The 144,179-nt window shown below is 35.2% G+C and overlaps 15 protein-coding genes, 2 long non-coding RNA genes, 1 other non-coding gene and 1 pseudogene across 20 annotated transcripts; 14 read left to right on the top strand and 5 right to left on the bottom strand.

Moving 5' to 3' along the window:
• Positions 1-19,051: 19,051 nt before the first annotated feature.
• Positions 19,052-19,780, bottom strand: LOC106350030 (annotated as a pseudogene).
• A 10,782-nt stretch (positions 19,781-30,562) lies between these two features.
• Positions 30,563-32,710, top strand: LOC106351568 (probable LRR receptor-like serine/threonine-protein kinase At1g69990). The gene has a single exon (XM_013791354.3). It carries the CDS (start codon positions 30,684-30,686, stop codon positions 32,469-32,471), a length of 1,788 nt encoding a protein of 595 aa, XP_013646808.2. The 5' UTR covers positions 30,563-30,683; the 3' UTR covers positions 32,472-32,710.
• A 202-nt stretch (positions 32,711-32,912) lies between these two features.
• LOC106351567 lies at positions 32,913-34,243 on the top strand. The gene is made up of 4 exons (XM_013791353.3): positions 32,913-33,077; positions 33,163-33,289; positions 33,482-33,778; positions 33,870-34,243. Exons 1-4 carry the CDS (start codon positions 32,986-32,988, stop codon positions 33,984-33,986), a joined length of 633 nt encoding a protein of 210 aa, XP_013646807.2. The 5' UTR covers positions 32,913-32,985; the 3' UTR covers positions 33,987-34,243.
• A 2,946-nt stretch (positions 34,244-37,189) lies between these two features.
• Positions 37,190-38,785, top strand: LOC106374363 (CLAVATA3/ESR (CLE)-related protein 26-like). The gene is made up of 2 exons (XM_013814410.3): positions 37,190-37,699; positions 38,503-38,785. Exons 1-2 carry the CDS (start codon positions 37,437-37,439, stop codon positions 38,540-38,542), a joined length of 303 nt encoding a protein of 100 aa, XP_013669864.1. The 5' UTR covers positions 37,190-37,436; the 3' UTR covers positions 38,543-38,785.
• A 6,453-nt stretch (positions 38,786-45,238) lies between these two features.
• On the top strand, positions 45,239-45,345 carry LOC125589313. The gene has a single exon (XR_007325501.1). It is a non-coding gene; the product is annotated as a small nucleolar RNA R71 (small nucleolar RNA).
• Positions 45,346-58,085: 12,740 nt separating this feature from the next.
• LOC106375710 (serine/threonine-protein phosphatase PP2A-5 catalytic subunit-like) lies at positions 58,086-60,053 on the top strand. Its single transcript, XM_013815693.3, has 5 exons — positions 58,086-58,509; positions 58,927-59,041; positions 59,128-59,236; positions 59,335-59,412; positions 59,515-60,053. The coding sequence occupies exons 1-5, from the start codon at positions 58,257-58,259 to the stop codon at positions 59,878-59,880; spliced, it is 921 nt and encodes a 306-aa protein (XP_013671147.2). The 5' UTR covers positions 58,086-58,256; the 3' UTR covers positions 59,881-60,053.
• LOC106347222 (zinc finger BED domain-containing protein RICESLEEPER 1-like) lies at positions 60,004-62,325 on the bottom strand. Its single transcript, XM_013786732.3, has 2 exons — positions 62,177-62,325; positions 60,004-62,067 (listed from the first exon to the last, which is right to left on the bottom strand). Exon 2 carries the CDS (start codon positions 62,054-62,056, stop codon positions 60,122-60,124), a length of 1,935 nt encoding a protein of 644 aa, XP_013642186.2. The 5' UTR covers positions 62,057-62,067; positions 62,177-62,325; the 3' UTR covers positions 60,004-60,121.
• On the top strand, positions 62,326-63,911 carry LOC106375713 (protein SHORT HYPOCOTYL IN WHITE LIGHT 1-like). Its single transcript, XM_013815694.3, has 4 exons — positions 62,326-62,636; positions 62,710-62,925; positions 63,017-63,082; positions 63,631-63,911. Exons 1-4 carry the CDS (start codon positions 62,472-62,474, stop codon positions 63,745-63,747), a joined length of 564 nt encoding a protein of 187 aa, XP_013671148.2. The 5' UTR covers positions 62,326-62,471; the 3' UTR covers positions 63,748-63,911.
• Positions 63,912-67,813: 3,902 nt separating this feature from the next.
• LOC106347221 (glutathione S-transferase U11-like) lies at positions 67,814-69,038 on the top strand. Its single transcript, XM_013786731.3, has 2 exons — positions 67,814-68,259; positions 68,393-69,038. The coding sequence occupies exons 1-2, from the start codon at positions 67,921-67,923 to the stop codon at positions 68,756-68,758; spliced, it is 705 nt and encodes a 234-aa protein (XP_013642185.2). The 5' UTR covers positions 67,814-67,920; the 3' UTR covers positions 68,759-69,038.
• A 4,435-nt stretch (positions 69,039-73,473) lies between these two features.
• On the top strand, positions 73,474-74,682 carry LOC106375715 (glutathione S-transferase U12-like). The gene is made up of 2 exons (XM_013815696.3): positions 73,474-73,953; positions 74,186-74,682. The coding sequence occupies exons 1-2, from the start codon at positions 73,543-73,545 to the stop codon at positions 74,540-74,542; spliced, it is 768 nt and encodes a 255-aa protein (XP_013671150.2). The 5' UTR covers positions 73,474-73,542; the 3' UTR covers positions 74,543-74,682.
• Positions 74,683-76,194: 1,512 nt separating this feature from the next.
• LOC106347219 (glutathione S-transferase U12-like) lies at positions 76,195-77,461 on the top strand. The gene is made up of 2 exons (XM_013786730.3): positions 76,195-76,650; positions 76,889-77,461. The coding sequence occupies exons 1-2, from the start codon at positions 76,321-76,323 to the stop codon at positions 77,243-77,245; spliced, it is 687 nt and encodes a 228-aa protein (XP_013642184.2). The 5' UTR covers positions 76,195-76,320; the 3' UTR covers positions 77,246-77,461.
• Positions 77,462-89,086: 11,625 nt separating this feature from the next.
• Positions 89,087-90,057, bottom strand: LOC125589074. The gene is made up of 2 exons (XR_007325276.1): positions 89,398-90,057; positions 89,087-89,272 (listed from the first exon to the last, which is right to left on the bottom strand). It is a non-coding gene; the product is annotated as an uncharacterized LOC125589074 (long non-coding RNA).
• Positions 90,058-91,090: 1,033 nt separating this feature from the next.
• On the top strand, positions 91,091-92,553 carry LOC106403390. Its single transcript, XM_022712861.2, has 2 exons — positions 91,091-91,812; positions 91,926-92,553. The coding sequence occupies exons 1-2, from the start codon at positions 91,153-91,155 to the stop codon at positions 92,436-92,438; spliced, it is 1,173 nt and encodes a 390-aa protein (XP_022568582.1). The 5' UTR covers positions 91,091-91,152; the 3' UTR covers positions 92,439-92,553.
• A 3,592-nt stretch (positions 92,554-96,145) lies between these two features.
• Positions 96,146-98,369, bottom strand: LOC111211631. Of its 2 annotated transcripts, XR_007325275.1 has the most exons (7): positions 98,003-98,085; positions 97,878-97,932; positions 97,440-97,703; positions 97,229-97,357; positions 96,839-96,908; positions 96,449-96,564; positions 96,146-96,352 (listed from the first exon to the last, which is right to left on the bottom strand). It is a non-coding gene; the product is annotated as an uncharacterized LOC111211631 (long non-coding RNA). The 2 variants fall into 2 exon arrangements; XR_002662564.2 differs by having other exon boundaries at positions 97,878-98,369.
• Positions 98,370-99,631: 1,262 nt separating this feature from the next.
• On the top strand, positions 99,632-100,930 carry LOC125589073. The gene is made up of 2 exons (XM_048761290.1): positions 99,632-100,284; positions 100,602-100,930. The coding sequence occupies exons 1-2, from the start codon at positions 99,736-99,738 to the stop codon at positions 100,641-100,643; spliced, it is 591 nt and encodes a 196-aa protein (XP_048617247.1). The 5' UTR covers positions 99,632-99,735; the 3' UTR covers positions 100,644-100,930.
• A 1,638-nt stretch (positions 100,931-102,568) lies between these two features.
• On the top strand, positions 102,569-103,848 carry LOC125588540 (neuromodulin-like). Its single transcript, XM_048759936.1, has 2 exons — positions 102,569-103,084; positions 103,822-103,848. Exons 1-2 carry the CDS (start codon positions 102,569-102,571, stop codon positions 103,846-103,848), a joined length of 543 nt encoding a protein of 180 aa, XP_048615893.1.
• Positions 103,849-105,251: 1,403 nt separating this feature from the next.
• On the top strand, positions 105,252-106,169 carry LOC125588539 (high mobility group nucleosome-binding domain-containing protein 5-like). Its single transcript, XM_048759935.1, has 2 exons — positions 105,252-105,783; positions 105,865-106,169. The coding sequence occupies exons 1-2, from the start codon at positions 105,252-105,254 to the stop codon at positions 106,167-106,169; spliced, it is 837 nt and encodes a 278-aa protein (XP_048615892.1).
• A 13,645-nt stretch (positions 106,170-119,814) lies between these two features.
• Positions 119,815-121,428, top strand: LOC106406349. 2 transcript variants are annotated; one of them, XM_013846986.3, is made up of 2 exons: positions 119,815-120,513; positions 121,050-121,428. In XM_013846986.3, the coding sequence occupies exons 1-2, from the start codon at positions 119,977-119,979 to the stop codon at positions 121,083-121,085; spliced, it is 573 nt and encodes a 190-aa protein (XP_013702440.1). In that variant the 5' UTR covers positions 119,815-119,976; the 3' UTR covers positions 121,086-121,428. The 2 variants fall into 2 exon arrangements, with proteins under 2 accessions (XP_013702440.1, XP_013702439.1); XM_013846985.3 differs by having other exon boundaries at positions 119,816-120,513; positions 121,031-121,428.
• A 9,458-nt stretch (positions 121,429-130,886) lies between these two features.
• LOC106405204 (thioredoxin H8) lies at positions 130,887-132,030 on the bottom strand. The gene is made up of 3 exons (XM_013845787.3): positions 131,760-132,030; positions 131,415-131,537; positions 130,887-131,287 (listed from the first exon to the last, which is right to left on the bottom strand). Exons 1-3 carry the CDS (start codon positions 131,949-131,951, stop codon positions 131,147-131,149), a joined length of 456 nt encoding a protein of 151 aa, XP_013701241.1. The 5' UTR covers positions 131,952-132,030; the 3' UTR covers positions 130,887-131,146.
• Positions 132,031-144,179: the final 12,149 nt, after the last annotated feature.

The following is a 144,179-nucleotide window of genomic DNA, read 5'->3' as shown; positions in this document are numbered from 1 at the left end:
AGCTTCAATTTTCCTCGGGGAATCAACAGACACTACCAATGCATCAGCGATTTCACGTGTCACTGCATTGGCTCCGCCTCTAGTGTTGTCTTCCTTCTTCGGTGGTGCTCGGCAATTCTTCTTAATGTGACCTGTCTTACCACAATTCCAGCACTCTGCAGGTTGTCTGAATTTGGACTGACCCCGTCCATTCCTTGACTTCGATCTACCATTACTCTGGTTATTTCTATATGGGTTTCTCCCTCTGTTTTCCACGTTGAAATCATAGCTCGTTGATACCTCCCCAGAGTCTATCCTTCGAACTTCCTTAGCAAGGATACGATCTCTAACATCATTGAATTTGAGCTTTTGAGTACCCACATAATTACTAACCGTTGCCCTCATCGGCTCCCAACTATTTGGCAGAGATGCCAACATAATCAGTGCTCACACTTTATCGTCAAACTCGATTTCAACTTATGACAGTTGGTTGACAATCGTGTTGAACTCGTTCACATGTGCGGCAACCAGGCCACCTTCTTCCATCTTCAAGTGGAAGAGTTTCTTCATGAGAAACACCTTATTGTTTGCCGAAGGTTTCTCATATATATCCGAGAGAACTTTCATGAGTCCTTCTGTGGTCTTCTCCTTAGCAACGTTGTGAGCAACGTTTTTCGACAGTGTTAACCTTATAACACCCATAACTTGTCTGTCAAGGAGCTCCCTCTCATCCTGATCCATCTTCTCAGGCTTCTTGCTCAGCGGTTGATGAAGCTTCTTTCCGCACAGATAATCTTCAGTTTGCATTCTCCAAAATGCATAATCTGTACCGTCAAATTTTTCGATACTGTGCGCCGAACCGTCTTCGCCTCCCATCGTTTCTGGAACCACCGTGTATTAGGACACCTTTGTCGACAAACCAATGTTACCGACAAAATTCACTATTCATGAAATACTGTTCATGTGAATAGTAACTCCACAAAAAATTTGACCAATCACCGTAACTCAAGCTGTGATACCAGTTGTTAGGAAATATGCAGTCAAATTTTGCGGAAAACCGAATTTATGGGAGCGGAAAAAAACACACAAAATTGTTAACGGAGTTCGGCCAATGTTGCCTACGTCTTCGGACCTGTTACAGATCTTTTATTATCAACCCGAAAATTTTTTACAAGCTCTCAACTCACACCCGACCCCAAACATACTCAAGAAATTACACTTAATTTCTTATAGAGAAAGATTTTCTCACAAGAAAGATATTTTTTTTTCTCTCTTGCACTCTCTTCTTCTCTTTTCTTGTTCTCTCTCACTTTGTTTTGGGATGAAGAGCAACAACAAGATACATCATGTATTTATAGGAATGTCTTGAGAGGTTGGTGAGAAGTAGTTGTTGACAAAATTACCAAGCCATTCTTTTTGACTTTGTTTCCACCATGTCTACATTTCACGACCATCATTTTTTGACATGTTCTTTGACTAACAACAAGAACACCCTCTCTTTAGCTCTCTCGTTACTTTCTACTCGGATGATTTGAATCTTTAGCTATATATGGCCTCCTTTTATACTAGATCACAGATTGCTGGTCCACATATATTTTCCTTTTCCTTTTCCAAATTTGAAAACATATTGACCGACCTTTTAATGAAAAAAGGAAACTAAAATTGAGTCCCAATTACTACGCGTCTCCGCGCTTACAGTACATCTCCGTATCCAAGTCGGTAAAACATATTTGAGACATTTTTTTGGAACATATATTATTCACACTATTATTTGTGATTTATTTATTTATTTAAGCTTTCACTTTTAGGAGTTAAAATGACTATTTATTGTTATTGTTAATAAATATTTAATATTTTGAAGATTAATAAGTCAAATACGGTAAAGATTTGATTATTAAAGGGGTGTATGGAAATTTTCATGCAAGAGAGGGAAATCTTAATTTTTTTCAAGAAATGGCTATATCTGTGAAGCTTGGGCCTCACCAGAAGTAAAATGGGCCAGCGACAACACCATATCCTCCATGGGCTGAGTTCACAGCAGGCCCACTCCAGCTCAGAACACCTGATCACATACGAAGCATATATAATAGAGGTGAGTATGATGATTAGGGTAAAAGAAGCAATTATAAGGAAACATCTGATTAAGGCAACAGAGATCAAGCAACGAGGTACACAGCAAGAGAGAAGAGATATCAACAAGGATAAATAGCTTAGATTTAAGTCTATTTAATCTAAGGAGGTTGATTGTGTTCTCTAGCTAAGTTGAGGTTGATCCTATTGTAATCAAACTATCTAGTACACTGATTTGGTGTGACTAGTGTCTCTTTGATCTAGTGGATTTTGGGAGAGGAAGTTCTCCCACGAGACGTACCGCGCCGAGGGCCGGGAACTCATTAAATCGTTTGTGTCTTTACTCTCAGTACTAGACCTAGGTCAAGATAACTTCTAACCTAAGTAACCTAAGATAAACATTCTACAAGTGGTATCAGAGCTTCCGGTTTACATCAAGGTTGCTTAGGATAGAGAGAGACAGAGGAGGTGTATAGTCAGTACCTGCTTGATGGTGAACACAAAGGAACGCATCGAGATCGACCGGTTCGAGGGTGATGGTGATTTCGCCCTATGGAAGGTGAGGATGCTTGCTCATTTTGGAGTACTTGGACTTAAAGCTATTCTCACCGATGATAAGCTTTTGAAAGATGACGTGGATCCAAAGGATGAACCTGAGTCTGCCATGAAGGACACGGGGAAGGGGCTAGCTGGGCTTGTTGCGCCCACACCTGCAATTGATCCTGCAAAATTCGAAAAATCAGAGAAAGCAAAGGACCTAATTGTGCTGAATGTTGGGAACAAAGTCTTAAGGAAAATCCAACATTGTGAGACTGCTGCTGCAATGTGGAGTACACTGAACAAGTTGTACACAGAGACATCTTTACCCAACAGGATTTATCTACAGCTTAGGTTCTACACTTTCAAGATGGCCGACTCAAAATCCATTGATGAGAATGTGGATGAATTCTTGAAGCTAGTTGCAGAGTTAAACAATTTGCAAGTTGAAGTATCCGAGGAAGTTCAAGCTATCCTACTGCTAAGTTCTCTACCTAACAAGTATGATCAACTCAAAGAGACTCTCAAGTATGGGAGAGACACCCTAAGCCTAGCTGAGGTTACAGGGGCTGCAAGGTCAAAAGAAAGAGAATTGATCGAGAGTGGTAAATTTACCAGGTCAGGTGGAGAAGGTCTGATGGTGACAGACAGGGGAAGATCAGACCAACGCTCTGGCAAAGGCAATGGAAAATCCTATAGGGGAAGATCCAAGAGCAGACAGGGGCGTTCCAAATCGCGTCCCAGAAACAACAAAAACACCAAGGGATGTTTTGTATGCGGCAAGGAGGGCCACTGGAAGCGTGATTGCCCTGATAAAAAGCCTTACAAAACACCAGACTCAGCCAATGTTGTGACAGAGTCCAAGGAACCTTTAATTCTCACCGCAAGCACCCAATACTCTAAGGACGAATGGGTGATGGACTCTGGCTGCTCGTTCCACATCACACCAGACAAGAGTTTCCTGTTCGATCTGGAAGAATTCAAAGGTGGAAAAGTGTTAATGGCAAATAACACACATAGCAACATTCAAGGAATTGGAAAGATTAAAATTCTAAATCCAAATGGATCGACTGTGGTTCTAACAGGCGTCAGATATATGCCTGGTATGAGTAGAAATTTAATCTCTTATGGAATGTTGGAAACATCAGGATGCAGATATGAAGGCAAGGATCTCATGGTTAATTTCTATAAGGATGATCAACCGGTTATCTCAGGGAAATATCATCAGGGACTCTATTATCTACAGGGGACAGTCTCTCGAGGAGAGGCTAATCTATCTAAAGTTGAGAGGAATATGACTAATGTTTGGCATTCACGCCTCGGTCATATGAATCTTAATAACATGTCTGAACTTGTCAAACGGGGATTTATCATTGACAAGGAAGTTAAAACATTGGATTTCTGTGAACACTGCATAATTGGAAAATCTCACAAGCAAAGTTTTCCTAAGGCTAAACATGTGACTAAAGGGATTCTAGAGTACATTCACTCTGACCTTTGGGGTTCTCCATCTACACCAGATAGCCTTGCCGGAAACAAATATTTCGTGACATTTATTGATGATTTCTCTAAGAAGGTTTGGATTTATTTTCTTAAGACTAAGGATGAGGTATTCTCTAAGTTCAGAGAATGGAAAGCTGAGGTGGAGACAAAGACAGAGAAGAAAATCAAATGCCTAAGGACAGATAATGGGTTGGAGTTCTGTAATAAGCAGTTTGATAATTACTGCAAACAGGTGGGAATTAAACGCCACAGAACCTGCAGCTATACCCCGCAGCAGAATGGGGTCTCAGAAAGGATGAACAGAACCATCATGGATAAAGTGAGATGCATGTTAGCCGAATCTGGCCTAGACCAAAGCTTCTGGGCAGAAGCTGCATCTACTGCTATCCATCTGATTAACAGGTCACCTAACTCTACACTAGAATTCAAAATGCCCGAAGAAGTTTGGACAGGTGCTAAGCCCGATCTGGGACATCTCAGAACATTCGGATGCACTGCTTATGTGCATATAACAGAGGAGAAAACGGGACCAAGAGCCATAAAGGGAGTCTTCGTGGGATATCCTATGGGCACTAAAGGCTACAGGGTCTGGATAGAGGAGGAAGGCAGATGCAGAACAAGCAGAAATGTTGTCTTCAACGAGGATGAGCTGTACAAACACACTGTTGCTAAAGGAAAAGAAAGCACAGAAGTAACTAAGAAAGGAAAACGAGCTAAGAAGAAGGTTTCATTCAGTGATGATTTGATCAGAGGACCTTCTCCTTCTGTCGAATCCAAAGACACATCTGATCAAGGTGGAGAAGAATCATCATCATCTAGCTCTAACAGCTCAGGTAACCAAGGACAAGATCACAAAGCTGATAGTGAAAGTGATCACGAAGTTGAGAGTGAGAGTGGTGCCATTGAATCTCTAGACACCTATGTTCTGGCACGAGATAGGGAAAGGAGACAGAACGTGAGACCACCATCCCGATATGAAGATGGGAATTTTGTAGCTTACGCTCTCAATGTGATTGAGGACTTGGAAGTTCAGGAGCCAAAAAGCTACGCAGAAGCTATGAGAAGCCGAGAAAAGAAACTATGGAAGCAGGCAGCAGAAGAAGAAATGGAATCTCATAAAAAGAACAGAACCTGGGATCTCATTGACAGGCCTACAAAGGCAAAGCTTGTTGGATGCAGATGGCTATTCAAGCTAAAGCCAGGAATCCCAGGTGTTGAGGATGAACGATACAAAGGCAAACTAGTTGCTAAAGGATATTCTCAGACAGAAGGGATTGACTACAATGAAATATTTTCACCTGTTGTGAAACATGTCTCTATCAGACTTATGCTCAGCATTGTGGTGAATTTGAATCTGGAACTAGAACAGATGGATGTTAAAACTGCTTTCTTACATGGAAGCCTAGAGGAAAGAATCCTTATGGAACAGCCAGAGGGGTTCATAAAGCCAGGGACAGAGAACAAAGTATGCCTGTTAAGGAAGTCTCTGTATGGCTTGAAGCAATCCCCAAGAAGATGGAACCATCGGTTCAACAACTTCATGAGGGATCAGCTATTTGAACGGTGCAGTAAGGACCTATGTGTCTACATGAGGGATGTTAAAACTAATAAGGCGATCTATCTACTCCTATATGTTGACGACATGTTGATTGCCTCAGGAAATAAAAAGGTGATCAAAGAGCTGAAGGAAAAGCTGAGTGGAGAATTTGAGATGAAGGACATGGGAAAGGCCTCAAGAATCTTGGGCATGGATATCACCAGAGATCGAGAGAAGGGAACCCTGATCCTATCTCAGAGCAAATACATTGAGAAAGTCCTAAGGACGTTTGAAATGCAAGACGTTAAGGCTGTGATTACTCCTACTGCATCACACTTCAAACTAAGAAGTCTCACAGATGACGAGTTGAAAGTGGAGGCTTCTCAGATGGAAAGAGTTCCCTATGCCAGCGCCGTGGGGAGCCTAATGTACGCCATGGTAGGCTCCAGACCTGACTTAGGTTTTGCAGTAGGCTACGTCTGCAGATTCATGAGTAAACCAGGAAGGGAACACTGGAAAGCAGTTCAGTGGGTCCTAAGGTACTTAAAGGGGGCAGTGAATTCGAATTTAACATTCAGAAAGAACTCTACACTCCTAGTGGAAGGATACTCAGACTCAGATTATGCAACAGACATGGATAGAAGGCGTTCAGTAACTGGATATGCATTCAAATTTGGAGGTAATACTATCTCATGGAAGTCATGTCTACAATCAGTGGTTGCCTTATCTACTACAGAAGCAGAGTACATGGCTATGAATGAAGCAGCAAAAGAAGCAATGTGGCTAAAAGAAATATGCAATGAACTAGGTTTCAAGCAACAGGGGATCAAACTCTACTGCGACTCTCAAAGTGCCCTAGCTCTAGCAAGAAATCCAGTCAATCACGAAAAGACAAAGCATATAGCTACCAAGTTCAACTTCATTCGAGATCTAGTGGAATCAGGGGATATTGTCCTACACAAGATTCATACTAATGTCAATCCTGCAGACTTCCTAACAAAGACGGTACCTGGTCAGAAGTTCCAGCTTTGCTGTGAGCTTTTGAATGTGAACTGAGAAGACTGGAGACGCTCCAGGTGATTAAAGTTGTATGATCCCATCCTCACATAACACAAAAAAAAAAAAAAAAAAAAAAAAGGTCAGTGTGTGCGTAAATAGGGAATCAAAGGCAACTGGGAGTGTCACTAAAGAAGAAGGAATCACCTGGAGGATGATTAGAACCGGGTAAGAAGACCTGGTTTAGGTGGAGTAACTTGGGCCACCAGACATTCCCACATAAGAGGACACAGACAATGCTTCATGAGTTGTCAGAAGCAAGCATCGGGGTCCGGAAAGGTTTCAACAACCAATCACCAACACGTACGAGACAGTGAACCTACGTCAAGCCACAAAATACAGTTGTGAGTAACAAACCCGAGAACGTTACCTGAGCACAAGAGTATTTGTTGAAAGGCTTACCAGCAGAACATGATAATATAATAACAGTTCAGAGAGCTGAATCACATGTCCGATCAAGGAAGGGTTTCAAGACTGAAACTAGGTGAGCTCGTCATCGAGCTAAAACCGGCTCCTGAAACAGAACAGAAGAGTCAGATTGACAAGTGAAGAACATATTAGAGAAGGGTCGCTGAGAAAGGAGGTTACTTTATCTACAAAAGGGGTGGAGTGTGATGATAGAGCTCAGGTAAGAGCTCACCGACATGTCAGGGTCTCAATCGCGTCTAGAGACAGAGCCGCGAGCCATCTGAGACGACATGCAAAGGAAAAGAATCCACGGGTTAGCTCAAGACCTACAAGACTCGTTTAGTATCCCTAACAGATGATACTAATCGCTCATGAAAAGGAGAGATGAGAAGTACCTGGGGATATTAGGGAGGAAAGATGATGGAGTCACGATCAGGTGAGCCATCATCAGAGAAGTAAGTCGCCACTCGGCGAAGAGACTTCGAGGGAAGAATGGAGAGGAGAAGATGCGACGCTATCGAGGTGGAGGTGGCGAGATCTTCTTCAATCGGAGCGACGTTTGCGAGGTGGAGCAAACGGAGATCTCTCTCAAGATAAGACCGAGTCCATTTCAGTGGAGAAGGTTCGCGAGAGAGAGGAAAGAGAGGAGAGAGAGTCATACTGACTCGTCTTCCTTCGATCAAGACAAAGAGACAAGGAGAGCTGGGCTGTCGGCAACCAGGATTGCACGATGGGCTATTATTGGGCTCGACTCAAGCTGGTGGAGATTTGTGAAGCTTGGGCCTCACCAGAAGTAAAATGGGCCAGCGACAACACCATATCCTCCATGGGCTGAGTTCACAGCAGGCCCACTCCAGCTCAGAACACCTGATCACATACGAAGCATATATAATAGAGGTGAGTATGATGATTAGGGTAACGGAAGCAATTATAAGGAAACATCTGATTAAGGCAACAGAGATCAAGCAACGAGGTACACAGCAAGAGAGAAGAGATATCAACAAGGATAAATAGCTTAGATTTAAGTCTATTTAATCTAAGGAGGTTGATTGTGTTCTCTAGCTAAGTTGAGGTTGATCCTATTGTAATCAAACTATCTAGTACACTGATTTGGTGTGACTAGTGTCTCTTTGATCTAGTGGATTTTGGGAGAGGAAGTTCTCCCACGAGACGTACCGCGCCGAGGGCCGGGAACTCGTTAAATCGTTTGTGTCTTTACTCTCAGTACTAGACCTAGGTCAAGATAACTTCTAACCTAAGTAACCTAAGATAAACATTCTACAATATCAAATCCGTGGAATCAAGATATCGATCTGATAAATGAACATATGTTAATCCAAATAACAGGTCATTATTTAGTATGATGTTCATTTCGCTTTAATTTTTAATTGGTCAGATCTCAATTCATCATTCATGTTAACTGTTACTGATACAAACAAAATAGATGATATGGTGTATCCTCAAAAATATCTAAACAACAATAAGGTCTCATGATTGCGAAACCATGATCCGATCTACTTGACTACTCCTCTCGTTTTCACCTGTTATACCTGATTTAAATATAAAGTCAGTTTTGTTTAGCGTGGCTAATTATCCCGAGTCTCTTCAATGACTCAAGCAACTCTGTAACCTGGTAACTCAAGCATTCCTTATTAGGAAATAAAAAAAATATCCGCTTCACATGAGTAATTATCTTCACCCTGCATCGAATGGTTTTTTTTGTTGGCCTTTAATTTTTTTTTTTAGCTTAATAGCTGATTTGAGATTCCAGCCGTAAACTGGACGAGCCCATGTTCATTAGCCCATATCCATTTGTTCATTTATTGTTTGCAGACAGAGAGTGATCATGTCCATTACGAACCATGTTCATTAAGTACCATACCCACTAACACCCATATTTTCATGGACTACCATGAGATCCATAATGACCATATAAAAAATTTTAAATTTTAATTTATAAGCCTATAATTATATATACAAGTTCATAAAATTAAAATTCATCCATAAATTCAAAAGTACAACAATACATAAGTTCATAAGTACAACAATTCCGGTCTTGGCGGGAAAAATCGATTTTGCGATTTTGGCGGAAAAACTTAATTTTGCAGTTTTGACGGGAAAACTCGATTTTGCAGTTTTGGCGGAAAAACTCATTTTTTCGGTTTTGGCGGAAAACTAGATTTTCTGATTTTTTCAAAGAAACTCGATTTTTCGGTTTTGCCATGGGGTCCATAATGATCATATAAGAAAATTTTAATTTATAAGCCTACAATTACATATACAAGTTCATAAAATTAAAATTCATCCATAAATTCATAAGTACAATAATACATAAGTTCATAAGTACAACAATTTCGGTTTTTGCGAGAAAAATTAATTTTGCGATTTTGGCAGGAAAACTCGATTTTCCGGTTTTGGCGGGAAAATTCGATTTTGCGTTTTGAAGAAAAACTCAATTTTGCGGTTCTGACGGAAAAACTCGATTTTCTGGTTTTGGCGGAAAAATTTGATATCAAAATTTAAGTGAAAAATCGATTTTACGATTTTAGCGGAAAAACTTAAATTTTAGGATCCCTAGGTTTTTAGGTTTTGTGACCATTGAACATTCCACGTCCATAAAGCCCAAAACCAACCACATTTTATCCAATAAAAACCAATGGGAAAAATGGATTTGTCCATATTAAGCTCGTTTGTATATGGACATGGACAACCATTGGACGGTCCGTCCATTTGACACCTCTATTTGACATACTAGTTTTTCTTTAAACGATGTAACAAACTGAAATGAGTTGCCCGTTTGTCAACCCAACGACAAACTAGTGATTACAACATAGCTTTATTGCATATATATAACTTATTATCGCAACCTATTATTTCAACTGCTTTCTCACCCTTCTCTTTATTAACTTGGGAGGAAAAAAGCAAATTCCTCACGCAAGTCGGGGTGGTCTCGTAGAAGGATCTCAGACACCTGCAAAAGAGGAAATCATTCTTTAACATAACAAAAAGATTTAATCATCAAACACAATACGAACACAGAAGAAAATAGTTATAATCATACACAAAAATAATTAGACACACATATATATACCTCATGGTAAACATCAGTAACACACTTCTTTCCTTCTATATGCATTTTCAATATTGTTATGAAAGACATGTATGCACGATCATCTTGTAACCTTGCCTACAAAGTGGTAAAAACAGAAAAGAGCAATATAATTTTATAGTATTGGCTAGTCTACAAAATGATGTTATTTGTTTTTAAAAATTAAATACTTGATAGAAAAAAATAAAATAAAACAGACATCGTTTATCGAATTGTCCATCCATTTTTCTACACTATGGGTGAATGTAGTTACCTTAACCTTGCGGACAAAATCAAGAGCTTGGTGAAACTCAGGCTTTTTTGGTAGAGTTTGATCGCTCTCGAGTGTTATCTTAGAACCCTCTGGTAAGAATTTATTGAAACCCAAAAGCAGGTGTTGGTCTCCCTTAAAGAGTTCGATCATCTTTGATCTGACATCACTAGGACCAATTCTGCAATGTAACACCATTTGGTTATTCAGTTGCCCGTAAGTCATAAGAGTAATTAATTATTAAGTGGCCAGTAATTGAACGAACTTTAGAGGAAAATCAATCGTTTACACATCAAATATACCTGTCAGAATGGAAGTCCTTCAAGACCTTAAGGAATGTATTATATATTTCACGATTATCTTGAAAATGATCCCTCACAGTATATACATATTCGTAAGCATCCTTTCTAGATGGCTTTTGTGTGACCATGATTCAAGTTGCCTGGAATTTAATTAATTATTTAGAGAAAGAGAAAGTATAATCAGGAACCCCAATAATAATTATTAAAAAAAATCTAAATCCTATATTTTTAAATAACTAAATTCCAAATCATCCCAAAATACGAAGAAAAACAATCAACCAGGAGAACAATCATAGAAAACAGTGCAATTAATTTCAAGGCTACCAACCAGAAAACTTGAACATATCTTAATCCACATGTTATTTTACAATATAATATAAAAGCGTTTGAAATGAAATTTAAAAGAAGAAATATAACATAAAATTAGTGAGCCTCATCGTACAATTATCTATTCTTGTAAAAATCTAAGTCATCTAGAGGCAAAAGTTTTTCCTCATCTTACCACGAAGATATAACTTGAACAATTTCCGCAACAAGATATGGGCGAGAGAAACTGTGGTCTTACATTATTTATTATACCGAGATGTATAATGCATAAAAGGAAAATATTTATTTTTAAGGTAAGATTTTAAAGAATTTCTTCTACTTTGACCTTTCTTTTTTTTTCTTGTTTGACTAAAGCATAACCTCTATATAGAAGACATGACTTCTAGTGAACTTGTGCATTTCTAGTCTTTTATAGTATTAACTAATAAAATTAAAATAAAAAACTGAATTCATATACAATGAAGTTAGGTACGGGATGGTGCGAAACTCAAAATTTCTTTTGCAAGAAAGGAGTTAAGTCTTGGAACTGAGTATCACTGAGAAACTAAAACCCTTCATCTGGCAAGCGATCTCAGATGTGGGGCGCCTTGCCAACGCCTTGCGTACCAACTTTAGGCACAGAATAAGAGTTGTTCAAGATATGATGCACTGAAGGAACCGAGAGCATGATTAATGGGGAGTTTTATGATGAGGTTCTTAGCAGAATATAAGAACCCGTCTTTTAACTTTTAACTTTTAACTTTAAGAACTGGTTCTTAGCTTTTTTAGTTAAAAGTTAACAGACGGTTCTTATATTCCGTCAAGAACCCCACCCTAAGAACCTCCCATTAATCATGCTCTTAAGTATCTTCTCTTTGAATTTCTTCTAATCCTTGAATTATGAGTACTTTCAGCTATTCAATTCTTCTAGGTTGCTTTTCTAGTATATATCTTTATATCAGAATGGATTTTCTATTTCGGGAACAAAAGTGGGTCTTCTAGAACTACATTACAACAACTGTCCTTGGATCGCATACGGTACATATAGAACAAAAAGAAGGATAAAAAGAAAGAAAAAATTGGTAAAAATGTTAAGTTTATTACCATTTTCTGAGTTTGAGACAGAAGTACAGAGACATACAAAAAACAGATTTGCAATAAGAAACAAAGAAACAAAAGACAGAGTGAAAAAACGCCAATCAGACCACCATCTCTTCGACCAATTACGGAAGCGCCCAAACTGAAGGGAGAGGAAGCAAGAGACATCTTGCAGCCGTTGAGGGGATAAAGACTGCAGTTAAAGCCGGAGTACGAGCGTGGTAGATTGCGGGATTCCCAATGAACGCCTCACAAAAGATAGTCGAAGCCCACACAAACCTCACAACCGGGAAGGCATCATCCGTATCGGTACATAAGCCGAGTCCGATCGAAGGAGAACATACCTACCTCATACACCAAAAAACACGCTGCCACTGTTCTAAAGCTGCCCTAGAAAGACAGAACCACTGATGAGACATCTCAGATGCAATGCAATCTCGAGGTCCACCACGTGCTGCCACAGAAGACTCCAAGCTCAGTCGACTACTCCGAGAAAGAAGCTCCTCACACGCGCCTGCTACTGAGAACCAGTAGCTGAATCCTAAGAGAACAACAACAACTTGGCAACCTAACCACCACACCTCCACGATAGCCAAGAACCGAGATACTAATCCTGTGCAGAGAGCACAGACCGCCCCAGAGCCACCCACAAGTGACGGAACAGCAACAGATCGAAGGAGAACATACCTCATAGAACACCACGCGCGGTCACGCTCAGCTGAAACCCTAGATCCGTCCAAAATCTTAGACCCACTCTGGTGGTAAGGAAGACGCAGACCCTCACGCCTCTCTCACCTCCGCAAGTTGGAGTAGTATATCGCAAACCAAAATAGGAGGAGGAAAACACTGATGTTGCCCATACATGAAGAAAACACAAGACCTCTCCCGGCTACCTACCCAGTCCCGACTGATGTCCCTTGAATTTACTGTGGGATATGACTTGTTTAAGTGAAAAGACATTCATTCGGTTAGCTTTGAAATGAATTGTGTGGATTTTTTACTTAAACAAGATGGAGTGGCAGACCTCAAAACACTCAACAAATACCATACATTCTTAAGAAAAAGTGTTGTTAAAAGGTTAGAAACCTCTTCAACAGAGAACAGTAATGACTGTCCTACACTGATGCGAACCAAATGGTTGGTTCAATCAAGATAACCAAATCAAACCAGACTTGGTTAAGAAGATAGAAGGCCTTCTTAATTTCCTAATTGTGTTGTTTCACGTTTCCCTAAGTGTAGGAGCTTGATCTCCATATCTTTATTTATTTAGTTATGCAATTATGTTTCTAGTTTATAGGATTGTGGATCTATCCACTATTACTTTTAGTTTGTATTTAAGAGGCTCCTTGTGAAGAGAATGGATATGAAGAGAAAATTGACCTAACTTGTTTCTTTGGGTTCCATCATACACCAACAACTTCAAACACGTTTTATATATCTGATCAAAGAGAAGTACGTAAATGTTGTACCAACATTCTAAATGATGACATTGGTAGGTAATAATTACTTTACCATTCAACCGTTTCTATAATAATTTAGAAATTCACAAAATAAGAAATGAAACAAATGTTTCTTGCGCAGAAAGTGCTGTGGCACACCCACCTACAAATAGTTCGGAGAAGGTATGAGTACGGCGGATCCGCCGGTATTGCTTTCATCTCCGATAAGTGAGGGTAATTCTAAGGGGGAATCGCAGGGATCGGAGCAAGAAGAACACGAATTGGAGATTTTGACGAAGGGTTTGGAGGAAAAGAGTATCACGAAGGATGGATCGAGAGATATATCACCTAGGAGTCAGGATCTGGATAGTACGAAAGGGGGATTGAATCAGGAAGTGAAGTTGGGTAGATTAAAGGGTTCGTGGATTGGGGCAGTTCAAGGACAGAAGGTATTGAAGAAGTATGATGTGGAGATAACAATGAAAGATGGGGTGGGATCGGTTATGGTTCCTGAAGAGATATCAAAGGTAGCTCCACTTTGGGATGATTTTCTTATTGGAAAGTTCTTGGATACAGCTACCCATATTGCCAAAGTTCACGCGATCGTAAACAAGATATGGACACTGAATGATAAAGCCCAGAGGATAGAGGTATTTGAAGTCAACGACACTATGATGAAGTTTAGGATCTTTAATCAAGCGGATAAAAACAGAGTTCTAAGAAGAGTAATGTGGAATCTTGCTGGAGTTCCCGTGGTTATGACTAAATGGTCGCTGGTGACAGAGAAGGAAAGGCCACCAGCGCAATCTATTCCAATGTGGGTTCACATAAAGAATGTTCCGTTGAAGATGTTCTCGTGGCAGGGGCTCAGTTTTGTAACAAGTCCATTGGGGAGTCCAGTGAGATTACATCCGGAGACAGCTCAATGTCTTAAAATAGATGTGGCAAAGATATTTGTAAGGGTGGATCTCACGAAAGACTTGCCAGCAAAGATGAATTTTAATATTCAAGGAGAGGATGTTTTGGTGGAATACAGTTACCCGTGGCTGCCAACTAAATGTCTGAAATGTGACAAGTGGGGACACTCAGTAAAAGCGTGCCCTATAGAGAAGGATAAGCTGAAGGAAAAACAAGAAGTTCTGGAGGAAGGTGAAGTAGTAATAGAGAGAGATGAAGATTTACATGAAAAAGGAAAGGAGGAAAATAAGAAGCTACAAGAAACAAAGGAAATGAATACTGAAGTTGTTTCAGGAGAGAAACAAATGGAGGAAGAAGTGATTAAAGATGGAAGTATAATAAATATTGATGAGAAGGGGTGTCATTCTGAGGAAAAGGAGGTTCGAGAGAAAGGATGGTTATCAGTTTCACCAGGGAAGGCTAGTAGATCCTCTACTGATCAGAGGGAATTAAAGTTTGGGAATGTTTCTATTCTTACGAAATCAAGATTTTCGGTTCTGACTCCAGTGGAGAATCATGAAGAGGAGGATTTTGAAGAACAGGAAAGGGAAGAGCAGTTAGAAGAAGAAACTCATGAGACTATTAAGGAGGCTGAGGAAGCAGTACTAAGGAGAATATTACCTAGAGAGTCGAAGGAGAATCATCGGTACTTTAAGGATAAAGCAGGGCAGAAAACTCAGGATGTAAATCCTAGTTCTCTGAACAAAAAGAAATACCGACGTCAATAATATGTCTGGATTTTTTCTGGAATATTAGAGGCTTCAACAAATTTTCAAAGCAAATTGTGGTAAAGGAGTGGGTGAAGAAAAGTGGATTTCAGTTTGGATGTATTATTGAAACAAGGGTCAAGGAGAATAAAGCGAAGAGGTTTTTGGAGACAGTATTTCCTGGATGGTCTTACATCACAAATTATGAGCACAACCGTCTAGGAAGATTATGGGTTACATGGGGTCCAGGAGTGAGAGTTACGCCTTGTTTCCAGAGTGCACAGTTAGTTACATGTTCTGTGCTGTTGGAGGGTATGGTAGAGGAGATATTTTGTTCATTTGTGTATGGGTTTAACTTGATGGAAGAAAGAAGGGTGCTTTGGACGGATCTTAAAGCACATCAAGACTCTCCTATAATAAGGAAGTCACCGTGGATTGTAGTTGGGGATTTCAACGAGATTTTAAATGGAGTGGAGCATTCTAGATTGAATTTTCCTCAGGATTCGTTGGGTATGAGGGAATTTCAAGACACGGCTAAATACTGCTCGTTGTTGGATATGTCTTATCAAGGTCCAAGATTTACTTGGTGTAATAAGAGAGATAATGGAGTAATATGTAAGAAGTTGGATCGCACTCTAATGAATGAGGTATGGTTGAGAAGTTTTCCCCAATCATATAGTGTCTTTGAGGCTGGGGGATGTTCGGATCATCAGAGATGTAGGATTGTTATTAAAAAATAAGTTATGAAACCAAGGAAGCCTTTCAAGTTTGTTAATGCTCTAGTGGATTTGTCGGGTTTTCTCTCAATGGTGAAAGAGTTCTGGTCAGAAACAGAGCCCCTATTTAATTCGACATCTGCTCTATTCAGATTGTCTAAGAAACTTAAAGCTCTGAAGCTGAAGCTGAAGCAGTTAAGTAGAGATCAGGTGGGACATATTGTAAAAAAGACAAGGGAGGCGTATAAGACACTGTGTGGGGATCAAATGAAGACTCTTGAAGATCCCACTCAGATAAATATTGAAGCTGATTCTGTCTCATATAGAAGATGGATTTTCCTTTCAAACCTGGAGGAAAGAGTAATGAGTCAAATGGCAAAAATTCATTGGTTGGATGTAGGAGATGGGAATAACAAGAGCTATCATAGAGCTGCTAAAGTGAGGGAGATTCGGAATTCTATTAGAGAGATCAAGAGAGTGGATGGAACAGTTGCAGATAACCAAGAAGAGATAAAAAAAGAAGCAGTAGAGCATTTTTTCAACTTCCTAACTCACGTCCCTGATGAGTATGGTGGAGCTAGAAAAGAGGAGCTTAAAACACTTCTCAACTATGAATGTTCGGAAGAGGATAGAAGCAATTTAATGAGAGTAGTCACAGCAGAGGAAGTGAGGAAGGTGGTTTTCTCAATGGCTTCTGACAAATCTCCAGGGCCAGATGGGTACACAAGTGAATTTTTTAAAGCATCTTGGACAGTCATAGGGAGGGATTTTGTCACTGCAATACAATCTTTTTTTGATAAGGGTTTTCTGCCAAAGGGAATCAACTCAACAATTTTGGCGCTGATACCTAAGAAGAATGATGCTATCTTTATGAAGGATTACCGACCAATCTCGTGCTGCAACGTAATATACAAGGTAATATCAAAGCTGTTAGCTAATCGCATGAAAGGGTTGCTTCCTCTGTTTATCTCTTTAAACCAATCGGCTTTTGTGAAAGATAGATTACTTATGGAGAACGTGCTGCTTGCATCTGAACTAGTGAAGAGTTATCACAAGGAATAAGTGTCAGCGAGATGTGCAGTAAAGATAGATGTTTCAAAAGCCTTTGATTCGGTCCAATGGTCTTTCTTGTTGACAGTGCTTGAAGCTCTTAATTTCCCTGAGAAGTTTATTATATGGATAAAGAAGTGTATAGAGTTAGTTTCATTCTCTATACAGGTGAATGGAGAATTAGCAGGCTATTTTAATAGCAAGAGAGGTTTGCGCCAAGGATGTTCTCTGTCTCCTTATTTGTTTGTGATATGTATGCAAGTACTATCAAAATTATTGGATAAAGCAGCCACTGAGAGGAGAATTGGATATCACCCTTATTGCAAGGAGCTGAGTTTAACTCATATATGTTTTGCTGATGATGTGTTGGTCTTCTCAGATTGAAAGAAAGGATCTATAGAAGGGATTCTTGCAGTTTTTAAGGAGTTCGCAAAGCTCCCGGGTCTCAACATAAGCCTTGAGAAATCAACGCTTTATCTGGCTGGGGTTAATACTGAAGAGAGTGAAGAAATATTGGAGCAGTTCCCTTTTTGAATCTGGTGCATTACCGGTCAGGTATCTAGGTCTTCCTCTGCTTACAAAAAAGATGAATGCGCAAGATTATAGCCCTCTCATTGCAAGAATAAGAAGTCGGATCACTTCTTGGACTGCGAGACACTTAACTTTTGCGGGGAGGCTTCAGCTTATAGGGTCTGTGTTATAGTATAACAAACTTTTGGATGTCGGCTTACAGATTGCCAAACAAGTGTATTGAAGAAATAAACAGTATCTGTGCAGCTTTCCTTTGGTCAGGACCGATCCTTTTCACACAGAAAGCAAAGGTAGCGTGGGTAGATGTTTGCAAACCGAAGGATGAAGGTGGTCTAGGTCTAAAAAACCTAAGTGTTGCAAACAGAGTAGCTTGCTTTAAACTGATTTGGAGGATTCTATCAGCGCGATCTTCTTTGTGGGTTAAATGGATTTGGAAGTATCTTATTCGAAAAGGGTCATTCTGGAGTGTGAAGGTGAAGAGCAGTCTAGGGTCTTGGATGTGGAAAAAACTATTACATCTTAGGCCTTTGGCAATGCAGTTAACGAAAATGGAGGTAAATAGCGGATCTAGTACTTCATTCTGGTATGATAACTGGTCGCCCTTGGGAAATCTAATAGAGTTAACAGGGGAAAGAGGTAGTATGGATCTGGGTATTCCTCTTAATACTACAGTAGAAGGAGCTATTCAGATGTATAGAGCTAGAAGACATAGAGTAAATATTCTGAGGTTGATAGAGCAGGAAGTTCTGGCTCTAAAAAATAGAGGTCTTAATAGCAATGATGATATTTGTCTTTGGAAGAGGGAGAATGGAGAGTTTAGAGAAGGTTTCCTCACTTTGCAAACATGGAATCTTGTTCGGGTACAGTCTCCTAAAGTTTCATGGTCCAAGGGAGTTTGGTTTTCGGAAGCTACTCCAAAGTTCTCTTTTATTATTTGGTTGGCCACTCTTAACAGATTGGCGACAGGAGACAGGATTCAAAGATGGAATCCACAGGCAGACTCTACTTGTTTGCTGTGTAAAACGATGGAGGAGAGCAGAGATCATTTATTCTTTGAATGCTCATATTCAAAAGAAGTATGGCAGGGGACGATTAAAGAAATGATGGGAAGAAGGAGATGTTATAAATGGTTGGATGTATTTCAAGTGGTAGCAAATAGTATACAGGGGAGGATAATGACTATGCTACTGAGATATTGCTTTCAAGCTGTGGCCTATGCAATTTGGCATGAGAGAAATGTTAGAAGAGCAGGGGAACCTTCACTGCCTGCGTCCTGTCTGATAGCTAGGATTGATAAGCTAATCAGAAACAAAATCTCATCAATTAGAAGAAGAGATGGAGGAAAACATGAGAAGACTATGGAGGCTTGGTTTGGAAGAGGATAAAGTATAGTAGTATGTTCTTAGGAATTTTCTACTTGTAAAAATGAGGCAATAAAAACACTCTGTACAAAGGTTTTTTTTATTTGAATAAATTTAAAATTCTTTCAAAAAAAAAAAAAAAAAAAAAAAACTACTTAAGGAAAATAGTGACAGTTAGGTTGGTTTCCAAACAAAGTTGCACTCCTCTGAGAGCCAGGCTCGAACCGTAACGTGGCTTCATCACATGCATAGTTCATCTTACCACTCGTCTCAGATCTGCATTCCGGTAGAAGCAGCCGCGATCCAAACCGCATTTCACCTTTTTCCTTAATATCATCCAGAATATTTTCCACAATCGCACCGTCCATATCTCCCAAGGAAGCAGTCAACGAAGCTGTAAGCAGCTTAGGCCGCGACGGTGTAATGCGAGTGTAACTGATCACTCACAAAAGAGTTTAACTCAATTAGTTTTCCGAGACATAAAACACAATAAAAATAGACTGTAGTATTCAGAGTTGTAACCTGATCTCTATCGATGAAGTAGCAATGGTTACACCTTCGTACACTATGAAAACCTTAAAATCACCTTCGAGACACTCATAAGTTACCAGGAAGTTTTGGATAGATCCTGATCAATAAATCCCATTTTACACTAGGAGGCTCGGTCATATTGAGCACCGTGAAATCCATAGAAGGTATTATAATATCCGGGGCATGAAGTTTGTCGTGTTTATAGTGTGCTAACATGATAATACCAAAGAAGAAAACGATGGAGCCCAAGGCTACAAATAAGACACGCTGCACATCCTCGCTTGGTTTGAGCTTACCCCATGGAAAGGTGGGTTTGGGAATTAACGCTTCCATGTTGTAAACGCAGGGAGAGAGAGATAGAGATAGAGAGAGAAATGCCTGTATATTATTAGTTATATATGTGTAGATAACTTCTTTGATAAGGTCAATATATATACAATTGTAGATAACTTCTTATCTAAAAAATCATTATGACACTGATAAGTGCATATCGTTCTTATGATATATTTTCATTCTCTTTTATAAAGATTTGATTCAAAATCCAAACAAATTATGCAAGTATAGAATATCTTAGTACCTTCTAGAGACTAGATATGCAACATGCTATTCAGTAAAAATTATACACGTAATATCTAATTATATCATAATCCGCGTAACTACACGGATGTTATTTTCAATTTTATATACATATATATTTATTAGATCATTAGTGGCACATTTTTAATTTTAATCATATATTTAAATGTTTGTATAACTATTTCAAATACAATAATTTATAGTTTATATGTTGTAAATAATCAATTATTTAAAACCATCACATGTATTTTTCGCTTATTATTATATATTTATCTTATTGTATTTGCATTTAGTTATTAAACAAATTAATATGTGCATGAAAAAAACATATTTGAAAATTATTTAGTATTTAATTTATGTTAAAATTTTACCCGCTCTTCAAAACTAGATTTTTTTAACAATATTTGTGTACGTTTATTCATTTTACATTATACATTATTGTATATACAAAAATCTAAGATATTTTAAATTTTATATGTGTATTATATAGTCTGCTAATGTTAAGCCGTTCTGTCATCATATTATATTTTTTAACATAAATATTTTATATTTATGAAAATAAAATTTATCAATTTAATATAATTTTATCATATTTAGTTCAAATATAATAATATTATTTTAACATGATTGATTATGATTTTAAAATAGCTAAAAGTAGGATATAATTTTTATTTTTAATTGTATAAATAATAACTGAATATATACTAATGCATAATAATAGTTCATTGCTAATTACGAAATTAGTGAAAATATATACATAAACTTTTTGAAACTTAACTTAAGATATTTTTAAAAGATCTAGATCAACGTAATAATTTTTGTTTAATATGATTGATTGTAATTATATAATATATAAAATATGACATAATATTTATTTTTCATTTTATAAATGATAATTGAATATTAAAGTATAATAATATTTCAAAACTAATTAAAAAATTAGTGAAAATATTTACTTATAATTTTTGAAAATTAAGATCTTATTAAAATCTTTTTAAACAGATATTTTCGAAATTTTAATATATATATATATATATATTTATTTATATTTTAAATGAAAAAATATCAAAAGATATTATAATTAAAGTAGTTGAAAGATTATATATATTATTAGTCTTATTAAAATACTTTTAATCAAATTTCTTAAAAATGGTCCACTACAAGAAAACATAATCTTAACGAGGGCGGTTTTCCTCGCTAATTCGTCGTAAAAGAGGCTTTACGTCGAATTAGCGAGGAAACGCGTTTGCTCGTTACACGTCTGTCGTAACACATATTTCCTCGCTAATTCGTCGTAACTTAGCGAGGAATATATTTCGTCGTAAAGACGAAGTAGGACGATTCGTCGTAAAGACCACGTCAATATTCCACGTAAGGACGTCGCTATAATACCTCGTAAATACCTCGAAAATAGTTCCTCGTAACCTACACGTAAATACCTTGAAAGAGTTTCCTCGCAAAATACACGTAACAACCACAAAATGATTTCCTCGTAAAATGGTCGTAAACTTTTCCTCGTTATTTCCTCGTAAATGATTCCTCGTAAAATACTCGTTAAATGTTTCTCGTCATTTCCTCGTAAGGTTTCCACGTAAAGAGGTCGTACATTGGCTACGAATTTACTTCGTTTTTATTATTTTACAGAATTTAAAAATATAATTAAAAAATAATTAAAATTATTTAATTTAATAATAAATTAAAATTCAAAATAAAAATAAATCAATATGAAAATATTTTATATATAAATAAGTTTTGAATTTATATAATACAACAACCAAAAAAAAAACTAAGGGTCGTTCATCGCCCGGTAGAATTCATCACTCCTCCTCGTAACATCCGCCTCGTTATGTACGTCGGATGACTCGCCTTGAATGGGATGTTGTTGTCGCATGTTCCTCAACATGGACTCCCATTCCGGATTTGTGGCCGCAATAACGTCCAAGAAGCCCTCGACTCCACCCATACGAGATTTTGTCGCGGTCAACTCGTTACGCAGCTGAGCGGACTCTCTACGCAGCTCCGTGACTTCATCATCCCGTCGCTGACCATAAGACGATGTCGCTCTCGGAACATCGTTGACGGAACCAATACCCAACGTCCGTCCCTTTTTTTTAGGGACAACCTTAAAAACAAAAAATAAATATTGTAAGTAAAAATTTAAAGTTAAATTAAATGAATAATTAAAAATTAATTTTTTTGAAAATTTACCTCCTCGTAAATCTTATCCACTTCAAGTGTGGATAAGGTGACGGGTAATCCGTCGGTAGACTGCTGGGTCAGCTGAGTCTGGCGGTCTTCAACCCGAGCAACTACGTCGTTGTAGATTTGCTCGGACTTGCCATCTACAAATACGCCCGCCTTGTTCTTGTGGGTCCTCTCGTAAAGTTCCATAAGAGACGGGAGATGTCCCGTCTCTTTGGCCTAAAAAACAGTTAAGAAAGTTAGAATAAATTAATATATGTATTAAAAAAATTATTTAATAAAATATTTAATTACCATTTCCAAACGGACACCGGCGTGGGGTTTTTGGCCCGTAGTGTGAAGCATCGGCCCGTTCCCGTGCTCATCGACCGTGTTACGGGAGTTAGAGCAAGCCTGGGCGATTCTAATGGAATCAGGAAGGCGCCAATAACGGATGAGGCCATCCCACACATCCGTGGTGAGCTCAGCGGGTTTGCCACGCTCATACCCCTTCACGATCCAGTCACCCTTCCAGTTGGAGACCGTGTCCAACAAGCGAACTTTCGCTTTCGCGTTAAACTTCTTCCTCACCCTCTCAGTGATCCCCAAGGCCCAATTATATTTTTGCTGTTGGAAAAATAAATTAACAATTAGTTTTTTAGAAAGTATATATATAAATCATGAAAAAATAAAATATATATAATTAATTAATAGAAACTTACAGCGTAAATTTTGAACCACGTCTTTCTGACGTAGTGAGGCGTCTTACTCCAGTTTGGATGTGCCATGGAGAAGTAACCCTTGATCGTGTCGGTTACGTCCGATGCAAGACATCCGTCAACCCCCCACCTGGAAAATACAAATTTAAAATATAAATTATTTTTAATGTTATAAAAGAAATTTAAACGAATTAAAAAAAATTAATGCAACATACCACAACGTTCCGTCCGGTCGGTCTGGGTCGATGACTGGTAAACCTTCTCTGCCTGGCAGACTGAGAATGTCCTCTACAGTGTACTGCGAGTAAGGAGCACTCGGAGGCACCATCAGATCAGGATGAATATCGGCGACCATCGGAGGTGCCATCGGAGGAGGCACAGGAGGAGGCATCGGAGGAGGCACATGAGGAGCCGATGGTGCACTAGAAGAAGTAGACCCAGAGACTCTCTGAGTGTACTGAGTCTCGGGGACAGTCTCCTGGCCCGAAGAACTGGGAGCGGAAGAAGAGGCCGTGTCTAAACGACTACCCGGCTCACCGAAGATCTCTCTGTAATGGGCAGTAAGTCTTCCTTTTCGAACCTGGGAAAAAATGAAATTTTTAAAATTAACATCAACAATATATTTCCCAACATTATCCATCTAATCAACACTAAATAACATAAAATCCGCAAACCTATCTAAATTCCCTATACTAACCACCTAATCTATCCTAAACTAACCAAATTAGAGAGGAATCAGAGAGGCTTACCATTGCTACGAAATGGAGAGGAAGTAGAGAGGAAAGAAAGAGTGAGCGCTCGGGTGTATATATAAGATTACATATCGCCGCAAATTCCTCGTAAGTTTACGACGAAATAGCGAGCAGTTACAAAGGCCCGTCTTTTTTTTTACGAGGAAATTGCGAGGAATCACAAAGGCCCGTGTTTTTTTATACGAGGTATTAACGACGATTTACCTTACGAGGAATTAACGAGGCTTGCTTTCCTATAAATATACCCACAACTCTCACTCTCAAACCACACACAAACTCCCAAATCACACCTTATCTCAAATCACAATCCTCAAAAAAATCCTATTCAAATTATAAATATTTGAAAAAAATAGGAAAAGGAGAAGATATTAGAATTCATGTGGGCGAGACTTACGTATTATAATTGCTGGAAGTCTTGCCACATGTTAATCTGGTATTTCTCTCCTTTTCCTTTTTTTTTCAAGTTTGTACACTACGAGATATTTACGACGATTTGTACTTACGTGGAATTAACGGGTTTATGTATAAATCCGTTTACGTGGTCTTTACGATGATTTGTGCTTACGTGGAATTAACGAGTGTTTTGTTTAAATCATTTTACGTGGTAGTTACGACGATTTCATCCTACGAGGACTTTACGACGATTTGTGCTTACGTGGAATTAACGAGTGTTATGTTTAAATCCCTAGAATCCGAAACCCGAAACCCGAAACCCGAAACCCAAACCCGAAACCCGAAACCCCATACCCGAAACCCCAAACCCCAACCCCCAAACCCGAAACCCAAAACCCAAACCCCCATCTTTAATTTTCTACTTCATATATTCCAAACCCCATATTTAATTTTAAGTTTCGTCGTTATTTTTAACGAGTGTTATGGTTAAATCCCTAGAACCCCAAACCCAAAACCCGAAACCCGAAACCCGAAACCCGAAACTCGAAATCCAAAACCCGAAACCCCAAACCCTGAACCCCTAAACCCGAAACCCCAAACCAGAAACCAAAAACCCGAAACCCGAAACCCGAAATCCAAAACCCGAAACCCCAAAACCCAAAACCCCAAACCCCAAACCCGAAACCCGAAACCTGAAACCCCAAACCCCAAATCCCATATTCCTTATTTTCTACTTCATATATTCCAAACCCCATATTTATTTTTAGGTTTCGTCGTTATTTCCTCGTTTTGTTACGTTATATTTACGACGATTTCATCCTACGTGGTTTTTACGACGAATTCATCCTACGTGGTATTTACGACGATTTAGTCCTACGTGGAATTAACGAGTCCTTCGTCGTTATTTACTCGTTGGAATACGAGGACTTTACGACGATTTAAGCTTACGTGGAATTAACGACTGTTATGTTTAAATCCCTAGAATCCAAAACCCGAAACCCGAAACCCCAAACCCCATATTCCTTATTTTCTACTTCATATATTCCAAACCCCATCTTTATTTCCATTCCAAACCACAATTCCCACATTTGCTTATTCATAAAACAAACTCCCACATTACCTTATTCATAAAACAAACCCCACATTATCTTATTCATAAAACAAACTCCCTCATCTTATTCATAAAACAAATACATCAATCGGATACATCGACATTCTCGTCATCACTAGAAACATCATCATTTTCATTAAACTCGTCTTCAACAGCTTCGTCTGTGGCATCATCGGTAAGATCTTCGTACTCGTGATTATGCGGATCAATGAGAAGGATGTCATCAATTTCTTGTTCAGGTTCCTCAACTTCATTTATCTGTTCTTCTTGCAATGGTGGTTCTTCTCCACTGATGATTCGTCCTCGAGGTGTAACTTTGATTACTGCTAACCAATTTATACCTGAATCTCTCATCCGAGGGTATGGAAGGAAGCTAACTTGGTCTGCTTGTGAAGCTAAGATGAAAGGCTCGAATTTGTTGTACCTTCGTCCACCGTTGACATCAACTACACCGAATTTGTTAGACCGAACACCTCTGTTGACGACGGGGTCGAACCATTCACATTTGAAGAGGACGCATTTCAGCTTCAGTATCCCTGGAAATTCGACTTCAATAATCTCCGTCAAGATCCCGTAGAAATCTGTTTCCCCTTTCACACATATTCCATAGTTACTGGTCGCCCGCTGTCTACCATAGTCATATGTATGAAAAGTATAGCCTCGTGTGAAATACATCTGTGATGTGGTGACCTTTACAAGTGGAGATTGAATTACTTCGTGTAACCACTTAGGATAATCTGCATCGTCGTCGTCATAATCAACCTGCAAAAATAAAGAGAATGTTAATGAAATACAGATAATGTATGAAAAAAAAGTTTTAGTTAATACCTGATTCCGCAACCACTTAATGAAGTGTTGATCTTTCCTTTTGTCTACGTCACTTGTGGATATACCAGGAAATGTTTCTTCGACTTGAGAAACAAATAGGCTGTAAAATCACATTTTATAGGAATGAATCTCTCGCAATTATACAATTAATTATACTTATATGTGTTTCGAAGTGTCAATATATGTTACCTTTCAAAATAACGCATCAATGGATCTTCGCAATTGAGTAGAATATAGGTGTGTGCACTATGAGCGTCTTGTTCACTCGACCACCAAACCTCTTTAGACTTCCCACCGAGTCGCCCAATCTGGCTAAAGATGTCTGGAACACCAGCAACTGCATATGTTGGCGCAACACCACCATCATCATATCTTCTTGGAGCTCTTCTCCGTGTACGTACTTTTGACGCAAAGTAGTACGATGTGAAGTGAGAAACTTCTTCCGTCAAACTTCCAGCAATTATAGAACCTTCAACTTTGGCGAGGTTCTTTGCTTTTCCCTTCAAATATTTCATGGCTCGCTCATACTGATACATCCATCCGTAATGTACAGGTCCACGAAGCAATGCCTCATATGGGAGGTGGACAGCTAGATGCTCCATGACGTCAAAAAATCCGGGAGGAAATATCTTCTCCAAGTTGCACAATAAGATGGGAATGTTCTCCTGAAGCTGTTCCACAACTTCTTCTTTAAGAGTGCGTGTGCTCAGATCCCTGAAAAATGCTCCAATGCCTTTTATATTCAAAAAAAATTAAACACATTGTTAGTCATATATTATTTTGTAAATTATTGTGATATAATACACTACGTACCTGCAAGTGCTTCATGTACGTTTGTTGGAAGTAGCTCCGCAAATGCAAAGGGCAGTAGTCGTTGCATAAATACATGACAATCATGACTCTTCATCCCGGAGAACTTTTGACCCTTTTCAACACATCTAGAGAGATTCGAAACATACCCATCGGGGAACTTCACTTCTGATGCCACCCAGTTGAACAACACCGACTTTTTTTCTGAAGATAATCTGAATATCGGAACGGGAACTTGTCCATTGCTTTTAATATGTAACTCGCTTCTTGAGCAAATATCCGGCAAGTCCAACCTCGATTTTATGTTGTCTTTTGTCTTCCCTGGGACATTCAATATTGTATTCATGATGTTCTCAAAGAAATTCTTCTCTATATGCATCACATCGAGGTTGTGGCGCAGAAGAAGATCCTTCCAATATGGCAACTCCCAAAATATACTCTTCTTGTGCCAGTTGTGATGAACACCGTAAGAATCTGGCATATTACGAGGGACATGCCAATTACCACCCCAACGAACTGTTTCGTTAGCTCCGTAGTAGTCGATTTGCGCTTCAATTTGTTCTCCAGTTAGATATGGAGGAGGAGTGTCTCTCACAACCCTTTTGTGCCTAAACAAATTCTTGTTTCTTCGGTAAGGATGGCCAATGGGAAGAAATCGACGGTGACAATCAAACCAACTTGTCTTCCTACCATTCTTCAGTTGAAACGCATCTGTCGTTCCATTACAATATGGACAAGCTAATCTCCCATGTGTAGTCCATCCAGACAACATCCCATAGGCAGGGAAATCACTTATGGTCCACAAAAGCATCGCTCGCATCGTAAAATTCGTCTTCGTTGAACAGTCATACGTCCTCACCCCTGTTGACCACAAATCCTTCAACTCTTTTATCAGTGGTTGTAGGAAAACATCCAGGGACCTTTTTGGATGGTTCGGACCAGGTATTAATATGGTCAAGAATAGTAACTCCCGTTGCATGCACATCTCCGGTGGCAGGTTGTATGGAGTAAGAAAGACTGGCCACAATGAATATTGTCTCCCTGACATTCCGAACGGACTAAATCCATCTGTGCATAATCCGAGATACACATTCCGGATATTGCTAGCGAAATCTGGATGTACTTTGTTGAAATGTTTCCAGGCTCTTGCATCTGATGGATGAGTCATCTCACCATCCGTCTGAGTATGCTCGGCATGCCATCTCATCTTTCCAGCAGTCTGCTCTGATTGATACAATCTTTTCAATCTGTCTGTAATTGGTAGGTACCACATCCTTTGGTACGGTACCCTATTACGTCCCCGTCCTTGCGGCTTGAATCGTGGCTTCTTGCAGAATCGACATTCTTCTAGCTTCTCATCATCTCCCCAATAGATCATGCAGTTGTCGATGCAAACATCTATCATCTCCGAAGGCAACCCAAGACTATAAACCAGTTTCTGAATCTCATAATAAGAATCAGCAGACACATTGTCTTCCGGCAAATACTCTTTAAACAAGTCCGCCCATTCGTTCATGCAACTTTCAGGTAGATTGTGATCAGTTTTAATATTCATCATTCTAGCAGCTAACGACAATTTAGAGAGACCTTCTCTACAACCACTGTAAAGTGGTTGATTCGCCGCGTTTAACATTTCGTAAAACTTTTTTGCATCTATATTAGGTTCTTCATCTTCATCATGAGCTACGAATGCATCAGCTACCATATCATGAACCCTATCATAATCTACCATCTCCTCCTGATGGTAACTATGTTCATTATGCAAATGATGATCAACCGGTTCTTTTTCCTGAAAATTGCTATTACTACTACTAGCTTCATTCTGATCATAATTAAAACCTTCTCCATGTTGAAACCAGATATAGTAATTTGCCGTGAAACCTCTATTTATTAAATGCTTCCAAACATTTTCACGGTTTGCCAGTTTCGAATTGTTGCATTTCCGACAAGGACAGAACATCTTACCACTTTCTTGGGCGAGCGGTGTTGAATCTGCTTGATGCATAAATGTCTCCAGACCCGCAAGGTATTCTTTCGTCACTCTCCCGTTAGCATCTCTATGCATATACATCCACTTCCGCAACTCGTAAATAATCCCGGAGCCAGCCATTTTTTTTCTTTCACGTTTTTTGTTGTTGGTGTGTTTAAAATGATGTTCAAACATCCATATTTATAGGAAAATTTGAATCTGGTAGTTGTAATTTTGCTATGAATTTACGACGAAAATTAATTAGGTGGGCAAAAAAAACGTGTAACACCTATGAAGTTGGTGGATTCAAAAATTTCCTCGCTAAATACACGTAAACTATTCTCTCGTAAATACCACGCAAAATTTACGTCGTATTTACGAGGAAATAGTTTTTCCTCGTAAAATACTCGTAAAATTACATCCACTTTACGACGAAACAGTTTTGTCGTTACGTTACGAGGAAATAACGATGACTTTAGTTTTTCACGTAAATTCGTCGTAAACCCGACGCAAATTTACGAGGATTGTTTTTCCTCGTTAATTTTCGTCGTTAAGCATGTGTTTTCTTCTAGTGGTCCAATGAAGTTGTGACTTCTATTTTAATTGAATAGATTCAGTAGAATTTGATTAACATTATTTGGTCAAAGTTAAATTTAATAATTCATATGGTATTTGAATTTTTTTAGTTTAAACTGAAATTAACACCATTAGTTGAGTTATAGTAAAGCATGACAAAAAAAATGTTGAGATTTGAATTAGACTACCAACCAACAGAACAAATTTGGTGGAATACCACGACGCTCATTTTCATTCTTTACTGATCACTATTGATGGAATCACATTAGCACCACTCTGCACATATATGAATTTATACCATTCCAGAAACATTTTTAAGAGAAGAAAGATTTTCGTATATCTGAGGTGTAATCAGTATATTCTCTTTGAAGTCGTTTTATTTAATTGAATTTTTATTAGATGGCCTATGTAAAAGAAAGAACTTAAAATAATAATTGATGTGCTCATCTAAAACTAGATCATGATATGCGTATATCTGATCAGTTCAGACTCCAAGGTTCGAATTCTCGTGACTCTTCTCTTCAAAGGATTGTCCACGACTTAGGCATGTTGAGCAATTCTCTTAACTCTATCTCCTTTAAATTTGTTCCTCGCCAATGTAATGTAGTTGCGGATAGATTGGCAAAGGATGCTTTGTTTCAGATTGGCAATGTAAACTCTAGTTCTCTTCAATGGAAAGTAAGATTTGACCAAACAAAAATATGGAAGATACAAATAATTCATATCCTATATGAAATATACCTTACCAACGATAATTAAATATTACAATACTAAAAAGCAAACAAGTTTTCTCAACTTCCCAAGTTACATAATTTATTTTTGAACTATTACGGAGCCACCATAACATCGTCCTAAAGCGACAAAGAGTTCTGTCGATAACAAGTATAAGAATACGCAACATCTTCATAAGAGTTCTATCCTGAATTCCTGATAAAATTTTAAATAATAATGATATTTGAGGTAGTAACTACTTTACCATACAAATTATTATAGAACTGAAACAAATGATTCTTGCGCAGAAAGTGCTTTGGCACACCCACACCTACTTTTGTTATCTTTCCTTTTCGATCAAGACACGAACACCAAAACTGAAATATGATATTCTTACCTCACAAGCTCCTATTAACGACGTCGTTTAGGTAATTGACTTAACGTATATATAAAAAAGGCAGTCTTTATATTTTTTTAAAAAAGTTTGAATTTTTATTAGTTTCTTTTCCACTTTCAATGGTTGCCTTCCACAACGCTAAAACAGAGTCAATGGCCGTCTTTTCGCCACAGAAGAAGAAGAAAATCACTTCTCTTGCTTACGAAACCCATCATGAAGATAATGATGATCTCAACCACCTTCTTCATAATAATCCTTATCTCATCATCTTCCTCTTACGCAGAAGACGACGTGCTCTGTCTCAAAGGCCTCAAAAACTCACTCACCGATCCTTCAGGCCGACTCAGCAACTGGTCTTTCCCCAACTCTTCGTCTTCCTCAATCTGCAAACTCACCGGAGTCTCTTGCTGGAACGCCAAGGAGAATCGCATTCTCTCCCTCCATCTCCCCTCGATGCAACTCGCCGGCAAGATTCCAGAATCTCTCAAGCTTTGCCGCAGCTTACAATCCTTAGACCTCTCCGGCAACGACATCTCCGGCGAGATTCCTCCCGAGATCTGCTCGTGGCTTCCTTACCTCGTCACGTTAGACCTCTCCGGTAACAAACTCTCCGGAGAAATACCGTCCGAGATCGTTAACTGCAAATTCTTGAACGGTTTGGCTCTTAACGAGAATAAGCTAACCGGTCCGGTTCCTTTTCAGTTAACCCGGTTAGACCGGCTCCAGCGTCTTTCTCTCTCCGACAACGATCTCTCCGGTTCGATACCCGCCGATCTCTCCCGTTTTGGAGAAAACGGGTTTACCGGAAATAACGGACTCTGCGGGAAGCCGTTATCTACTTGCGGAACGTTGAACGGTGAAAACGTAACGGTCATTGTCATCGCGGGCGTAACGGGAGCTGTCGGGTCGTTGTGCGTCGGGTTCGCCGTGTTCTGGTGGTTTTTTATCAGAGACGCGAGGAGGAAGAACGGTTACGGCGCCGGAGAGTCTAAAGACGATGGTGATTGGATCGGTGTGTTGAAGTCGCATAAGCTCGTTCAGGTGGCTCTGTTTCAGAAACCTATCGTGAAGATCAGATTGGTTGATTTGATTGTTGCTACGGATAGTTTCGGTTCCGACAATGTCCTTGTCTCGTCGAGAACTGGTGTTTCTTACAAAGCTGATTTGCCTGATGGGTCTGCACTTGAGGTCAAGAGGCTTAGCTGTGGGTATGAGGTTGGTGAGAAGCTGTTTAAGTCGGAGGTGAACAGGTTGGGTCAGATCAGGCATCCGAATCTGGTTCCGCTTCTCGGGTTCTGCGTTGTGGAGGACGAGAGGTTGTTGGTGTATAAGCACATGGCTAACGGGACGTTGAACTCTCGGTTGCAAGGTTTGGATTGGCCGGGTCGGGTTAGGATCAGTGTTGGAGCGGCTAGAGGGCTAGCGTGGCTGCACCATGGGTGTGAACATGCGTATTTGCATCAGTACATTAGCTCGAATGTGATTCTTCTAGATGAAGACTATGATGCTCGTGTTATAGACTATGGTTTGGGGAAGCTAGTGAGTTCTACTCGGGACTCTAACGATAGCTCGTTTAGTAATGGAGATTTTGGGGAGGTGGGTTACGTTGCGCCTGAGTATGCGAGCACTATGGTTGCGTCATTGAGTGGGGATGTGTACGCGTTTGGGGTTGTGCTTCTAGAGATTGTTACGGGACAGAAGCCGCTTTCGATTAACAATGGTGAAGATGGGTTTAATGGGAGTTTAGTGGATTGGGTGAATAGGCATTTGAGTGACGGTAGAGGCAAAGATGTGGTTGATAGATGTGTGATTGGTAAAGGATATGATGATGAGATGATGCAGTTTTTGAGAATCGCGTGTAGCTGTGTTGTCATGAGGCCTAAAGAAAGACCATTGATGGTACAAGTTTATGAGTCTTTAAAGAAGTTGGGAGATCAGTATGGTTTCTTCTCAGAGCATAGTGATGAGTTTCCACTAATCTTTAACAAACAAGAACACTAAGTTAAAACTTTACCTGTGCTGTGAGTATGATGACTATGCTGCTGCTTTGTAAAGTACAAGGATCATGCACTCTTTACTCAATTCTTTACCACATACTTACCCTAAAGTTTTTCACTTTCATCTGTGTTTTTTTTGGTTGTGTTGTATATTTTCTCTTCTCTACATCCTGTGATGCATGAATGTACACTATGGGATGGTTGTAAGTTGTAACTTGTAATAAAATGGATTTTGTGTCTTAATTGAATCAATGTTTAAAGTCTTTAATCAAACCTTGTCGAGGACAACATACAGTATGAAAGAATATTCCTATCAGTCGGTCTATCACATTACCCACACTTAATATTGTGGATCTAGATATTATAATTAAAACAATCGGGTTTGAAATGTAATAATCGATAAGTTGTAAGTTGAATTTATAAAAGTAGAGTAATACCGGACCATTTCTGTCAATATTCGTATTCTTTTTTTTCTTCTTTTCTTTTCAGCGAGATTTTTTCCTTGAACGACGAAGAAGATGGCTTCTCTGAGATCTCCACTGTATCTGATCATCGTCTTCGTCTACGCAGTTGCAGTCTCATCATCGTCTCTCGCCAGATCACAAGAACAGTTTCGTACTTCAATTTCCTTCTTAGATCTCGGTTATCGATCTCTCGATCTAGAAAATGTTAATTATCACTGTTTGATTCCACAGAGACGACGAGTGTATAAGCGGTGGGCGTAGGGTCCTTCTAGGTTTCAAAGAAACTCCGAAAGGAAGCAACGTCACCTTCGAATGCTCTCCTTCAGGTCCTTGCGTCTCCTGCAATTCCTCCGAAAAGGTTCTCTTCTCTCTAAAATTCAATCGAGAATCTGCTTCACTGTTCTCTGTTGGAATCGAATCTGTATGGTTTGCTTGATGCTTTGGATGGTCAATTACTCAATTCAGAATCTAGGGTTTGATTTACAAGTTAAGCTCAATACGTTGATCTTGATTCTTGATTTTGAATGGATCTTGATTTTTGTCTATGTAGAGAAAAGAGAAGTATCGTTGCAGTGAAACGGGTTATCGAATTCCTTTTAAATGTAGAGAGGTGAGAGGAGGAGAAGCTTCTTCACACAAGAAAGATGCGGATGAGACTCAACAAAATGATCAGCCTAATGTCAGTAATGATGACGAAGAAGTTGTTGATGCATCGGTGAAACAGAGGAACCTGCGTGATGACTCTTCTTCACCAGCCTCAAAAGTTAAGAAGTCTCAGTCTTACAAAACTTATAGAAGCTGTGTTCCTTCTGCGGATGAAGAGAGAGTTTCAGTTCTTGGTTTTGAGGTAACATAAAGATCAAAAAAAACACTTCATTACTTTAGTGATTTTGGCTCTTAGTACCTGACATAAGATCATTTGAAAAATAAATGGGCAGGCGGTTATGCTAGGACTGTTACTCGTAAGTGGATCATTTGTATACTACCGAAAGAAACAGACAGTACCGATGGCCGGAGTATCCAGTGGAAGATCACAAAGCAATTCGCGGTTTTAAGAGCACCACCTTTTTCTATATATGTAGAAGCTTTCAACGTTTTTCATTGTTGCGAGAAACAGAGAGATTGATCTGAGTGTATAGTTGTGAAGAATTTAGGGGCTTTGATATAACTGGATACTACTTGTTTCTTTAAATGACTAATTGTTTATGACCCCGTTGCTGAGATCAATTCCCATTTGAAAAAGATGTTATCATTAAGAACGATTACTTGGTGTTGAACCTTGGTTTCATATATTACGAAATTGTTTATTACCCTTTTACTCTTTTATCTTATGAAGAACGTTCACTCCATTGAAATGATGTCATCACTTATATAATCTTTATTGAGCATACTTGCTTGATCTTGAACCTCTGTGAAGAGCTTACTTTGTTGCTCGGAAGGGGTTAACGCAAGAGATCAGTTGAAGCAAGTGGAGTCTGCCTCTGGTGCAATTCTAGAAAATGAAGCTTCTCCTTCCCTCTATTGTTTTACTCTACCAAATATACTTTTACCACTCTCTAGATTTCTAATCTTGATATGTTCTTTGTAAAAATATTGAAAATTTTGATTGAGATGTCTGCCTCCTCTTCCTCACCAGGTCTATTTTTGGCCTCGTAAACTTGGAATATGTTGCACTCTTGGAATAAATCTGTTTGGTTTTATCAACATAATACAAAAAACATGCATTATTATTCTTGACCAACCGGCAAAATCACATCCACTCGATCGTTCTTCTCGACTTAATCGTCTCAGCTACATGTTCAACTTTCTCACTCTCTGCCTACACATTGATATTCTGATGCTTTTCTCCTCCAACCCGTTTCTACTTGATTCACCTTGCATCACCTGCATGCTGGCCCTAAAATTTAAAACACTTGAAACAATCAATTACGTATTAGAGATAGATGATCAATGCATATATTGTTTTAATTAATTCGGGGATTAAAAGATCTATCATATAATTATTTAAAATTTAGAGACAAAAAAAGATATTTTGTCTCGCTATAATAAATTAAAGATTGGTTTTTGAGTGATTGGTTGAGATGTAACAAATGCTTTTACCTTTAGTTTTCACTTCAACCATAAAAGTTATCAATCATATTTTATTTAAAATTATAATCCAAAATAAAGAAATAATGAAGAACTCTATTTTCTAAACATTATTACTAAACTGTAGAAAAATATATTGTTATATGAGTTTTTTTTTTTATCTTTTCTTATTTAGTTTTTAAACTTATATCAAATACAGCTACACTAAAATATGCTATGGACTAAATTTTAAATCATTTTTTTCTACAATTATATTTCAATCAATCATCCACATTTCTGCGTATGTTTTTTTAACTATATACCGTGTATCTCTCGTTTATTTGTAAGTTTATAATGTTATCCAGTATATAATATAGTGAAAATATGGTTCACATTTTACATTAGAAATTATATACATATTTAGTTAGCTTAGTTTTATGACGACTACATTGACTGGATTTTTTTCCTGAAAGAATGTTAAATTTATTCATAAAAAAAACCTTTTTTACATACAAAATGTGACTTTTTCCTATGACATTAGTCATAATAGCTTTGAGCTGAAATGTTTATAAAACACAGAAAAAAATTAGTGGTATGCAGTATGTAAATGTTGAATGGGCATAGACAAATATATAGGAATCCTATAGACGGGAACGGCCATAGTGGAGCTTGTGTACATGATAATATATTATATTTAAAATGAATATGTAAATGCCATTTTTTGTTACTTCAGCTTGAAGCTATTGAGCAACACAAAGGCATAAGATTCTCTGGGCAATTATACGGTTACTCTTTTAGGAAAGGTAAACAAATTTTGAAGTGGGATTCATGTACAATATGGTTATATTTTGAAGTGGGATTCATGTACAATATGGTTATATTTTGATTGGTGAGATCAAGAATATGTATCATATGCTCTACAAAATAAATATATATACTATGGGATAAATTACGGCTGCTACATGACACTCATGACAGTAAGCTCTCATCTGTTGGAATTTTTCTTCTCTTTATCTACTCATGAACATTAGCTCCTCTTCTTCCTTTTGTAATAAGTGGCTTACCACAATATGTATTTCAAAAATTGGTATGAATCTTAATATGTAGACAAAAATATATAAATTACGGCTGCTATGTGACAGTGATATAAATATATTCCCAAGGAACAATTTTTAATCATGGGTCTAGTCAATGTTGTCATTCTCATCTTTATTTCAGCAAACTTTAATATATGCATATAATCTTAATTAAGATACATAAAGAAGGATTAAGGTGGTTAACGCATATATGTTTGGCTAACGTATAATATTGCTAACCTTTTTAGATTATTCGAAGTTTGCGGTATGTGAGCCCTTGTATTGAAGTTTATGTTGGTGTCTTCAAGTTCGGAGATAAGCAACAAATATAACATATCAAGTTTTTTTTTGGGTAAAATGAGTGATATATCGGGTTATATATACCAAATTATGTTTTGCTCAAAAAAAATAATATATATATACCAAATTATGCTGTAACTAAAAAAAAATTATGCTGTAACTAAATACTAGATACATATATATAAGAGATGGCGGTTAAACGGAACTAGGTAGATACTATATATAATACATTAATTATACCTATGTGCAAAATATCATGCACACACACGTATCCAATCCGTAAAATTAGATTTGTGAAATTAATGGAATATACATACACATAATGAGAGTAATTCTTAGATTTTTATAAAATATGGCTATAAATTCGCGTATGCATTGCATTGTCATGTGCTTAGCTTTACCTTTTGGATACGAAAGGGATGAAATGTACGTGAGAAAAGTACAATGAGTAATCTGAGTATATTACATAAAACAGCATGAAAATACGCGACACGAAAAAAAAACTCAAATACTTAAACTCGTATCGGAACCTTCTCATGCACATAAAGCAAAGGCTACTAAATATATTCCCTCCATGTCACGTTTCAGAACAGCTGTTCTAGATATCATTCTCTCTCTTTTCTCCAATTTTTTAAAAAATTTAATTCTATGATAAGTATTGTGTTTCATTCTGGTATATTTAGATTTTTGGGACAAAAAGAGACGACATAAAAATACGGATTCATGCTTAAAGATAATATGAAAAATATATCTCACGGAAAAATATAAAGATTCATAGCCTAGATTATCTTTCTCTCTATCCTAATGTTTCGAGTAAAGTTAACCCATATTAAAGAGAATAAAAACCATCGAACATATAAAGAACACCAACCATCCTAACTCATCAAAGTGATAAGACTCTATCTCTCTCATGCTTTTGTTCTCACTCTTCTTTGTTCTCTATTATAGTTTCAAATAGAAAAATCGAATAAAACCTACTAATTCGATCGATGTTAGTTTCTGTCCTTATTTCCACCAACCAACGAAGATAGGACCCAAACAAAACCCACAAGGCTAGAAACCATGCGAAATCTCCAATCCCTTCGTCTCCAGTTGTTTTCTCGTACACTATTTACGGTCGGTTTAGTCACTCTTCTAATGATCGATGCGTTTGCATTACAAAACAACAACGAAGCCGACACAACAAAAGAGACTACTACCATTATGTCGATGAAAAACTCCATTACACACGGTAAGGAGCATGAAGATGGAACAAGACATGGTGATCTTAGCTACGCTGGCAGCAAAAGAAAAGTGCCTCGTGGATCCGATCCTATACATAACAGGTTCTTTACCGATTTCTTATTTCATCTATCACTTGCAATCAACATATCTTGCATGTCTATATGTGTTGTTCTTTTCAGCAATATATGGCATAGCAGTGATAACTTCATGCTAATAACAACGAGGAAACATCCCCGTCTGTTAATAGAGTTCCATTGATATCAATCCAAAAACAACGTATAAGTTTATCGAAGAAGATCACTCTCGTTGCCATTCTTGTTTCGTTTAATAAATCAAAAGAAATCAAGCAAGCTAATTTATTCGTGGATGTATATATGCGCATTATATTATTATGTATAAGCACTTCTTTTTGGCCACCATATACATATACTTTTACCAAAAAATTACTTAAAAAAATAAACTCTTTGTTTCTTTTAGCTAACTCAGATTCGGCGAGACATATAACAGAGGCTCTCAAAAGGCTGTCTGCTAGCTTTATTCAGTCTATACGTTAACAATCTTGTTTTTAATTACTCATCATAAGATGTCTTCTTTTAAAAACTTTCTTTTTCCCTTTATGGAAGCTTTAGCCCTTTAAATAGTCTCCTTTTTCTTTCACCTCATATATTCGTTTTATAGAAAAAACCACTTAAGATCTCAAATAATATTTTTGGAAAACAATATATATAGTTATAGTACTTCCATGTTAATTGTATTAGCGAGTCAGTTGACGTATGTATCAATCGATCAAGGTTATATATTTGGTATCGGTTATATTAAAGTACAGAGAATAAGTAAAAGATTTAGATTAAGTAACTAAGTTATATAGTGATTTTTAAATCTTAAATCTGTATTATGTATACAGGAGAGCAGGAAAATCAAGACGGCCACCGGGAAGAGCATAAGTACAGTGAAAGCTTGGGGAAGAGAGAGAAGTATTTGTTGGCATATAGGTCTTGTAAAATGTTGCTAGATTCTCTTTTCCTGTTCATTTGGGATCGAATCTTTTAAATATGCTCAAAATATTTGTGACCCTACACTTCTGTTTCTTTGAATGTTTTCTTTTTGTACCTAGCGAAGAAATATTATTGAGTTAGCAAGAGGAAGCCCTATATAAGTATAAACATTTTATACAATTGCACTTCTTATATTGGTTTCTTTCTATTTTCCATCTTTAAATTACATTTATGATCTTCCTTTTCTCATATTGTATGTGGGTAATTGCACTAAATGATGATGAACATTTACTAAAATAGGTTAAAGATTTATTTGAAAACATATAAAATGAGTGCTTTTTGTTTCTGCAACTGCAAGTAACATGCATGTTTATTAGAAAAAAAAGAGATAATGATACAATATTTTGTTCTAGATAACATGCTATTTTAGAGTTGATAAAACAAAATAATATGCAGCTTTTTAATTATAATCACACTTTTTAACCAAAAAATTAATAAGATGGAATTGTATGTGCAACGAAAAATATTGTACTTTTTTTTTTTTTGTAAACGAAAAATATTGTACTTCAGAAGAGGTTATCCAACCATTACAAAAAAATACAAGTCCGTTATTATTGATGTATTCTGAAAGCATATATTCTTGCAAAGAGAAAATAAAAGAGATGTCTTCAAAGATCTGATATATCAGTCTTTTATTATTCATGAATGGAATGGCGTATACGTTTTTTATATAAAAAAGATGAGCTTTAAAAGGAGAATGTGTGTAATGGTTCTTCTAAATAAAGGAGACCACAACACATTGCTTCTTTGTATTATGCTTTTTCCCATCTTTTATTCTTTTGTTCGTTTGTGGGGTTAACTCCACCACTACTCTCTGTTTCATATCTCTTCCACCCATTTCAAAATTAATTTCACTAATCTTAACATATAAAATAACTAGTAACTTGATTTATTAATTTGTTACATAACCGATCTACACAACATAAAACCAAAAACATTTTAGCATTTAATCTGTATATACCCCAATCTATCTTACGATATGACTAGTTATGAGATGTGTGCTTAATGAAATAAAACTATTGGCAAACTATCACTAATTAAGATTATTAGATAACAACTAGAAACTGAATGTCAACAAATTAAATTGGAGGTTTCAAAAGGGGGTTTTACTATTTACATTGAGGTGCAAACCTCTTATATATATACAAGAAAATTGAGAAGTAATCTAAGTACAAAATTGCAGAGTTTGAATGTCTTTAGTTTGAATTATCAAACCCATGAATGAAACATACTTAATAGACATAATAATTAATCAACTTTTTTTGGTCTGTTATTTTTTCCCTTCTAGTCGTCGAGAATCAAAAGCGACGGAAGACTAGTCTAAAGCTGGAGCATTCAAACTATATATGACGATTGACGGCTCCTCTCGCTCTAGATAATTTAGTTAAACTCTGATAATTACCAATTAGTTTTTGGGCTTTTTGCAAAATTGACCTAAAACTCAAAGCCAAGCACAAAACTAACATCTTTGGTTTTTAGAAATTAGTTTTGTCATATTCACCTCACAAGTTGATATAATTCACGAAAATGCCTTCAATTTTTTTTTTCGAAAATGACATTTTTACTCTCTCACCTTCATCATCTTCAAGTAATTACAAGATTGTCAATGTCATCAATATCCGAACCACCATGAACAACCAATTTAAAGCTCTTAATGATCCCAAAATCGATTTACCCTTCTTCTTTCTTCATTCTTATGAACTAAACACAACATTGATGTTAGGAGTTTTCAAGGCTCCTAAGACAAATGATGTAGTATAAAAGATTGTCGAACCAGTTCTGAGGGATATCAAAGCACCGAGAATGCAAGTACTCACTTAATCTAAGTGCAACCAATGATTTAGATGAGTTTTAAACTACTACTAATACTAGAAAGCAATTACAGAATGATACTTTCTGACTAAGGGAAAAGAGAACTCATGGGCATAGGGATTAGACCTTGGGTGATCAAGTATCGAACTAAGGATGGCAAATGATCAATCAAACTATCGACCTTAAGCCTAGACACAATTCTAAGCAAGCTCTATGTCTAGATGAATGCTCATTTGCTAACATATCTCAAACATCAAATGTCTTTGGTTGAATAATGTGAAAGCAATCATTACTAACAAGTCTATTAGCTATCTTAGCACCTTTAACAACAAATGTCTTTGGCAAAATATACTAAAAGCCTAGGAGAGTTGTCTCAGGCATTTCATCAAACACCTTTTGGGTGAAAAATGCCTATTGATTAACTTTTGAGTGGCCAACTCAGAAGATGCATTATGAATACTCTACTAGCAAGGAACAAGAATGATCTACACTAAAACATCCTAGAACTAACCTAATCACTCTTGATCTTCCTAACCCATAAATTCAAAAGGTGATTACTCACTAATCTCTATAATTCCTCTTAAACCCATATTGGATTTCAGATTAATCATGTAGAAGAATAGATAAGAAATCAACAAGAACACAAGATGAAAGCAATCTGAATCTCCAGAAGTTTTACTAGTTGTTCTTCACCCAAGAGATCCCCTGCCTCCAATGGCTTACAAAAGTACTTAACTTAGGTTTAGGCAATGTAAAACAATAAAAAAAATGACCAAAAGGCCCCTGAAATCACATAAAATCGTCCAAGCAAAACACGCGGAGCGACCTAGCATAGCCGCTTCAGGAGGTCGCTCCCGACGCGTTTCTTCGTGTCTCGCCCCGTCAAAACGCGAGCGACTTGACCTGTTCGCTCTGGCTGGAGCGACTTGTGATAGTCGCTCTGGGTTGGTCGCTCTGGCTGGGAGCGACCTTGGTAGGTCGCTCCAGGATGCTCGATTTTGGTGTCTCCGGACGAGAGGACGCGAGCGACCTTGGTGTGTCGCTCCAACAGGTCGCTCTAAACATCGGGAGCAACTTCGGCACGTCGCTCTGGGAGGTCGCTCCAGGGTCAAATCTGTGTGTCTCCGGACGTGAAAACGCGAGCGACTTTGTGCGGTCGCTCTGGAAAAGTCGCTCCGGGATGTGGTGCACAACAACTTCATGTAGTCGCTCCGGGAAGTCGCTCCAGGCAGTGCTCGTCCAAAGATCACTCTTATCACCTCCTTTGAGCTCCAAATGCACCCAAATATCTCCAGGAACTCCATGTGGTACTCCAATACCTAATAGAGACATATGTATGCAAAATGCAACCTATACATGGCTAAATTCTAATCTATATGATGAAAATGCACATGAATAAATGGATAAAACAATGTAAATATGCAAGATATCAACTCCCCCAAACTTATTCTTTTACTTGTCCTCAAGTGAACTTTCTAGAACTCATAGGGAGAGAGATTTGAAGGTGGGAGCTCATAGCCAAAAGAAACACACAAAGCACTCAAATCAACATCTAAATTCAGCATTAGTACACCCTCTCTTATTATACTCTAATTTCTCTAGGCCTATCTCAACTCTTTTCATCTCTACACTCACCATCATGCATTCACACATGCAAATCAACCAACTCTCACATTCATTAAGCATAAAACATTAAGTGAATTCTTGCAAATGGTCAATTGGTCCAAATCATTTGGTTGAGTAAGGGAAGGTTTTTATTCAAGTGGGTCAAGAGGTTCAAAATCCATGGTCTTTTAAAGTGGTTTACTCTCAAAACAAGTAGCCTTGACATTGCACATAATATATCTAAGAAAGAGACAAACTCATGCATACAATGCTCAATCTTCATTGTTCTACCCTTTTCCCAAACATTCAAGTTATACAATCACTTCCCAATGTCAAACCCAACTCTCATCTCTCACCAAAAGATCCCAAGAATACTTTGCACATAAAACTCTTTTTCTTTGAAATCTATAAAGAATTTTCTCAACTTCTAAACAAATCTTAGCTCTAAACAACTTTGCTAGCCCCCTTTTCTTTCTTTTTCTCTTTTTTTTTTATATATATTTTTTTTCGGGGGCCAAGACTTTTCATAAACTCGAGCTAGACGTTTATCTATTAATTCCAATAAGATTATCCATTTAAACACAAAGAGTCTATTCTTTTCCTTCGAACTTTTCATGCTTCCAAACCATAGTCACCACACTCACCCCCACCTATAGCTAGACATTAGAGTGCCTAATCTAGCAAGAATGAAGACCAAGCATTGTCGTTCCTGATACTCTCAACATTATGCACATGTAAGGCTTTTCGAAAAAGGCCTCACTCATCAATTAATGAAAGCTCAAAAGGAGGGAAGGGTTTTGAGAATGGTGCACCACTCGAGTTTGTCAAAAAGATTGGCATAAAGGATGTGACAACTCAAGTGTGTATATCCATGACTCAGTACACAAGGGACAATAAGCAAGAAGCATTAAGTTCGTTCAGTTCAAACAAGGTTGTAGTTGGCTTCAAAGGTTGAGTTTCAGTAATCAACAAGTTTCAGGAAGAGTTTTCAAGGCTCGGAGCATACAAGTCTTTTTGAGAGGTGCATAAGCTACTCAGGTGCAAAGTAATGTTCTTTACAAGACATTTCAAATCATTGCTCCCAATGCAAGTAAATGCAACCTATATGCTCTAGACTCTCCTAGAAATGTGAATGATGCAAACTAAATAATTTTTTTTTTGTGTTTTTCAAATTTTTTTATGCAAATAGGTATGCAATGCATAACTCAATGAAACAACATCAAAGCAAACATGATCAAATACTTGGTACCTCCCCCAAACTTAAATGACACAGTCTTTGTGTTGTCAAAGAGAGAGAGATACCCAAAAACAGAAAACTAATATGCAAAAACGAAATGGTATATACAAGGGAAAGTAGTGGGTTACCTTCTATGGGGAATGAGTAGAGGGAGATGCTCCCTCCTCGTCGTCCTCAGGTGATAACTCTTCAAGGTGCTCATCAGCAGGAGTGCTCATCTCTTCAATGTAGAAGGCTTGCCCGAACACAGTTGGTTTCTTCATTTTCCCCTTGATGTCAAAGTGGAGGATGTTCTCTTTACCCAACTGGAGATCAATCGTGCCTTCCTTCACATTAACAATAGCTCCTGCTGTAGCTAAGAATGACCTTCCTAGAATCAATGGGTCTTGAGGTTCCTCACCCATCTCAAGCACCACAAAATCTGTAGGTATCTCATACCTTCCAATCTTCACAGGGAGGTCCTCTAAGATGCCCACAAAGTACTTCACCGAACGATCAGCTAACACCAGAGAGAGTCTACACTTCTTGTACTGAGTGAATCCAAGCTTCTTTGCAACAGAAAAAGGCATCAAGCTGACACTAGCTCCCAAATCGCAGAGACATTTCTCAAATACCATAGGTCCAAGAGCACAAGGTAGTGTGAAGCATCCTGGATCCTCTAACTTCTCCGAAACATCAAGTCTCTGAATGATGGCACTGCACTCATGGGTAAGAATCATCATGCCTTTCATCTCCTTCTTCTTTGCAGCTACAACATCTTTAACCTGTTGTATTGAAGAATCAACATGAAAGCATCGATGATGGGCATTGCAACCTGAGCTTCACTCATTTGCTTCTCAAACAGAGCTTTGTACTTCTCTAGCAACTGCCTCTTGAATCTACCAGGGAATAGAAGTTTGGGTTCATAGGGAGGAGGAAGAAAAGAATTCTCACTTGCTGGAGCAACAACTTCACCATCTTTCACTGTTTTCTTCTCTTCCCCATCATTTCCTTTACCTTTGGCTTCCACAATCTTCTCCAAGATTTCATCATTGATTTTCTCATCAACAATCACCACTTCATCATCTAAGTTGATGGCCACCTCCTCACCTAGTTTCTCAGCATCCCTGGTGAGGGTTGTAGGAGGTAACTGCTTACCACTCCTAAGGGTGATAGCTTTGGCCTCCTTGGAGTTTTGGTCAGATTTTCCAGGTAGAGATCCTTGCTGGCGATTCTGGTGAGTGTTCATGGAAGCAAACTGATTCTCTAAATTCTTGACTGTAGAAGCAAGATATGAGAATTTGTTGTTGAGCTCATTGTAGCTCCCATCAATCTTGGAATGAAGGTTCTTCAACTCATAACCAACATGCTTCTCACTTCTAGTCTGAGACTCCAAAATTTTTTTCAGCAAGGTATCAGTGCTGCTCTCTTGAGGAGCAGAGGAACCAGACGAGGGGTTTTGCTGAGGCTGATAGCTGCCTTGCTGGTTGTTTCGAGGCAGATAACCACTCTGTTGGTTGTTGGGATAGGATTTCTGTTGGTAGTTGTTGTACTGTAAGTTGGGCTCTTTTTTGTACCAGCTACCATTGTTGTTGATGAAACACAGCTCTTACTGACCTTCCAAACCCTCAACCTCATGGACAACAGCTGGTGTCTCTTGGCTTGGGTTACCAACAAAGTGCAGCTGCTCTTGGGTGGCTTTATCAGCAATGAGGATGTCAATCTTATCCTGTAGAGCTTTCAACTCCTTCCTCGTCTGCTTATCATCTGTTCGACTGCCTCTGTCGTGGTCTCCACTGTAGACTGCATCACTCTTTACCATGTTGTCAACCAGCTCCTCTGCATCTTCCTCAGTTCTCCCCAAGAAGAACCCATTGCTAGCTGTATCCAGTCTGGCCCTGTACTTAGGAAGAGCACCATGGTAGAATGTGCTCAGCAAGCTCTCCTTAGAGAAATCATGGTGTGGGCATTGAGCTTGGTAGCCCTTGAATCTCTCCCAGGCTTCACTGAAGCCTTCCAAGTTCTTCTGTTGAAAGCTGGAAATCTCATTTCTCAGCTTAGCAGTTCTGGAAGTAGAGAAGAACTTCTCCAAGAATGCTTTCTTGCAGTCATCCCAAGTGGTGATAGAGTCGCTGGGTAGAGACTTCTCCCACTAACGTGCCTTATCCCCCAAAGAGAAAGGGAATAGCTTGAGCTTTAAGGCAACTTCAGACACACCATTGGTTTTTGACAACCCACAGTAGCTCTTGTTCAAGTGATCAAATGGGTCCTCTAGAGCCAAGCCATGATACTTGTTGTTCTCGATCACGTTGAGGAGTCCCGATTTGATCTCAAAGTTGTTGGCTGCCACGACGGGTGCTCGGATTCCCAATCTATGACCATGAATGTTGGGGCGGTCATAAGTGCCAATGGGTTGAGCTGCTCGCTGTGGTGGAACGTTGTTAGCTCCATTGGCGTTCGCATCATTTTGAGGTATGTCTCCCATATCAGTATCTAATTTCTGCAAGTGAGCATGTTGCTCTTCTTCTCTTCTCTTTCTAGCACACTCTCTCTCTAAAGCTCTGATGTCTGCTGCTCTTGGAACTAGGTTTGATGGACCCCTGCTCCGCAAGTTCATACACATGTAGATGAAAGGGAGATAAAGAAGGAGAATCAGTAACAAAAGAAAATAAAAATGACTTAGTCTCAAGTAAGTGACTAAATCTCAATGTTCAAATCTACTTAGAATTTGGCAACGGCGCCAATTTGATGTTAGGAGTTTTCAAGGCTCCTAAGACAAATGATGTAGTATAAAAGATTGTCGAACCAGTTCTGAGGGATATCAAAGCACCGAGAATGCAAGTACTCACTTAATCTAAGTGCAACCAATGATTTAGATGAGTTTTAAACTACTACTAATACTAGAAAGCAATTACAGAATAATACTTTCTGACTAAGGGAAAAGAGAACTCATGGGCATAGGGATTAGACCTTGGGTGATCAAGTATCGAACTAAGGATGGCAAATGATCAATCAAACTATCGACCTTAAGCCTAGACACAATTCTAAGCAAGCTCTATGTCTAGATGAATGCTCATTTGCTAACATATCTCAAACATCAAATGTCTTTTGTTGAATAATGTGAAAGCAATCATTACTAACAAGTCTATTAGCTATCTTAGCACCTTTAACAACAAATGTCTTTGGCAAAGTATACTAAAAGCCTAGGAGAGTTGTCTCAGGCATTTCATCAAACACCTTTTGTGTGGGAAATGCCTATTGATCAACTTTTGAGTGGCCAACTCAGAAGATGCATTATGAATACTCTATTAGCAAGGAACAAGAATGATCTACACTAAAACATCCTAGAACTAACCTAATCACCATTGATCTCCCTAACCCATGAATTCAAAAAGTGATTACTCACTAATCTCCATGATTCCTCTTAAACCCATATTGGATTTCAGATTAATCATGTAGAGGAATAGATAAGAAATCAACAAGAACACAAGATGAAAGCAATCTGAATCTCCAGAAGTTTTACTAGTTGTTCTCCACCCAAGAGATCCCCTGCCTCCAATGGCTTACAAAAGTACTTAACTTAGGTTTAGGCAATGTAAAACAACAAAACAAATAACCAAAAGGCCCCTGAAATAACATAAAAATCGTCCAAGCAAAACACGCGGAGCGACCTAGCATAGCCGCTCCAGGAGGTCACTCCCGACGCGTTTCTTCGTGTCTCGCCCCATCAAAACGCGAGCGACTTGAGCTGGTCGCTCTGGCTGGAGCGACTTGAGATAGTCGCTCTGGGCTGGTCGCTCTGGCTGGGAGCGACCTTGGTAGGTCGCTCTGAGGGGTCGCTCCAGGATGCTCGATTTTGGTGTCTCCGGACGAGAGGACGCAAGCGACCTTGGTGTGTTGCTCCAACAGGTCGCTCTGAACATCGGGAGCGACTTCGGCATGTCGCTCCAGGAGGTCGCTTCAGGGTCAAATTTGTGTGTCTCCGGACGTGAAAACTTGAGCGACTTCGTGCGGTCGCTCTGGGAAAGTCGCTCCGGGATGTGGTGCACAGCGACGTCATGTAGTCGCTCCGGGAAGTCGTTCCAGGCAGTGCTCGTCCAAAGATCACTCTTATCACCTCATTTGAGCTCCAAATGCACCCAAATGTCTTCAGGAACTCCATGTGGTACTCCAATACCCAATAGAGACATATGTATGCAAAATGCAACCTAGACATGGCTAAATCCTAATCTATATGATGAAAATGCACATGAATAAATGGATAATACAATGTAAATATGCAAGATATCAAACATCTCTCTCACTTTCTCTCCACATTCAGATAAAAAAATCCAAGATTTTGATTCTACATTTTTTATGGTTCATAGAGTCATAGAAGCTAACGATTCTGGGTGAGTCACTTTCGTTTGAGATTATGTGTGCTTGGAGAAGCCTTATGTGTGCTAAGGAAGTTATTTCACCAATTTAAGGTATGAAATCGAGTTTTTTTCTAGATCTGTTTGTCCAGACGACTTCCCAGGTAAGTCGTCTGGTTGTAGACGACTTTGTAGACGATTTACCCGGAAGTCGTTTTGTCAATGTAGAGGTTATTTTTGCAATTGACTTTGAAATCTGTTTTCTGAGATGACTGAAATATAAGTCGTCTGCTTTTGTTTGGTTACAAAAAAATCTCCAAAGAACCTAGACGACTTACATGTAAGTCGTCATAGGTTAGTTTTGCATTTGACTGGATTTTGTCGGGATTTTGACATTCCTGACGACTTATTTTTCAGTCGTCTGGTGGAAAATTGAAATATCAATATTTTATTAAAACCCAACGATTTACATGTAAGTCGTCGTAGGTTAGTTTTGCCATTGAAAAAAAAGCTTAAATATTTAATTATACCCAGACAACTTACAATTCAGTCGTCCGACCGACGACTTACATGTAAGTTGATGTAGCGGAAGCTTCTAGGTTTTGTGAATACTCTTCACAGTGCTTAATCAAAAGCTCTTTAGGGTTTGTGAATACTCTTCACAGTGGTTATAAAAACCTCTTAGATTGGAAATACTCTTTCCCGTGCTATAAAGCTCGTATAAAATCTATCTCTTATTAAATCATTATCAAAACTACCGAATACAACTATAAGCCTAGAAGGCTATTTATATGAAAACACAAAAGCCATAAAATCCTAATCCTAATTAAAATAGGAAAACTATTAAAACAATAAAAGTAATTATCCTATTAATAAATAATAATGATATTTGGAATATATCCAAATATTCTCTCCATCATTCTCTTCAGGTTGGAGAAGATTCGTCCTCGAATCTTGATCATGGTCTTTGATTCTAAAACATTTTCCAAGAAAAAGTCTTCCACGAATCTTCAACAACATGTGTTTGCATGATTTTTGCACGGATCTGTTTGTAACTTGAATCTTCACAAATCTGTTTTTGCACAAAGATTGCACGGAGCAGGTTACTAAGATTCTGCACAAAATCTTCATCAACACGATTACTCCCTATTTTTGCACGAATCCGATTTTCAAAGGATTCATCTTTAAAGACAAAGTCGACAACACAGACATCATCTTCGATAAAACTCTCGTCATCTTCATCATCATCCAATTGCATATCTTGAGCTCGTGCTTCTTCGATCTTCTTTAACGCTTGTTCAAACTTATTAAATCCCTTGCAGATATTTTGTTCCAACTTCTTCAAAGCCTTGTTGATATCTTGTTTAAACTTGCTGATTTCTTGTTTAAACTCCTCCACGATCTCAGCTAGTTGTTGTTGTTTTAGATGCATCTGCGATCAAGATAATAGAACCGTTTGGCTCGGATACCAATTGATGTAGCGAAAGCTTCTGGGTTTTGTGAATACTCTTCACAGTGCTTAATCAAAAGCTCTTTAGGGTTTGTGAATACTCTTCACAGTGGTTATAAAAACCTCTTAGATTGGAAATACTCTTTCCCGTGCTATAAAACTCGTAAAAAATCTATCTCTTATTAAATCATTATCAAAACTACCGAATACAACTATAAGCCTAGAAGGCTATTTATATGAAAACACAAAAGCCATAAAACCCTAATCCTAATTAAAATAGGAAAACTATTAAAACAATAAAAGTAATTATCCTATTAATAAATAATAATGATATTTGGAATATATCCAAATATTCTCTCCATCATAAGTCGTCCAGGAGATTCTGGTCAAACCTCGTAAATCCAGGACGTCGGACGGACGACTGAATTGTAAGACGTATATATATAATTAAATATTAAAGTTTTATTTTTCAATTGCAAAACTAACCTATGACGACTTAATTGTAAGTCGTCGAGTTTAAATAAAATATTGATATTTCAATTATTCACCAGATGACTGAAATGTAAGTCATCCAGGAAAGTCAAACTTCTGAAATAATCCAGTCAAATGCAAAACTAACCTATGACGACTGAAACGTAAGTCGTCTAGCTTTTTTTGAGTTTTTTTTTAACCAAACAAAAGTACACGACTTATTTTTCAGTTGTCTCAGATAACAGATTTCAAAGTCAATTGCAAAAATAACCTCTGCGTTGACCAGACGACTTACATTCGGAGAAGATATTGTCGGAGAAGATATGGTAGGAGAAGATGTGGTCCCAAGCGGTTACAGATCTGCAAATCGAAGGGAAAATAAGAATCAACACTACAATTTTTAGGGTTTTCCGGCGGCTAAACGCCTTAAGACATGAGAAATAACATACCGGCGGCGGAGTTTGGCAAACAAGATTTCAGATCTGAAAAAAAGGAAGCGTATGGTCAGTTTAAACTACGAAAATACTCTACGGCATGAAGGAGAAACGAGATTCGTCGTAATCGGAGAGATTACCGGCGAAGAGAACGGCAGAACATGATCACGGTAGGGTTTTCGTCTTATCGCCTTCGAAATCGCCCTTGGAGAGAAACGGCGCTAGGGTTTCGTAAAGTTGTGAAAAAGTGAAAAAATAGTTTTTATATGTCCAGTAAATGATCCGGTTAGGTTAAAACGTACATTGGTAAAATTAAAGGTTCGGTACGATGTGGACGACTGAAATATAAGTCGTCTAGGTAAAATTATTCACCAGACGACTGAAATATAAGTCGTTCACACCCTAAACATAACCCCTAAAATTAATTATCTAATTAAACACTTCATAAAATCAAATCAAACTTGAAAAGTGTTTACTATACACAGAAATAAACACATATAAGTGAAAATTAATTTTTGAAAAAAATATTTCAGCTTTCCAAAATCTAACCTTAAGAATACATACAATACTACAACATATGTTTGCCAAACCCCTAAATCAAAGAATATCATGATTCACTACTTCCACTCATCTATCTTGAAAACAAATCAATTTTATCATATTTTAATTTATATCACTTAAAACTGTTTATAATTACATGATTTTTATTTTTCACTCATCAAAATATTTTTTTACAAAATTTATAAACTATTTTTAAGATAAACTCGTACCTGACGACTTACAAAAAAGTCGTCCAGACGACTTCCAACATCTCAGACGACTCAGACGACTTACTGGGGTTATATTCGTAAAAATGGTTTCTGTTTTTTTTTTTGGTCACAAGGGCTCGGCTGTAATTTCACAAGACTTTTAGGTTAGTTTTGCATTTGATTCAAGTTTGAGTATAGATTTGGGGTTAAAATCAAGTTGTGGATTAGTTTTGGCAAATTACCATTAATTCATTGTAAAGACAATAAATAAAGTGAAATAATAATTGACCCACTACAGTGTTTGGTAGGACTGGGCAAAAAATCCAAACCCGGAAAAGATCCAAAAAGTAGTATCATCAAATTTGAACTAAAATTGGTTAAATATTCGAATGATTTCAAAATTTTGATATCTAGAGAATTAAAATCGAACATGATCCGAACCAAAATATTTCGAGTACCGAATATATCCAAATTAGATTTTTATAGTTAAATATATTAATTATTTTCAGATTTAATATCCAAAATATCCAAAAATAGAAAATATTTTGAAAATTTGTAAATACTTGAAAATTTATATAAATAGTCAAAATTAAATATCTAAAACAGCGAAAAAATCAAAACACCAAAACTACTTGAAATATTTATTGATTCTCCATCGAAGTATTCAAGATAAACTAGTTTTATGTTAAGTTTAGGTATTTTGGCATCCATTAAAATTTATAGTTATATATTATTTTGGTTTTATATTTTGAAATTTTTTAAAGTATATATAAATTTTAATTAAAAATAACAATAATTTAAACCGGCTATCTGGACCCGCAAAAATCCAAACCGCACCCGAAGCAAAATTTATAAATATCTGAATAGGGTCGAAATTTTTAACCCTGAAAATTTAAAATTCGAATAGACTCGAATCAAAACCCGAAAGGGTTTCCAAACGCCTACCTCTAGTGGCTGCTAGTTTAGTTTGTAAGACAAAATAATATTCCAGTGAGAAGTAGTAAAACAATACCGAAAAAAAAAGAACAAAGTGTTATGAGCCGCATATGTTGAAAATTATAAAGGATGTGGGGCCCGTTGCACTATTTGCACAGTTAATTTCTCTTCTATATAAACGATCGTTTCGATCGTTTATAAACACACCATTCCTTCTCCTTCTAATAACACATCCTCTCTTATTATCAGTGTTATCTTCTCATACGGGTATAAAATTTTGCCCTTATTTAAATTTCCTCGATACAATAAAATTCTAGTTTTTTTATAACACGTTATCAGCACGATCACTCTGCGATTCGGTAAAATTTATTTGTATCATTTATACCCTGTTATAATGGTCGGTATACCGCCTCTACTATTATTTATATTATGTTATAATGGCCGGAATACCGCCTATATTATTTACTAATAATTTAATTTATTAATGGTCGGCCGAGCCGCCTTATATCATGTTTATTATTTATTGGTCGGCCGAGCCGCCTCATATTCTGTTTATTATTTATTGGTCGGCTGAGCCGCCTTATACTCTGTTTATTATTAATTGGTCGGCCGAGCCGCCGTATAATTTATTTATTACTCTGCATTGATCGGCTGAGCCGTCGCATGATTTGTTGTCATAACATAAATATTTTATTGTCATAATTTTTTACTTTTATGAAATTTTATAGATTTGATTGACCGTTTAATACGATATTTTCAGACTGATTTTTAGTGCACTCGATTTAACCCCAACGGTCACAAAGAATTTTTTTCAAAAATTTCCCCTTTCTCCAACGGTCATGAACAGTAATTTTCATCTATAAATACAACTCATTTTCACTCCATTTCATCATCCAAAACATTTCATCTTCTCTCAAAAATTTCAAATCGCTCTCCTCCGATTTTTTTATTTCAAGAAAGATGATTCGCGCACTTTTGTTTTTATGTGCCATTTTTATTTGTGTTTCTATTTATGGTTTATCCGTTGGAGAATTTACTCCAAAGAATTTAGGATGAATATCGGTTTACTTTTCTTTACATCGCTTCTTTTTGTAATTGCTTGTATGATTAATGTAAACGGTTTTTAAATTATGAAGTTCTAATAAAATTATTATTTTGTGTTTTAGAAATACAAATGGCAAACATCGAGAAACTCCAGTTCCCGGCTCTGAAAGTAACCGGCGAAAACTATGTCAGATGGGTCACAAATGTGAAACCCTATCTTGTAATAAAAAAGATAACCGAAGCGATAAAAGTCGGTAACAAATCGCCACCCGAGCATATAGCCGAAGCGATAATCTTCCTGAAGAAGCACTTAGATGAGAATCTAACTCACGACTATGGAGACGTTGAGGACCCAGCCGTACTATGGCAAGCCTTGAAAGACAGATTCGATAATCAAAAGGAAATCAATCTCCCTCACGCTCTTGAAGAGTGGAAAACCCTCAGGTTTCAGGATTTCCAAAGGGTTAGAGATTACAATTCCACTATCTTAAGGATAGTTGCACAATTAAAATATTGTGGTAACCCTGTCACCGAAGCAGAAATGCTTGACAAGACATACAATACTTTCCACAAAGAACACAACGTCTTATCCCGAATTTACAGAAAATGTGGGTACACCAAATTTTCTGAATTGATGGTAACACTCATGTTGGCTGAAAAGAACGATGAGTTACTAATCAAAAACCATAATTCCCGACCTACGGGAGCCAAGGCATTTCCCGAAGTGAATGCTACGGCGGTAGAATATTCGGGAAGGAGAAACCAGACCAACCGAGGTCGTGGTCGGCGTTTCAACAACAAACGTGGAAAGCCTTACTATCCTAAAAGTATTAGATCTAACAAATGGGTTAGATCTGAACAACCTCCTAAAGGAAAAGAAACCGAAGAGGATACCACAAAGAAAAGTGAGACTGTATGTTACAGATGTGGATGTAAAGGACATTGGTCCCGTACCTGTCGTACTCCCCCACATTTGTGCAAGTTATATCAAGAGTCCATAAAAGGAAAGGCTAAAGAGGTGAACCTCACGGAAAATGTTGAAGGGACCTCATACCTTGAATCCTCCGACTTCGCTAATGAGCTGGACTAGATTACTCCTGAAGAGAATCGAAATGCCTATGATAAGAGTATTGAATAGTTTTCAGTATTACCATGTATAATTATTATATTTCATGTTTTAAACAAATAATGATGTTTTTAACGTCATCTTATTGTATAATTATTATGTGTTTCCTTATATGAATGAATTTTATGTTTTTCTTTTATTAATATTTATGACAATTTCAGAAATGGATCAGAATGGTAATGAAGCAAAATCCAAGAAACGGATTCGTGAAATATGCATACCAGATAGTGGAACAACGCACACTATTCTGAGACAAAAGAGATATTTCTCTGATATAAAACCGACAAAATTGTCGTCAATACAATATCAGGTCCTGCAGACGTGATTGAAGGAACTGGTAAAGCAAATTTTACTTTACCGAATGGAACAAAATTTTCCATAAATAATGCTCTATATTCTCCAAGTTCTAAAAGGAATTTATTGAGTTTTAAAGATATATATCTTCACGGATATGATACTCAGTCTGCAACTGAGGATGGAAAGAAATACATGTATGTAACTTCTGAGAAATGTGGCAGAAAACACATATTGGAAAAGTTTCCAGAACTTCCTTCGGGGTTACATCATACTTATATCGATGAGATCGAATCAAATCTTTTAGTAAAACAGAACCCAGAAGAGTTCACATTATGGCATGATCGCCTTGGCCATCCAGGCACTACAATGATGCGTAAAATCATAGAAAGTTCACATGGTCATTCACTGAAAATCCAGGAGATTTCTCAAGGGAATAAAATGACATGTGTTGCATGTTCTCTAGGAAAATTGATCGTAAGACCATCGCCAACCAAAATCGATAAAGAATCACCAAAGTTCCTTGAAAGAATTCAAGGTGATATATGTGGACCGATACATCCACCATGTGGACCATTCCACTATTTTATGGTATTAATTGACGCATCCAGTAGATGGTCACACGTTTGTCTATTATCATCTCGAAACATGGCATTTGCGAGATTTCTAACTCAGATAATCAAACTGCGGACACAGTTCCCTGATTATAATATTAAAAAGGTTAGATTAGACAACGCTGGTGAATTCACATCCCAAGCATTCAATGATTATTGTATGGTAACGGGAATTGAAGTTGAACATTCTGTGGCTCATGTTCATACGCAAAATGGTTTGGCTGAATCGTTAATTAAGCGTCTGCAACTGATTGCAAGACCATTGATCATGAAATCAAAACTTCCAACCTCTGTATGGGGACATGCTATTTTGCATGCAGAAGCACTCATTCGAATCAGACCGAGTGCATACCACAAGTATTCCCCACTACAATTAGCGTTTGGTCGAGAACCAAATATTTCCCATTTAAGAATCTTTGGTTGTGCAGTATATGTGCCTGTAGCACCACCACAACGAACAAAGATGGGACCACAAAGAAGGTTGGGAATATATGTTGGTTGTGACTCTCCATCGATTATAAGATACCTAGAACCACAGACTGGTGACGTCTTTACAGCACGTTTTGCTGATTGTCATTTTGACGAAAATGTATTCCCAGTTCTAGGGGGAGAAAACAAAAATGTTGGAAGTGATATAAAATGGAGTGTACCATCATTGTTATATCTTGATCCTCCCACTAAAGAGTCAGAACTAGAAGTTCGACGAATTATGCATTTACAGAGTATAGCTAACCAGCTACCTGATGCATTTGTAGATACCAAGACGGTAACTAAATCTCATATACCAGCTGCAAATGCTCCTGCTCGTATCAAAATGCCAAATGAACAAGAAAAGGAGGATGACACACGAGAGCCAAAAACACGCCTGAAGCGTGGTAGACCTGTTGGTTCTAAGGATAAGAATCCTAGGAAACAGAAGAAAGCTGAAATATATGATGCACCCAAAATAGCAGAAAATATTTTGGAGGAAATAAATGATAAGGATTCTGATGAATCAGAGCATCATGAATCAGAGCATCATGAATCGAAAGATAATCATGAGATTTCTATTAATTACATCCATAATAAAAGGATATGGAATAGAAATGAACAAAATGACCTTGATGATGCTTTCTCATATATTGTGTCAAGTGAAATAAATGAAGAAATCGATGATCCAGAACCAAAATCTGTCTATGAATGTCAAAAGAGACATGATTGGGAACAATGGAAAAATGCAATACAAGCTGAACTTGATTCGCTTAATAAACGAAAAGTATTTGGATCTATTGTGCTCACACCTGCAGATGTGAGACCAGTTGGGTACAAATGGGTTTTCGTTCGAAAGCGAAATGAGAAAAATGAGATTACGAGATACAAAGCTCGTCTAGTGGCTCAAGGTTTTTCTCAAAGACCTGGAATCGATTATGAAGAAACGTATTCTCCAGTTATGGATGCCATTACATTTAGATTCCTGATGAGTCTAGCAGCTGATAAAAATCTAGAGATGCGTCTCATGGATGTTGTTACAGCTTATCTATACGGATCATTAGATACTGATATCTACATGAAAATCCCTGATGGATTTAAAATGCCAGAAGCATTAAGTTCCAAACCTAAAGAGTTATGTGCAATAAAATTGCAAAGATCATTATATGGGTTAAAACAATCTGGACGTATGTGGTACAATCGTCTCAGTGAACATTTAACAAAAGAAGGATATGTGAATGATCCTATATGTCCATGTGTTTTCATCAAGAAAACAATATCCGGATTTGTAATAATCGCGGTATATGTTGATGATCTTAACATTATCGGAACTCAAAAGGAAATACAAAAGGCATCAGACTATCTCAAAGGAGAATTTGAGATGAAAGATCTAGGACAGACACAGTACTGTCTTGGCCTACAAATAGAACATTCACAAAATGGTATATTTGTGCATCAATCCACATACACTAAAAGAGTGTTGAAACGATTTAACATGGATAAATCAACTCCTCTTAGCACCCCGATGGTCGTTAGGTCACTTAATATTGAAAGTGATCCATTTCGACCACCTGAGGAGAAAGAAGAGATACTTGGTCCGGAAGTACCATATCTAAGTGCAATTGGAGCGCTGATGTACCTTGCAAATTGTACACGGCCTGATATATCATTTGCTGTGAATCTTTTGGCAAGATTCAGCTCATCTCCAACCCGAAGACATTGGAATGGGATCAAACATGTTTTTCGTTACCTCCAAGGGACCATTGATTTAGGCTTATTTTATCCTAAAAGTTCAAAAGGTCAAATGGTTGGTTTTGCAGATGCAGGATATCTTTCAGATCCACACAAAGCCCGATCGCAAACAGGATACGTTTTTACGATCGGAGGCACTGCTATATCTTGGCGTTCCCAGAAACAAACGCTCGTGGCTACTTCTTCAAATCATGCTGAGATCATTGCACTCCATGAAGCAAGTAGAGAATGTGTATGGCTGAGATCAATGAGCCGACACATCTGTTCAAGCAGCGGGATTGGCGAAAATACGGAGCCAACTATTTTATATGAAGATAATGCAGCATGTGTTGCTCAAACAAAGGACGGATATATCAAAAGCGATAGAACGAAGCATATTCATCCGAAGTTCTTCTCATACACTCAAGAGCTCGTGAAGAAGAAAGAGATTGAAGTAAGATATGTCCAATCATGCGACAATGCAGCTGACCTCTTCACAAAATCACTTCCGACTTCGATATTCAGAAAACATGTTCGTAACATTGGAATGCATCATCAGAAGGATTTATGACTGCTCATTCGAGGGGGAGCTTACGTAGTTGTACTCTTTTTACCTTACTATGGTTTTTCCCATTGGGTTTTCCTAGAAAGGTTTTTAACGAGGCAACGAAGACGTTAAGCGAGAGTGGATAGTGACACCGGTCCCCAAGGGGGAGTGTTATGAGCCGCATATGTTGAAAATTATAAAGGATGTGGGGCCCGTTGCACTATTTGCACAGTTAATTTCTCTTCTATATAAACGATCGTTTCGATCGTTTATAAACACACCATTCCTTCTCCTTCTAATAACACATCCTCTCTTATTATCAGTGTTATCTTCTCATACGGGTATAAAATTTTGCCCTTATTTAAATTTCCTCGATACAATAAAATTCTAGTTTTTTTATAACACAAAGTTATTCTTTCAATTTAACTGGGCCGAGTATCACCTCGCCGAACGGGCTAACTTCCAAGAAAGCCATACGTAATGAGCCTAGTCGGCAAGTTCGTTACACGCCGCGCCAAAAAGCCACGTGTCAGTCTCCCACAGTGGACTTTTGACCCGGACAAAAAAAAAGATATCAAAATTAATCAGCGACAAGATTGAAATTGAAATTGAAATTCGCATTTTTGCTATGGGGAACTGAGTGATGGTAGATAATTCGAATCCAAATCCGCATCCGGATCCAATACTATCCGAATCCGGATTTTGAGTTTTTGGTCAGATCGGGGATCGGATCTGAGGGAAGGAGAAGACGATGCCGGAGACGGGAGACATCGATCGTCAGATCGAGCAGCTGATGGAGTGTAAAGCGTTGTCCGAGGCGGAGGTGAAGACGCTGTGCGAGCAAGCGAGGGCGATTCTGGTGGAGGAGTGGAATGTTCAGCCGGTTAAGTGTCCGGTCACCGTCTGCGGCGACATCCACGGCCAGTTTTACGATCTGATTGAGCTTTTTAAGATCGGTGGTTCTTCGCCTGACACCAATTATCTCTTCATGGGCGATTACGTAGGTCAGAGTCTCTACTTGGATTATTGTAGCTTTACTCATTTGGGATTGTTTTGTGCTGCTGATATGATTCGGGGTTATTAGCTCAACTGGAAGAGATCATGGCCATTGTGTCAGAGGTCCCGGGTTCGATAAATATGGTTCGGTACACTAATTATTCGGAAACATATTCAGCTTAGTCACTCTTATTGTCTAATCCCAAAAGGTTATAAGATTGTTGATTTTGGTAGACTTTCTGCTACATTGCAGTTACTTTTAAAAGATCTTTGCCATGGTAAAAAAGCCCATTCTTTTAGTGATTGGGTTGTATAGATGAAGAGAAGCTACTAGTGTCTGTTTGTACTGAGAATTGTGTTGTGTGTGTTTATGCCTCCTTTTTTGCTGGTTATATTATCTCATAATTGTGTTGAATTTTGTGAAGATCGAGGGTATTATTCTGTGGAGACAGTCTCGCTCTTGGTAGCACTCAAAGTTCGCTACAGAGATAGGCTTACCATCTTAAGAGGGAATCACGAAAGCCGCCAAATTACTCAAGTGTACGTTTTAATAGTCTCACCTTCTATTGGAAAATAAATGCAAAGAATCAAATTCTTGTTTTTTTTAAGCTTTGTTACCTTTTCAGGTATGGATTTTATGATGAGTGCTTGAGAAAATATGGAAATGCTAATGTCTGGAAACACTTCACTGACCTTTTTGATTATCTTCCTCTTACAGCTCTCATCGAGAGTCAGGTTCAAGCACCAATGAGCCTTTTAATATCACCTTAAAATCTATTATCTGCTTCCACCGTTTTTGACTTGAACTATGGAAAACTTATCTTCTTTTCTAGGTTTTCTGTTTACATGGAGGGCTCTCACCTTCTTTAGATACACTTGACAACATCCGTTCTCTAGATCGAATCCAAGAGGTGAGTTCCTAAATCCTTACGTAAAGTCAAGACCGGACCACTTTTGCTACTTTATATGTTACATAGCGTGACAAAAATCTTTGTATTTGTGCTCGCCTCTAGGTTCCACATGAAGGACCTATGTGTGATCTGTTATGGTCCGATCCAGATGATCGATGCGGTTGGGGAATATCTCCTCGTGGCGCAGGCTACACGTTCGGACAAGATATCGCTACTCAGTTTAACCACACCAATGGACTCAGTCTGATCTCAAGAGCACACCAACTTGTCATGGAAGGTTATAATTGGTGCCAAGAAAAGAACGTTGTGACTGTGTTTAGCGCCCCAAACTATTGCTACCGATGCGGCAACATGGCTGCTATTCTAGAGATAGACGAGAACATGGACCAGAACTTCCTTCAGTTCGATCCAGCCCCACGTCAAGTAGAACCCGAAACTACACGCAAAACTCCAGATTACTTTTTGTAAGTACCCAAAAAGAAAAAAACATCCTTAACCTTGTTCTGTAATTTCATTTCCTGTTCGTTAAACTCGTAGTTGTCTTTTTGGTTTTTAGTTAAGAATGTGTAACCTTTTAACTGATACAAAGCGTTACAAAAGATTCTGGTCCATATGAATAAGGCAATTGTTGTTGAGAGCTACATATAATACACAAACAAGCTGGAGAAGCTGAGATCTAAAAAAAAAAAAAAGATGAATCCAGAGAGATTCAAGAGCTTTCTAGTTCACTACGGATCCAATCCTGTGCACACATCAAGGCCTGGACAGTACTCGGTCTAAGCGAGCACCAGGTTTCACTAATCCTTCTCTTTCGAGAACTCTCAAAGGGATCTTCCTCTGGTGATACATTCGACATAGGAACTGCCAACACATTACGCGCCACCATGGAGAGGATCGGGTACTTGGCTGTGTGAACTTTCCACCAGTTGAGTATGTCGAAATCTGAGTTCCGTGGGAACAGAGGCTCCTCTAGGTACTTCTCAAGATCTGATTTGGAGTCTTGACCTGGTGAATTAGTTGTCTCGTTAATGTACTTATCAAATTCTCTGAGTCTATCTTCATGCTGATGATGATGATGATGATGATTCTCCTGCCAGTCAAGCGCTTGGTCTGATGATGCTAACAGCGATCCTACAGAATGCTCGTTGTAAAGCGCTTTGATGTACTCTGTGATATCTTCAATAAACTCTGACGCACTGGAGTCATAGAACAACGGGTAGTAATACTCCACTAGCTTCATTTTGAACCGTGGGTCTAATATGGTAGCAATGGCTAGAACCCTGTGGTTTCTATTCCAGAACTCGTTGAATCTCTTCCTCATGGTTAAAGCTAAGGAGCTAATGAAACCGTCAGGTCTTTTGGTCCATTCGATTAACCGGAGGTGTATGTCGCATATCTCCGGGAAGTAAATGTTTGCGGTTAAGCAGCTATTGCTGCTCTTTGTAAATGTGTTTGTCACTTCGACAAAGACTCTCAAGAACCCAACAACTGTTTCTAACCTCTCCCACTCCAAATCAGAAGGACAGGACACACAAGAATCAGGATCACGTTGTTTCATGAGTGAGAACACGTTCTTCTGCTCTAACGCAATCTCCAGCATGGTACTTGTAGTGTCCCATCGCGCTGAATCGTCGATACATAGGTCCCTTTCATCGAAACTCTCCTGAATAAACTCTGAGCTTTTAACATACCGAACGCTCTCTCGAATCTTGTCTACCGTCTCGAAACAAGCTTGCAGAGACTCTTGAGCCATCTGGTTAATGACATAAACTCCACAACTCACGTCAAACAACTGACCATTACAGTAAAGAAACTTGTTCTGCGATAACCTGTCTCTGATCTTGTCAGCTACGTTTTCACCAAAGGGAGGAGTTCGATTCGACGCCATAGAGAAGAGCTTCCTGTCGATATCCCATTCCATCAAACATGTTATCACAACCTCAGCGAGCATTACATCAGTATGAGACGGATCAACCATGAAGAAGTTGAGAACTCTCTTTCTCAATTCCCATGTGTCGTCTATATAGTGAGCAGCCAAACACAAGAACTCATCAGAATCATCTGAAGCACCACCGTTCCACACATCGACGCTGATACTAATCTTTCCAGGTAACTTATCCAAGTCTTCAAAGATCTTATGCTTCTCCTTAGCGTATATCTCCATACAATCAGACTCAACTCTCTCAAACACAACAGGCTCAAACAAAGGCTGTAAATTCCTAAGGAACACTCTGAATCCAACGTCTTCGACCATTGTTAACGGATAACCGTGTAAGATTATCATCCGAGCTAGATCAAACCGGCTCCTCCTCTGATCCAAACCGGAGTTTATTACAGAAGCATTATGTTCATGTTTTGTCTGGTCGACAATCGCTAACTCAAGTGGTGTTTCTACTCTCTTCTTCCCCGGCGGAGCAGCAACAACACCGTTGGAACTAGCTCTCCTCTTGCATCTAATCAAATGGTTCCTTAGATGAGAAGTCCCACTCGCGCTCGAACCGCTAAGACGTTTCTTGCAGTGCCTGCAGATTGCCACGTGTATCTCTCCTTTTCTCACCTTGTCGAAATCGTTCCACACAGCTGATTTAAGTTTACTAGATTTCACAATCACTGCGTCTGATAAGTCCATCTCATTGATTATCATCAGGTTCTCTCCTGCACAGTAAGAAAACGAAACTAATCAAACAAGGAAGCTAAAGTTTAAAGCTTTCATCTACAGTTACCTAAAAATCTAGAAAGACAAAAACTTTGAGAGGCATTTCACCTCGTCATTCAAGTCGAAAGGTTAACGGAGGTGGGTTTAACGGCGGCGGAGTCTCTCGGTGTCGGTGGTCGCGGCGGTAGGGTTTTAGCGAGAGAGCTTTTTCTCTGTTTGTTTGTTGAAAGATATTTTTGTTTTGAAATGGTCAGCAGTTTTGTCACGTTGTGTTAATTTACAAACTAGTACCTTATATTTATGTATGTTTCAAAATTAGATCTAAATTTATTTTACTATCAGTTTAGTCCATTTCTATTTACTAATCGGTTGCTGAATAGTTTAGTTTCTTCGGTGCTCGCTAATGGCTTTATCGGCTACAACCTTATCATCATCGTCGTCGTCGTCGTCGCTGCAATTGATCGATGTCTCACACAGATTCGTCTCTGCAGCTCCTGTCTCTTTTGACTCTACCTTCCTCCTCCGCCGACGCGTGAAACGGCCACTCGCTTCGTACCGTGGCTCTCAGGTACTCCAATCCTCTTGTTGTAATCCGAATTGTGGATGAATTTTGAAACTTGAATCAGTCTTTTAGCTCTTAGTCGCGTAGGCGATACGAATCGGACGATCGATTCTTCGACGGGTACGAATACGACGTCGTTCCAGATGACGACGACGAAGAGGAAGAGGATGATTACGAGAGGGAGAGCAGCGTGGATCTTCTGGTCAGATTCTTAACGAGTATGTTCAAGAAGGTCTCCAAGCGAGCTAAAAAGGCCTCGCGTCGCGTTTTGCCAGCCGCCATGTCTCCTAGACTCGTGAGTCTTTTGTCCTTCTCCATGAGCAGCTGAACATTGTTGTTATATGCTTCGTTTTGTGATTTGTGTTAACGCTAAGGATAAATTGCAGGTGTCTTTTGCAGTAGATGGGATATTGCTATTGGGTTCACTTTCTATTACGAGAGCATTTCTTGAGGTGTTATCTTTTGCCTTCTTTGCTCACTCTGTGTTTTGTGTATGATTTGGATTATGTATTGTCACATCCAATGTTAAAATGGATCAATATACATAATTAAATATAGATCTATTCATTCTAAATTGGTTTCGTCAATAATTACCGATATTATGAAATTAATGGTTTAAAAGCCGATAGCTGATCTAGTCGTTACCAATTAGTTTTGAGTTGGCAGCTCATCTATAGCGGTTTAAGAGTTTGAAAGACTGTGTTGGTTATATTTTATACTGTTATTTTGGTTAGTTAAATCTTTCGAATTAGAACGAGATGTTTTTAAGGATTAGTGACAAATGAGAAAGGCACAATGATATTAGAGACCTTTCTTGTAGTGACAATAGCTTTATTTTAACTTGTACGTTGAGCTCAAACGAACCCTATGAGTGCTTGGACTTCATGTTTATGTTCTGTAGTGATAATATTTTTATCTTGTTTATGAGCGTTGTTGTAGGTGACGATAAGAAGTTTGTGAATTAGGCTGACTTCAGTTTTACTAACCATATTTCTGGCAGGTAATATGCAGTCTTGGAGGAACAGTCTTTACGGTTATTCTGTTGATCCGTTTGTTCTGGACAGGAGCTTCCTTCTTCCAGAATTACGGCAACTCTTTTGGACCAAACCCTCTATAACTCGAAACATATGTAGCTTAAGGTCAGATTATGAGTTTCAGATGTTTGTTATTCATCATGTCCTTTTCACCTCTATTTGTAAAGGGAATATGGAAGATAGTTGTGTTTACACATTCGCTGTGAAAGTTGTCTAATGATCAAGAGTAGGAAGACCAAACGAAAAAGATCTAAAGAGTGTTTTTTCCGTAATTCACCGATAAAACGAAAAAAGATAATCACTAAACCAACGTATTAACTATAGGTAGTCGGGAGCGCATTAGAAAATTCTAATCGATGGTTAAGTAAATAAAACTGCAAGGTGCATTTTCAATGATAATATAACAACATCAGTTTCTTTTATTTCTTCACTTTCCGTATGACCTCAGCTAGTTGTGTTAATATTGGTAAAACGTCTTCTATACGATTGCTACTATTCTAAGTTTAACGTTTCTTAGTTCGTCCTTGCAACCTAAACGTGTAGATTTCCAACACTCTGATGTAATGTGAAATAGCGTGTCCTCACTTCTCTTGGCCTTTTGCCTGATTTTGTAAAAAGACATGAGACGTCCATTTAGACCACAAAACCATTGGGCAATTTGACTCATTTGGGCCTACTCGTTAAATACAAAGTTAACACCTTTCACTTTGTGGTTAGCTGTGGCCATACGACACACACGATGAGGATAAATCATAGAAGAGAACGATACCACACGCACCACAGGACCCCTCTGAGTCACTAGACTCACTATATCATAGACTTTCATTTTTCTCTGCACGCGACTTATCGCGGATTCTACACTTACACACAAAAGCTGAACGAATACTCAATGTTCAACTTGTCCCAAATCTACCAATCTTTTTTGTTTGTGACGTATTTATATCATCATTATATATACATTTTTATGGAAACTCAGTACGGTAAGTAAAACCAATGTTTATGTCTAATATATACATTTTATGCTAACTGTATTTTTAAAATAATAATAGTAGTGCCATCTATTTGGAAAGTAAAAAGTAGTAAGTACACTAATGACCAAGAAATTTATAACTAATACATTCCGTCAAACACTCAACTAATTAATTAATAACTACCCTTCAAATTTTATGCTATATATTTTCGTAGCAACTTCTAAAGTACACATATATACATACGGCTTTATGGGTTACACATCGGTGATATGAAGAATGAATAATATTTACGACAAAGTTACAAAAAACTGATTTATATTAGTGAAAATAAGATTTTCTAGAGTTTTCATGTTTATTAAGAATATAATAAATGTTTACAATTTAATTTATTATTTATTTTTCAATACATTTTCCAATAACTATTCAACAATAAAATTTAATCAATTCATTTCTCAAAAGTACTTTAAAAATATAGAAAATATATTTTTGTGGAACAAGAATAAACTCTAGAAAATCTTACTTTCGGGAACGGAGAGAATAATAAAGTAGCCATTAGTAATCATGTATACAGTGCATACGTAGCAGAGTGTGTAGTATTCCTTCCGTTTCAGAAAGATCCATATTTTAGAGAAAAAAAATTTATTTCAAAACGATATATTTTTTATTTTTTCAATGTATCATTTAATGAAAAAATGTAAATTCCAAAAAAAAAAATCAATGGTGTTTATTAAATTTCTATTGGCTAAAACTTATAAAAAATTGTTATTCACAAAAGACAATGCATTCACAATCAAATTTTAATGTGTTTATTTATTATAAGTAAAAAATCTAGAATATGGATATTTTTGAAACGGATGAAGTATTAAACAATAACCACGTCGACAATTTTGATTTTGGCCAATAGGGGTTTTTAGTCAATCATATTGGAAATTGTGATTTGTTAAAGCTAACTTTGATTTGAATCTGAGCATAATTTCATTTCCAAGATATTGTTCTTTGAGACGAATCTTGACTTAATTATACAAGCTTTGATTTTATAGCACAACCCATAACATTCCGAAAAAGCATCCCTAGGTTACGGGTCCAAACTCAAAGTAAGATGTGGAACATCACAGATTTGTATGTATTTGCCCTTGGCTGCTAAATGATACTAGTACAGTATACACCAAATAGGAAAACACGAACTTTTGATTTAATTTCTCAATAGATTAAAACTATAGGCTGACATTTTGGTGCTAAAAAATTGCCAGATCAAAAACAAATAGAATCGGAAATATAAGAGAGAGAAATACAGAGATGTCCATATCAATACCATACATTTAATTTGGTAGTCAATAATCCCATTGAAAACTACTCCCTCTGTTTTTTAATATCATTAATGCTGTCATAGGTTCTACCATGACGTGCAAATACAATATATATCATTTTGACCCAGTCGTGGTTCTTATGATTATGAACCGGGCAAAAGTGTGTGTATATACAAAATCATAACTTTTTTTGAAACACTACAAAATCATAACTACTTCCCATTTTTTGTTGTTGATATTTGTGTACCATATAAACTAAAATCATTATAGCCGATCATCTATCATAGATTTCCATCATATCCATAGATTTTACATCCTACTATAGATTTCCATCTTATATCAAAGAAACCATTAAACATAAATAAATAATAAAAATCTTTTATGCACTTGGTATTAAGCAATAACGATACTAAATTAGGTTTGCTTTAAATTAATATACAAATTAATTCTCCTTTGGACCTAGAAGACGGACTTCTAATATTTTTGACGATAACATAGCATTAGTTCTCATCGTTTAGTTAAATGTTATTCTTCAACTAACAAATTTAACTACAAAACACAAATCAAATAGATAGACATGATTGATAACATTTTCGAAAAGCACTAGAGACAAAGTCTGGCGAGAAAAGAATTATGATAATTTTTTATAGTCGTCTAACAAAAAACTTTGAACCAGACTAAACAACCAAAACCAACCACAATTATAAATATAGTTACAAAACTAGAAAAGAATGTGAACGATTGGGATATATTGTTTTTAGCTTTACTTTATATCCACAATCATAAAAATTACCAATCATGTTCTATTTGGTTTTTAAGGTTAACGACAACAAAATAAAGAAATGTCTACAGAAACTCTTTTTCCAAAGCAAAAAAGAAAATCAATTGATATAAAAGAATTTTTTTTTATTATTATTTTTCATTTAATTTTTACAGTTACATTGGATATAACTACTTCAAAAAATCATACATATTAGATTAAGCAGTGAAATTTGTATAGCTATAGTCCAACTAATCATTCCACACTCGACAAGCCACACCAAAGATCTATTAGATCTGAATCTTGCAACTTCTTAGCAGAGTATGACCATATCTAAAACTTTGAGAAACTCTCACAATGAAAGTATTCCAAACATCAAAACTTATTTTCTGTCTCCCCGGCTGCGCTAGGAATTTAGTAACATTAAGATTGGTTTTGTAATATACATTAATATTCATCAAAATTCTGATGTTTCCATGTTTTGAAAATTGATTTTACTATATTCAGCTAGCGCTTTGAATTTCTAACTAAAAAATAATGATTTGTTTGTATAACTACTTCTCAGCGTTCTATAATTATTCGTCGGAATTTTGTTTTCGGAAATTTAATTTAGTTAAGTCATTTTGTTAATTCAGTTATTTCGCTGTTTTCTGTTAATCTGATATATCAGTCAAACCAATAATAAAGTCAAAACCTCAAACCTAAGTATACAAGGATGAAACCATATTTTCCAAAAAAAATTTTGCTTTCTCAACGTCACATTTCTTCCAACTATGAAATAACACGCATTTTCAAACTAATTAATTAGCAAGGAAAAAAGAGAACCAATATAAAGAATACATGGAATTGCAACTACGGTAGGTCCTACTGTTTAGCAACGGTACATATCAGGCAACTAAACCGGACTCATCACACTTTCCTGAACTCTCTTGTCTCTTTGAAATTTCCTACCGACCCATTTTCTTTATTTAATGTATTTGTATTGTTTGTTTATAGTAAGAAATATGAGGCACATGCATACCGAAGCTTTTTTTGACCGTCATACGTGCCGGAATCTAAGAAAACAAAATAAAAATGAGCCCGTCCATATATATATATAGACGCCAAACGTAGAGAGGAAACCTCATCAAACCATAGCTTTTCACTTCTATCCCAAAGAAAAGAGAAGCGAACTGAGTTTGATCAATCTCTGATTTTCAGAAACAAAAAAGAATAATAATGGGTCTAATGAATGGTGTGAACAATGATGAGTACGTAAGGCTATTAGGAGCATGGCCTAGCCCTTTCGTGCTGAGGACTCGGATCGCACTTAACCTAAAGCGTGTACCGTACGAGTATCTCGAAGAAGAAGATACTTTGAATTCGGAGAGCGTGTTAAACTACAACCCCGTCCATAAACAGATCCCCATCCTCATCCATGGAAACAAACCAATCCGTGAATCACTCAACATCGTCATGTACGTCGATGAAACTTGGCTCTCCGGCCCTCCGATACTTCCTTCTGATCCCTTTGATCGTGCCGTTGCTCGTTTTTGGGACGTCTACATTGACGAACACGTAAGTCATGAGACTAAACGTTTCCTTTTATATATGTTATAGCATAAGGTGCAATCGCATATTATCTTGTCTAAATGTTTTATATTGAATGAAAATGTAACTTGCATATCAATCTTTGTGATCTTTTATATAGTGTTTCACATCAATCAATGGAGTGGCGGTAGCAAAGGACGAGGAGGAAAGAAAGATGGCAATAGCGAAGCTAGAGCAGTGTATGGCTCTTTTGGAAGAAACGTTTCAAGAATGCAGCAAAGGAAGAGGCTTCTTTGGTGGAGACAACATAGGATTCATCGATATCGGTTTCGGGTCGATGTTGGGTCCTCTTAAGGTTCTTGAGAAATTTTCAGGCGTCAAGTTCATACATCCAGAGAACACGCCAGGTCTTTTCAATTGGGCAGACAGATTCTACGCCCATGAAGCAGTCAAGCCTGTCATGCCCGATACCGAAAAACTGGTCGAGTTCGCTAGGCTTAAGTTCAATACTTCAATCTTTAAATAAAAACCAAAGGCTATAAAATTAAATATTTTGAAGGACATATTATCACATGCTTCGAATCATCTAAATCGGGGAAAAAATGTAGACTCGGTTAATTTAAAGGCATAGTCAAAATGTTCTTTTGTTTTTTTCTTTCTTACTTTTTTTGGTAATTTTTTTTCTTTCTTACTTCTTATATGTACGCAGAAATAATCGATTGTGGCACGAAGAAAGTGTATGTTTTTGGATTTCTTTATGCTGTAAATTAATCAATAATCTATAAAAAAATTTCACTTTTCCACAATAGTACTAGAAATTGTAGAAATTTTATGATTGAAGTTTTAATATCACGTGTCATTTCGCAGCGAAGCTTATTCACATTGAACATTCCATCAGTTTGGAGAAAAGAATTCAAGAGGTGTGGAATCATTACAACGAGAGTGTTAAAATTGAAATTTGATGATCTTGATTACTTGGTGTTGAAAAAATTCAATATGTTAAATAAGAAAAAAATGAGATCCACCGACGATACATGTCATTTTCTAAAGATTTTTGAGATTTTTATATCTTCTTAGTTATTTTAAACTAATATTCACATTATAAGCTGAATAATATATTTTTATTTCTTATAAGTACATTTATTATTTAAAATTTTCTATAAATAGAGACTATTTTTATTTAATTTTGATATAGAAAAAATAATTATTAATTAATAAAATAGGGTGTTAAATTTTATTAAACAAAATTATTGTATTGTGTAAAAGTTGAATGTGCGTTGAATGATGAAGCGAAAAAAAATATAAAGTGTTAAATGATGAAATAGAGGATATCGAATTTTGAAAATATTGCACCATATAATTTTTAAAAACATAGTCATTCTTAAATATTTTTTGAATAAATATTATTTTTAAATTTAATCAGCTGAAAATAATATCCGTACAATTATATGAGTCAAATTCTAGTTTTATTGATGCATGTTATATATTAGTGCTGCATGTTTTAGGTAACATTTTAATGATGCACGTTTTTAAAAATCTTCATTATTAAAATTATGCACGTAAGGATAACTTATGAGTTTTTTTGGTTGATTAAATGACATTATGTCCAAATTTATTTAATGATATTTCATTAAGGTAACTAAAAAAGACAAACAATAAAATATGAAGTTTAAATTCATTTAAGCATATTTCATTAATGTAACTGAAAAGACAGGTAATAAATTAGACAGTTTTAATCATTTTAGGATATTTCATAAATGCAAATGAAAAAGACAAGCAAAAAAAACAGGAAGTTTAATTAATGAAGTAAGAACATTTTCAAAAGAGTACTTCTCTTTCAATAATATAGATCCAATATATATACATACATAGCTAGTGGTGAGATGATGAAAACAATTTTGACATTAATTAATGGCCACCTCGTATGGGCGGTAAACTAGTCAACGACTCAACGTACGATAATATCTGATTTTTTAAATTCATTAACTAATTCACCACACAAATAGTTGGATCGATTTCGTGCTGTGCTCCAGTGCTCCTACGAAAAAGGGTAATCTACACATCACCTTTTTCATTCATATTTCATAGAGAAATCTAAAAATGTTCATCACTAAATATTGAAACAGAAAGAAAAACACAATTTAGATTCTTATTGAAAGATTTTGTTTATTTTTATATAAAGTATTTCTCATTTTAATAAATTTAAATTATTACTTGAATAATTTAAAATTTATTATGTTATCGAATTATATAACTTATATTTTTAACTAGTCTTGTTTGAAATTAAAAAATTTCATTGATTAAGTGTTTCGTCCATGTGTGCATAATTATTATCACACTTTTTTTTATTTAATCGTTTATATTCCAAACCAGCATAGTAAGTTCTTTTTTTTTTTATGTTTTTACTCATTTTTTTATTCTTAAAAAAAAATATTTTTTCCATCTTATTTTCTTCTCTTCAAACACCAATAAAACTATGAGAAAACAATTATATATTTCATCCATTTGACAAAGATTATGACTTTAATACTTTTTCATGTTATACAAATAGTGTCATCTCAAAATTTAATGCAATTTATACTTATTCTAAACTTAATATTAATTAAAAACGCATTGATCTTTTAAATTATTTTATTTATCTCAAATATTATTGGTTAAGAATATGTGATTAATAAAAATATAAATACAGTTCAATCATTTTTTTGATATGTGTGAAAAAATCAAAATAAAAATCTTGATAAATTGGAGGGAATATCAAACATTTCATGCAATAAAGTAAAGTAAAAAGGTGAACATTCATCTATTTTAATCATTTTTACCTCATTAAACCAGGAATATGTATCACATTATCCAAAAATAACTTCGAAACAGACAAAAACCAAAATAAAGCCAAAACAAGTAAGATTTTTTTTAAAAAAAATATATATATACGCAAATTTATTTTACTGTTTCATAAATTTTAATTTTTTTATGGAAAATAGGTAATGGTAATTTTATTATTATAGTAGATATATGGTTAATTATATAATGATAAGATCAGTTTAGTTTAAGTTTTAACGTGAAAATTTTGAAAAAAAATATTTCTTAAATAAAAGTATAGATAGAATTTAATTAATATATAATCTAGTTTGGATTTACCAACTCAAAGAAGACGTGTTTAGACCTAGTTAGTGGGATAAAATAAAAAAATATCTAGATTCATTCAAGTTTTTGTTATAAAAGATAAATATCATTGGACTGAAGAATTTTTTAAAAATAACTCGGGGAACATGCCGTCGACTTATTATTCTGGATCCACCTTATTCTTTATTTTTATGCATGTTCTATAGTATATATTAGCATTAGGCCTGGGCACGGATCAGATATCCGGATTTTTTAAGGTATTTGTGATTTGCTTTGTATGCCACGGATATCTAATTTTTCGATTTGTTTTGTTTGGAAAAATACAGATATTTGGAAAAACGGATATCCAGAAAATAAATAGATATTTGTGGATATTTACGAATACTTACGGAGGATGTCTCATATGTTTTGATTAATGCGAATAATCTTAAAATTTTGATACAAATTTGTTTTGTAAAATATTTTTATGCATGATATATAAGAAAAAAATTAAAATAAATAGTGAATCTACATATTTTATAAAAATTTAAACATAGTTAACAATTATAATAAGACAAAACTTAAGAAAAAAAATTATAACTGTCATAAATTTATTCATTTCTTTTTATGTGATATTTTTATATAAGTAATAATGTGAATATAATTTGTCAAATCATATGTTAGAATAACAATTATATAATTTTATACATTTAAAACTTTAAATATAATCAAGATATACATGTATTTATATATTATCGGATCGGATCGGATATTCGCTTCTCAAAATTTTAATATTTGTTATTTTCTTCGATTTTAACAGATATTGATTTTTAGTATTTGTTTTGCTTCGAAGATTTACGGATATCCGGAATTTTCGAATCGAATCGAAACAAATAACGAATCAAATCAAATTTAACGGATAAAATGTTCAGCGTTAATTAGTATTGTGAAACCATTACGTAAATATATATGTATATGAACACCCCTTATTTTTTCGGCACTAAAAACCATGTAAAATGTGACAATGTCTTTTCCGCGAAGCAGGGTCTGTTGCTCTCCAAAATGCTAAGTGCCAAAATTATTCTGTATGAAATAATCACAATAAATTAGCGTTTTTTTAAGAGGAAAAGTCAGCAGAATTTTTTTCTCGGTGGAAAAGTCACCAGATTAGTATTTTAAGTTTAACACATTATTCCGCATATAGAAGTTAGCATCTTAATGTTATAATTTGTTTCGACTGTTTTTCTCTCTTTTTGTGCGACTTTTAGTTGCAAACGGGATCATATATGATTTATGTTCAAGAGTGACGACTAGATACATACCAAAAAGAAATATGACGATTAGAGGTCCATGTTTCATGTGGCATGGGTATCTTTATTCCGCGGCAGGTGGCAGATGTCAGCAATATAAAATTCAAGGCACCACCACTAATACGTAATTTTGAGTCTTATTCACTGTTCTGTAATATATTGGTTTGTGTCAGTTGAGGCTTACAACTATTTTTTTGTAAATATGGATTTACACAATTGATACACACTAATGTTATTTGATATTTGACCATGATCTGTAGGTATAAGAAATTTGCACTTGAAGTCTTTGTCATTATACAATGATTCAGTTTGAAAGTTTCGTAGCGTGCTTGTGTGACTTGTAAGTACTAATGCATTTTGCTTTGCAGATTCTTAACAGTGTACAAATAGAATAAATACATGAATGTGAAACAAAGAGAAAAAGCAGTATGTAGGTAACTGAGTGAATTAAGAAAAGAAGCAAGTTAATTTGAAATATTTGTTTTTAACAAGGAATATACTCCTTATCAAAAAGAAAACAAAACTACTCATAACCTAGGAAGTTGCTGGATCGTGTTCATGTTGGATTAAAAAACTAACTAGTCAACAGTCAATCCTGCACACTTTCGTGGTCCAGTGCCGGTCCAATTGAAACACCTTAGTTTCCAACACCTAATATTTAATTACCACTTACTTTTCAAAAATAAAATCTTCTGTTTTATTTATCTAAAAGTAAAAATAAATAAATCTAAAAGAAGAAGACCTTTGAATTGAGAATAAAAAATTAAACCCAGCCGCCAAAATGGCAGCTAAAGAAAGAAGCTCAAGAAATAAACATATAAAGTATAATCGAATTGTTCCTATATAAATATTCACTCAAACCTCAGTCAGGTAAACAGGCAAAAAAATCCTTCATCAAATGTTAAAAAGCAAGAAAACAGACAGCTCCATCTCTCGAGACACAACTCAAATAAAGAAAAGGCAAAAAACCGAGATGGCTCAGAATGGTTCGAAAAATACCGTGAAGCTTATTGGTACATGGTCAAGCCCATTCGCCTTGAGGGCTCGAATCGCTCTACACCTCAAGTCAGTAGAGTACGAGTACATAGAAGAAGCCGATGTTCTGAAGTCCAAGAGCGACCTTCTTCTTAAATCCAATCCTATCCACAAGAAAGTCCCTGTCCTAATCCATGGTGGTGACTCAATCTGCGAATCTCTCAACATCGTTCAGTACGTAGACGAAGCCTGGCCGTCCAAGCTTTCTATCCTCCCTTCCAATCCCAAAGAACGTGCTTCTGCTCGTTTCTGGGCTCACTTCGTTGACGGAAAGGTAACAAAACAGTTTTAAGTACTATCACCTTAGTTTAAAATATAAAAAAATATGAATAGTGAAACTTTATTGGTAAAACCAAAAGATAATAATCAAAAGAACGTGTTTAAAATTTTTAGTATGTATGAAAAGTTTTAAACATCAATTAATCATATAACCATCACCTTAGGTTCATTATAAAATGTTAAATAAAACTGAGAGTATGTGTATAATGTTTTTGAACATGGTACAGGGCTTTGAATCAATCGATGCGGTGGCTGGAGCTAAGGATGACGCCGGGAGGATGGCGGCGGCTGGAAACCTGATGGAATCTCTCGCAGCGTTGGAGGAGGCGTTTCAGAAGAGCAGCAAAGGCGGAGAGTTCTTCGGAGGCGAAAACATTGGCTACGTGGACATCGCATGTGGAGCCATAGTGGGCCCACTTTCTGTCATTGAGGCGTTTTCAGGTGTAAAGTTTTTGAGTCCAGATACAACACCGGGCTTGGTCCAATGGGCCGAGAGATTCAGAGCCCATGAAGCTGTGAAACCTTACATGCCTACCGTTGCTGAGTTTGTCGAGTTTGCCAAACAAAAGTTCAATGTTCAGTGAGATCAGAAATGACTTTAAAAGGAAAATCTTTAATGTGTTGGAATCTGATTTATGTTTTGCCAAAAACGTTGTTGTAAGAGTTACTAGTTGCAAGATATGTAATAATAATATAATAAACACCATGCTTGGGTTGCTTACAATCTATGCACATTACTTTAGAGTCGATTGAAATCAGACGAGACCAACCTTGAACAATGTAGCATTAAAGCTTCGCTGACCACTCCCACAAAGGTTGGACAAACCCCACCCATTCATAGGCATTAAGATACCTTATTATTATAAAAGAAAACACATTACTATCATCCTAATTTCAGTTCCATAAAATATAATCTAATTACATGTATGAATATATCATTTATTTCATGTTTAAAGTTTTTGGTATACATATACAAAAGCATTTAAGGTTTTTTCCTAAATTAAAACATTATTTATCGTCTAGCTAAACATAATTCAATCAATAATAAAGTAAATTCCTAAAACATAAGCATTTAATATTCATTTGAGCGAAAACATCACTTTAGAGTTGAGTTGATGTAGAAAGAATATACAGTAAAAACTCTATAAATTAATAATGATGAAACCATGATATTATATTAATTTATAGAGTTATTAATTTATAAAAATACTTTTTAGATTTTATTTTTATTTTTATTTATAAAATACGAAATAGTTAATTTTACTGTATATACATTAATTAAATTTTAGAAATTAGACTTTCATATTTTTTTACTACATTATTTGGTGTATATTTTTATGCTTCATAGAATTCAAATGTGATTTTCGATATAATTTTACTAAATATTATCAAAATATTTTGATTTTTTTTTTAAAAAAAAATAGAGATAATTTTACTGTGAATATAAAACAAACAATATAATATTTAGTTTATACTTATATAAAATTTATATATAGATAGATTATTAATTAATGATTTTATTGGGACTAGATGAGACCATATATTTACATAGAATTTTTTTAAAAAATATTATCTTATTATTTTATCTATCTACGTTATATTTTGAATCGGTCCAATTCAGGATCGGTAAAATTTATTAATTTATCGAATATTAATTTATGGAATTTATATTGTATATACGTTTAGAGTCACAATTTTGAGATGAATCAGTGTATAATTTAACTTCCTCTTTTTCTGTCATCCGGTTATCGTTGATGACAGTAGTTAAAATATATGATTGAGGTATTAAACTCGGTAGAATACATAAAAATCCTCATGGACTAAGCCCAAAGTGAAAGTCGAAGCTTAATAGAGCAGGACACATACAAACAAAGACTAAAATTGAAACGAAACGAAACGAAACGAAACGAAACACAACACTTTCTCAGCTAAATCCATAAGCAATTCATCAAATAAATAAATAGAATTTGGACTTACAAAACTTTTGCATGTACTATTACCCCAATTTGAAATCCCCTATAACTTAGGAGGATCGTTCTAAACTCTAAAGTCAAGCGCCAGTGAAATTGAAACTTTGTCAACAGTCAATCGTGACACGCTTCCAAAGTCAAGCGCCGGGAAATAGAAACCATCTCATTTCCAGCGACTAATCTTTGGTTGTAACTTTTCAAAAATCAAATCTAGAATTAAGACCTTAATTAAAAAATATACTCAGCCGCCAACATGCCAGCTGGAGAAGAAACTCAAGAAAGAGACATAATAATCGAATTGTTCCTTCATACGACAATTAAAATAAATACTCATCCAAAACAACTCCATCTCAAGACACAACTCAAACTAAGATAAGAAAGTAAAGTCTCAGATGGCTCAGAGCGGTTTGAACAGTACTGTGAAGTTATTAGGGACATGGGGAAGCCCTTTCGCTTTAAGGGCTCAAGTAGCTCTACATCTCAAGTCTGTAGAGTACGAGTACATGGAAGAAGTCCTGAACTCGAAGAGCGATCTTCTTCTTGAATCCAACCCAATCTACAAGAAAGTCCCTGTCTTAATCCACGGTGATGTCTCCGTCTGCGAGTCTCTCAACATCGTTCAGTACATCGACGAATCTTGGCCGTCAGATCCTTCCATCCTCCCCTCACATCCCAGTGATCGCGCCTTTGCTCGTTTCTGGGCTCACTTCGTCGACGGAAAGGTAACAAATAATTGAAGTGATATTTATTATTCTATTTTTTATATCAAACATCAATTATTTATTTGACTAATTAAATATTGGAGAAATTAGATAATAATAATGCAAGCAAATGTTTTAAGAATCTTTTAATAGATTTTACATTCAACTAATCATTTATTTCTAAGACGCCGTTATGAAATAGTCTAAATATAATATCAGCATTAAACATGCGTGTATATTGACATGGACATGACAATAGTGCTTTGAAACGATCAATGCGGTGGCCGGAGCAAAAGATAACGATGTGAGAATGGCCATGGCGGGGAATTTGACAGATTGTCTAACGTCGCTTGAGGAAGCGTTTCAGAAAAGCAGCAAAGGCGGATACTTATTTGGAGGAGAAAACATTGGGTTCCTCGACATCGCTTGTGGGGCTATGGTGGGCCCACTTTCTGTCGTCGAGAAGTTTTCAGGTGTGAAGTTTTTGAGTGAAGATACAACACCAGGCATGCTCCAGTGGGCTGAGAAGTTCAGGGCCCATGAAGCAGTGGAACCTTACTTGCCTACTGTCGCCGAGTTCCTTGAATTCGCCAAAAAGAAGTTCAATGTTCAGTGATGATTTACATCTCAATATGGTTCTAGAAAGATGTGTTCTGATCTAGTTAGAAACTGGTAAAAACAATGATATATCAATTAGGAGTTTTGGGGATTTTGGTATGTTATCTTTTCTTTATGTTATGAGTTTTTGATTTTCATCTCTTATTCAAGAAAGCTGCTAATTAAGTTCTAGTTCTTAAAGTTATTAAATGATAATTTTTTCTTTTGTGTTGCATTAATTTGATTAAATTTGTCGATTCAAAAAGTTAATCTCAAGCAATTCAGAATCACTTGATTAACGACTTAGGTCTCTAAAGCTTACATGAACTTGTAGATTGAGCAGAATTATCAAACTTTACGCTGCACAATATTGGTATCAACACAAAAATAGTGACAATTTTTAATACCGATTTGATCAAAGAAAAATTTTCAACCCAATGAAACAGAGTTACTTGTGTATCTTAAAGAACAGATGCAACAATTCGCATGACATTACGTGATCAGTTATATGTGTGTGTGCATACTCATCTTGTACACATGTTGTTGAACATTCTAGTTACGAGAAAGATGATGATGAAAATTATGAAACAGATTTCAGTGACTGAGCATTTTTCCTCAAATCGTGATCATGTGGGTACATGATTATTGCAGCAGATGTGTTTATTCTGAGGTAAAAGTATGATCGAGGATTACATTAAGAAGATATTTTTTTTACTGAGTAACATATATTGGAAAATAAGATGATTAAATTTCAAGAGACGTTTGAGATAGAGCAGGAGATCAATATAAACTTTAAGTAGGATTTGAATTGAATGAAACACATAACAAATCTCCATATATTAAACAATGGATGTGCAGCAATGTACAATTTTATTGAAGAATTAAGAATACAACTATCCAGACAAATCAGTGAGCTAAAAAGTGTTTTAGGCGTTAGGCTCTCTAAAATCGTAGCGATTTTCTAATAAACCGCCTAGATAATTATAATATGACAACAATAAATAATAAACAATTTAGAAATTATAGCAATTAATCTTATGAAAATGAAAAATATGAATATTATCATTCCTAATCATGACATTTAATATTATTTATATAAATATATATATATATATATATATATATATATATATATATATATATTGTTTTAATTGGTAAACGTCCCGACGGATTAACTAATTATATTGTTTTAATTGGTAAACGTCTAGATGGATTAACTAATAATTTATTTGTACGATTATTATTTTAGACGTTAGGTGTTGAGTCACTGTACGCTTAGCGCCTAACGTTTTCTCGAAGAATGCACAAATTCATCAATCAACAAATGTTTATTTTAATTGATTATAAATTGAAATAGCGAACAATACATATCTTTATTAAATCATTGAATACTGCAAAATATGATTAATTTATATTGCCTTCACATTTTTTTATCACACATATCCGAACATGAATTCATATAGTCTTTTGCCTTCTTCACATCACTCTTTGTCTGCTTGTTACACACAACAACGAAAACCACAAAGATATAAATAAATGTTAGGAAAAATCATATAGGCTGAATGAATATAAACATAACTTTATATACAATTTAGGATTATTGCCAAAACTTACGCGGTCCACATTCCCTAGCACATTTAGGCAAACATCCGAGTCTATCATCTATTGGACCAGTGACACATATATTAACACACATCTTGATACATTCTCCCCAACGTCTATTTATAACTTCTGACTCAACTATAAGGTTTCCGATTGTCAACATCATCACCATAAATACAACCATTTTTTCATCTCCATTGTTTTTAGAATACAAAGATTTTTCTCAGAAAGAGAAGGGAGCAAATTTATCTTTATAATGGACTTAACATTTAGTCATATGTTATATTATATAAAATATCACTAATAATTAATGAATATACTATAACTTCACTTAGATAGTTCTAGTACTAGATATGTTTCCAAAAAAAAACTCAATAGTTAAATTGGATTCTAGAAAATATAAAAATTGAATCCCAATTTTTAATAAATTTATATTGATTTCCTTTTAAATTATTTGATAAATCACTCTTATTAAAACAGAACATTTTAATAGATCTAACATTTTGTCATATGCTATATTATATAACCTCTTTAATTAAAACACAAACATATTTATTATTAAAACAATTTTTTTTTAATGGATCTAACATTTAGTCATATGTTATACTGTATAAAATGTCATTAATAATTAATGAAAATACTAGATATTCTCTAAGATAATTATTGAAACAACATTATAGTACTTGATATGTTTCCAAACAACTCAATAAATAAATTTGAATCTAGACAATATAAAACATTGAATGCCACTTTTTATAATTTTTTATTAATTTTATTTCAAATTATTTGATAAATCTTTCTTATTAAAATAAAAATATTTGAATGGTCCTAACCTTTAGTCAAATCTTATATTATATAAAATATCATTAATAATTAATGAAAACACTATAAATTCACTAAGATAATTATAGAAACAAAATTAGATATGTTTCCAAACAACTCAATAAATAAATTTGAATCTAAATAATATGAAACATTGAATCCCACCTTTCAATAAATTTTTATTAATTTTCTTTCAAAATTTTGATAAATCAAATAATTAACTAAAACACTCAAATAATTTATTAAAAATATATTACTGGTTTTTTCATTTTATTTATACTTTCATAAATACAAAACTTCATTCAGTTAATTAAATAAGCTTTTATATTTAATTAAATAATGTATATAAATAAAATATGAGAGTAAATAAATTGACATCAAATAATTTTTATAATTAAAAATTTATAAAAATATATATCAAACAATTAATAAATATTAAATTTCATAAGGAAAAGGTGTTCAATTTTAAAAATAAAATTAAGGCATGTTTTATATAACTTTCGTATTTAATATAAATACAAAAAATAGAACTATATACATTTTAAAATACAACAACAAAAAAAAATCATAAGTTAGATTTTGTTAAAATATATTATCGCGTTTTTAAAAACGCATGTCAAAATCTAGGTATCTTATTATCTTATTAAAACTGAACAACCATATGAAAATAATATTAGTTACATGTTATATGACGAAAAATACAAATTATTTAAAATAATTTTATTTTGCATTCATATAATTTCTAAATATTTTGAGATAGAATTTAACATATTTAAATCTATAAAAGAGGCAAATTTAATTAATAATGTGCAAAAATCCAAGATAAATAAAAAAACCATGATAAAAATACCAACAGCAAATAAAGAAGAAACTCAATCACAATAAAATTCCTCTAAAACCTGATTAATGAAAAATGTGATGCATCAAAAAGCTTTCAGAAAAGCATAAGAAAACACTAAACTAAACATGATCAAAGCTTAAACTATCACAACAAAAAGAATTCCAAACAAATAAAAAACGATCTCAGTGTTGATTAAAAAAAAGAAACTAGGATGCTATTTGCTTGAGCCATCATATATATCTGGTTCTAGCAAACTCTATCATTGCAGAACAAGTGTTTCGTGATACACTTGCGAGTTATTTTCGTTAATTGATATATTTGCTGCAAATTATTTTTGTTAATTAGTACATTTGCTGCAAGTTACAAACCAAATTGATACCTTACGATTAGTAGCAATTTTAGAGGTTTTATGATTGAAGTTTAATATCACGGTCATTTCGCAGCAAAGCTTCACCACATTCCAGCAGTTTGGAGAAAATATCCAGAATGATAAGCCTTCGGTTAAAAAAAAAAATATTCATAATGATCAACGTCAACCTAATAAATACACATAGCTAGTGGTGAAAAATGGGAACTAGCAAATTTATCTTTACAAAGGACCTAACATTTAGTCATAAGTTATATTATATAGTTTTTTTATTAAAACATATAAAAAATGGATCTAAATTGTTTGTCATATGTTATATTATACAAAAATATCACTAATACTTTAATGAAAGTACTATATATAACTTCACTAAGATAATTATAGTACTAGATTTTGAACAAAAAAAGTTATAGTACTAGATATGTTTCCAAAATACTCAATAATTCAATTTGAGTGTAGACAATATAAAAGATTAAATCCCACTTTTTAATATATTTGTATTGATTTTCTTTCAAATTATTTGATAAATCTCTCTTATTAAAACAGAAACATTTTAATGGATCTAACATTTAGTCATATGCTATATTATATAACCTCTTTTATTAAAACAGCAGCATCTTTATTATTAAAAAAAAATAGATCTAACATGTAGTCATATGTTGTATTATATAAAATGTCACTAATAATTAATGAAAATTCAAGATATTCATTAAGATAATTATATAAACAACATTGTACCACTAGATATGCTTCCAAACAACTCAATAATTAAATTTGAGTCTAGAAAATATAAGACATTGAATACCACTTTTAATAATTTTTTATTAATTTTCTTTCAAATTATTTGCTAAATCTCTCTTATTAAAACATAAATATTTTAATGGATCTAACATTTAGTCACATGTTGTATTATATAACCTCTTTTATTAAAATAGAAACATATTAATGGTTCTAACCTTTAGTCAAATCCTATATTTTATAAAATATCATTAATAATTAATGAAAATACTATAACTTCATTAAGATAACTATAGAAACAACATTAGATATGTTTAAAATAACTTAATAATCAATTTGAGTTTAAATAATATAAAACACTTAATCCCACTTTTTAATAATTTTTTTTATTAATTTTCTTTCAAATTATTTGATAAATCAACTAATTAACTAATTAACTAAAACATTCAAATATTTTATGAAAATGTATAACAGGTTTTTTTGCAGGTTTAGATACTACAAAATAATTTCAATTATATTAAATAATTAAATTAATATATTATTTTATTTATACTTTCATAAATACAAAATTTCATTCATTTAATTAAATAAGCTTTCATATTCAATTAAACAATGTATATACATAAATATTAGAGTAAACAAATCGCCATCTAATAAGTTTTATATTATATTTATATATTATATTGTTTTAAAATGTCTAGCCGGATTAATTATTTTGCTTGATTTTACCGTTTGCAGCTCGCTCAGAAGAAATGTTGTCGTATTTGAAGCTACAGTATACATAAATTTTGATTCGGTGTGTTTGGTTTATTGTAGCGAGATACACAGTTTCATATTAGTTTAAAGGCAAACACAAATTGTAACTAACTAAGTTCCATCCATGAAAAGTTTAATAACAATTCTGAGAGTTGATAAATTAGTTAGGGAAAAAGCTGAAACATATACAGCTAAAATTGAAAAAGGAACAAAAGAGGTCAGATTCAAACGAAGGTCCTGATGTTTACCTATCCATGTGGCAGAAGTTGGGATCATTTGTTTTACTGAATCATCCCTAGCCTCTTTTCGTTCTACTCAGCTTCAAAGCTACAGAAAAAAATAATTCCATCAAAGATTGTAGCTACGGTAAATCTAAATCTAAGAGATAAGTTATAAGATAGAGGAAATGTGGAAACATTTTCACGACATGGATGATCAAAACAAACTCTTCTCATCAGCATAAGGAAACAAACCCAAACAACACCTCCCTATAACTTATAGCCATGCAGCATCTCTTAACAGGCACACATTTTTTTAATTAGTGTTTGGTGTATATCATAAACATACATATATCAAATACGGCCTGTTTTGACCATGTGTGTATCCTTATGCAAAATTAATTCACTGAAAAAGTCAATACACTCGCTGGTAAGTGGTAATCATAATTCCACAATAACCCAAAGAAGTGTTTACCAACAAATTGGATTAACTGCATTGACGTCCGTACCCCGACTGATTCAGTAAGTGTACAAATTCACATGTCCCAACCACTGCATCAGCGACTTTGAAAATTTCTTACACAACCTGCACAATGACACATGTTGGTAAAGATTGACGGTATTGATTGGCACTGCCAGGTATCCAGGGATCTTGGAATTCTACATAGAGAGAGGAGTAAACTTGTAAAACTTTAACTATGTTGAGGAAGGGTTTATGTAATAAAGCGATTATGTTAAGGTGATCATTTTTCTCACCTTTTCCATCTAGTAGCAGGAGTTTATACCCATGAACTCCCAACCTCTGTTTCGTGAATCCCATAAACGGAGTAGCCGGACAACAATCACCTGGGAGGAACGACCAAGGCGTAGATCGTTGTTGCATGATGAGATGGTTAAGTGGTTATACCAGTGGAGTACTATATTAGTCGTAGCCTTTCTTTTTTTTAAACACATATCTATAAAAATAAACACAAACTTCGAGTGGTGTGTAGTGTGTACAATGTACTAGGATTACGTCACACACACTCTTGTGAGTTTGATGACCAGTCAGATACATTTGACTTCCGTTCACATTACATTACATCACTGTAATCTAATCCAACAGCCAGTTTTTCGCCATGCCATCTTCACACTCACACGTACGTGTACAGTTCTTAATCCTCCTAATCTCTCCAACGATCTCCTTTGCATCAGGACGATTGTCCTTATCCAACGCAACACACCGAAACGTCAGCCCGGTAACCGCCGCAACACCACCGTCGTCTTCTCCCGCAAGCAGCGGATCAACCACATGATAAAAAAGACCCCATATGGAGCTTGGCAGCCAAAGTCATATCTCTCTTCTCACGACGTTGGTCAACCGCTTTCATGGCCGTCATCAACTCCATCAAACGGCACCGTAACTATACATGTCACTCTTCTCCGTTAACCGGAAAGACCGGTGATAATCCGGATCCAAATAATCGTTCGTGCCTTGTGGGCTTGTGGGCCCGTACAAACGTAATCAGACAAAGAAGCTGAATTCATGTCTCTCCCCACGAAGATATTCGACGAATTTATGTCTCTGTGAACATAGCTAAAGCCGTTTGTAAAGCAATATCTAGCCGGACTCGCCACGTCATCGTTGACTTCCGGGCGTGGAGATGATCGGCGAGAGTTCCGATACTGAAGTAATCGTGAACAAGAAGAATCCTTCTCGGGTCAGAGCAATAGCCATGGTGCTTGACGTGGTTCGAGGATCAACATCTGGTTGCAGAACGACTTCATCGAGAAGGCTTTACAGTTCTTGGTGTCGGCGGCGGTGGCGCCGTGATGATGGTGGTCAGCGAATGCTATTTTATTTTTATGTGTTGCATTAATTTGATTAAATTTGTAGATTCAAAAAGCTAGTCTCAAGGGATTCAGAATCACTTGATTATTCGAGTCAGGTCTCTGGAGATTACTTGAATTCGTAGATTGAGCAGAGTTATCAAATTTTACATTGTGAAATGTTGGTATCAACACTGAACTAGCGACAGTTTTTAATACCAGTTTGATTGAAGAAGATTTTCTAACCCAATGAAGCAGAGTTACTTGTATATCTTAAAGAACATATGCAACAACTCAGCAAGACATTGCAGGATCTTGTTATAACCTCTATCATGTACACGTTGTTGAACACCCTAGTTACGACAAAGATGATGCAGATATGTTTGTCGAAAATTCCAACGCCAAAGATGTCGATGATAATGAGAGTTATGAAACAGATTTCAGTGACAGGAAATTTTGCCTTACATCATGATCATGTGGGTACAGGATTATTGCAAGCGAATGTGTTTATTCTAAGGTAAAATTATGATCTAAGGATTACATTAAGAAGATATATATCTTTTACTGAGAAACATACATTGAAAAATAAAATGACTAAATTTCAAGAGGCGTTTGAGCTAGATTGATATACTAAAGTTAGATCTTAGTCTAGTGCAAGTTAACACTGGTCGTTGTAATACTTTTCATTCATTTCCCGGTGACCTTTTATACACTTTGCTCTTATAGATTCAATATTAAGTTAAAACAATCGATGGTTTTTCAAATAAAGAAATCGTAACAAGCAAGTAACAAAGATGGTTTGGGATTTTGAGATTATTAAAAAGATAACGATCACGAGCCAAACATATATTCAAGGTTTTATTAGGCGCAAGTCTAGAACTTGAAATACATATAAAAAGTTTGATCCATTTTCGTGGCATTTCTCCTTTTATCAATCGGTTTTAATACCTAAACTCTCATTTGGATTAAAACTCGATGATAAACATTATTGTTCAGATTCGATTTATCACAAGTTGCTCTAACATCTACTTGACCAAGAACAAGTTGCCCATTCGTGTTGTTTCTAACAACCTAATCACTTTCGATTATTAGATTAACCTAGTTTCAAGCACTAAGTGATCAGTTTAATGCAGGCAGTAAGCACGAACGTGGATGGAGAACATTAAACAATGACCTTATTTGTGTTTAGCTCATCGATCAAAACACCCTACCATCCTAGACTAATCAAATCAACTACTCAATCATTAACAAAAAAACGCAGAGATCAGTGGTGAAGAAAGCATGAATAACGATAGCAAGAATAAAAATAGGGTTCATGGATTCTTCTCTGAATATATATATATATATATATATATATATATATAGAGAGAGAGAGAGAGAGAGATTGCAGGATCTTGTTATATGTGTGTGCAACCTCATCATGTACACGTTGTTGAACACCCTAGTTACGACAAAGATGATACAGATATGTTTGTCGAAAATTCCAACGCCAAAGATGTCGATGATGATAAGAGTTATGAAACAGATTTCAGTGATAGGAAATTTTGCCTTAAATCATGATCATGTCGGTACAGGATTATTGCAAGCGAATGTGTTTATTCTGAGGTAAAATTATGATCTAAGGATTACATTAAGAAGATATCTTTTACTGAGAAACATACATTAAAAAATAAAATGACTAAATTTCAAGAGGCGTTTGAGCTAGGTTGATATACTAAAATTAGATCTTAGTCTAGTGCAAGTTAACACTGGTCGTTGTAATACTTTTCATTCATTTCCCGGTGACCTTTTATACACTTTGCTCTTATAGATTCAATATTAAATTAAAACAATCGATGGTTTTTCAAATAAAGAAATTGTAACAAGCAAGTAACAAAGATGGTTTGGGGTTTTGAGATTATTAAAAAGATAACTATCATGAGCCAAACATATATTTAAGGTTTTATTAGGCGCGATTCTAGAACTTGAAATACATATAAAAAGTTTGATCCATTTTCGTGGCATTTCTCCTTTTATCAATCGGTCTTAATACCTAAACTCTCATTTGGATTAAAACTCGATGATAAACATTATTGTTCAGATTCGATTTATCACAAGTTGCTCTAACATCTACTTGACTAAGAACAAGTTGCCCATTCGTGTTGTTTCTAACAACCTAAACACTTTCGATTATTTGATTAACCTAGTTTCAAGCACTAAGTGATCAGTTTAATGCAGGCAGTAAGCACGAACGTGGATGGAGAACATTAAACAATGAACTTATTTGTGTTTAGCTCATCGATCAAAACACCCTACCATCCTAGACTAATCAAATCAACTACTCAGCCATTAACAAAAAAAACGCAGAGATCAGTGGTGAAGAAAGCATGAATAACGATTGCAAGAATAAAAATATGGTTCATGGATTCTTCTCTGAATATATATATATATATATATAGAGAGAGAGAGAGAGACATTGCAGAATCTTGTTATATGTGTGTGTGCAACCTCATCATGTACACGTTGTTGAACACCCTAGTTACGACAAAGATGATGCAGATATGTTTGTCGAAAATTCCAACGCCAAAGATGTCGATGATGATGAGAGTTATGAAACAGATTTCAGTGACAGGAAATTTTGCCTTAAATCATGATCATGTGGGTACATGATTATTGCAAGCGAATGTGTTTATTCTGAGGTAAAATTATGATCTAAGGATTACATTAAGAAGATATTTTCTACTGAGAAACATACATTGAAAAATAAAATGTCTAAATATCAAGAGGCGTTTGAGCTAGATTGATATACTAAAATTTAATCTTAGTCTAGTGCAAGTTAACACTGGTCGTTTTAATACTTTTCATTCATTTCCCGGTGACCTTTTATACACTTTGCTCTTATAGATTCAATATTAAGTTAAAACAATCAATGGTTTTTCAAATAAAGAAATCGTAACAAGCAAGTAACAAAGATGGTTTGGGGTTTTGAGATTATTAAAAAGATAACGATCACAAGCCAAACATATATTCAAGGTTTTATTAGGTGTGAGTCTAGAACTTGAAATACATAAAAAAAGTTTGATCCATTTTCGTGGTATTTCTCCTTTTATCAATCGGTCTTAATACCTAAACTCTCATTTGGATTAAAACTCGATGATAAACATTATTGTTCAGAATCGATTTATAACAAGTTGCTCTAACATTACTTGACCAAGAACAAGTTTCCCATTCGTGTTGTTTCTAACAACCTAAACACTTTCGATTATTAGATTAACCTAGTTTCAAGCACTAAGTGATCAGTTTAATGCAGGCAGTAAGCACGAACGTGGATGGAGAACATTTTATCTCATCGATCAAAACACCCTACCATCCTAGACTAATCAAATCAACTACTTAGCCATTAACAAAAAAACGCAGAGATCAGTGGTGAAGAAAGCATGAATAACGATTGCAAGAATAAAAATAGGGTTCATGGATTCTTCTCTGAATAGAGTGAGAGAGAAAGAGAGAGAGAGAGAGAGAGAGAGAGAGAGAGAGAGAGAGAGAGAGAGAGAGAGAGAGAGAGAGAGAGAGAGAGAGAGAGAGAGAGAGAGAGAGAGAGAGAGAGAGAGAGAGAGAGAGAGAGAGAGAGAGAGAAGAGAGAGAGAGAGAGAGAGAGAGAGAGAGAGAGAGAGAGAGAGAGAGAGAGAGAGAGAGAGAGAGAGAGAGAGAGAGAGAGAGAGAGAGAGAGAGAGAGAGAGAGAGAGAGAGAGAGAGAGAGAGAGAGAGAGAGAGAGAGAGAGAGCTCTCTCTCTCTCTCTCTCGAGAGAGAGAGAGAGAGAGAGAGAGAGAGAGAGAGAGAGAGAGAGAGAGTCGATTTGTCTCCCTTACAAGGTGGTAAATTGCAAATGATTTCCTTTAGAGTATGTGTTTCTAATTAAGAATTGAAGTGTACAAGAAAAAGAGAAGAAAAAGATACAATAGGAGAGGTCGCAGGCGGCTCAAAGAAAGAGAGGGGATCTCTAGGGCAAATTTATGATTCTTTGGAACTTTCCTTAAAGATTTAAGCGGCTGCTCCATTTTACCATTCCATTCTGAACTTTCCAATTTGCACTCTTTTCTTTCTAATTTGCACTATTTTCTGCATGCGCCCTCCAAGTGCTCCACAACCTATTCCATGTAATGATTTAAAAAAAAAGACCAAAAAAGTCGATAAAAACTTGAAAATACTTTAGAAAAAATATACACAATGTATCAAAACACACACTACACCACTAGAGCAGAGAACAATATAACCGTTAAGAATGATTTGGATTGAATGAAACACATAATAAATTCCCATATGTTAAACAATGGATGTGCAACATTATAGAATTTTATGGAAAGAACTGATAATGCAGCTATCTAGATAAATCAATGCTCTGAAAATTGTTTTACGCCTTAGGCTCTCTAGAACCATAGCGATGTTCTTATAAACCGATTAGATAATTATAATATATTAATAATAAATAATAAAAATTTATAAATTATATCAATTAATATATTTATATATCAAATCTTATGAAAATAAATAATATGAATATTATTATTCATAATCTTGATATTTAACATATATATTATATATATATTTATTATTATTTTAATTGGTAAATGTCTAGACCAATTAGCAATAATTTTGACGTACGAGTAATCGTTCTAGACGCTAGGCATTGAGTTTAGCGCCTAACGCTTTCTTGAACACTGGTTAAATTGATCAATCTGCAAATGTTTATTTGAATTGACTATAAAATTGAAATAACCGAATAATACATAACTTTGTTATATTATCAAAACTTCAAATATGAGTAATTATTATTTGCCTTCAGACTCTTTTATCACACATATCCGAAAATAAATCCACACAGTCTTTTGCCTTCTTCACATCGATTTCTTTTTCTGCTCATTACACACAACAACAAAAAGACAAAGATATAAGTAGATTTTAGCAAAAAAAAATAATGCTCAGCGAATATAAATATACATTTATATAAAATATACGATTATTGGAGAATTAAACTTACTCGGATCTTGAAAAGAAACACAATTGATTTCGATTTTTTTCCCAGTACATTCCCTAGTACATTTACCGAAACATCCAAATTTGTCTCGTGGTGGGCCAATGATACATATGTTAAAACACATCTTGAAACATAGCTGAAAACTTCTGTTTGTAACTTTCGACTCAACCATAAGGCTTCAGATCGTCAACATCATCACCATAAATAAAACCATTCTTTTCATCTCCATTGTTTTTAGAATACAAACGTTTTTTTCTCAGAAAGAGGATGTAGCAAATATATCTTTATAATGTTACATTATATAATATTTTTTACTCATATGTTACATTATATAATATTTTTTATTAAAACAGAAATATTTTAAATAACCTAACATTTAGTCATATCTTATATTACATAAAATATCACTGGTAATTAATGAAAATACTAAAACTTCATAAAGATATTATAGAAACAACATTATAGTACTATATATGTTTCCAAAAACTCAATAATTAAATTTGAGTCTAAACAACGTAAACATTGAATCAACTTTTTTTTAATAAATTCTTGTTAATTTTCTTTCAAATAACTTAATAAATATTTCTTATTCAAATATAAACATTTTAGTGGATCTAAGATTTAGTCATATGCTATATTATATAACCTCTTTTATTAAAACAGAAACATTTTAATGGTCTCAATCTTTAGTCAAAAATATATTTTTTCCATCAACATATAGACTCAACTAAATAATATAAAACGTTGAAAAATGTATAACTGTTTTTTTGTGTGTGCAAGTTTAGATACTACAAAATAATTTAGTTAATTTTAAATAAGTTAAATTAATAGATTATTTTATTTATACTTTCATAAATAAAAAAACTTCTTTCATTTAAAATTAAATAAGCTTTCATGTTAAATTAAATCATGTATATAAATAAAATATTAGGTTAAATAAATTGACATCATATAATTTTTATAATTAAAAATTCATCAAAAATATATATCAAACAATTTATCAAATAAATTAAAAAATATTAAAATTTCATAAAAATATTAAACAGTTGTCATGTCATTTCATTTAAATACTTAAAAATTGTTTTCTTTTCAGAATTAATCTATATATTGCAAAACAGAATCTCAAAAATTGTATTTACCAGTTTAAGAAAAGTATTAACAAACACTGACATTTTACTTTAGCTTTATATATTTATTCTGGATTACATTGTGTGAAATGTGTACAATAAAGTTTACATTACAAAAAATCTGCTAGTTTTACCTTTGCTGAGATTTAGTTAGTATGTCATTTATCACTTTGACCTGTTTAAAATTCATAATATATAACATAATCTCTTGTTCCCACAAAAAAAAAAACATAATCTCTATGTTTTGTTATATAATCTAAGTATCAAACTCTAGTAAAAATAAAAATAAAAATAAAAAGAAATTTGACTTTTAATGATATAATATAAAAACCCTAAATTACAACTACTATTATTAAAGGGAACAAGAGGCTTTGCTGCTGACATCTGGACGAGAGACTATTGATGAACAGCCTGGAAAATTTTATTGACATGTCATCATATATTAACAATAATAATTTAACGAAGGAAACATAATAATCTCCTAACATATCTACGCGGAAAACATTTAATACTATGAAATTGTAATATTTGGATAACAAATAATAAGAAAATAGCGTATATAAATGGAGAAAACATACGACCAAATTCAAAACAAAAAAAATCTCGCCGTGTCCTAAGCGAGGAAAGAAATATGGAGTTATTCACCAGAGGTTCCGCCGTTAGATTACGGAGCTGTCACGAAAATTACCTCTTCGCCGTCGACGACGAAAAAGCCGTCCGTCAAAGCTCTGACGGAACGTCACGGCAATCGGTATGGACGGTGGAGATGGTGCCACGCAAGCCCAATTTCATCCGTCTCAAGAGCTGTTACGGCAAATACCTAACGGCGAGCGAGTCGTCGTTCTTTCTCGGTGTCACAGGCCATAAAGTCGTCCAAACGCCGCCGTTTCGTCAGGCGGAGCACGAGAGCAACTGGGAGCCGATCAGAGACGAGTTGCCGGTCAAACTCATGTCGTGGAACGGGACATATTTGCGCGGGAACGGTGGATCGCCGCCGTGGAAAAACTCCGTCACGCACGATCATGAGCCGCACGTGCATAAGAAATGGATCTTGTGGACCGTCGAGGTCGTTGAGAATCCTGAGAATGTTTCGTTCGCTGATGGCTTTTCGTCGCCGGCTTCGAGTTTTAACTCAACGGTTAACGACGAGTCAACTCACGAGTCATCGGTTAAAGAATCACCGACATTTGGATCTTCTGAATCCATCGGGTCGGATCCTGTGTCGGTTTCTTCTTCGAAGCTTACGTCTACTCCGTCAATGTCGGGGACATCAACCCCTAAACCAACAGAGGTTTGGAATAACATATTTTATATTTTTAAAATTCATAATAATTGTGTCATTGAATTTTTATTAATTTAAACGTACTAATTTGGTGATTAATTTATAATTTGATTTTGGAACAGAAAAAAAATTCGACGAAATTTGATGAACATTCATCAGCGATTGATATCTTTCGCATTGCGAAATCGGTGAGACTGCGCACACACGAGAAATATTTAATTGCAGATGATAACGAGGAGAGTGTGGTAATGGGCCGAAACGGGTCATCGAAAGAGGCCCGATGGAGAGTTGAATTGGTACCCGGATCAGGTGTGATCCGGTTAAAGAGCTGCCACGGTGGATACTTGACTGCCTCTAACGAGCGGATGATGCTGGGAGCGACGGGGCATAAGGTGGTTCAGTCGAGGAGGACCGGAGATGGTGATCCGGCGGGAGAGTGGAAGCCGGTTACAGATGGGTCAAAGGTGAAGCTGAAGAGTCGAAACGGCGGGAATTTTCTGAGAGCCAATGGGGGAATGCCACCTTGGAGGAATTCGGTTACGCATGATATACCGAACCGGAGTGCTACGCAGGATTGTGTGGTTTGGGAAGTTGACGTGGTCGAGATTATGGAGCGTTCCCAAGAGACTGGTTAATCAATGGCCCTTGAACTTGTCTAACGTTTAAACTTTAAAACCAAAGTGTTTAACTAATCGATTTATCATTTTGTTTGCAACATCTTTAATATGGAGTTTATTTGATAGAAGTTTATTGATTGGATTTAAAATTGGAATTTTTTTTCATTTTTCTTTTGTTATTAGCAAAAACCCTTTTTCGGAACTATGCTAGGCGCTAGTCGGGCGGCCGGTTCACGCCTAGCGAGAGAGGAAAAAATCGGAGATTAATCGGAGAATATGTGAGGCCTAGTTTTTGTATTTTTATTATATGCATATGTTTATATATATCGACATGTGCGTGTTATAACAAGAATCTGCTGTATTTATTGGTTTAGTACCTTGTACTTTTGTTACCTAACCCGACTTCGACATCCACTCAGTGCATAGTTAATTTTAGCATTATTAATTCTTCAGGGACAAAATCCCACATCGGCCGGAGAAGAAAAAGAGGTATAATTTTGCTATATTGAAAAGGGATAAAGCATTTGGGCTTCTTGTAAAGCCCGAGTACTATTATTGTAGTTTGAAACTTGATTCTTTTATCTAATTGGGCCGATCAATAAGGATTTGGGCCGATTAATTGGTTTAATGAACCGATTAATCAGGTTCCAATTTTGTGATCCGCCGAGGGTAAAATCGCGGTGGAGGTGCGAGTAGCGATTATGCGGACGATTAGGTGGCCGCGTTTTTGAACATGAGCAAAAACAAAGTCCCAGCTGGTTGCTCAACACGGCGAGCGAGATCAGCAGGTTTCTTGGCATATAAGAAAACTTAGTTTCAACAAAAAAAAAAAAATCTTAGTTTCAAAAATAAATATAAGAAATCTCGTTCTGATTTGTTTGTGAGATTATTATCTTAAGAAGGATATCATATAGACATGAAGTTTTTTTTTTTGCTAAATATATAGACATGAAGTTCTATCCAAATATTATACTTTCCTTCACAACCTCTATAATCATGTAATCAACTGACTAAATATAAAATAATGTGAAAGTGTTGATTGTATTGATGCTCAGTGTCAAGTATATATACAACATATAGTCTCCTAATACTAACTAGATATGGATAAACACAATATGAAGTTCATCCTTATCTCTAATTATAGTCCTTATCTCTATAAAATATCATTGTCAGTATTCAGAAAATGAGTTCATAAACCAATTGTAAATGACTACATGCCAGAGAAAATTAATTGTAAAAAAACTTTATAAAACTCGGGATTTCCACAAATGAGTGTGTTATCACGACTTTAAATATATACTCCATCCGTTTCATCAAGATACAAATTTTAGAAAAAAAAATTGTTTCACAAAGATAGATTTTTTATGTTTTCTATTCAAAAATTGCAAATTTTAATAAAATTAATTGGATTTATCGAAAGACTATTGGTTAAAAAGCATTGGAATTTGATAATTTCAAAAAACGATACATGTTTAATGTATTTTTTAATATGTGTGAAAACACCAAAACATCTATCTTTACGAAACGAGTATCTTTTTGACAAGAACTCCCTTTTTTGCATTATTCATGTCTTAAGCAATTAGCACAAGCCCTTGCCACTCAATTAAACTTGTTTAATGATCATCTAAACAATATGGTTTTTATACTTACAGTTTTATGCATACCTAATCAAAAAGGTCCTAAAACACGCTCCACATTTTCCTTTATATTTTTTTGCAGTTATATATCTCTGACAGAGTCATGGTCTGTGGATCAAAATCGATATCAGAATTTAGAAGTGTTTAAATAAAAACCAACAAAGACTGGATTCAAAGAAGATTAGTTATTTAGTTATATACTGGGCTCAAATCAGCTTACTCAGCCCATAAGAGCAACCATACACCGCATACGTACGTGTCAATGAATTTTTGAATTAAACAACGAAAGGTTTTGTTTAACTCCCTGTTCTAAAACTCGTCCGAGTTACCGTTTAATCGGACGAGTACTAGCTCCTTAGCAACTCACAGTGGCGAATTCGTCAAAATCGGATGAAAAATCAGATTTATCAAAAAAAAAAAAATTTGGTTTTTAATGCTTGAAATCGAATATGAGATGAGAGATCTACAAATATACTGAACAAACAAGTAGAAAACAGCAGAATTTAAGTGATTGGTGATAGATTTATTATGTTAGCTATGGTGGAATATGCAGAAAACAAGAACGATGGGTAAAAGAAGAAGAAGACTTAATTACTATTTTGCCACACATTAAAAGAAAACATTAAAAATAAAAATAAAACAGGTTTTTTGCTGTTCGAACACGTGACTTGCAAACTTAACTAACACAAAAACCACTAGACTAAACTATATCTCTAGAATTTTAGAAAACTCGTTACATAAAATTTATTATCTTGTATTATACGTATAAATAGAGTATTATACGTATAAAATACAGAAAATTCCTTCCCGCGTATTCCCCGATTTTTTTCCCGATTTTTTTTCTGTTTTTTCAATAAATCGCTAGGCCCGGATGTACCGCACGCGTAGCGCCTAACCAGTTTTGAACAGGGTTAACTTGAATTTTTTATTTCGATTTGTTAAACCATAGTGGAGTAATGCACGCTGATCCAATGAATGTCCTTTAACTCTTTCAAAAATAGTTGGTCAAGATTTTGGTTCATTTATATTAAGGTGTTTATGAATTTGCATTGCATGTTGATTTGTATCCGTATGCAGGGCCGGCTGCGTAGTAGGACAAGTGCTGTGATCGACCGAGCCCAAACCCGTGTCTCTCTATGTATTAATAGTTAAAGAGTTTATTTTTCTTTATAAATTTATATTATTATATAATTTTTTTATAAATATAATAAATAAAACTAAAAATGGCCCACAAATATTTGATATGTATATAGTTTAATTTTCATCAAAATATACAAAATATTACTGATTAAATTTTAAAAATATTTTAAATATTATTTAAATATAAATCATAGAGAACAAAAAAAATTGCCCTACGGGCCAACAGTGTATGCCTACGAAATATTTAACATAAGAATTCATTTTGGTAGAGGCAGGCAAATCATTATGAAACATTAGGGGGAACCCGCGCTTCCCGCAGAATTTAATATTTTGTGAACAAAAAAACAAGTTAAAGTTTATTTGTAAGTGTATTGAGAAATTACACCTAATGTTTAGATGATAATAATTTATATTTTTCAAAATTGGAGTATAATTTTTTTTTTAATTAATATTTTTATTTAAGAGGATCAAATTATTTTATTCACAATATTATATATTAGTTAAATTATATATATTTGAATTTCAGCTATTTTTATTAGGAATATTTGATATATTTTATGTGTGTTGAATCCGTATGATAGAATACAAATTTTTAATATGCAATTCAATAAAATAACAAGAAAATATTTGAATGCAAAGGAGATTCATTTTACATTACAATAAAAAATAAAATGTTTTGCTTTTTGTTTAGACCAATATCATCGAAGAGATGCTTAATGCACACATTTCATTTTACTTTGCTTATATTTTTTGGCAGAATATATTTTACAAAGACATATTTTAATCTTATATGTATATATACGAATTTTATTTCACATATACACCAAGCAAAAAAAACTCGTGCACAAATTCATTAATTAATAACTTATGTGATATCTGAAAACCTGAAATACATCTTCCTTCCGAAGGTTTTAGTATAAAGAAATAGTTGGATTTTTAATGGTTGCCTTGACTATAAAATAATTATATATATAATTCATGTTTACATATATTTCAATTCGGTCCAACCGAAGCATCTTCCAAGACTAACACACTGGCTAAATTCACAGTAATCTCTGATATTATGTAGTTTCAGAAGCCACTTAAGAGATCATTCAAAATACTCGATCGTTCACAAAAATATCAAACTCCTCAGTGCTAAAGAGCATCCCAAATCTGTCATTTCAACAATCTCATGAACTTATGAACTGGTTCCTTCTTAGCAATGTTTCTGATGCAGAAAAAAAATTAAGGAAGTTTCTCTTATTTTACCTCTACAATAAGCACAACACAGCCAATAAAGTTCTCATAAGCAATCGCAAGAAACATTCTTCAGGATCTCTACTGAAACAGAATAACTCTTGACCCGGTACAACCCTTGCAGAGATCTGCATTATTGATAATCAAAAAACAGCTGAAGATTACATTGCCATGGTGATTATCATTAGCTTTGGTAATAAAAACTTTGATAGTCTCTTTTACAAAAAAAAAAAAAAGAGTAGAATATTAAGAAACATAAGTAAAGTAACTTTATTCTTTAAAAATAGGCACATTGCATATTTGTTATACCTTTTTACAACTGAAAAGATACAAAGTAGAACACATAGTTGATTGAACAAAAAATTTCGTGGACTCTATATTGAAGAAACCAAGGAATCGCACCTTTGGTCATGTTTCCACAGCATCAGAGACGTCATGAGAGCGAACTGTTACCTCTTCTTCTAGTCCCAATCTGGGAAAAAGAGTCAGCAAACAGTAATGAAAATGTTAAGCAACAAAGAAAGCTATAACATCAATTGTGTTGTAGTGTGAAAAAGACAAGGGAACATTACATTCACTTCTCAAACAACTTCCTTAAGACAAACAAAAAGATAAAGTACTCCAGTTGCAAACATCTTTAATTGTAAAAGACACAGAGTCACAAACATTCCAACATGACAACTAAACCAATCATAAAGATTATCACTCGTTGTTAAGTCCAATCTTGGATTTGGAACTAAAGTTGTGAGGTACAATAATATATAATAGAGCCTTGGAACTTGGAAGCTTTACCTCCAAGATAATGTTAGGTTCCGAGTTTTCCTATCAAGTTGCAGGATTCAAGTGTCTCTGAAGCTCTAATCACCTTTTCATGTGTCTGGTTAATTTCATATTTTCTGTAATCAAACCCGCCTCTTCTATCTGCAAAAGTCTTCAGTATCAGATAGCATGAAGCATATTAGTTCAAGTAAGTAAGGGAATGAAGATGATGAGTCACCCGAACCTTGGGAAGCAGACCCTGGCTTTCTCATTAATCATACATCAAACTATTAAGCAAAGTCTGATTCAGATAGCCAACATCAAACAAAGTAGAGATCTTTGTTTTGTGTGTGTGCATAAGATGGGTCGTTAGTGAAAGACAATCATTTCATTGCGTAAGGGTTCTGGGGAGAAGAACATGAGATGAAACGACACCAAGACTTCTCGATCCAAGGAATCATCATCAGATTCATCGCAATTCGTCTTGAAGAGCTCTCCTTATAAGTTTCTGTTGATTAGAAAAGAAGACAAAACGTCGGGATTGAAGATTCACAAAGTGTATCAACAGCTCGAAACTCCATAGAGATATCAGAATCTCCATGAAGAAATCTTCATACTTAAGCAAAGTATTATGATGATTGAGGGTGAGAGGTCATGATTGGTGAATTTAGGAGAAGCTTACCTCCTTATTTATAGGATAAGTTTTGTAACCATCGAGGAGGGTGAAGGTGCTACTACTGAATGGGAGTTAATGAAGGTGATTGAGAACGTAAATCACGGAGATTGAATGAAAGCCTAGAACGTTACCCCTTTTCTGGTAAGAGGCGGTGGCCTGTACTTGGATCGACGCGACGGTGACGTCGTCTTAACGCAGACGGAAGAAGGAAATATAATTGGGTTTATACGTAAAACATGAAACCCATATATAATAAAAACCCAAACGAATTGTAATTATGTTTTAATGAAATGTTGCGGATTGAGTACATGAACACATGTCACGATGATAAACTTCGACTTATCTAGTTGGAATCTGATGTGGAAGGCTGGGAGAGAAGGAAACAGTCTTTTATAATAATAGAAATTCCGATTTGATTGCCATTACATTTTCTTTGTTAATCTTGGACCTATGCCTGACAAGTGAACCTAAGCAAGGATCAGATTCTAAATTCAGAACAAAACCAATTATATGAAACTCAAAAGTATATCAAATTTCAAAGCGGCACAAACCAGTTTGTCCGGCCCGTGACAACAACCATATATGTAAACAATAAGAGTAACGTATCACAGACGCGAGAAAATGTAACAAGTTGATCTTACTTTTTTTTTTTTTTTGATCAAACAAGTTGATCTTACTTATGATCTGTCACTGGGACATGCCTTAAGATAAGCCTTAAGGAGAGTCCCACACTCGTCAATTTCACCTCTTGTTATTTCCCATATTCTAAAACTCGGCCGTCTAGGCGTTACGCGTCACTTTTCCGCCCCGATTTATGTCAAATCGGTTTAAAAAATCGGATATCCGATTTTTTTCCGCCTAGACCGCCTAAATGACCGCCTAGCCGCCTAAATGACCGCCTAGCCGCCTAATCTATTTTTTAATTTATTTTTTATTTTATTTTATTTTTTTTTTATTTTTAATAATATTTTTATTTATTTATTTGATCTAAAATTTTATAAATATCATTTATATTCATAATTTTGATGAAAATTACACTATATTAAGTTTATATATTCTATTTGTGTGTTTTATACAATCTTAAACATGAAAATGTATTAATGTTATACACAATTAAAGATTAACATGTTTTATAACATAGTAAACCATCTAAAAATTCCGCCCCGTATAATTTCTGATTAATCCCCGATTTTCTTTTTAGGCCCTAGGTCCAACCCGACCGTCCGACTAGCGCCTAGCGCGTTCCCGAACATGGGTTATTTCTTAAGGGCAACATATCCCACCAAAAAAATAATTAATCCTAAGTCCCAACCATATATTATATACATTTATGCATATTTTTGTCTTAACTCGGCTTGTAATAATACAGCTATAATATATACTCGAGTAGATTACAAACCTCTCTTTTTCGTTTGCTATGTTCACAGTGTGATAGCCATTCAATTTCATCATATGATACCTTAATAAATACTCCTTTCTCTCGGTTACACAAGTTGTAACGGGGAAGAATGGGAAACATACGTAAAAGGATATGTAATAGATATATAAGGATGCTGACGTGGAAGTAACAGATATGATGAAAGTGGTAACTTGTCAATTAAGCACGACTTTTCCATGCCTAGTTAAAATCGTTCATCACATGACTATTCAATATTCAACTAGTTATTTTTGCTAAGACTATTAAACAAATTATAAAAAGACTGAAAAGGTCCACATCATTGTGTGGCGCTTTGGACTTGGTCTCCATTAATAAATAGTTATTAAATACACACCAAACAATGCATTCACTTCACAATTCGTTTTATGAAACATATCTTGCTTAAGTTTCAACAAGAAGAAAGTAGTATTAACATAGTATCAGCAAATGGAGTTTTTCCATAACGCTAAAGCCGTTAGGATGCGTAACCTCCACGAGAAGTATCTTATGGCGGACGAGGACGAGGAGACGGTGACTCAAGAAAGGAATGGTTCCGACAAGAGAGCTCGATGGACCGTCGAACCAGTTCGTGGTTCCTTTGAAGTGATCCGTTTGAGGAGTTGCTACGGTAGCTACCTCACCGCTTCGAAAGAGCGGTTCTTGCTCGGTGCCACGGGGCGTAAAGTGGTTTTGTCGAAACCGAATGGACTTGACTCGTCCGTAGAGTGGGAGCCGGTGAAAGAAGGGTCAAAAGTAAAGCTCAAGACTAGACACGGTCGCTTCCTCCGAGGCAATGGTGGACTTCCTCCGTGGCGTAACTCAGTCACTCATGACTCTCGTCATAGTTCGGACTCGTTCTTGTGGGATGTTGATGTCGTCGAGATCTTGGTCGAAATGACGTCTCCGGCTCCAGCTCCGGCGATTACTCCTCCACAACATATGAGGCTGTCAAGTCCTCCGATGTCTAAGACCACTTCAGAAAAATCGGAGGAAGAGGTTGGTATTGTTATTTAGGACTAGACAAATTATCTATCTACCCGAATTGTTATTTGTTTTCAGGCAGAAGTTGAAAAAAAAAGTTAATAATAACGAGACTGATCAGATATCCACCAATAATTGATATTATTTCGAATATCTCCAAACTTATTTTAGACGAAGGGGATCACAAACTTGTATTCAGATAATGTGCCCAATTATTTATTTACTATATGTACATATATATATATATATATATATATATATATATTTAACTATATACTGTATGAAGTTTCAAGATTGTCATCTTAACATTTTCTTGCTTTTGTGTTGACTAGTTGAGTAACTCGCCGCCGAAATCTGAAGGGTGGAACAGTTGATGCAGACGCTTGAGGGAAGAGACTAGCATGGATATTGTTGTTGCGTGTACAGACGCAACGGCATGCTGTGTGTGTCATGCAATAGTGGTCAAAATATTAGCTCAGATTGAGATATGGTGTTGACCAAAAGGTTAAAGATTGGTCCTCGGTTCCATTGGATAAGGGTGTTAAATAAAAAATATATTGATACATTATTGTTGTGGGTGCTGATCTTTCATTTTATTGTACATAATATACTTCTTTTAAACGAATCACTTAAGTTATATATATGAACATTTGCCAAGAAATGATGATGTTATTCGAAGATTTTTTTTAATCAACTATTAATGACTTTAAACTGCTACATGTTCCTTTTTCCTATACTAAATTGTTCTTCTATTGAAGTTTTGCTAAAAAATTTGAGAAATATCTTAGGATAATAATAAAAAAAGACTATTGTCACAAATATAAATAGTTTCACCAACCCTTTATGTTTAGAATGAAAGGGTGGAGACTTGGGATTAAGTTTTAATTTTTTATAAAATAAAAATAAATATTAAAATTTTGAAAATAAAAATTTGAAAAATAGTTTCAAAAAGTATTTCAAATTAAAAAAAATATTGAAAAAAAATTTCCAAAATATTTTTATAAAAAATTTAAATTTGAAAACATATAATATGAAACTATAAAAAATTATTATTATTTTTTTTATTTTACATTTATATATCTAGGGTATTAAAACTTTTTACTTATTAAATGAAATATTTTTGCCATTTTCTTCTTAGAATTTATTTTTGTGATAAAAACTTGAAAATATTCAATTTAGGAGAATTGTCCAAAAAAAAATTTTTAATCAAGGCTTTTAAAGAACTGTTATTTTTTTTTTACTCAATCATCATCATGGTGACGCAGCCTTTAACCCTCGTGGAGTCTGTTCAATGACCGTTCTGATCGTCTCCGACGTAGTTCTCCCAGCGGTCATCTCATCATCGCCGTAAGACGGCTCAGATCCACTACCAAGCTGACGGATCATGTTTGCTCGAGGTGGAAAGGATCTCTTGAATGGGCTTGGCCCATTACATATTGCAGATATGTCCAGCAGTATTCTAGTTCACCAAAACCCATCAACTCTTTGACACAGCCTATTGTGGGTTTGTTAGATTTGGCTGGTATCGTGCCGATTTCCAGTGGGTTCTTTGACCAAAGCTTTTCCAGTTAGGGCTGAAACATTTCGAACCATTGGGAGAGATAGGAGCAGTGGCTGGCAGAACGAGTGGCTAACGATTTATAAGATTCCTGGTCCAATCCTAGTAAGCGACCCCTGATTTGAAGTTGAATCTCTCTCTGAATTACATGTGAAGGTTTCAGAATACCTGAGGGGAGTCTAGAGTTTCTCTCTCGCCATAAAAAAATAGATGCAGGCTTGAACGATAAGCTTAATAATAGCTTTACTTTCTTGATGGAGGTGACTGTCCTCAGCCAAACCACAACATCAGCAAAGATGGAAGGTGGACATAGCGAGGATTGAGAGAAGAAAGAAGACCAGACCTCAGTTGAATAATTGCAGGAGAAGAAAAGGATCAAATGGAAGGCACAAAAGGATTCAAAAAAATCTATTATGGACCTATGTGTATTTTTGTTTAAAAATTAAAAAAAATTGAAAATAGGAGAAAAAAACTAAGTAACCAAGAAACTTCAACTTATTTACAAATCTAATCACCGAAACCCATTAACCCGATCCGACCCAACTTGAAAATCCTAAATTCCCAATTTCATCTTTCCTCACTCACGATTTCAAACTCTCTCTCCCATAACCACCACGATTTTAAACTCCCATCTCTAATCAAACTTAGATTCAAGCACAATCATCTCTAAACAACAATCCCCATCTCCAATTTCGTATCCAATTTCGTGTGTGCAATGTCGCCAAAAACTCGCTCGCCAAGATGAAAGAAAAAACGGAAGCGTCGGAGAAGAAGAAGAAAGCCGATGTGAAAAGAAGAAAAGGAGAGGCAGCGAAAAGGAGAGCCGCCATTAAGAAAAAGAGAGAAGCGGCGAAGAAGAGTGAAACCACAGAGAAGAAGAGGAAGCGAGACAGTGGTCTGGACGGTGGGTCCTCGTCGAATCCAACCAAGAGGACTCGGAACCGTGTGAGAGAAACCGCAGCATCTCCATCGGAACATCAAGGCGTTCATGCCCCCACACCAGCAGCAGAATTGCCTTCTCAGGGCGATAGCGAGGGTACACCACGCCCAGTGATTCCGAGTCAGCCACAAAAATCGCCAACACCAACTCATGCAGCGAGTGAGGCTGAGAATCAACAACAACCTCGAGTAACCTCAGGCTCTGCCACAAAGAGTCCTTCACATCGTGTAGACGAGCAGAACGGTGAGGAGATTGGATCTAATAACAGAGATTCAAACGCACCCGAGGTTGCCGTTGATAATGACGCTCCAAGAACGGTAAACAAGTCAATTTAAAATGGTTTTAGAATTATTTATGATAGGATTGAACTAAGAAATATGTAGTAATTATATAAGTAGTATAACTAGTACAACTAAAAGAATAAAACTAGTTCAACTGGTAATAATATGTTGTAAACAGAATCAATGGAACTAGTATAACTAGTACAACCACACTTCTTATAAATAATATAACTGGTACAACTATCAAAAGTATAATTAGTTTAACTAATACACCTGAGTATTGAATAACTAGTACAACTAAAAGAATGAAACTAGTTCAACTGGTAATAATATGTTGTAAAACAGAATCAATGGAACTAGTATAACTAGTACAACCACACTTCTTATAACTAATATAACTGGTATAACTATGAAAAGTATAATCAGTCTAACTAATACAACTGAGTATTGAATTACTAGTACAACTAAAAGAATGAAACTAGTTCAACAGGTAATAATATGTTGTAAACAGATTCAAGATAACTAATAAAACCACTTTTTTTATAAGTAATATAACTGGTACAACTACGCTTCTTATACGCAGTCTTACTGGTATAACTAGAGAAGTATTTTGTATAACTATTTAATGAGATGGTGTTGTCGTTGTATAACTAGGGTTGCTGGTAGAACTAGTAATATTATTTTTCATTTAATTAGTGTAACTGGTACAACTAAATGATTTTGTGCTGTATAACTCAGTTATTTATTCAGTGTATTTTGTTTGTGTTTTTCAGGTTGAGAGGGATGATATGACCGTATAAGCTGCCAGACCTGCTGGTTTTTTCTTCAAACCGAGCGACTATGGAAAGGGTTGCAAGCTCTCCTCAAGGTGCCATCAACACGATTTTCTGAAGACGATTAAAAAGTTAGAGGCCTCAGAGAAGAGTTGGTTTCAGGATCATCCTCAGTTCAAGCATATATTCCACATGGATTGTACCCCAACAAGAAAAGTGATGGGATTGTGGATGTTGCTACTTTGTACTATGCATACAGGAAAGGGTCGACAAGCTTGGTTTGGGGTAAATGGTGTTCCAATTAGATACTCCATCAGGGAACATAGCCTCCTCTCTGGTTTATACTGCCACTCATATCCAGAAAACTATCCGAGCATAGGGAGCATGAAGTTTGCGAGAAAGTATTTTAAGGTAAAGAAGACAAAGGATGAGAAGGAAAAGGGTCTGCAAGTGACATAAGCGGATGTCTTAGAGAAACTTCAGAAGATGAAGTTTGATGGTAGTGGCGATCGTCTGAGGATGGCGGTTCTTTACTTTTTGGCTAGAGTTTTAAGAGGAAGGTCAAAAGGAGGATACTTCATTGAATATTTCATTCTTCAAGCAGCAGAAGATCTGGAGTTTTGCACCGAATTTCCATGGGTCCGCTACACATTTGATGATTGCATGAAGGAGATTTTTCATGTGAGGGATCAGTTTCGTGATGGGATCCCAGAGAAGGCACAGTGGGTATTTCCTGGATTTATCAACCCTTTGGAGGTATATGAATTGTATTTTTCTTATAATATAACTAATGTGATTGTGTGAAATGATGTGCAGATATTAGCATTTGAATGTATCCCTGTCCTTAGAGATAGATTCAGAGAGCCTGTTCCAAACTGTCTTGATGGTTGTCCAAGAATGTGCAAATGGAAGTTCAAGAGGACCGGAACAACAGGATTTCCACTTGACATGATTTATCGGAAGCTAGGAAACACAAAGGTAAAAGCTTATAATTTTTTTAAATGTTGTTTATGTCATTTTCTTCAAGTTCATAGTTAATTAAATGTGTAATTTGTTGTTGGTCATATTTCAGGAGATTATCAGTATTTTGAAACCACAAGGATATGAAGCAGACCTTGTGTATGAAATAATGGATGAAGGGACTTATGAAGATTTGGAGCTGATAGATGATTCAGATACGCCAGACATAGCTGTTGACAGTTGGAACAAGATCCTACTAGGACCAGGGAGTAAAATTTTCTGGCCGGATCTATTCGAGATGGATGTGAGAACCCGAGAGCAACAAGAGCAAGCAGAAGGCGAGGCAGGAGGCGAGGCAAGGGGCAAGGCAGGGGGCTAGGCAGGAGGCGAGGAGTTGGGGCAGGGGCGAGGCAGGGGGCGAGGCAGGTCGTGAGAGTTTAAGAGAATTAGAGTTGAAGTTGAACAAAAGAATGGACGATGGATTTGCATTGAGAGACGAAACAATTCGTCTTCTAGCAGCAAGAGTGAAGGAGTTGGAACAAGACAAGATTCAGAGAGAAAGTTGGCCATTCCAGTTTGGTGAAGCTGAAACCGAATATGCTTCCGGAGGGAGAAGAAGAGATAAGGATGGTGATGAAGAGGCTGAGATGCATGGTGATAAGGAGGGTGATGAAGAGACTGGGATGCATGGTGATAAGGAAGGTGATGAAGAGACTGAGAAGCATGGTGATAAGGAGGGTGATGAAGAGGCTGAGAAGCAAGGTTTGGATGATTATGAGGGTGATAGGGAGGGCGAGGACAATGGTGACAAGGATGGTGATGAGGCTGAGGCTGAGAAGGAGGGTGATGAGGCAGAGGCTGAGAAGGATGGTGATGAGGCAGAGGCTGAGAAAGATGGTGAGAAACAGATCGAGGCAGAGGCTGAGAAGGATGGTGATGAGGCAGAAGCTGAAAAAGATGGTGAGAAACAGATCGAGGCAGAGGCTGAGAAGGTAATGCAAGGTAAGTCATGATAACATATAAGTTCACATTATATTTTAAATGATGATGATCTAAGTCATGATGTATTTTTGTTCAATGTAGATACTAAAGAGAGATTTGATGATGATGGAGATGAGCAATCTACACTTCAAATTATGGCACACACTGCAGAGAGATTTGAGAAGGTTGCTGCAGAAAAAGCTGCTGCGGACAAGACAAATGAGGTTGTAGATGATGATGCTTTAGAGAAGGAAGGTGAGGTTGGAGTTGATGTTGCTTTAGAGGAGGCAGCTTCGGTTGGAGTTGATGATGCTTTAGAGGAGGCAGCTTCGGTTGGAGTTGATGAGATGCCAAAGAGGGTGTCCAAGCGTTCTCATTTGTTGAGGTCTCCTTTTACGCCAAACTGATTTGGGGAAGTGCTAAACTATGTTGTTGTTTTAGGAACCTGTATGTGTTTGTTTTAAAACCTAAATCCAAACTTGTATGTGTGTGTTTTAAAACCTAAAACTTGTATGTGTGTGTGTTTTAAAACCTAAATCAAAACTTGTATGTGTGTAATTGATTTGGTGGTTGAATAGGTTGCATTTACAGGTGGGAAACTAGAACAAGTAAAACTGCATCAACTATGCCCAAAAATATAAAATTAGTACAACTAGAAAAACTAGTACAACTAGTGTTGAATTAAAACATGTAGGACTTATCTGGGAATCCACTTATCTGAAACACATTATGCACACAAAGTTGTATTAGTTATTTAGTTATACTGGTTTCTACAAAGTTGTACTAGTTTATTAGTTATACTGTCCAGCACAAAGTTGTACTAGTTATTCAGTTATACTAGTTTGTACAGAGTTGTACTTTGGCAGTGAAACCTGAAAATATTAGTTGTACCAAAGAAAAAATACCATTATCTAAGTTGTACCATTTATTTATGTTTACATTTGTTTGTCCGGATACAATGAAAGCATCACTATTGTTAAAATACTTGTCACGTATGTTTTACAAAAAATATGTGGACAAACAAGTAAACAAACCTTAAAAGTATAAGGTAGATCAAACAAACTTTTGTGATGGAGTTAAAAATCCAAAAAAAAAAAAAATCCAATACAAAACACAAAGAAACCTATCCAAACACTTAAAAATTAGACTATTTGATTGTTTTATTAATAGGGAAAGCCCAAAAGAATATTTGAATTTCAGAACATGCATAGTTGTACTAGTTATACCAGTAGAACCTATTTTAGTAAACTAGACATAGTTGTACTAGTTATACCAGTAGAACCTATTTTAGATTTAGTAGTTGTACCAGTATGACAACACATAAATATGAGTGTTATGTTTATGAAGTTTTACCTGATTGAAACAACACAACGCATAAATAAATTTCTACAACACATAAATATGTTCCACAACACATAAACAAGTTCCATAACAAGTTAACAAGTAAGACTCATTCATCATTTCCTTCGTTGTCACCTCCCTCGTCCCCATTTCCCTTGCTGCCACTGCTGTCACTGCTGTCACTACCACCGCTATTGCTATCATTGCCACTGCAATCACTGCCACTTTCTTCGTTTTCACCAATCAATGGTGGAAACTTCTTCTTTCTCTTCCTCTGATATTCTCCGGCAGACGGGAATCTAGTAACTTGTAGTCTTCCTTTTTTTTCTCCACATACGGAGGGAAGACAACCTGAGATCGGATTTCCTCAGGAATTTCAGAACTTTCCCATGTTGAATGATGAGACACTGGATATATTGTCCTGTAATATGCCAAAGTCCACTGCTCCATCCAGTAATAACTAGAACAATAATGTTCAGCCATTTCTCCACACGCCATGATGGCAGCAAGTGCATGCACACAAAGATACCGATCAATATCAAAATACCTACAATAGCATGTTCTGTTGCTCAAATCAACCAAATAACCATGACCATCTTCGCCAAGTACATTGTAGTGACCTTCAAATGTATTTAGCTCGGTCACCTTCAGCTTTTTAGCCGTAGGATATATGTGATGTAATATCCCATGCACATGTGGGATTAGTATGTGCCTCTCTGGTACGCGTAGAGATAATATACGGTATTTGTTGAACCATTCTGTTATCTTTTCCACGATCACATCAAGCATTGGCAACAACGCATATTTCCTTGGTTCCTTCAAAACACCATTGATAGATTCAACAGTGTTGGTTGTGTCTATGTTGTACTTTTCTCCCTGAAATTTACATCTTGCCCATTTTGTCTCATGAACACTGTCATCTAGATACTCGGCCGCTTGAGGATACATTTTCCTGAAATCGTCGTAGCATTTTCTGAACTCCACCTCACTGTAAATACAACAATATCTCTAAATTTTTTGGCAACCCCTTTCTTGTTAACATTGCTGCAAGCTCCGCTGCCATTATTAGACAAGTGATAATTGCAATATCCATGGATCGCCAATGGGTATACCTCGTGTACTTTCTTGATGATGCTTTGGTTTCTATGAGTACAAAATACAAGCTGAGGATCATCTCGTATCAAAGTTTTTAATATAGTTAAAAACCACTCCCAGCTTGCATTTTTCTCACCATCTACTACCGCAAAAGCAAGGGGATAATGATGATGATCTGGATCCTGAGCAGTGGCAATGAGAAGCACTCCTTTGTACACACCCTTTAGGTGAGTTCCATCCATTATTATCACTTGCCTCATCGGCTTGAACCCTTCGATGCAAGCTCCGAGCGCAAAGAACATATACTTAAACTGGTTCTTCTCATCCACTTCTAATCGTGTAATGGTATCAGGATTCATCCTTTGTAACATGTGCAAGTAAGATGGCAGCATAGCAAAACTCTCCTCCGGGTTGCCACGCAAATCACTCAAAGCTTTATTTTTCCCTCTCAAAGCCGTAGAATATGAAACCTTAACACCCAGTCTTTTCTGCACCAAATCTATGAGAGTCTTTGGATCCGGAGTCTTGTATTTGCCGGGATAATCAGAGTGCACCACTGATGCGACCAAGCTTGGCATGCCTCTTTTCTTATTCTTCATGACACTTGCATCTCCACGAGAGCACATATGCAATTTTCTATACGTTCTGATAGAGAAAAAATCAGAGTTCTTCAGCTTTGCAGCTCGTAAATACCATCTGCATCCAGCCCCACGACATTTCAATATGTAAACCCGAGGATTCGACTTCTTTATATCAACCTGAAAACAATTGGAATGCACACCTTTGTCCAATAAATCCCTCACTTCTTCTCTAGTCGCAAATTCTTGATGAAAACTAATATCAATGCCATCATCCCACTCTGAATTGACAACAGGAGGTTCAACTGCTGTAACAGCCGGCAACTCCTCCCTATCATCCATTTCATCACCCTCTTCACTGATTTTCTCATGCTCAAACTTATCCTCCTGAATATGAGGAACAATTTCCAACTCTCCAACTCCAACCATGCCATCATTAGCTCTGGCATCACTCAGATTTTCCTCATTCATAGAAAACATCTCATTGCTCTGATTTTCTGCGACGATTTCCTTAAGCTCCACACGCAAGACACTACGTCGGTTTTTCTTATCTACCTTCATTAAATATCCTAAAACATCTTCATCATCCAAGATATAACAAGGTCTCTTATTATTCAATACCAGCGGAAAGTAACTCAACTGAAGCTTCGTCTCAACTACATCGATCTTCATTTTCTTGGCTATTCTATCAACCAACTGAGAATAAGTAATCTCCTCATATCTTCCTTTCATCACTAGTGTAGAAATATGTTGCTCTTCACCATGTTCAAAATGTATCACCACAGACCCATTACTATCCATAGTTCCTGAAAATGACTAAAAACCAACATTATCATTTATCAGTTAGTTCAGTTATACTAATATTATCAATTAGACTAGTTTACATGTAACAGTAGTCATCAGTTATACTAGTAAGAGCAGTTATACTATGTCAACTTTGCACATGACTACTATAAGTTATACGAGTGGTACCAATACTATCTATTCAATGTGTTACTCCAAGTTTTACCAGGTTTACTAGTGGTATGTTTCGGATGAACAATATCAGTAATACTAGTTCTGTCAGTTTTACTACTTTCCATTTTAGTAGAGTTGTACCTATTGTACCATAGACAAAAACGATTTATTCTACAATATCATGCTTCATACTTTAACCAAATTATATTAAACTTTATAATCTGACTCATATGGTTAACACACAGTTTATATGACTAAACTGAAACAAACAACAATAAAGAGAGAGAGAGAGAAACAGAAGAGAGAGAGAGAAGGAGAGAGTTTACACTTATCAACCGATTTCAGAACTAAGGACGACGTACATGGCCTGTTTCACGGCGTCCTAACCTGTCGAAAATCCCCAAGAAACAGAGGTGAAGGTTTGTGGATGAAAAGTTGAAGAAGAAAGCTTTTGTTGGTGAGGAGAATGAATTTTCGTGGTAGTTGAGTATGGTTGTAGGAGAAATGAAGAAGAAGAAAAAGGATTAATGCATATGTGGGACCCAGGCGAGAGAGAAGAGTTTGGATGTGAGATCCGAAGGCCAAGATTAAAACAAAGACAGAAGATCTGACGGCTTAAGAGAGAGTTTCATTAATGGCATTTTTGTAAATATTGATTTCGTTTCTTCTAATGATCCGACGGCTCACGTTATATCCCATAGAATTCTGATCATATTGATTTCATTAATGGGGCATACTGTTAACCACTCCCTTGTCCTATGGGAGATTACTTTAGGTGGTGCCAAATTTCCAGAAGAAAAGGTGATCACTTGTCTTAGAACCTGATCCGCACAACAAGCAATTAGTAGGGACATTGAGACCCCAAGCTGCCAGTTTATAAAATTTAATTTTAGCACAAACTTGAAATCACTTTCTAAATTTACTTTTAAAAGATGAATAATTTTCATAAACCTTAAATGTGATGAAAAATGACTAAACTAAGTTTACTAAATCATTTATAAAAATTTATAAATTCATCATCACTTTTTAAAAAATAATGCATAAATCCAAATGTTTAAGTATTTTTATTGAAAGTAGTTTTTAAAAATGATAGCAAAACTTATTATATTTGAATCAATTTTTAAATATTACCTTTTCAAAATAAAACTCATAATTTATTAAAATTTAACTTTAACAATTATTTAAGTTTACTTTTCAATACATAAGACAAAAATAAAAACTAAAATAAAGATAATTTAATAATGAATTTACTATGTGCATATACAATTTTATGATATGATTGAAAATGATTTCTTTTTGAACTAAAAAATGAATATTTAAAATTGCAAAAAAAATTATTTATTTATTTTTAGAAAAAGTAATGACTAATGTCTTCTAAAAACCATTGTTTAGTTTAATTTAATTTATTAAATTATATTTAACAAAACATAAATTTATATATTGTGCTCCACATTAAGTTATTTATAGATCCACCCATGTTCTCTGTTGAAAAGAAAAATCTATCACCACACCTCCTTCCTATGAAAGAAGATGTCTTCTTGGGTTTTTATCATGTCTTCTTGGGTTTTTATCTGAGTAATAGTTTCAGCGTATTTATCAGTTTCTTATCTTGTGTAGTGGTTTGTATGGGACTCGAAGATGTAATCAAGACTACTTTGACGAGTTAGTGCGAGCTTATCATACGGCTATGCACTCTTCTAATAGGAATTCATTTTCTTAAAGATCTTGATTTTCGTTTTTTGGCAGATCTCTGAGATCCTTTCGGCAGACTATGTTGTGTTGAAGGTATATTTAGATGATCCGATCGATTGCGTTTTTGGTCCAATGTGAAAAGCTACAGCCAAGGAATTGTATGATTGATTTTTCTTGTACGTGAAGGTTGGCTCTCAACGTCATGACTTTATGTGACTATTTTCAGCAGTCTGATCTTGTCGTGAAGGCTCCTTCGACGCATTTAAGTTTTTTTATTTGAATCCACTCTTTTTCTTTTGAAAAACTATCATATTAAGCTTTTTTTGGTAAAATAAAAGGTGGTTTCGCCTCTTTGTTAAAAATCCAAATAGTGTAAATAGTTTTCAACGAGAATTGAATTCGAGTGACTAAATGCCTATTAGACATTCATTTACCACTAGACCAAGAGGTCATTGGTCTATATGTTCAACTTTTTTTTGTTATTTTTGCTTATGCGTTTGATCAAAAGGATGCTTAATTCTTCAGTTATGTTGTATTCGAAAAGGTTGAATTTAATGAAAATATGTTGCGTTTCAAAAAAAATCATTAGTTTATATGAAATTATTTTCTTTTCTTTTTTTGCTAAAAGTTCATATGAAATTCTTGTCTTGTGCTCGTTTTCCATTCCTAATCCCATATTGACCACTACTAAAAACGAGCTTTGCTCCACCCAAAGACATCAGCTTATTAAAAATAAATTAACAAGATGTAGAAATTAAGGTTGTTTGGGGGAGAACAAGAAAGATATATAAACCATACAAACGAGTAGTCATATATTTATCCTACGAGACAGGTATGTACATGCAAAACCAACTTCCAATTCCTTATATCACACAAATTATGTTTATTTTGTTGAATCTACGTTCAAACATTTATTTATATATAGTAGCATACTATTCTTGGCTTAGGTGATATGCATGAGGAGCTAGATTTATTTATATATAGTAATAGTAGCATACTATTTTGGCATAAGGTGATCATGCATGAGGAGCTTTGTTTGGTATGCAAGTAAAAGCTTCATATTTTTGAAGAAGGATTGTGCGTATTTGTGGAGTTTCCTCTCTAATTCATCAAACTTCACACCTACAACTCTGTCTACTTCTTGGCCTCTCTTCATGAATACAATCGCAGGCAAAGTATGAAGGTTGTACTCCATCCACACACTCTGCATTCAAGTAGTTGTTATTTTATGACCCAAAGGCAACATAAGTTTTTGTTGACATATTTTCACTGATGTTCTTTAGACTTTGGAGAAAAAAAAGGAGGAAAGCAAACGGATTCACGACCAAATTTTAGCAAAAAAAAAAAGAAGAAAAAAAGACATCAATCTTCACGAGCTCAACATTGGTGTATTTAGCAGCCAACTCCTCAACCTTCGGCTCAGGGGATTTAAAAGGTCCACACCATTTGGCCGTGAAGTCGATCACCAGCTATATATAAAGATACGAGAACTGGATATGCATTACGATATACTCAAACTAAGCATAGTAAAAAGATCAGTTTCATTGCCTCAACAGGTAGAATGTCCAACTTATCAAGAAACCCTCAGTTCAATCTAATAAGAACTTTTCAATCATATATCAAAATAGTATAGATAGATGTCAATCCAATCTTAAGTCATTTTGAAGCAATGAGGATGCAAGTAAATGCTTAATCTAAGTGCAGTTAAGGTAGTGAAGTGATGAATCAAGTAAGTAAAACAAGGCAAGAGCAATAAGTGAAACTTTCAATCAATAAAAGAAATTAGGACTCATGGGATTAGGCATTTGTTTAAATGACTAAGATCCAATGTAGCAAGCTATCAATCAATAGGTTCTTTCCCAATACAACTTTCTCGACCACGGCGGTCAGCAGCCATAGTCCGCCGTCGCCCCATTTTCTTAGTCTTCGCCATTTTTCTTGCCCAATTCTCCCAGATTCCAACTTGAGCTCCAAGCCTGAAAACTACATATCCACAAGCTATGCATCTAAATGGACTCTAAATGCATGTTAAATGATTGTCTTGATTATGTAAATGATGAGTAAAACATGTAAAATCTCAAGACACCTCATTCCTCCACCATTGTAGCACAAGAACTTAGAAACCACATGAAATGATATATTACCAGCTTGTTGGTGTCCTTGAGAGCATTGAGCCGAGATTACCACTGATTCTTGTTCTTGATTTCCACAATAAGGGGGATGCTGACTTTGTACGGAGAAATATGGGACTCGAAGCGAGGTGTCCATGGCCTCCCTGCCTCCTGGAAGGGAGGTCGGACGTCACCGAATATCTCTGGTCTGGCGAAGAAACATTAGCACCCATTGTCTCGCTATCTCTACGTAGAAAGGAGCAAATAGTTTTGAGTAGAGTTGCTCTTTTACTGTGAGAGGAAGAGGCTTTAAGGTGACATGAAGAGTTGGCTTAAACGGTCACCAATTTGTACACTATAATCAACTGACTAAATATCATTGTCAATATTCACCAAATGAGTTCCCATAAATCGATTGTAAATGACTAGTTGCCAGAGAAAAAAATTTGTAAAAAACTTTATTAAAACTCCTCAAATTTGTATTATATAAATTTTATTTGTTAAATCATAGTGGAGTGAGTGATACACGCCAAGCATTTTGATTTGTATCCGTATACGTGCGAAAGATTAACATAAGAATTCATTTTTCTAGAGGCACGCAAATCATTTTGAAACATTCCGATTGATTGCCTTTCTATTTTCTTGATTAATCGTGGACCGATGCCTGAACAGCGAACCTAAACAAGGATCAGATTCTAAATTCAGAACAAAAGTAGATCAGATATCAAAGCGGATTTGGGACAACAACTATATACGTAAACAATAAGAGTAACGTATCACAGACGCAAGTAAATGTAGCAAGTTGGTCTTACATGTTTTTACTTCCTTAAGAGTATACTAGAACTTGATCCGCGCGGATGTTTGATTTAACTTGTGTTCATCGTAAATTCATAAAATATTGATTTTATATAAAAATCTCATGTATATTTTTTATATTTTGTTATTTACATATAGAGTTCTAATATATTATTTTATAATTTAGATGTTTGATTATAATTTTTTTTATTTGTATATAATATTATATTGAAATTTTTATAACTTGATGCAATTGTACTATTCATATATTAACATGTTGTCTTTTTTTTTAAATGAAACATTATACTAAATTTTTTAATTTTTTGCATTAGCTTTTTTATAAATTATTCTTAATTTTATGATATTTTATTTTCTTGAAAATTGAACTCTTGAAATATTTATATTTGACTAAACTAAATAAGGTAATACTATAGTTTTTTTATATAATATACACTATATATTTAAGTTTGTGTTTTTAATCTTCACCGCAAAGAAACAACACCCATTGCAAATAATTAGTTTAAATTGATTTTAAATGCAGTGATAGAATCTATAAATAAAAAGAAATACAAAAAGAAAATACTTAATTTATTGTAAATACAATGGCTAATAGTATAAATAAAAGAAAGTATTTAATCTGTAATCTTTATTCCCAAACAATTTTTATTAGTGTGTTATCCTTGTGTCCAAACAACTTCAAAAAGTACTTCAATTTTAATAATATAGATTTAACCTCATTCTGTTTTTTTATTCTAAAATAAAAGTTTAGAGTAAAAAAAAGCTCCAATCAAACTCTATTTTTTCATTATATAAAATTATTTTCAATCGTATAGTATTTTTTTACCCTAAAATAGAATCTAAAGTAAAAGTGCTTAGATGATACAATATTTTTTACTAGATAATAAAGTAAAAATATAAGTTTACGCTATAAATAAAATAATTTATTTTATTTTTCAACGTAAAATAGAATACCGTTGAATTATAAATCAATTATATTATAGGATTATTATGTTTTAAATAAAAAATAGAGTGAATCATTGAAATTGTCTAATATAATATATATAAGGTTATTCTATGAATAAAATTATTTATTTATTTTTTGTCCATCACTTTATTTTTTATTTTAAAATAGAGTACCGTTGCAGTAAAAACTAATTCTATATAAACTTTCTTTTAAAAAATATATAATAAATCATTAGAGATTATCTTAATCTTTCGGGCTTTGTATCCCGGTATTCCTTCGGCTTAAATGGTTTTAAGGTGGTGTATCTTGTAAGACAATCGCAGTTTCTACTAATCTAATCCAATTTGTGGAAAAAAAAAATCTCACACCTCGTCAGTCTCTCACCTTTTGCTATTTCTTAAGGGCCAACATATCCAATAAAATAAATAAATAAAGCATATCCCTAGTCCCAACCATTTATTATGTACATTATTATGAACATTTTTGTCTATACTTGGACTTTAATAATACAACTATAATATTAACTATATTTTGATCTGCGCATCCGCGCGAATATATTTTTTCAAAGTTTCTATTTGTTTTCATATCAATAATGTAAGAGATGGGAAAAATACCTTAATCTGAAGAACCGAACCTATTCCGATCTGAAAAAGTAGTACCAAACCCGAACCGAAATTGATTAGATATCCAAATTATTCAAAAATTTTGTTTTTGAAGAACTGAAACCGAATCCGATCCAAACAAAAGTATTTCGGGTACCCGAATGTATCCGAAATAGATTTATATACTGATATATATTAATTATTTTTAGATTTAATGTATATAAAAACATCTAGAATATATATAATATTTTTAAGTTGGTTTAAATACTTAAAAATATATACAAATAATCAATAGTAAATATCTAAAATAGTAAAAGTATACTTAAAACACTAAAAATACTTAAAATAATTATTGATTTTCTATCCAAATATTTGAACTAAACTAATTTATATGTTAAGTTTAGGTATTCTGACATATGTTATTCAAATTTATATTTAATATATTATTTTGTTTATAGTTTTTGAAAAATTTAAAGTATATAATGAATTTTAAAATTTTAAAAGTAATTTAAATGGATTATCTGAACTCGAATCAAATCCACAAAAATCCGGAGCGAACCCGAACTGAAATTTAGAAATATTCGAATGGGGCTGAAATCTTTGACCTCGGAAACCCGAAACCCAAATAGATCTGAACCGAACCCGATTAGGTACCAGATAAATAGTTTCTCATAATATAATGGATGTCAAATTTTTCTTAAAAATATAAGCCCATTACTTTTTTTTTCTTAATAAGCAGTTATCCATGTTTCCAAACAAACATTTTTTTTAAAAGTGCAATTTATGTTTCCAAACAATTTTTTTTTTAAACTGCAATCTATGTTTCCAAACAGACTTTTTTTTAACTGCAATCAATCTTTCCAAACAATTTTTTTTTTTTAAACTGCAATCCATGTTTTCAGACCATTTTTTTAAAAAACATTGCTATTTATGTTTCCAAACAAATCTAATTTGTACTTGAGTTTTAATAAGATAGATATACTCGAGTAGATTACAAACCTCTGTTTTTCTTATGCCTATGTTCCACATAATGCGCTACCCATTCATTTTCATCATATGATACCTTGTATGTTTTACATATTCCTTTCTGCCGATTACACAAGTTGTAACGGGGAAGAATGGGAAACACGTAAGGTAAAAGGAAACAAATATGCTGACGTGGAAATAACAGATATAGTCAAAGTGGAAACTTGTCAATTAAGCACCATTTTTCTACGCCTAGTTGTTACGGATGAAAGAGCAATTTCCCTACAAAAACTATCATCTATATTATTAAAACTAAGTAGCTTTTAAAATAACATTTACTTCTTCATAATAATTCTAAATTATGTCACTAGCTTAATAATTATTAATTAATTTTTTATAAATCATTAATTTTGCTATATTATTTTCTAACCAATTTACCATTATTTTCTAATCAAACTTATCATAATTATTTAACCAGAATTTTCTCTAATCAATTATTACAAGAAAATTAAACATATTTATTTAAATGTTACATACGGACTTTAAATAAAAAATTGGTTACAATACCCTAAGTTAGCTACCATTTTTCAAAATTATAATTAACCATAAATACCATAAAATTTGGGTTTAGGCTTTAATGATTAATGTATAAGGTTTAGTATTTAAGAGTTGAAATTAGGTTTATAAACTTCTATTAATATTTTATAAATTATTTTTAAAACATCTATAAATAACTTAAGAGAGTTAATTTAACCTTTTAAAAAAAATTAATATTTTTATTATAATTTTATGGCTTTTATGAAAATAGTTATCATTTAAGGGTAAAGTTGTAAAGTGATATCAAACTTGTGGCAAATTGAAATATGGAAAATTGTCAAAAATACCACATTCATAGTACTACTTTTCATTTTTACACTAACCAATTTTACCTTCACTTTTAATGAAAGGTAAAAGATATTTATACCCCTAAGGTTAACTAATATAAACTTAGAGTTTAAAGTTGAGGACTGGGGTAGGTTTTTACAATGTGAAATTTAGGATTCTAATAAATATATAAATCACTACTAAAAAAATATAATTTTTTTTAAATAGTTTCAAACATAATTTTTGATTTTCAAAAAGAAATTATGAAAAAAATTATAAAACAAAATCGTAAAAAAATTTAAATTTGGAAAAGTATAATTCGAAAACACTAAAAAGTATTTTTTTTATTTCTTTTATTTTTTAATATTTTATTTATTTAAATAATTATTTATTATTTATATATATAACAATGGTATAAGAATCTTTTGCCACTTAATGAATAATGTATTTTTGAAGATGTCCGGTGGTAAAGATGAATAATGGTACCATGAAAATGATAAACATAAAATTCCCCCTTGAAATATCCCCTTTCAATATTATATATTCATGTATATTATTATTTCATTTCATATACAAAATATAAACTATAAATATTTTATAAAAAATACAAATTTAGTTTTCAACTATATGTTAAATAATTTGAAGATTAATGTTATTCACACATATATGTTTGAATGATAAGAATGCAATTATTAAATTTTAATATTCTCCACAAAAATAAACCTAGAAAAAATTATTTGGCTTATAAATTTTTTTGAGACATATGCATCTATTTTACTAAAACAAGAATGAATTTATTTGACATAAAATATTTTATTTTTGAAAGATAGATTTATTAATAGTGAAATTGCATCCCATATACACAACTTTTTCATAATTAACTCAATACCCTAAATCCCACACCTTGGTATCTTTGTTGATAGACACACAACTTGTCACATCATGTGTACTTACCTAATTTCCAACTTCTTCGTGGTTATTTAGCTAATTGACTCATTAATATACATAAATATACTAATTGGTGTTGTAATTTATAAAGAAATACATCAAAATGGTTAATGTAATTAAAAAATTACTAATTGATGAATATGTTATATAAAATATCATTTTGTTTGGTTTAGTATCCAACCACAACATGAACAACCAACAAATTACCGACAATTAAAAATCGTCGATCTATCATAAACTTTATATACTATATATCGAAAACAAACACCTACATGGATGTATGTCTGTGCAGCCATTATATTCGTATGCTGTGAAGAATTTCATATGTTTTTATTAAAAGATTGTTTAATGTTTTCTAATCACACCATAAATCTTATAAAAACCAAATCAATATCCGTTAAAAATAGCTCGTCGATCCTCCAAAAGGTATTAATTTGGTTTTAAACCTGATTTATAGTTTAATTATAAAACAATAAATCATCTTCAAATCAATGTAGTTAAAGTTTATTAGAGTTTCGAGCTTTAGAGGGTGTATTCAATCTAAAATTTGAGGTGATTTGATTTTTAATGAGGTTGTAGATGATTTTAAGGAATTGCAGAGTATAAAATGATTTTTGTTAAACCACTCTAGAATATCACTTAAAACTATGGGATTTGAGTTTTATTTTATTTTTTAACTAAGAAACTCCACCCAAATACTCTAAAATCACTTGAAATCTTTAAAACTCCATAGTTTAAAATATTTTCAATAACAGTGGATTTCATAGTACTTTATAATTAAAATGTCAAATTCAATAACACTAGATTTTAAATGAGTTTTTAAAATTCATGTTTCAATAACAGTGAATTTGTCATTTTGAAACAAATCACCTAAAACTTTTATTTGAATACACCCCCAACTTAATTTTGGAGAGTTTGGAATTTTGAATTTTCTTTCTGCGAGAATACAGATTTCCAACTTTAAATTCGTGGGTATATAGAATGTAGTTATAATTTAGAAAACATACGATTTGATGTTATACGATAGTTTAACGGAGGAAATAGCTCGTGTACTCTTTTTCATCACAAGACTATTCAGTATTCGACTAATTATTTTGCTAAGAATATTAAACTAATTTTTAAAAGACTGAAAAGGTCCACATCATTGTGTATCGCTTTGGAATTGGTCTCCATTAATAAATAGTTATTAAATAGTACACACCAAACAATACATTCACTTCACAATTCGTTTTCTACTTTTATGAAACAAATCTTGCGCAAGTTCCAACAAGAAGAAAATAGTGATAACATAGTATCAGCAAATGGAGTTTTTCCATAAAGCTAAAGCCGTTAGGATGCGTAACATCCACGAGAAGTATCTAATGGCGGAAGAAGACGTGGAGTCGGTGACTCAAGAAAGGAATGGTTCCGATAAAAGAGCTCGATGGACCGTCGAACCTGTTCGTGGTTCCTTTGAAGCGATCCGTTTAAAGAGTTGCTACGGTAGCTACCTCACCGCTTCGAACGAGCGGTTTTTGCTCGGTGCCACGGGTCGTAAGGTGGTATTGTCGAAGCTGAGTGGACTTGACTCATCCGTAGAGTGGGAGCCGGTGAGAGAAGGATCAAAAGTAAAGCTCAAGACTAGACAAGGTCACTTCCTCCGAGGCAATGGTGGACTTCCTCCGTGGCGTGACTCAGTCACTCATGACTCTCGTCGTAGCTCGGACTCGTTCTTGTGGGATGTTGATGTTGTCGAAACGACGTCTCTGGCTCTAGTTCCGGTTGCAACTCCTCCGCTACATAGGAGGCAGTCAAGTCCTCCGATGTCTAGGACCTCTTCAGAAAAATCTGAGCAAGAGGTTGGTATTGTAATTTTGGACAAGACAAATATCTATCGAGCCGAATTATTATATTGTTTTAACGAGATGGATCACAAGTTGACCAAAAAAACAACGCAAGAGATTAGATATCCGCCGCCAATAATCGATAATATGCCAAATATTCAAACTTATTTTAGACGAAGCGGACCACAAACTTGTACTCCGATCATTTAATTTTGGTGCCCAATAATTGATTTACTATATAAAGTAAGTCTGGGCATTACGGCATTGATTCGGTTTGGTTCAGATATTTTGGATACTTTTAATAGATTTTTAATTATTATATATATATATAAACATTTTTAATATATTTTGATACCGGTTCGATTTTCAGTTTGGTTATTTTAGATATAAAAATATTCAGATATTTGAAGGTTTCAGATATTTTGGTTTGTTTCCGGTTCATATTTTTGGTTCTGGTTTTTTTCGCACGTCTAATATAAAGTTTCAAGATATTATGTTGACTAGTTGACTAACTCGCCGCCGAAATCTGAAGGGTGGAACCGTTGTCGCAGGCGCTAAGGGAAGAGACTAGCATTGGACATGGATGATGCTGTTGTGTGTATACGCAATCCCTTAGACGGCAAGCTGTTTCCTCTTCGTATGCAGTTTCCGCCAAATAGCAAAACAATGCATGTCGTTTAAGTAGCTTCATTTACTTCTTAAATGGTATGCTGTGTGTGTTTTGAAATAGTGGTCGATGTATGCACAAGTTTGGGAGATGGTGTTACAGAAATTATGATTATTCCTCGGTTCCGTTATATAAGAATGTAAACTATGCAATATATAAATAGATTATTATTGTGGGTACAAATCTTGCAATTTATTGTACATCATTTATTTTGTAAACGTATTTTATATGTGAACATTTGCCATCAAGAATGATGTTTGTTACTAGAAGATTTTTTAAATCAATTATTAAAAACTCTAAAATGCTCAAGCATAATCGCTCAAGTCTTCACCAATTCTTATTCTGTTATAAATCATGGAGTGGATTGTCATTAACCAGGCCCGGCCCAAAACCGGTCCAATACCTAGAAGATGGAGAGATGGCCGAAGCCCTAGAGAGAGGAGAGAGAGAGGAGAGAGAGAACTGACTTCAGGATAGAGAAAGGCGGCCACAAAGCTTGGAGAAAAGGAAACCCTTTCATTTTCCTAATAGATGTAATCTTTTCAATATTATGTATTAGTAGTTTTCCTAATCTTAGTGAGTTTAGGTTTTGGATACTTTCCATTTATCTTAATCTTGTAATTCTTATATAAAGGAACCCCCTTGATCATTAATAATACACAGAAATATTCAGTCTTTAAAACTCTCTATTTACAATATGTTATCAGCACGATAGACTCCCAAAACCCTGAGAAATAAAAACCCCTAAACCTAACCAAAAGTCCGTCACACATAAACCCTAAATTAGGCGGAACTTAAAATCGATCTATCTCTCAAACCCTGAGGAACCAGACGACGAGTCACATATCATCTTGAAGCTCTTGACGAGAAGAATCCATCAGTGCAAACCGTTCGTCAATCCGATCTCAGACGCGCCCTCATTCGTAGAAACAATACGCGGCGCCGTCTTGGTTTTTGGAATCCTAATTCGAACCAACAAGTTTTTCTAGCCAAATTCAAATCCTGTAAAAGATAAGTTTATCATACCTTAGTTGTTTGATGATATATTGTTCAGATTATGGTGTTCATGTAATCTAATACTCCTTGTTTTTATTTCATGAGCTAAGAGCAGTTGGTGCAAAGATCTAATCCCGAAGAACCCTAACTTGTTCTTGCTTCCGTTCCGGCTTGCAAACACCCGATCAGCTAAAGCTCTTAAGCGTTCCTGATCCTAGACATTCGCAGCTTCGTGTACACAATAGAACCAGCTCACGTTCGCGTCACAGCCAGCTCGCAATTCAGATCAGCCGCTTGCAGCAGCTCGGGAACTAGATTAGAAGAAGACGCGTCCCGATCGCGTCCGACTACCTCAGCACACGTCCGTGACCAGACGCAAGATGTTCCAGATAGCTCGCGTCCCGTCCCAGCTTGCGACCCGATAAGGAGCCAGCTCGCGTCCGTGTGCAACTAGAGGTTCATCTGACTTTGGTGGTCCGGTTCAACCCTACAAAACAAAGGTAATTCGAAATCTGAAAACAAGAATCGAATTTGGTTGTTTTGTAAAGATTGAAACCTTAAAATATAATCTTTAAAACTAAAGGCCATAGGTTAAATAGATCAATCCCTTATGAGTAAATCGAAGCTCTATACGTTCGATCTAAAACCTAAAAACGAGATTGATCCATTGATCAATTAAAATCAGAACCTTAAAAGGTTTTTGAATCTCAAATCAAATCCCCTTGATCAAAGATCAAAGTTTTCGAAATCCCCTAAAACCCTAATTTTGGAAAATTGGTTTTAATTTTGATTTGAAACTTGAGTGTTTGATTGATCGCCTAGAGCTATGATTAGGATTGTTTTAAAACTTGAATCTGAATCTTGTTTAAACTAAAACCCTAATCTCGAATTTTAAAATTTCGAAAGGCCTTGAAACCTTAAATCTCTCATTACTTAAAGCTTAAAAGATTAATTTAAAGAATTTACATATTGAATGAGAGTTAGGTTGCTAGATTATTTAATTCTAAAACCTAATAGATATGCAACTAAGAAATAGGATTGAATGCATTTAGATCCCGCTTTGTATATGGCCGTGTGGCCTAATGCATTGTTCATACTCGCGGCCTTGTGCCCTTGATTGAGATTAAAGCCGTTTGGCTTAATGCATATCTAAGTGGCCGTGTGACCTAGTATCCGGATGGTTATATAAACCGGATTGCATCATGATCCGATCCTTAAGATCGTTGTATCACATAATGGCAGTGAAGTCTAAGCATCACAAAACATGATCGTGTGGTCCAAGTATCATAGAGAGACTTATGAAATCATATGCACTGATTATTTAATTGGTTGCAAGAATTCTAAATCATAAATTGATAATATGATTTCAGATGCCGAGATTTGAACCCATGGATTATACCATTTTAAATCTCTCTGGAAGATATTATCCAGAATGGAAATGAACACTTCAATTGCCCTGAAGTCTAGAGGACTCGGGAAATGTATCATTGAAAGAAATGATGAAATTGAAAGTGAAAAGTTAAGAGCCATTACAATAATGCGCCATCATCTCACGGAGGAACTTAGAAATCAGTATCTACATATTGAGAATCCTCGTGACCTTTGGACATAATTAAAGTCCAGATACACTATGGTATTATTACCAAAGGTCAAACATGAATGGATGAGTCTCAGATTTCAAGACTTTGAGACAGTGGCTGAGTTTTACTTTGCCTTGTCCAGGGTCGTGTACCAACTGAGATCATGTGGAGAAGAGGTAACAGATAATGATTGTCTATTCAAGACATACTCCACATTCCATCCAGAAGATTTGTTGTCAAAACATATCTACATAGAAAGAGGTTCTACCACTTACAATGACCTCATCTCTTGCCTAACGGTGATTGAGAATGACAAGGTACGAAAGAGGAGCAGTGAGATGAGATACCCTGATACAAATAAGACTGATATGGATCAGGATGAATCCAAGGAGCCGTGTCCAATATAACTTAAGGAGTGGCCGGCATGTCTATTGACTAAGAGGGATCTCAACATTTTATTTTAAAGTCCTTGATTTGTGATTTGCTTTAACCCAGTTGTCATTCACGATTTTACATATACAATGGAATTGATTTTTAATTCATTATCTTGCCTGATCTTACCTGAACATATGAATGATTCAATTTTTGCCTAAAGAGCATAATACCAAGTAAGAAATCATGAAAGGGGTATAGTAAGCATAGTAAAGAAACTATGGCTAAGGCATTGCCTATAAGGCATTATACACACCCAATAATATGTGACCCATTGAGTTATGATAATATGGTTTCCAAGTAGAAACAATGGGTAAGGAAGGAAACAAATTCCTTTAGATTTTAATAAAAACGCCTAAAACCTTGAAAGAAAGTGGTCAAGACTATACCTATGATCTCTACTGATCAAAACTATGCTATAGATCAGTATGATAAAGAGGCAAGAGATGTTGTAACCATATTGAGATACACCACGAAATTTTACACTATATGGCATGATAGGATTAGCCATCCTAAAGTCTAAACTTGATGCAAAGATTGAAAAGGCACAGAGTTATCCCGTAAAAGATTTCACGTTGTGAAACATGTACACAAAGGAAAACTCATTAGGCTTAATTGTCCCAAGCACCACGACCTTATACTATGGTCATGAGGGGGAGAGAGGATAAACCCATGATCAATACTACAAGTTCGTGTACTACTATAACGGCCAAACAATAAAGGCCATGAGAGACAACGGTCTTCGGCCGCAAAGGCAATAACCAGCCTCGTGTACTACTATGGCCTAAAACCATGTTTAGGACGGCCAAACCATAAGGCCATTACTCGGCCAAAGAGACCATGTTATGAACAGGTCGGCCGCAAGGGCCATAACCGGCCAGAGGGGCCATTATCTATAAGACTAAGATTCTAAAGTCTATAATCTTGGAGACATTATGTTTTACATGTATAGAATGATAATATGCATCATGCCATATAAGTGAGCATAGATATTCCCATCTCAGATTGAATATGAGTCATAAAACCAGACATACACCATCTTAAGAGATTTTGAATAAACCACCACATACATACATGTGCCGTCTAAGATGGAACCTCAGAAGAGGATTGAGAATATATAAGAATAAGATCTTCTCCACGAAATAAAAAGGACCGAGAGCCAAAACATGGGTGATCAAAATAGTGGCCAGGTACGGATTGCATGATCAAATGAATCCGAATATTAAAGGAGAAAGATTATAAGCTGGATAAAGAATGTTAAAAGTACGAATGGTTTTAACCATCATTGTCTTGGCAAAGAGCCTCGGACTATAGATTATGATTTAAGACGTCCAAAGAAAGATTATATAAAGCTAGCTAATTGAGAAGCTAATCGAAATGCCAGACACTGACCCGAGAAATGACTAACCCGCTTAGCACCAAATGAATGTCCTAGAAGAGACATAATCAAGTTGCTATAGAGTCTATACAAGATAGACCAAGTGTTCCATAAGATAAAAGAATCTCGGATAGAAAAATGGTGCATAGAATACAGATCCGATATTATAAGAGAAACCATACCAGACATTGAGAAAAGTCTGCGCAGCTACACATCTAAGGTACCAAACCATGTAGTCTTGGGACGCCAAGCTACTAGGTAACAAAGGTCCTGGATAATGAAATCTCAATGTGATCAGATCATGTCTAGAACATAATGGAACCACATGAAAGTGTCGACACACACACACATTTGTATAATAGATACATAAAGTTATAGCACTTGAATACAAAGAGATAAGCGAGGATCATGAACCCACGAATGAGTACTCATACAATCATAAAAGATCATAGAGATTAGAAAAGATAAAACGTGGAGGTTCAAAGTATCTAAAAGAAAGATGGGCGTATTGGCCATATACATATACAGAAACGCCATCTAATAAACCAGTGAAATAGATGGATCTTGTGAGATAAAGAAACCGTGAGAGAAGGCACATGATCACGAGGTCTAAGAGTGTTCATGTCTTCCTACTTAACAGCATTAGATTATAGCTTGTTACACAAGGTACTCACAGAGATCAAAGGAATATATTATAAGGAGATAAACTCCTATGTGGTGGATGCTGCTACAGATTTTCGAAATTGAAAATGGTCTGGTCATAAGAAAAGAAATTAGATACAAATGATGTAGTAAGCAGCATATGGATCACTGGATAAATTGAAAGAACAACTTTGTTCCTAAGCTGATTCATGGACTGAAAAGCAGCTGCATATAGTATGTAAAAGAAAGTGATCACGCATGATCTTGGAGTTGTATAAGAGACAATCCAATAACAATCGATATACATTTGAAATCCCTTGTGTTTGTACTAAACCTAAAAGAGGTTAGTAGACTGATACAGAACGTATCTGTAGGCGTCCGGTCCTTCGACTAAAGACGTCCAGCCCTTAAGTTAAAAGGCATCCGGCTTTCAGATAAAGGCGTCCGGCCCCTTCTGCTAAAAGGCGTCCGACTCTTATCCTTTGATCATGGGCTAGTAGAAAAGATCAACCATCAGGTTGCAATCCGACAATCAGATCCCTTAGGGATCCGGCATAGCAGAACGGTCCGCTGCTGTATAAACTCCACAAAGTTTTGTCGTAAGGATAAGAGGAGATGTTTAATCTATCCTTACCTGTCGGATATAAAGTATTGTAGTCCATAAGCTCGTGAAAGCCATAGTCCATGACCTAATAATGTATACTTAGCGTGTGATATGATCCACAGCAACTGAGGTCATGAGACGCCATCATCATCATTAAGATAGGAATGCAAAGAATAATGAATACGACATTACCTAAGGCAAAGAAATCGATGTCCACATCCATAAGAGTGTTCGGCCGCAGAGCCATAATAAGAGATTATAAACTCACAGTAATGATCATTGATCTTGAACACTCATGAGACAAGTAGTGGACACGTATGGACGAGGTCTATGACCTGAACATAGATCGACCAGATTGATACATGGTCGATGGTAATTATAATGGCCAAAGTAAAGAGTTTGACAGTAGATAAACACGTCTAGACCATGGACACATGCAAACACGATTTGCAAAGACCCAATAAGTGATCTCCGAGGACAATGTGATTCACATTGCTTAGCACATATGCTTTACCGGGACACTCGATGTCAAATGACATGAGAAACGACCTAAGAAGTCGAAGTGGTCTAATTACGGTTCAATAATGAAACTGGCCGATTACTCCCATCCTATACATACAGGAAATATCACGCACCAAGATGCGTAGAATGTAGAACCTACACTGAGGTTCACATCAGGGGGAGTAGTGCGTGTTGTACTCTTTTTCCTTCATCATGGTTTTGTCCCACTGGGTTTTCCTGATAAGGTTTTAATGAGGCAACATGAAGGTTTTAATATGGCATCCAAGGGGGAGTGTTATAAATCATGGAGTGGATTGCCATTAACCAGGCCCGACCCAAGACCGGCCTAGAAGATGGAGAGATGGCCGAAGCCCTAGAGAGAGGAGAGAGAGAGCCGACTTCAGGAGAGAGAAAGGCGGCCACAAAGCTTGGAGAAAAAGAAACCCTTTCTTTTTCCTAATAGATGTAATCTTTCCATTATTATGTATTCGTAGTTTTCCTAATCCTAGTGAGTTTAGGTTTTGGATACTTTCCATTTATCTTCATCTTGTAATTCTTATATAAAGGAACCCCTTTGATCATTAATAATACACAGAAATAGTCAGTCTCTAAAACTCTCTATTTACAACATCTTCTACTTTGTTCCTTTTTTCCTATACTAAATTGTTTTTCTATCAAAGTCTTGTTGAAGAATCTTTTTCTTTTGGTTCAACTTCAACTTTTATTAACCAAATTCTGAATACAAAATTTTTAACCTCGCTAAGATTTAAATCCCACGTACAACGCCGTGATATAGTATCACCCATGAATACTTAAAAAGATCATACACTACCTAATCAAGACGACTTTGTATTTTTCACCACAACAAAACGAATTCACCTCACGATCTAAGATGAACCGTCTCTTGAGCCACCTAAATTCTACCACTGAAACAATACTACAAAACAATTCCTATGCCAATGAGATATACTAATTGAGAGGAATGTGAAGAGCCCGAGCCGTAGGAACCAAAAGAATTGAACGTAGTGCCTGACCATCCGCATTAACACCTTAACGGTGCATACTCCCAATTAGAGGATCCTGAATGACGAGGAATAAACAAACTTTGGAACCTTGTCGGGGCTAACGTCTCAGCAACAACCGAAACAGCGGCCAAACAAGCCCAAAAGCCGGGCCGAGACTTCTACAACACCCACAATCCAGCACCTCCAATAAGAAGAAGAAGAAGCAAATTTGCCGGGTTTGAAACTTCAACGGCACTGCGAATGGTTTACTTCAAAACATGTAGTCACCAAGTCCCGATCTTTCCCGATGACCAGTCGAAGAAAAGTGCGGTCTTGACACGCCCGGTATCCGAGAACCGAAAGCCAGCTTCTCCTTTGAACGCCTTCATGCCGGTAACAACTCTGCTTGTCCAAACTGAAGCTCCTTCCACCCTACGATTGGTGTGGCCATAGATGACCTAACACAGTTGTGGGCGTCTCAGGAAACACATGAAATCGGAGCCAGTCCGGTTGATACACATCCACCGTATGCGCACCGTTCACGCTGTTGGAAGCAGAGACTCTCGACATTCACTTGGCGAGGGTAAGGACATTGAGCTATCAAAACACCGAGCCTTTTCCTCCGTCCCTACACACGTTGAAGAACTTTTTATCCAATTATCATAGAAAATAGATGTTTCTGAAGTATTTTTTGTTTTATTTATTTGTTTAAAAAAATTACACATTTTTTATATATCGTGACTATTAATATTCTACAGTAGTTTTTTTGTTATTAAGAATGTTTTTAAATTAAAGTTAACTAACAAATTTTACATTAAAAACATTTATGATTTTTTAATTCCTGTACTTGAGTCAATACATCTTATCAAACGAGACATGAACAATCTTCTTCTTTTTAACAACAAAAGAAGCAATCTATCAAATATTTCATCCGTTTCACGAAAAGTGTTACTTATATATTTTTCGAACATTAAAAAACAGATTGAAATGCATTTATGTTTTCATTAATGTCATTTATTTAACCAATAGAATTTTAGATAAATAAAAAATTAAGAAACTAATTGAAATGCATTTATGTTTTCATTAATGTCATTTATTTAACCAATAACATTTTAGAAAAATAAATTTATTTATAAGATCAATGCATTTTATAATTAATATTGAGCTAAAAATACATATAAATTGTATTGAAATTGTAGAACAACATTTTTTATGTAACAAGAAAAAATGATTAAGTGACATTTAATATGAAAAAGAGAAATACAATACTGCAATTAAGGTGATTGTATAGGCAAATGGTTTGGAACTCCGATATTTGTTTCCCAATGCGAATGCGTACGTAATTTTTTTCCGTCCTAAAGATTCCTTCAAAACAACAATAAAGTTCAACCAACAGTCCAACAAACAAGAGAAGCAACAACCAAAAAAAAAGAAAATACACAGAACAAGACTTCATCAATAAAGCACTAAACGGCTCAACACAAAGCAGAAACTAGTAAAGAAAAAAACAAAAGGACAAATGTCACTATCTTATTCTTCAGCCAATATGGGGTATCCTTTAGCAACGTACGAGAGGAAGCATAAAATATGTCACAACACCCAGTCTCATAAGCACTCTTATTGCAGTTGAGTGATTCAAAACGACAAATGTTTCCATTTTATAATATAACAGTTACCCGGAGCTACTAGCTTTACTTGTAAAGTCTTCTTCCCAAAAAAAAGTTGAGGTGCTAAGTTTTAGTCTCAGCGGTTGCGGGAAAGGGATTAAACAACCGGTATAAAATTAATTATGGACTTGCGGCCAAAACTTCTTGATTTCAAAAATTTATATATATATAACAGGAAGAGCTTTAAGAACATCGGCAATGATGTGCTCTTGCACATGCTCTGAAGAGCATCAGCAATGGTGTGCTCTCACACATGCTCTCTTAATAAAAAATAAATATAGTTAATTATAAATTAAGAGAGAGAATCAAGAAGTTCTATCTCCCAAGAACATGCTCTAAACATATGTTCTAAATGTGTCATCATTCTAGTGGTTTATTTTTAAAAGAAAAAAAAATAATCACTTAGATATTATTTTTGAATGAGCTCCTTTTAGCAGCTGCAAAAATAAAATCCTCCAAATATATGACTCTATTACCTTTTTTTTCTTTTTTGTCATCGACTCTCTTATTTTTCAATGCCCATTCTCAGCTTTTAAATTTAGCGACAACGTAAGAAAGAACATGCGAGTATTCTCTTTATAATTTTACCTGGATTGAAAATGTGTATTTGTTTGAGACGTACTGATTATACTAGTTTTAAGCACTAAATATTTGTTCTGGTACGTCATGTATTCTAAAAGTTTTATCCAGTTGTTTCTCGTTCAACAAAATTAATGATAGTATAGCATTGGTTCATATGAATTTTTTTTCATGTGCTCATTTACATCCCTAATCCCATATTGACCACCCTAAAAACAAGCTTGGCTCGATCCAAAGTCATCAGCTATAAAAACTAAATTAACGGTGCATATAGAAATTGATTAAGATTGTTTGGGGGAGAACAAGAAATACTTTTTTGTCCACCCAAGAAAGATATATAACCATACAAATCAGTAGTCATACATTTATTACACGAGACAGGTACAGACATGCAAATCCAAACTTACATGACACAAATTATGTTTATTTTGCTGAATCTCCTTCAGACATTAATTTATATATAGTAGCATACTAGCGTACTATTCTTGGCATATGGTGATCATACATGAGGAGCTACATTTATTTATATAGTAGCATACTATTCTTGCCATAAGGTGATCATCATGCATGATGCATGCAAGTAAAAGCTTCATATTTTTCAAAAGAAGGATTGTGCGTATTTGTGGAGTTTCCTCTCTAATTCATCAAACTTCACACCCACAACTCTGTCTACTTCCTGGCCTCTCTTCATGAATACAATCGCAGGCAAAGTATGAAGGTTGTACTCCATCCACACACTCTGCATTCAAGTAATTGTTATTTTATAACTCAAAGGCAACGTAAACTTTTGTGGACATGTTTTCAATGATGTTCTTTAGACTTTGAGAAAGACGAGGACGAAAGCAAACGGATTAATTAAGTATTACCATTAACACATCGACATCAATCTTCACGAACTCAACATCTGTGTACTTAGCCGCCAACTCTTCAACCTTCGGCTCAAGGGATTTACAAGGTCCACACCATTTGGCCGTGAACTCGATCACAAGCTATATATATAAATACCAGAACTGGATATGCATTATTATATACTCAAATTAAGCCTAGTAAAAAGATCAGTTTCACTGGCTCAGCAGACAGCAGGTAGAGTGTCTCCAACTTATCAAGGAAAACCCAGTTCAAGCCTCCACCATTGTAGCACAAGAAATCTCAATAAAAAGTAGATATAATCTACGTTAGAACTTAGAAAGCGCATGAAAATGATATATTACCAACTTGTTGGTGTCCTTTAGACCGTTGAGCCGAGATTTCCACTGATTCTTGTTCTTGATTTCCACAATAAGGGGGATGTTGACTTTGTAAGGAGAAATCTGGGACTCGAAGCGAGGTGTCCATGGCCTCCTGGAAGGGAGGTCCGCCGTCACTGAATATCTCTGGTCAGGAGAAGAAACATTAGCACCCATTGTCTCGCTTTATCTCTATGTAGAAAGGAGCAAATAGTTTTTTTGAGTAGAGTTGTTCTTTCACTTGGAGCATAAGGTGAGAGGAAGAGTTGGCTTTTATAACCTGAGATATTCTTGTTGTGGACCTAGTGGCCTTAAACGGTCACCAATTTGTACACTATAATACCTATTGGCTGTAAGAGTACATGTCGCACAAAACTATTCCAACAAAAGTATTTTTGGGAACCAACTTTAATAAATTATTAAGTCTCACTTTAAGATCAAGTTGTCTTAGTATAGTTCTTGAAGACTCCAAATTTGTAATTGAAATTCTAAAGACGCTTACCAACTTTTCTTTTAATAAACGGAGAATCTCAAACCAAAGCCTATACTAATTTCACTGATTTAATAAAACATCATTTTGTCTTTTAAATGTATCTAGAAACTTTTATCTTCCAAGCCATAAGTAAAATGTAACCAATGAATCAATGAATTGCCAACAAAAAAAATCACAATGAATTGGTTGAAGCTTTCACCAGTTGCTAATTCATTTATTTTGTTGTTAACTCTATATTGATCACAAGTATTAACTATTAAACTAGATGATAACCAGATGATTTAAAAAAAAATATATTATACTTAAATATTATAAATAATATACATTTTGTTATCAATAACTTTTTTTACATTTGATTAAAGGTGAGCATTCGAGTATCATTTGGTTCGATTCAGATCCTTGCGGGTTTGGTTCGGTTCGGATTTTTACGGGTCTAGTTCGGGTTTGAGTTCGGATAATCTATTTATTTATTTTTCAAAAATTAAAGTTCATATATATTTTAAAATTTTAAAAATCTAAAAATAAAAATAATATATAACATATAAATTTGAATAATGTATGCCAAAATACTTAAACTTAACATAAATATTGGTTTAGCTTAAATATTTGGATAGAAAATTAATATATATTTTAAGTATTTTAGGTATTTTAAGTATCGTTTAGCTATTTTAAACATGTACTTATAACTATTTGTATATATTTTCAAGTATTTTAGACAACTTTAAAACATCTTATATATTTTGTATATTATGTTAGACATTAAATTTAAAAATAATAAATATATTTAAGTATATAAATCTGGTTCGGATACCTGAAATATTTTCGGTTAGGATCGGATTCGGTTCTGGTTCTGTAGATACCAAAATTTCAAACCCATTCGAATATATAACCAATTTTGGTTAAAGTTCAGTACTATTTTTTGGATCGGTTTTTGTTAGTTTATTTTTGTATTCAGATTTTTTGTCCAGCCATATATTTTTAATGTGACAAATTTTCAAAACAAAAATGATGATGGTTCATATTGATTTTGGGTATGCAATAATTTTTAAACCAAAACACATTTTACTATGTACGTGGTTCATTCAGTTAATCATTAAAAACTGTTTTAGGCCCATTTAAGAAAATAAATGGTTGAACTTAAAAAATGTTATCATTTCAGATTGTCAATCGACACTTTAAAATATTCTTTATCGGTGTTGTGACGAATAGAAACGGGGTTAGAGGTTAGGAAAATAATTTTTTTGTGCAATACATATTCTCGCTAGGTGATTTCAATAGCTTCTAAATAAATCTTAGTTGTATCGATCTCTTGTAAGATTTTCGAACAATATTAATTAATAAAATCTTACACATGCTGAATTGTTTCTCAATTAATATAGAGGAAATTAGAGTAATCACATAAATCTACATTATAAAGAGCCAGTTTCATCACTCCTGATGCGACACGTCAGCAGGTAAGTGGGTCCCACTTTTAAAAATTGTGAAAAATGTCAAATCTGTGGTTCGAACCCGGATTACTGTGATATAAATACCAACATTTATACCACTAAACTAAAGGATACTTTGTACATTGATTACCGAAACTAATATATATTTATCAAAGATTTCTTATAGTGGATCCCACACATAACTGTAATGTTTCAATACTCACGTGTAACTTTGATCATCGAAACCTATTTTTAGTAAAATCCGCATTATGGCCCAATAAAACTTATAAGTGGGCTAAATCTCTTTTGTATGTATCTAGGATTTTTATAGTACTCTGTCTCCACCGATAAACCGAAGCGTTACCCTTTTAGCTTATCAAAACAAATTCTGAGACTTTTCATCTTCACCTCTCTATATCTCTAACGATCAGTTATGGTACCGTTTCACCTCTGAAACGATCCGTCTCAATATATATAATTTCTCAAACAAACCTTGAGACCCATATCTCTTATTAAATTACTCCTAAATTGAACTGTCACAGCTTTTAGCCAACCTTCGAAGATGTCAGCCTCCAGTGTTGTTGTTGCTTAATAGGTCATTGTCCCCGCCACCTTTCTCTGCCTAGAACATAGTACCCAGGAAAAGGTATTGACAATTTGACTTTCAATGGAATACTATATACCATATTTGTTTAATCAATATTCAAGCTATCAGTTTTAATACTTTAAGCGTATGTTTCTCTGGGCAGAATTCCGAGATCCACGGTTCTATCACAGTTCGTGTGAATCACTACCATCCATCGCTACGATAGGGGGTCTATCGTGAAAGTTGATTGATCGCTTTGAAGTTGTCTGATTAACTAATATGATGTATACTCTGTTCTGATGGGCTATAACGGAAAGTTATTTGGTTGCTAGGACTAATAGAGGCTGCAAGGCTGGGTACGTCTCACGCGGAGCTGAAGAACGGTACAACTAGAGCGCCTATTGACCGGTTTTTGTCGTGCCAGCGTGTTATGGAACTTAAGCCTTCCTAGGAGAATCCAGATCACTTCGAAATGTCGGCTGTCATTTTCAACAAGTACTACTAAGATGTAAAAAAATTTATGTTTGTGGTGTGGTTCGACTCAAGATTGAAACTTTTGCTGATGAAATAATGATTTTGTGGATGCATGTCAATTAGATTTACGAGACTACAAACTGTTCACTGTACATTGGCAGGGAAAAAATGGCTATGTATGGTTCAGTTGTAACACCGGTGTGGTGCAATGGGGATTGACATGGTAACCAAAGGTGTGCATAATGTTATTGACTTCCTCAGCGATGATTCCCCTGACATGGATGTGATCGGAATCTCTGGTGAGTTCCTTTTGTATATTATTGGTTTGATTTTAAAACAATGCCTTTTAGCTTAGTGTCATCTTGAGACTTAAAAACTTGAAATTTATTGGTCAGATAACTCCTTCTCCGACATTAACAAACCTGCTGCGGTGAACTGCATCGAGGGACATGGCAGTAATTAGAAGAGAGATAGGGAACAAGGTGTTGAAAACGAGTGTGTCTGGCTTGGTGGAGCTCAATATACTCAAGAACCTCACCGTCAATGTTGTTGCAGGCTCTCTAGGTCGATTCAAATCTCATGCCAGCAACATAGTGTTTGATGTATTCATAGCTATTTGCTAAGATCCAGCCCAAAACATGGAGAGCTCTCAAATTGATGGAAACCATTAATAGCAATCACCGTACCTTCACTATCTCCACCATCACTGAAGATACCATCATAGAGAACCATGGCAAGGTTGTCTAATTTTACTTGTCATCACGTTCATGTATTTCAGGAGCACAGTGAGAACATTCTTCCAAGCAGTGAAGGTGACGTAGGATTGGCAGCATCATCGGGTCCGTCTGTTTTGGGAGACAAGGTCGATGAGGAATGTGCTGCAGCAGATCCTCCAGAGATTTCATACGCTCAGAACAACCGCAAGCGCTGCCGTGAGTGATTGGAAATATCTATTATATTCCTATCAGCCCGTCAACGTCTTTTCTATGCATTTTTAAAAACTGCTATTATCTTTGTTTTCCATCATAAACTTTGGATATTTTTTCTCTTGCATGTTTTCTCTGTTCGGAGATTTTATTTCTATTTTGGATTATTAATGAAACGTCGACGGGTTCTAACTCATACAAGATTTGTCAGTGGTGTATTTTTTGGTTTACCTATTTCTGACATTTTTTTTGTCCATCATGAATTATTTTTAACAAAGTCGAGTAAAACTCTAAAAATAAATAATTTTGCAACCGTATAATTTTATAAATTTTTCTAGAGTTATTAATTTTTTTTTAAAAAAATAGTTTATTACAATTCTATATTTTGAAATTAATTTAGGTAAAATAAGAAAATAATTTAATTTATTGTTTGATAAATTGTTTAATTTTTTGAATTCAAATTTTATATGTTGTTCCTTACACTATTTATTTTATATACTAACAACTACCTAAGTAAATACTAAACAACTTCATAAATTTTATCTTTTGAACAAGAAATCGCTAATAAAGATAATGGTCGATCAAATCATTACGAAAATAATGCATTTGAATTCGCCGGTCATTCTTATATCAACTTAATCAAACTGTGTGACTTCCAAATGTTATGTTCATCACCATTATATACAACACGGAAAAACAAAAGTGGAAAAAAATAAACGACAAAATCTCGTACATAAAACTACACAACGATCAATAACTTATCCGGCTCTGCGCTTGCGCGGAGGCTATACCCCTAGTCATCATAATACCTCTTGTTTATTTACAATATATTTATGGTAAATAAATCAAAATAATCATTTTATTTATTTTATATGGTATATAATTATATTTCAATGATATTGACATAAATATATAGTATATTGTAATATAAATATCTATTATTGAGACTTCATATTCATATGGTTTTATTAACATTTTTATAGTTGATGTAACAAAAATTTAAACAATTAATCCCAATATTTTTGATGTGATATTTTTTCAATGCAAATTTCAAAATTAAAATATTAAGGTCTCAATACTTTTTCAATGCAAATTTCAAACTTAACATATTTATATATTTCTAAATGGTACATAGTTTAATATAAACAATATTAAAATATATATATATTATTTAATATGAATATCTATTAAATAAAAGTTCATATTAATACGATTTATGGTCATTATATCTTGTTATAACAAAACAATTATGCCATTGATCATAAAATTTTCAAAGAGATTTTTAAATTTTTTTTGTAATTTAAAGTAGTTTAAAAATTTCAAAATATAACATATAAGAAAAAATCTATAATTTCTTATCAAATATAAAAAATTCAAAATATAACATATAAGAAAAAAGCTATAATCTATAAAAAAAATCAAAATATAAAATTAAACAAAAATGAGGAAGGATACAAAAATTGTTATCAATTATTTATTATTCATAATCATTAGTTTTTTTATATATGTTAATCATATTAGGAAACACCGTAGCTTTTATTTAAGGAAAAAAATACACGCTTCTTATATTTTCGGTTAATATAATGTTCCTTAGCAATTAGATTTTGGACCTACAAATTATTCAATTGATTCTTATGCTGCTACCTAAGACAAATTGACATTTTAATTAAGTGACACATCATCAAGTTTCTTTGGTAATTAGTACAAAATATATGTTACAACTTTTTAAATGATTCTCAATTAATATATAGAGGATATATCCTAGAATTAAAAAGTATACTATGCAAGCACTCAATAAATTCATGTGATATATATTTATTTAAAGACAAGTTTTAGGGGATGATTGGTAAGTGCTGTGACTTTTATTTTTTGGCTTTAGAATAATAGTTGTAGATTTTACTGATGTACCTGTAGATCAATTATTTTCAGAGCACTAAATATAAAGTTCTAGAAAAATTGATTTTCAAAGCTATTTTGTTTTCTATTTTAGTTTTTATGGTTGTAGTTTTAAATTTTTTTTTTAAAGTATGATTGGTAAACAAAAGTGGATGTAAAAAAAAAAGAGCTATGAAAAGCACTCATGGTACTTATCAATCACCCCTTGTGATTAAAAAATGCTGTCAAAAAAGTTGTGATGAAACAACATACTAAAGATTCCACAAGTCCTTTTTCTTTCACCCAAGTGCTGTGCTGCTAGTGCATAAAGTTTTATCTTTCTCTCCAAGTGCGACTTTTGTTTTTTTTATACTCATAAATGGAGAAAAAGGGAGGCAGCAGTTGTTTTTGACCTTTTTACGGCCGTGAATTTGTTTGAAAAGAAGGATTCCAAATCTCCATAATATATGATTCCCTATTTTTTTTTTCCTCTGGAATTTTATTAACGGATCAAGGTCCAACTGGACCAAACCCAGCACTAAAAGACAAGAGGCCCATCCAACGGCCAAAAGATAACAAACCACATGGGCCTAAAGCTCAAAATAGATCCCGTTGAGGAAGACGCTTACTCGTCCCACCACGTGTAACGACGCCCGGCGTCTTGAAACACACGTCAAGGAGAGGACAAGCCACCTTCCACCGGCGATAGAGGAGGAGACTTGACGGAACTCCGCCGTCGACAGAGCTAAACCGATGAAGAACTGCACACAAAGGAACAATCTTCACGGCGATCAAGTCACCCACCGGATCTAAGTTTCCAGAAAAAAAAACAAAATCGCCTACAATCGATCCCACCACCGTCGATCTTTCTGCTTGAGATTCAGTCATCTTTAATGATAAGAAGAAGTCCGAAGATGAAGTGGCACGTGAGGAGGAGAGGAAGAGATGAATCGAGGCTACAGAAAGAGAGGCGATTGAACAGATAGGAACGGGAAACGTCGATCAACGAAACCGGGAAAAACCCGATGAGAAGCCGTCGTCGCCATCGAGAAGAGCGCAACGTGGAGCCAAAAGCCGGATAGCTTCGTCGTTAAGACCGCGAGCCACCAGAGTTAGAGCCGGCTATACTCGTCAGACAGACCGACGTATACCGGAGTCGGAGTCGCCGAAAGAAACCGGCGATGGAACACAAAGAGCTTCGTCTCGATCTCTTCTTCGTTAAGGATACGGGAGAGAGAACGAAGAAGAGAGAGATCTGTAAGTGGAGGTCTTATATGATTCCCTACTTATCATATGATTTTAATTAGGTTATTTCTGGTTTCTGTTGGTGGATGAAAAACTTATTTTTTTAATAATAATTTCTTGGTAGAAAGATAAAGTGTAAAGCAAACAGGAATATTAATTTAGTAATTACTATGAATCTATGATAAAACGGAAATCTGTGTAGATGAAATGAACGATGGAATACATGTCGCAAAAAGGCAGACACAATATATGCATGATAGATTGTTTGCTTAATTCAAATATGTTTTGGATCTGATATTCAATTTAACACTAATAATAGACTAATAGGTTCTTACTTAATTCAAATATGGTTTCTATTTAATAGTTAATTATTACTACTATAAACTAATTAATGATAATATATGTGAAACAATAAATTTTAGTTTTAGTTTAGGCAATGCTTTGACATAAATATACAAATTACAAAAGTTGACAATGGTAGCAAAAATATACAACCTTAATTCTTATCTGTTAGGATTTTAAAATCATATGCAGAATTTCGAAGAATAACTTTTAAAAGAAAATTATGTAATCTTCCAAATAGCAGTGCCAAACTCATCCCTTCTATTTTCAGATTATTTATGATGTATATTACTTAATTATACTCTTCCTCTTTTCAAAAAGTATATATTGTAAAAATTTTACACATATTAAAAAAACATATGATATTCGATTAACAATACATTATTTTTTGTAATTGACCATTCTCGTAACTTTTAACCAATATATTTCAATAATAATTATTATATTTTTTGAAGTTTATAATTTAGTTTTAATTAATACATTAAAATGTTAAAATGTATCTTTTTAAAAGAGTTTTTTGAAAACATGGATATTTTCGAACGAAAGGAGAATTTAACAAGTGTTATAAATCATGGAGTGGATTATCATTAACCAGACCCAGTTCAAGACCGGTCCATAACCTAGAAGATGGAGAGATGGCCGAAGCCTAGAGAGAGGAGAGAGAGACCCGACTTCAGGAGAGAGAGAGGCGGCCACAAAGCTTGGAGAAAAGGAAACTATTTCCTTTTCCTAGTAGATGTAATCTTTCCATTATTATGTATTAGTAGTTTTCCTAATCCTAGTGAGTTTAGATTTTGGATACTTTCTATTTATCTTCATCTTGTAATCCTTATATAAAGGAACCTCCTTGATCATTAATAATAACACAGAAATATTCAGTCTCTAAACTCTCTAATTACAACACGTTATCAGCACGATAGACTCCAAAACCCTGAGACAAAACCTAACCTAAAATCGTCACCCATAAACTCTAAATCAGGCGCAACTTAAAATCAATCTATCTCTCAAACCCCGAGGAACCAGACAATGAGCCACATATCATCTTGAAGCTCTTGACGAGACGAATCCATCAGCGCAAACCGTTTGTCGATCCGATCTTAGACGCGCCCACACTTGCAGAAACAATACACGGCGTCGTCTTGGTCTTTTGAAACCCTAATCCGAATCAACAAGATTTTCTAGCCAAATTCAAATCCTGTGAAAGATAAGTTTATCATACCTTAGTTGTTTGATGATATCTTGTTCAGATCGATTATGGTGTTTATGTAATCTAATACTCCTTTTTTTTGTTTCATGAGCTGAGAGGAGTTGTTGCAAAGATCAGCCGCTTGCAAAGGCAGCAGCTCGCGAACTAGATAAGAAGAAGACGCGTCCCGGTCGCGTCCGAATACCGCAGGACACATCCGTGACCAGACGCAAGACCGTTCCAGACAGCTCGCGTCCGTCCCAGCTTGCGACCCCGATAAGGAGCCAGCTCGCGTACGTGTGCAACTAGAGGTTCATCTGACTTTGGTGGTCCGGTTCAACCCTACAAAATAAAGGTAATTCAAAATCTGAAAACAAGAATCGAACCTGGTTGTTTTGTAAAGATTGAAACCCTAAAAGATAATCTCTAAAACTAAAAGCCATAGGTTAAATAGATCAATCCCCTATGAGTAAATCGAAGCTCTATAAGCTCGATCTAAACCTAAAAACGAGATTGATCCATTGATCAATTAAAATCAGAACCTTAAAAGTTTTTGAATCTCAAATCAAATCCCCTTGATCAAAGATCAAAGTTTTCGAAATCCCCTAAAACCCTAATTTTGGAAAATCGGTTTTTAATTTTGATTTGAAACTTGAGTGTTTGATTGATCGCCTAGAGCTATGATTAGGATTGTTTTAAAACTTGAATCTGAATCTTGTTTAAACTAAAACCCTAATCTCGAATTTTAAAACTCCTAATGGCCTTGAAACCCTTAATCTTGATTGATATTTCTAAAGGCATTGAAACCTTAAATCTCTCATTACTTAAAGCTTGAAAGATTGATTTAAAGAATTTACATATTGAATGAGAGTTAGGTTGCTAGATTATTTAATTCTAAAACCTAATAGATATGGAACTAAGAAATATCCCTGTTCTAAAACTCGGCCGCCTAGCCGCCTAGGCGGCCGCCTAGGCGTTACGCGTCACTTTTCCGCCCCGATTTATGCCAAATCGGTTTAAAAAATCGGATATCCGATTTTTTTCCGCCTAGACCGCCTAAATGACCGCCTAGCCGCCTAAATGACCGCCTAGCCGCCTTGGCGGCCGCCTAATCTATTTTTTCATTTATTTTTTATTTTATTTTTTTATTTTTTTTATTTTTTTATTTTTAATAATATTTTTATTTTTTTATTTGATCTAAAATTTTATAAATATCATTTATATTCATAATTTTGATGAAAATTACACTATATTAAGTTTATATATTTTATTTGTGTGTTTTATACAATCTTAAACATGAAAATGTATTAATGTTATACACAATTAAAGATTAACATGTTTTATAACATAGTAAACCATCTAAAAATTCCGCACCGCATAATTTCCGATTAATCTCCGATTTTCTCTTTAGGCGCTAGGCCCAACCCGACCGTCCGACTAGCGCCTAGCGCGTTCCCGAACAGGGAAAAATATGATTGAATGCATTTAGATCCCGTTTTTTATATGGCCGTGAGGCCTAAATACATTGTACATACTTGCGGCCTTGTGCTCTTGATTGATTAAAAGCCGTTTGGCTAAATGCATATCCATATGGCTGTGTAGCCTAGTATCCGGATGGTTATATAAACCGGATTGCATCATGATCCGATCCTTAAGATCGTTGTATCAAATAATGGCCGTGAAGTCTAAGCATCACAAAACATTACCGTGTGGTCCAAGTATCATAGAGAGACTTATGAGATCATATGCACTGATTATTTAATTGGTTGCAAGAATTCTAAATCATAAATTGATAATATGATTTCAGATGCCGAGATTTGAACCCATGGATTATACCATTCTAAATCTCTCTGGGAGATATTATCCAGAATGGAAATGAACACTTCAATTGCCCTGAAGTCTAGAGGACTCGGGAAATGTATCATTGAAAGAAATGATGAAATTGAAAGTGAAAGTTAAGAGCCATAAGCTATTATGAGCCATCATCTCACTGAGGAACTGAGAAATCAGTATCTACATATTGAGAATCCTCGTGACCTTTGGACAGAATTAAAGTCCAGATACACTATGGTATTATTACCAAAGGTCAAACATGAATGGATGAGTCTCAGATTCCAAGACTTTGAGACAGTGGCCGAGTTTCACTTTGCCTTGTCCAAGGTCGTGTACCAACTGAGATTATGTGGAGAAGAGGTAACAGATAATGATTGTCTATTCAAGACATACTCCATATTCCATCCAGAAGTCCGGCATGTCTATTGACTAAGAGGGATCTCGACATTTTATTTTAAAGTCCTTGATTTGTGATTTGCTTTAACCTAATTGTCATTCATGATTTTACATATACAATGGAATTGGTTTTTAATTCTTTATCTTGTCTGATCTTACTTGAACATATGAATGATTCTATTTTTGCATAAAGAGCATAATACCAAGTAAGAAATCATGAAAAGGGTATAGTAAGCATAGTAAAGAAACTATGGCTAAGGCATTGCCTATAAGGCATTATACACACCCAATAATATGTGACCCATTGAGTTATGATAATATGGTTTCCAAGTAGAAACAATGGGTAAGGAAGGAAACAAATTCCTTTAGATTTTAATAAAAACGCCTAAAACCTTGAAAGAAAGTGCTCGAGACTATACCTATGATCTCTACTGATCAAAATTATGCTATAGATCAGTATGATAAAGAGGCAAGAGATGTGGTAACCATATTGAGATACGCCACGAAATTTTACACTATATGGCATGATAGGATTAGCCATCCTAAAGTCTAAACTTGATGCAAAGATTGAAAAGGCACAGAGTTATCCCGTAAAAGATCTCACGTTGTGAAACATGTACACAAAGGAAAACTCATTAGGCTTAATTGTCCCAAGCACCACGACCTTATAGTATGGTCATGAGGGGGAGAGAGGATAAACCCATGATCAATACTACAAGTTCGTGTACTACTATAACGGCCAAACAATAAAGGCCATGAGAGACAACGGCCTTCGGCCGCAAAGGCAATAACCAGCCTCGTTTACTACTATGGCCTAAAACCATGTTTAGGACGGCCAAACCATAAGGCCATTACTTGGCCAAAGAGACCATGTTATGAACAGGTCGGCCGCAAGGGCCATAACCGGCCAGAGGGGCCATTATCTATAAGACTAAGATTCTAAAGTCTATAAGCTTGGAGACATTATGTTTTACATGTATAGAATGATAATATGCATCAGGCCATATAAGTGAGCATAGATATTCCCATCTCAGATTGAATACGGGTCATAAAACCAGACATACACCATCTTAAGAGATTTTGAATAAACCACCACATACATACATGTGCCGTCTAAGATGGAACCTCAGAAGAGGATTGAGAATATATAAGAATAAGATCTTCTCCACGAAATAAAAAGGACCGAGAGTCAAAACATGGGTGATCAAAATAGTGGTCAGGTACGGATTGCATGATCAAATGAATCCGAATATTAAAGGAGAAAGATTATAAGCTGGATAAAGAATGTTAAAAGTACGAATGGTTTTAACCATCATTGTCTTGGCAAAGATCCTCAGACTAGAGATAATGATTTAAGACGTCCAAAGAAAGATTATATAAAGCTAGCTAATTGAGAAGCTAATCGAAATGCCAGACACTGACCCGAGAAATGACTAACCAGCTTAGCACCAAATGAATGTCCTAGAAGAGACATAATCAAGTTGCTATAGAGTCTATACAAGATAGACCAAGTGTTCCATAAGATAAAAGAATCTCGGATAGAAAAATGGAAAAGAAAAAAAAAAGGAAGATAGAAAGCAAACATGGTGGAATCAGAAGAAAAATAAAAGGTAAGAGCACCA

This window comes from Brassica napus, chromosome C6, assembly GCF_020379485.1.
Source record: "Brassica napus cultivar Da-Ae chromosome C6, Da-Ae, whole genome shotgun sequence".
Taxonomy (NCBI): Eukaryota; Viridiplantae; Streptophyta; class Magnoliopsida; order Brassicales; family Brassicaceae; genus Brassica; species Brassica napus.
Note: the sequence above shows the minus strand (reverse complement) of the source record. Positions and strands in the feature narration are given on the sequence as shown.

Excerpts from the sequence above, each read along its gene's own strand:
- LOC106351568 (XM_013791354.3), top strand. The coding sequence starts at position 30,684 with ATGAAGATAATGATGATCTCAACCACCTTCTTCATAATAATCCTTATC.
- LOC106351567 (XM_013791353.3), top strand. The coding sequence starts at position 32,986 with ATGGCTTCTCTGAGATCTCCACTGTATCTGATCATCGTCTTCGTCTAC. Across the intron at positions 33,078-33,162 it reads CTCGCCAGATCACAAGAACA|AGACGACGAGTGTATAAGCG; the intron begins GTTTCGTACTTC and ends TTGATTCCACAG. Across the intron at positions 33,779-33,869 it reads TTTCAGTTCTTGGTTTTGAG|GCGGTTATGCTAGGACTGTT; the intron begins GTAACATAAAGA and ends ATAAATGGGCAG.
- LOC106374363 (XM_013814410.3), top strand. The coding sequence starts at position 37,437 with ATGCGAAATCTCCAATCCCTTCGTCTCCAGTTGTTTTCTCGTACACTA. Across the intron at positions 37,700-38,502 it reads TCCGATCCTATACATAACAG|GAGAGCAGGAAAATCAAGAC; the intron begins GTTCTTTACCGA and ends TTATGTATACAG.
- LOC106375710 (XM_013815693.3), top strand. The coding sequence starts at position 58,257 with ATGCCGGAGACGGGAGACATCGATCGTCAGATCGAGCAGCTGATGGAG. Across the intron at positions 59,237-59,334 it reads CAGCTCTCATCGAGAGTCAG|GTTTTCTGTTTACATGGAGG; the intron begins GTTCAAGCACCA and ends CTTCTTTTCTAG. Across the intron at positions 59,413-59,514 it reads CTCTAGATCGAATCCAAGAG|GTTCCACATGAAGGACCTAT; the intron begins GTGAGTTCCTAA and ends GCTCGCCTCTAG.
- LOC106347222 (XM_013786732.3), bottom strand. The coding sequence starts at position 62,056 with ATGATAATCAATGAGATGGACTTATCAGACGCAGTGATTGTGAAATCT.
- LOC106375713 (XM_013815694.3), top strand. The coding sequence starts at position 62,472 with ATGGCTTTATCGGCTACAACCTTATCATCATCGTCGTCGTCGTCGTCG. Across the intron at positions 62,926-63,016 it reads CCGCCATGTCTCCTAGACTC|GTGTCTTTTGCAGTAGATGG; the intron begins GTGAGTCTTTTG and ends GATAAATTGCAG. Across the intron at positions 63,083-63,630 it reads TTACGAGAGCATTTCTTGAG|GTAATATGCAGTCTTGGAGG; the intron begins GTGTTATCTTTT and ends TATTTCTGGCAG.
- LOC106347221 (XM_013786731.3), top strand. The coding sequence starts at position 67,921 with ATGGGTCTAATGAATGGTGTGAACAATGATGAGTACGTAAGGCTATTA. Across the intron at positions 68,260-68,392 it reads ACGTCTACATTGACGAACAC|TGTTTCACATCAATCAATGG; the intron begins GTAAGTCATGAG and ends TCTTTTATATAG.
- LOC106375715 (XM_013815696.3), top strand. The coding sequence starts at position 73,543 with ATGTTAAAAAGCAAGAAAACAGACAGCTCCATCTCTCGAGACACAACT. Across the intron at positions 73,954-74,185 it reads CTCACTTCGTTGACGGAAAG|GGCTTTGAATCAATCGATGC; the intron begins GTAACAAAACAG and ends AACATGGTACAG.
- LOC106347219 (XM_013786730.3), top strand. The coding sequence starts at position 76,321 with ATGGCTCAGAGCGGTTTGAACAGTACTGTGAAGTTATTAGGGACATGG. Across the intron at positions 76,651-76,888 it reads CTCACTTCGTCGACGGAAAG|TGCTTTGAAACGATCAATGC; the intron begins GTAACAAATAAT and ends ACATGACAATAG.
- LOC106403390 (XM_022712861.2), top strand. The coding sequence starts at position 91,153 with ATGGAGTTATTCACCAGAGGTTCCGCCGTTAGATTACGGAGCTGTCAC. Across the intron at positions 91,813-91,925 it reads CAACCCCTAAACCAACAGAG|AAAAAAAATTCGACGAAATT; the intron begins GTTTGGAATAAC and ends ATTTTGGAACAG.
- LOC125589073 (XM_048761290.1), top strand. The coding sequence starts at position 99,736 with ATGGAGTTTTTCCATAACGCTAAAGCCGTTAGGATGCGTAACCTCCAC. Across the intron at positions 100,285-100,601 it reads CAGAAAAATCGGAGGAAGAG|TTGAGTAACTCGCCGCCGAA; the intron begins GTTGGTATTGTT and ends TGTGTTGACTAG.
- LOC125588540 (XM_048759936.1), top strand. The coding sequence starts at position 102,569 with ATGAAAGAAAAAACGGAAGCGTCGGAGAAGAAGAAGAAAGCCGATGTG. Across the intron at positions 103,085-103,821 it reads ATAATGACGCTCCAAGAACG|GTTGAGAGGGATGATATGAC; the intron begins GTAAACAAGTCA and ends TGTGTTTTTCAG.
- LOC125588539 (XM_048759935.1), top strand. The coding sequence starts at position 105,252 with ATGGACGATGGATTTGCATTGAGAGACGAAACAATTCGTCTTCTAGCA. Across the intron at positions 105,784-105,864 it reads GGCTGAGAAGGTAATGCAAG|ATACTAAAGAGAGATTTGAT; the intron begins GTAAGTCATGAT and ends TGTTCAATGTAG.
- LOC106406349 (XM_013846985.3), top strand. The coding sequence starts at position 119,977 with ATGGAGTTTTTCCATAAAGCTAAAGCCGTTAGGATGCGTAACATCCAC. Across the intron at positions 120,514-121,030 it reads CAGAAAAATCTGAGCAAGAG|GGTGGAACCGTTGTCGCAGG; the intron begins GTTGGTATTGTA and ends CGAAATCTGAAG.
- LOC106405204 (XM_013845787.3), bottom strand. The coding sequence starts at position 131,951 with ATGGGTGCTAATGTTTCTTCTCCTGACCAGAGATATTCAGTGACGGCG. Across the intron at positions 131,538-131,759 it reads TAAAGGACACCAACAAGTTG|CTTGTGATCGAGTTCACGGC; the intron begins GTAATATATCAT and ends TTATATATATAG. Across the intron at positions 131,288-131,414 it reads TTGATGTCGATGTGTTAATG|AGTGTGTGGATGGAGTACAA; the intron begins GTAATACTTAAT and ends ACTTGAATGCAG.